At 37.3% G+C, this 144,179-nt stretch overlaps 7 protein-coding genes and 1 pseudogene across 8 annotated transcripts; 1 reads left to right on the forward strand and 7 right to left on the reverse strand.

Annotated features, from left to right (window-relative positions):
- Positions 1 to 5,012: 5,012 nt before the first annotated feature.
- LOC138893481 (uncharacterized) lies at positions 5,013 to 14,157 on the reverse strand. Its single transcript, XM_070178098.1, has 3 exons — positions 13,689 to 14,157; positions 12,672 to 13,010; positions 5,013 to 5,125 (listed from the first exon to the last, which is right to left on the reverse strand). Exons 1-3 carry the CDS (start codon positions 14,155 to 14,157, stop codon positions 5,013 to 5,015), a joined length of 921 nt encoding a protein of 306 aa, XP_070034199.1.
- A 7,943-nt stretch (positions 14,158 to 22,100) lies between these two features.
- LOC104097469 (peroxidase 44-like) lies at positions 22,101 to 24,060 on the reverse strand. The gene is made up of 2 exons (XM_009604024.2): positions 23,813 to 24,060; positions 22,101 to 23,038 (listed from the first exon to the last, which is right to left on the reverse strand). The coding sequence occupies exons 1-2, from the start codon at positions 24,017 to 24,019 to the stop codon at positions 22,259 to 22,261; spliced, it is 987 nt and encodes a 328-aa protein (XP_009602319.1). The 5' UTR covers positions 24,020 to 24,060; the 3' UTR covers positions 22,101 to 22,258.
- A 31,356-nt stretch (positions 24,061 to 55,416) lies between these two features.
- Positions 55,417 to 59,177, reverse strand: LOC138893482 (UDP-glycosyltransferase 73C4-like; annotated as a pseudogene).
- A 4,012-nt stretch (positions 59,178 to 63,189) lies between these two features.
- LOC138893484 (zeatin O-glucosyltransferase-like) lies at positions 63,190 to 63,962 on the reverse strand. Its single transcript, XM_070178099.1, has 2 exons — positions 63,752 to 63,962; positions 63,190 to 63,578 (listed from the first exon to the last, which is right to left on the reverse strand). Exons 1-2 carry the CDS (start codon positions 63,960 to 63,962, stop codon positions 63,190 to 63,192), a joined length of 600 nt encoding a protein of 199 aa, XP_070034200.1.
- Positions 63,963 to 65,080: 1,118 nt separating this feature from the next.
- LOC104108543 (uncharacterized) lies at positions 65,081 to 67,292 on the reverse strand. Its single transcript, XM_009617609.4, has 2 exons — positions 65,433 to 67,292; positions 65,081 to 65,334 (listed from the first exon to the last, which is right to left on the reverse strand). Exons 1-2 carry the CDS (start codon positions 66,633 to 66,635, stop codon positions 65,311 to 65,313), a joined length of 1,227 nt encoding a protein of 408 aa, XP_009615904.1. The 5' UTR covers positions 66,636 to 67,292; the 3' UTR covers positions 65,081 to 65,310.
- A 2,642-nt stretch (positions 67,293 to 69,934) lies between these two features.
- On the reverse strand, positions 69,935 to 78,576 carry LOC104108544 (V-type proton ATPase subunit H-like). 2 transcript variants are annotated; one of them, XM_070177046.1, is made up of 12 exons: positions 78,483 to 78,576; positions 77,274 to 77,376; positions 76,387 to 76,512; positions 75,654 to 75,756; positions 75,511 to 75,583; positions 74,551 to 74,616; positions 74,312 to 74,429; positions 73,104 to 73,265; positions 72,710 to 72,835; positions 71,988 to 72,113; positions 71,599 to 71,778; positions 69,935 to 70,435 (listed from the first exon to the last, which is right to left on the reverse strand). In XM_070177046.1, exons 2-12 carry the CDS (start codon positions 77,307 to 77,309, stop codon positions 70,187 to 70,189), a joined length of 1,365 nt encoding a protein of 454 aa, XP_070033147.1. In that variant the 5' UTR covers positions 77,310 to 77,376; positions 78,483 to 78,576; the 3' UTR covers positions 69,935 to 70,186. The 2 variants fall into 2 exon arrangements, with proteins under 2 accessions (XP_070033147.1, XP_070033148.1); XM_070177047.1 differs by lacking the exon at positions 78,483 to 78,576 and adding an exon at positions 78,292 to 78,315.
- Positions 78,577 to 127,903: 49,327 nt separating this feature from the next.
- Positions 127,904 to 128,746, forward strand: LOC104096200 (uncharacterized). Its single transcript, XM_009602537.4, has one exon. The coding sequence runs from the start codon at positions 128,010 to 128,012 to the stop codon at positions 128,550 to 128,552; it is 543 nt and encodes a 180-aa protein (XP_009600832.1). The 5' UTR covers positions 127,904 to 128,009; the 3' UTR covers positions 128,553 to 128,746.
- An 8,046-nt stretch (positions 128,747 to 136,792) lies between these two features.
- Positions 136,793 to 139,477, reverse strand: LOC138893485 (MAR-binding filament-like protein 1). The gene is made up of 4 exons (XM_070178100.1): positions 139,373 to 139,477; positions 137,921 to 138,213; positions 137,033 to 137,594; positions 136,793 to 136,984 (listed from the first exon to the last, which is right to left on the reverse strand). The coding sequence occupies exons 1-4, from the start codon at positions 139,475 to 139,477 to the stop codon at positions 136,793 to 136,795; spliced, it is 1,152 nt and encodes a 383-aa protein (XP_070034201.1).
- Between the last annotated feature and the right edge of the window lie 4,702 nt (positions 139,478 to 144,179).

Consider the following 144,179-nt stretch of genomic DNA (forward strand, 5'->3'; position numbering starts at 1 on the left):
AACTCCGGCAACCACTGCACAAGGATAAATACATGCAATTAGGAAAAGAATAAAAGGGAGTGCCAAATACTCAAGAAAGAAAAGACTTACGGGATGTGTTCCACTTTTCGTGGAACGGTAGAAATTCGGAGGGAATGAGGTCTTTGATTTTCACCCGAACGAACCTCCCCTGCCAACCTCGATCTCGATCCTCGTCGATGCTCGAAAATGGAGCTTTACTTCCTCGGCGAACGAGCTTGATCAACCCTCCCCCCCGAAAGATTTAGGGACTGTAGAGACGAAGCATATGGTCGAGGGTGAACCGAGGTGCTTCGGTGTTGTTTACGAAGTGAAGGAGGAGGATTACGATCCTCCAAAAGAACGGGTGAATCTGCCCAAGGTAGACCTCATACCTTTTTGTAGAAGCCGAGGACTATGGGGTCCACCGGGATGAACGTGAAGGGGTAAGTGTAAACACTTAGGTACCCCTCCACGTCAGTAGTGATGTCTTCATTGGGCCCATGGACGACCACCTCCTTGCCTTCCCAGTTATAGTCTGCTTGAACTGTAGGGAGTGTCTCCTCAGTAATAGAGCATATGTACCTCCATGCTTTCTCGCCTCGGTCCTGTTGACTGGAGGCCTTCTCGACGTTGAATTCGTTCTCAATAGAGCAGCTCCCGGGGATGAAACTCTTCAAGGGAGGCTCCTAGGCCACCTAAGGAATGTCCACCTCGGTATCTGTAGCCGGTGTGGGCACCTAATTTTTGACTTTATTTAAATTTTTATCACTTTCTACTATGTAATTACTTTTAGAAATTTAATATATATGTTTTTAGCTTTGTTACATTTATTTTATATAGGGTAAGAATTAAAAATAATTTAAAAGGTTAAATTATTACTATTAGTATTATTTTTATTTTTTCTCTTTATTTTTAAATAAAATAAATTTAAAAAAACCGAACAAAAATGAATTTGTTTTTAATTTTCGGATGAGAATAAAATAATAGGATAATTAAAAGTATGGAATAAAAAAAGGTAAAAGTAAAAGTAGGTGGAGATTAATTTTTTAAAAAAGTAAAAGAAAGTGAAAAATTTTAAAAATAAAAGTAAAAGAATGTGAAAATTTAAAAACTGAAAAGTAAAAGAAGTTGGAATTAAAAAATAAAAGTAAAGGTAGTTGAAATTTGTTTTAAAAAAAGTAAAAGAAAGTAGAAATTAAAAAAAAGAAAAGTAAGATAAGTGGAAATTAAAAAAAAAAAGTAAAAAAAGTTGAAAAAAAAGAAGAAGTAAAAAGTGGGAATTTGTTTTTCTTTTAAAAAGAAGAAAAATGGGAAATGAGAATTCTTTTTAATTAAAAAATAATAATAATAAGAAAATCTGAACAAATTCTAAATTTCTTTTTTCTATAAATAGAAGAGAAATGTGAGGTGAAAAGGGGAGGGTGAAGGAGAAAAAAAGAAGGGAGGAGAGAATTGAGAGAAATTATTTTTTTCTTCTACGCTAAGAGAATTTCTACTCGTGTCATTCTTTCTTCGTGTTTCTTTCAAACACTCGAGTAAGTCATCACCTAAAACCCAACAAAAATACTTCATAACATCCTTTTTTACACGCCAAAAAGTGAAGTCAATAGTCGAGGATTCCGTTGGAGCTCCGTTCACTAGGTTTGATGTTATTCGTCGCTTATGCTTGTTCGACGTTCGTCTAAGTTATTGTACCTGTTCTTGGAGACTCATTTAACTGGAAATTTTGCATTAAAGGTTTATTCTTTCCACCGTTCTTTTTATCTTATTTCATGTGATTTTATTTATTTGCCTTTAAACTTTATAAATAATTATGTAAGTTATTCCTTAAATGCTATATGCTTAATCATGTTTTTGGAAATATGATATTCAAACTTGCTTTAAAGTTGGGAAGATTTGGACCCTAATGAGTTTGGGCTTAAATTGTTGGGTTGTAGGGTATTGGTATATGATGATTTATTTCTTCAAATATCTAAAATCATACACTTCTTCCACAAGTAATTCCATAATTCATGGCCTTCACAATAATCTCAAACTTAGGAAGGAAACAAATCATGAATGCACTAGAATGCTTTAGGCGTACTCATAATTAATTGAATCATCGTGATTATGTATACGTTCGCGTGACATAATTACGATTCCCAAAAAATAAAATCAAGGTATGCGTTCGCGCAACTTTGGACGAAACAACCTTAAATATAATAAAAATGCTATTAATTGCGTGCACGTACACGTGACATGATTTTAGCACAATAAACAAAACGAATTCACACACGTGATTCGTTTCAAAGATAATTTTATATTTTAATATAAAAGCGGATAAATAAAATATGAAAACCAATAAATCACAATTTATGTAAAACTAATTCAAGCAAAGTTGTAGTTAATAAAGCGACCGTGCTAGAACCACGGGACTCGGAGAATGCCTTACTCCTTCTCTCCAGTCAACAAAATTCCTTACCCGGACTTTATTTTCGCAGACTAATAATAATAGAGTCAAACCTTCCTTTGACTAGGGATTCAAATAAATAGTGACTTGGAACACCCAAAAAATTAATTCCAAGTGGCGACTCTGTAAATAAAATAATCCCTATTCAATTTTGTCACTTTAATTGGAGTAACCTTTTAACCCACAATAATCCATAACACATATATCTTTTGGGGCTAAAAGAGGTGTGACAGCTCTAGCGACTCTGCTGGGGAAAATAACCCAGAACTTCAGGTTCAGGGTTCAAAATTCGAGTTTGTAATGTGATCTATACTTGACTTTCTTGATTGTTGATATTACTGTGTTTGTGGGCCTATTGTGCTAATTGCCGCTCATTTACCGCCTTGATATTATTTGAACTATATAAACCGCATTCTTACGCCTCTCTTCCGAGTCTTCTAAATTTATGGTGCACACGTGCGCGTGGCCCACTATTCTGTTAGAGGTCATACCAAATAGAACGAGGTTGGATGAGTAACTAGGCTGGGTAGACTTTCGTGCTCCCCGGTACGTTTCCCCCACATCGGCTCGAGCTATCCGCGTGGGTAAGCCAGGTCTAAAATACCCCCCCTCCCCCCAGGATTTTAAACCTAGAATAACATTGCCTCATGCTAGATCCCTAGTAGGAACATTTGTTTGCATCACGTGCATTTGACTTTGGGGACTCAACACAAGGGTTGATGCATCCTACGTGCTATTTGTGCATTTTGTTCTTCTGATTTGAATGTTGACCGGCTGCTAGAATAAATACAGAAAATTGAGAAAAGGCGGAAGTGAGAAGTAGGAGAGAGAAAATTCATCCGGTTTCCAAAAATCCGGGTATTTGAAAAATCTAGAAACTCTGCCAAAATTTTGAAAAAAAAGAGAAAAAGAAAAGTCATTTCAAAATGAGTCAAAAAAATCATGTTTTCCCTATTGTGTCAAAAGCGACCGAATTATGCGGGTCTGATTCTCCCCGGATGTGAGATACATAGGCAATCCTCATCGGTTCCGGCCCCAATTTTTAAAAATCCAAAAAAAAAAAATTCTTTAATTCCTTCTTTAATCTTTTCTTAGAAAAATCCAAACAAATAGAAGATAAGAAACTTTTTACACCCAAAAATAGTTTTTCTTTGTAGAAGTTTTTCATTTGAAAAAAAAGAAATCAAATCAAATCAAAATCCAAAAAAGAAAAAACATTTCCACCATTTTTAAAAGTCTTTTGCCCAGAAATTCAAAAAATCAAATATCCAAAAATATTTTCTTTCTTCTTTAGAAGTCTTTATTTCAAAAAATTTTAAAAAATAAATCAAAACCAAAAATCCAAAAATGCTTTATTTCCTCTTTAAAAGTCTTTCCTTCGAAAATTCCAAAAGAAAAAAAAATATTCTTTTTCTAAACGCTTTCATAGTCTGAGTGTTATAAAAATTAAGTAAAAAAAAATTAGTTTATTTACTCCATTCCCGATCTTCTTGAACTACGCGGGTCTGATTCTCACCGGATATGAGATACGTAGGCAATCCCTATCAGATTCGATCATAGCCATAAATAAATTGAGTAAAAAAATAAACCGAAAAAAGAAAAAAAATTGAGTGAAAAAGAAAGAAAAGAGTAACATAAAATATCAGAGAAAAACAAAGAGCAAAAAACAAAAAAAAGAAAAAGAAACTAAGATATGGAAAAAAAAAAAAAAAAAAAAATTCAAATAACAAAATGTCTCCCAGAAGGAATCATTTCACCCCTGTTGGTGAATCACATTCGAGCTTGTACCAAAAGAGATACGGAAGACTGTTGGACTCTTAAAAGAGCAGTGGAAGACCTCATTGAGGTCAAGGCAATAATGCTTAGAGATGAAGAAGCCCCTAATATGATGAACAATCCTCTTCCTACTCACACCAATGGGCCAATAGTCGGAATGATCATTGAAGATGAGGAATTTGATCCAACACTAAAAGCAACAGTAGCCATTGTCGCGACAGAAGAGAAACCTAAAAACGGGCGCCAAACCTGAAAATTTCTCTGTCAGATGGGAGTCTCGGTAGCCGGTCTTGCTATCTTTTCTGCGTCTTAATTATTTTAGGGTGTAATCCGGACGTTTTACTTTTATTGTATTACTTTCTCATGTAAACTCTTCTATCTTTAAAATTTTTAAAAAAATCAAATCATATGAAATTAATATTTCATTGTACAGGAATGTCTTTTTTCTTAATATTGTCACCTTCCTTATTCTCTTTTCAGTTCTGTTAATGCAAATTTTAATAACATGACATGCTTGCGGACTTCATGCCCAGATCTTAAAACGCTATCAGACTTCGAAATAATAAATCAGGAATCAAAATGCAATGAAGATAAATTTAAGAAAACAAAACAAAGAATCAGAACATCTAAAGAAAAATTGGCTCCAAATTGAAAAGGTCCATACATTGTAGCAAGAGTACTGCCAAAAGGGAGCGTTGTACCTGGAAAGCATCGAAGGAAATGTCCCTGAAACAACTGTCAATGCGGGTGTAATCAAAAGGTACTATGCTAGATCCTCTATATAGCATTAATGTTCTCCGGTTTGGATGAAGAAGGCTTTCATTCTCGCTACCCAAACACTATCAACCCTTTGCAAAACCTTTGAGCCGGTTACTTTTCTTTGATCACCCTCTTTGAAACCTGAAAGTGTTATTGAAAAAGAAAAAAAAGAGAAAAAAAAAACAAAAACAAAATACAAAAAGAAAATGAAAAATAAAAAAAGAAGAGGAAAAAGAAAGAGAAAAGAAAACAAAACAGAAGAAAAATAAAAAGAAAAAAAAATAAAAAAGGGTTCCTTTAACTACGTTCGACTTGATTCCGAAAGGATACGTAGGCAGCCTCACTCTTGGGTTCAGTCACACAAAAAACAAAATCCATATTTCCAAAAAAAAAAAAATGAAACTGGGGCAGATTTTACAATGGTTCGACAATGGTTTCGCCTTAAAGGTTCCAAAATTGTAATTCAATCCAAGTCATTTTTACCCAAATCATTTTCAAGTCCTTCCGATCAATCAACGTGAATGTTCAAGAATTGGAAGATACAGTTACTTAGATGTGATACAACTGAATGAAATAAATAAAATAAGAGAGTCTTATTGATTAAAACCCTCACGGGCATCGTAGAGCGATGTCGAGCAGAGAAAATAAAAATAAGAGTCTTGTTAGTGAAATCTGCAAAGGGCACTATAAGGCGATGGTGAGAAGAGAAATGAGAGAGGTCAGCTGTTGAAAACCCTTAAAGGGCACTAATGATAAAAAAAAGAATCTTTATAGCCATTGGCATCGACACAGTCCTGGGCAAAGTTTCTCGGTTTCGATGCAAAAGTTGTGATGAACTTCTGAGATTCGGACGGTTTACATAGATCAGGCATCCAGTCCAAAAGACATGTCATATTCATTGAAGTCCGTATGTACTCCAGATAAGTCCTTCTTTCCTTTCCCCGAAAGGGATACCTATTGTCTAAATTCATTATCCATTCCATTGTTTGTTGTTTTTTGAATCCCTTTCGGTCTAACTTTGTTCCAAAACTAAGGCGAAGAAGGGATGGCAAGACTGATTTACCAGGATTTTGTTTGATACAAGCTAATATTCAAGCGGCACCCAGCCTCAGCAGGGGCATCAAGTCAACCCCGATTTTCCATGGTGGTTGATGCTTTGAATTCAAAAACACTCGAAAGGAGGAAATTAAATTGAAAGTGCCTACAATAAAAAATGAAGTCGAATAGGTTAAGTACCAAATGGCTAACCGTTTTGGCAAAGTTGGAAAAGCCAAATGTTTCCCAATGCTGTGAAATTGAAAGTTTTAGAGGAAAGAATTCGAAAGTGAAATACCACAAAGGCAAAATAAAGCTGAAAATGTTAAGTCCCACGCGACCAACCGTCATGTAAAAATTTGAAAATTCAAAGGCTCTCCGGGGCCAGAAATGCAAGTGGTATTCACGAAACATCTAGTGACAGGTTGAAATCGTCATCAAAAGAAGATGGGCACAAAGCCAAGCTGCCAAAGACATCAAGGCCACAAACCAACCACCACTTTTAAAACTCACAATTTTTCTTTTTTTTTTGGAGCAGGAATAAAGGAGTGCAGAATGGCGATTCCTAAAGGACGAATGTCACCAAAGGTAAGTTTCCTCAAAATCTCCACTTTATTTTATTTTTAGCATGCATTACTACTGCTCATACCTCTCTTTTTCGTAGCTTAACCCAGGTAGAACCTTTTTGCCTAGGGGGATCCGGCTCATAGTTCTGGGTAGAAGTACTCTTCGCTCAGGTTGTTTTATATAGCTTAACCCAGGTAGAACCTTTTCGCTTAGGGGGATCCAACTCATAGTTTTCGGGTAGAAGTACTCTTCGCCCAGGCTGTTTTTCATAGCTTAACCCAGGTAGAACCCTGTCTCCTAGGGGGATCCAGCTCATAGTTTCCGGGTAGAAGTACTCTTCGCCCAAACTATTTTTCGTAGCTTAACCCAGTTAGAACCTTTTGGCCTAGGGGGATCCAACTCATAGTTCCGGGTAGAAGTACTCTTTGCCCAGAATATTTTTCGTAGTTTAACCCAGGTAGAACCTTTTTGCCTAGGGGGATCCAGCTCATAGTTCCGGGTAGAAATACTCTTCGCCCAGGCTATTTTTCATAGCTTAAGCCAGGTAGAACTTTTTCGCCTAGGGGGATCCAGCTCATAGTTTCCGGGTAGAAGTGTCACGACCTAATTTTCCCTCTGTGTGACGTCGTGACGATACCTAGTCTCTACGACTAGGTAAGCCTAACACTTTGAGGACTAATGAAATAAAAATATAAATTTAACCAACTATTCAAAAAATACACAATAATCTCCAAAACACGGAACATCGTGAATCACAAACTACAGAAGGAAAAATCTAGTGTCTCTATACATCAGAATCTAACAAGGAAGATACATAAAATAATGGACATGAGAAAGAGTAGAAGGGGACTCTGAGGTCTGCGAATACGGCAGATATAACTTGAAGTCTCCAAAGCTGTCCCAGCTCACCGATAGTACGGCTGATAAGGTGCACCTAGATCTGCACATGAAAAACATATGCAGAGAGTAGCATGAGTGCACCACAATGGTACCCAGTAAGTACCAAGCCTAACCTCAGTCGAGTAGTGACGAGGTCAGGTCAAGGCCCTACCGTAGTAAATATAATAAATTAAACAGTAAAAGATATAAGTAAAATTTACGGTAATACAGTTAAAGAAATTCTCGAAAATTTAACAATTAAAGGAGCCCTCGGCTCAGATTAAAGTAAACACAATGGGGAATCTCCTGGGATGTCGTCCTGTAGTTCCAAATGAATATGCAGTACAAGGGGATCTCTCGAAAAACGTTTGTAGTCCCAAAGTAAATATGAAGTGCTAGGGGATCTCCCGAAATACGTCCGTAGTCCCAATTTAAATATGCAATGCTAGGGGATCTTCCGGAATACGTCCGTAGTCCCAAAGTAAATATGCAGTGTTGGGGGATCTCCCGGAATACGCCCGTAGTCCCAATTTAAATATGCAATGCAAGATACAAAGACATGTATAGCCTCGAATTATACAGTTTACACTAATCACAGATAAGGAAAATATGGATTTAACTAAGCATGATGCACAAACTGTCAATTAGGCAGTTAAAATACGTAAGTATGCTTTTCCAGTCTAAACTAAACAATTAAACATTATTAGTGCAATTCAATAAGAGAAACCATTTATGATTTAAAAAGGATAAATGGGATTTTTGCAATAATAGCCCGTGTACGTACTCGTCACCTCACGTACACTGTGCCCACACACCAAATAATATCGAAATATCCTAAGGAAAAAGTCTCCAACACAAGGTTAGGCAAGCCACTTACCTCGAACCAAGCTTAATCAATCGGTCACAATGCGTTTCCTACGAATATCCGACTCTGAATGACCCAAATCTAGCCAAAAGAAACTACATATCATAAATACAACCATAATAGACTCATCTAATTAATGAAATCAACATTTAACAAAAAATCCGAAATTAACTCAAACTTTGCCTGTGGGGCCCACGTCTCGAAATCAGGTAAAAGTTACAAAATACGAACACTCATTCACTCACGAATTTACTCGTACCAAAATTGCTCAAATCTGATACCAAAATCTCTATCAAAACCCCAAAATTCGGCTTAAGAATTTTTCTCAATTTTTCACCTCAAATCCGAAATTAAACGATGAATTCAAGTATATATTACTGAAATATAACCATAAAGAAGTTAAGAATCGATACCCAATCAATATCTCTGAAAATCCCTTAATCCCTCATCCAAAATCCGAGCTCCCAACTTAAGTTTTTGATAAAAAAAGGCATAATCTCAGTTTTTTTGGAACTTTAATACTGTCCAGACGCATCCTTCTTCGCGAACGCGGCCATACCCTCGCGTTCGCGAAGTACAATTTACTTCGGCCCAAACATCCTCCATCGTGAACGCGATGCAAATGTCGCGAATGCGAGGACCACTCAGCTTGACCCTTTGTGAACGCGGGATCTCCATCGCGAACACGAAGAATGAAAATCTCGCCTGCCTCCAGTTCTTCTTTGCGAATGCGAGGACCATGTCGCGAACGTGTAGCTTCGAGGTTCCACACCTTCGCGAATGCGAGATCGACATTGCGTACGTGAAGAGAAATTCAGATGCCCTTCCATATACCTTACGCGAATGTGAGGACTCCCTCGCGAACGCGATGAAGAAAATGCCTGCAACAGAACACCAAAAATCTGCTATCTTTCAAAGTGCAAAAGTGATCTGTTAAGCATCTGAAACTCACCGGAGGCCCCCGGGACCTCAACCAAACATAGCAACAAGTCCTAAAACACCATACAAATTTAGTCGAGCTCTCAAATCACATCAAAACAAATGCTAAAATCACGAATCACCTTCCAATTCAAACTTAAAGAACTTGAAATTTCAAAATTCTACAATCGATGCCGAAACCTATCAAACCACGTCCGATTGACCCCAAATTTTGCACGCAAGTCATATTCAATATTACGGACCTATTCCAACTTCCGAAATTGGATTCCGATCCCGATATAAAAAATTCCACTACCGGCCCAAAACTCCAAAAGTTCGACTTTCGCCATTTCAAGCCTAAATGAGCTACGGACCTCCAAACCATAATCCGGACACGCCCCTAAACCCAAAATCACTTAATGGAGCTAATGGAACTGATGGAATTCCATTCCATAGTCGTCTTTATACAGTTCTGACTACTGTCCAAATCCTAAGGCTTAAGCTCTCGTTTAGGGACTAAGTGTCCCAAAACACTCCGAAACTCAAAACTAATCATACCGGCAAGTCACAATAGCATAAATAGATATGGGGAAAGAAGTTAATAGGGTATCGAGTCTATTACTCTCAAAACGATCGGCCGGGTCGTTACATCATCCCCTTCTTAAAACAATCGTTCATCCTCGAACGAGTATAAAGACATAGCTGAATCTGTGAAAAGATGAGGGTAGTGGCTGCGCATATCCTGCTCGGTCTCCCAAGTCGCCTCCTCGACCGACTGGCCTCTCCACTGGAACTTTACTGAAGCAATATTCTTTAACCTGAGCTTTCTAACCTTCCTGTCAAAAATGACTACTGGCTCCTTAACATAAGATAGATCCTTGTCCAACTGGACTGAGCTGAAATCCAATACATGAGTCGGATCATCTTGATACTTTCGGAGCATAGACACGTGGAATACCGGATGAACTCCTGCTAGGCTGGGAGATAAGGAAAGCTCATAAGAAACCTCCCCAACTCGCTGCAATATCTCAAAAGGACTAATGAACCTCAGGCTCAGCTTTCCTTTCTTCCCGAACCTCATGACACCCTTCATAGGCGATACCCGAAGCAAGTCCCTCTCACCAACCATAAATGCAAAGTCACAAACCTTTTGGTCCGCATAACTCTTCTGCCTGGACTAGGCTGTGCAAAGTCTCTCCTCAATCACCTTCACCTTATCCAGGGCATCCTGGACCAAATCTGTACCCAACAATCGGGCCTCGCCCGACTCAAACCATCCCACTGGGGACCGGCACCGCCTACCATACAAAGCTTCAAACGGTGCCATCTGAATGCTGGACTGGTAACTGTTGTTGTAAGAAAACTATGCAAGTGGCAAGTATTGGTCCCATAACCCTCTAAACTCCATCACACAGGCACATAGCATATCCTCAAGAATCTGAATCGTGCGCTCGGACTGCCCGTCCGTCTGAGGGTGAAAGGTTGTGCTCAGCTCCACCCTAGTACCCAACTCCCGCTGTATGGCTCTCCAAAACCGTGATGTGAACTGTGTACCTCTGTCTGAAATAATGGATACTGGAATACCATGAAGGCGGACAATCTCTCCGATATAAATCTCAGCCAGCCTCTCAGAAGAATAAGTGGTCAATACTGGAATAAAATGAGCTGACTTGGTCAGCCGATCCACGATCACCCAAATAGCATCGAACTTTCTCAAAGTCTGTGGAAGTCCAACTATAAAGTCCATGGTGATCCGCTCCCACTTCCACTCTGGGATCTCTAACCTCTTAAGTAATCCACCCAGCCTCTGGTGCTCATATTTGACCTGCTGACAGTTAAGACACTTGGCCACAAACCCAACTATACCCTTCTTCACCCTCCTCCACCAATAGTATTATCTCAAATCCTAGTACATCTTCGCGACATCGGGATGAATGGAGTACCGTGAGCAGTGGGCCTCCTCGAGAATCAACTCCCAAAACCCATATACATTGGGCACACAGAACCGGCCCTATATCCTTATCACACCATCATTACCAATAGTCACATCTCTGGCATCACCTCGCCTAACCCTGTCCTGAAGAACTAGATGATGAGGATCATCATACTGGTGCTCCCTGATACGGTCATAAAGAGAAGACTGAGCAACCTCACAAGCTAATACCCAGCTAGGCTCTGAAATATCCAATCTCACGAACTGGCTGGCTAAGGCCTGAACATCCAAGGCTAAGGGCCTTTCAGCTACCGGAAGATACACTAAACTCCCCAAACTCTCTGCCCGGCGACTCAAGGTGTCGTCCACTACATTGGCCTTCCCCGGGTGGTATAATATAGTGATATCATAGTCTTTAAGTAGCTCCAACCACCTCTGCCGGTGCTAATTAAGATCCTTCTGCCTGAACAAGTGCTACAAACTCCGGTGATCAGTGTAAATCTCACACGGAACGTCATACAAATAATGATGCTAGATCTTTAGGGCTTGAACAATAGATGCTAACTCGAGATCATGAATCAGATAATTCTTCTCATGCACCTTCAACTGTCTAGAAGCGTAGGCAATCACCCTACCGTCCTGCATCAATATCGCTCCAAGGCCAATCCTCGAGGCATCACAGTAGACAGTGTAGGAACTCGAACTTGTAGGCAGTACTAATATTGGGGCTATAGTCAAAGCTATCTTGAGCTTCTGAAAGCTCTCCACACACTCCTCGGTCCACCTGAACGGAGCACACTTCTGGATTAATCTGGTCATAGGTGCCGCAATAGATGAAAATACCTCTACAAAGCGACGGTAATACCCCGCCAAACCAAGAAAACTCTGAATCTCCATAGCTGAGGACGGCCTGGGCCAACTCTGCACTGCTTCAATCTTCTTCGGATCCACCTGGATCCCCTCACTCGATAATATATGACCCAAGAATGCCACTGAGTCTAACCAAACTCACACTTTGAAAATTTTGCATACAACTTCTTTTCTCTCAAGGTCTGAAGTGCAGTCCTCAAGTGTTGCTCATGATCTTCCCGAGACCAGGAATATACCAAGATGTCGTCAATAAATACAATGACGAAGGAATCAAGATAAGGCCGGAACACGCTATGCATTAAATGCATAAAGGCTGCTGGGGGACTGGTCAGCCCAAATGACATGACAAGAAACTCATAGTGACCGTATCTGGTCCGGAAAGTAGTCTTCGGGATGTCCGGCTCCCGAATCTTCAACTGATTATAGCCAGAACGCAAGTCAATCTTGGAAAAGACCCTGTAACTGATCAAATAAATCATCAATACGAGGGAATGGGTACCTGTTCTTCACTGTGACTTTGTTCAACTGGCGGTAATCAATACACATACGCATAGAACCATCCTTTTTCTTCACAAATAATACCGGAGCACCCCAAGGTGATACACTGGGCCTGATGAAACCCTTATCAAGTAACTCCTGCAACTGCTCCTTCAACTCCTTCAACTCAGGAAGATCCATACGGTCGGGAGGAATAGAAATGGGCTGAGTGCCCGACAACAAATCAATGCCGGAATCAATATCTCTGTCGGGCGGCATGCTCGAATGATTAGCTGGAAACACATCTAGAAAGTCCCTTACTACTAGAACTGACTCAATTGTAGGGCTATCAATACTTACATCTCTCACATAAGATAGATACGCGTCACACCCCTTCTCAACCATTCGTTGAGCTTTAAGAAGATAAATAACTATGCTGGGAGTATACTTTAAGGTACCTCTCCACTCTAATCGCAGTAAACCTAGCATAGCCATCATAACAGTTTTAGCGTGACTATCAAGAATAGCATAATGGGGCGACAACTAGTCCATGCCCAAAATAATATGAAAGTCCACCATGCTGAGCAATAATAAATCGGCTCTGGTCTCAAAACCACTAAAATTAACCCAACACGACCGATACACGCAGTACACAACAAGAGAATCTCCCACAAGAGTAGATACATAAATAGGGGAACTCAAAGAATCCCGAGATATCCCCAAATATGGAGTAAAATAAGAAGACACATATGAATACGTAGAGCATGGGCCAAATAATATCGATGTATCCCTATGACAGACAGGGACGATACCTGTAATGACCGAATCTGAAGCAACGACCTCTGAACGGGCTGGAAGGGCATAGTACCTGGCCTGGACTCCCCCTCTAGGGTGACCTCGACCTCCCCGACCTCCACCTCGAGCTGGCTGAGGAGGTGGGGTGGCAGGTGGTGCTGGAAGAATGGCCGAAGGAACCGGTGGAGCACGTGGAGGCTGATAAGTCTGTGGAGGTAAACCCCTCCTGGCTTTGGGGCAATCTCTAACCATGTGACGAGTGTCACCACACTCAAAACAACCCCTTGGAGGACGCGGTGGCTGAGACTGACTCGGACCTGGCCTGTTGGACTAGCTGGTAATAGCACCCCAAGTAAGAGGCATACTGGCTACTGGCGGTGCATAATAGGGCTCTTGAGGTCTAGGAGGAGCTGGAACACCGCTGACTGCTGGAAGAGCTGAATGAACAAGGAGACTCACAAAGCCCTTACCATAGCGTGTTGCTGGAGCCCGAGCTTCTGAATAATGACCAGTCTCTCGAGACCTCTTGGCCTTTCTCTTCTCTTTGTCCCGAGAAAGCATGCCCTCCACTCTCCTGGCAATGCTCACTGTTTTTTGATAAGTGATGTTCATCTCCAACTCCCTAGCCATACTGGTCCGAATACTGGGGAAGAGTCCCTCAATGAAGCGACGAACCCTCTCTCTGATTGTAGCAACTAGAGCCAATGCATGGCGAGCTAACTCACTGAAACTGACTGCATACTCCGACACAATCATAGCACCCTGACGCAACTGCTCAAACTCTGCGTGCCAAGCATCCCTGAGGCTTTGGGGAACGTACTCACGCAAAATCATCTCTGAAAACTGAGTCCAAGTGAGTGAGGTTGCCTTGTCCGGACTACTCAGCTCATAGGCACGTCACTACTGATATGCCGCTCCCCTCAGCTGGAAAGCGGTGAAAGAAAACCCACTCGTCTCCACAATACCGATAGTGTGGAGAATACGATGACACTCCTCAAGAAAACCCAGAGCATCATCTGAGTCTAGCCCGCTGAAAGTAGGTGGGTGGTACTTTTTGTACCTCTCAAGCCTGAGGTGCTCTGCCTCAGAAGATGCTACCCTAACCTCGGGTTGAGCTGGAGCTACCGGCTGCATTATTACAACCTCCGGAACCTGGTCGACCTAAACCCACTGCTCTGGAGTACCAACGACGGGAGTCTGTTCTCCTCCCCCGGCCTGAGATGTGGCAGGAGCAAGTGGAATCAATCTAGTCTGAGCTAAGGTGCTGAACATTCTTAGAAACTGGTAGTCCCAATTTAAATATGCAATGCAAGATACAATGAAAGGTATGGCCTCAAATTATACAGTTTACACTAATCACAGATAAGGAAAATAGGGATTTAACTAAGCATGACGCACAAAATGTCAATTAGGCATTTAAAATACGTAGGCATGCTTTTCTAGTCTAAACTAAACAATTAAACATTATTAGTGCAATTCAATAAGAGAAACCATTTATGATTTAAAAAGGATAAACAGGATTTTTGCAATAATAGCCCGTGTACGTACTCGTCACCTCACATACACGGTGCCCACACACCAAATAATATCGAAATATCCTAAGGAAAAAGTCTCTAACACAAGGTTAGGCAAGCCACTTACCTCGAACCAAGCTCAATCAATCGGTCACAATGCTTTTCCCACGAATATCCGGCTCTGAATGACCCAAATATAGCCAAAAGCAATTACATATCATAAATACAACCATAATAGACTTATCTAATTAATGAAATCAACATTTAACAAAAGTTCTGAAATTAACTCAAAAATTGTCCGTAGGGCCCACGTCTCGGAATCGGATAAAAGTTATAAAATACGAACACCCATTCACTCACGAGTTTACTCGTACCAAAATTTACTCAAGTCCGATACCAAAATCTCGATCAAAACCCCAAAATTCGGCCTAGAACTTTTCTCAATTTTCACCCCAAATCCAAAATTAAACGATGAATTCAAGCATGGATTAGTGGAATATAACCATAAAGGAGTTAAGAATCACTACCCAATCGATATCTCTGAAAATCCCTTAATCCCTCGTCTAAAATCCGAGCTCCCAACTTAAGTTTTTGATAAAAATGGCATAACCTCCATTTTTTTGGAACTTTAATACTGCCCAGACGCGTCCTTCTTCGCGAACGCGGCCATACCCTCACGTTCACGAAGTACAATTTACTTCGGCCCAAAATTCGTCCATCACGAACGCGATACACATGTCGCAAACGCGAAGACCACTCAGCTTGACCCTTCGCGAACGCGAAGAACAAAAATCTCGCCTGCCTCCAATTCTTCTTCGCGAATGCGAGGATCGTGTCGCGAATACGTAACTTCGAGGTTCCACACCTTCGCGACCGCGAGATCGACATCATGGACGTGAAGATAAATTCAGCTGCCCTTCAGGATACCTTACGCGAATGCGAGGACTCCCTCGCGAATGCGATGAAGAAAATGCCTGCAACCGAACACCAGAAATCTACTATCTTACAAAGTCCAAAAGTGATCCGTTAAGCATCCGAAACTCACCCGAGGCCCCCGGGACCTCAACCAAACATACAACAAGTCCTAAAACACCATACGAACTTAGTCGAGCTCTCAAATCACATCAAAAAAATGCTAAAATCACGAATCACCTTCCAATTCAAACTTAAAGAACTTGAAATTTCAAAATTCTACAACCGATACCGAAATCTATCAAACCAAGTCCGATTGACCTCAAATTTTGCACGCAAGTCATATTTGATATTACAGACATATTTCAACTTACGGAATCGGATTCCGACTCCGATATAAAAAATTTCACTACCGGCCCAAAACTCCAAAAAATTAACTTTCGCCATTTCAAACCTAAATGAGCTACGGACCTCCAAAACACAATCCAGATACGCCCCTGAACACAAAATCACCTAACGGAGCTAACGAAACTGATGGAATTCCATTCCGGAGTCGTCTTCACACACTTTAGACTATGGTCCAAATCCTAAGGCTTAAGCTCTCATTTAGGGACTAAGTATACCAAACCACTCCGAAACTCAAAACCAATCATCCAGGCAAGTCACAATAGCAGAAATAGATATGGAGAAAGAAGTTAATAGGGGATAGGGGCTATTACTCTCAAAAGGACCGGCGAGGTCGTTACAAGAAGTACTCTTTGCCCATGTTGTTTTTCATAGCTTAACTCAGGTAGAACCTTTTCGCCTTGGGGGATCCAACTCATAGTTTTCGAGTAGAAGTACTCTTCGCTTAGGATGTTTTATGTAGCTTAACCCAGGTAGAAAATTTTCGCCTAGGTGGATCCAGCTCATAATTCCGAGTAAAAGTACTCTTCGCTCAGGTTGTTTTACGTAGCTTAACCCAGGTAGAACCTTTTCGCCTAGGGGGATCTAGATCATAGTTACGGGTAGAAGTACTCTTCGCTTAGGTTGTTTTACGTAGCTTAACTCAGGTAGAAGCTTTTCGCCTAGGGGGATCCAGCTCATATTCCGGGTAGAAGTACTCTTCGCCCAGGCTCGCTTTTCGCAGTTTAATCCAGGTAGAACCTTTTCTCCCAGGGGATTCATTTTCATTTCAGTAATATAGGGCACCGACCCCTATTTACATTTATTTTCCGTAATACAGAGTGTCATCCCCTGGTTACATTTCCTTTCAGTAATACAGGACGACATCCCATGACTACATTCTTTTCAGTAATACATGGTACCAACCCCTGGTTACATTTCCTTACCAGTATCAGGGTACATTAATCCCTAGTCGCTTTTCTAATATATGGTCTCCCCTCCCTCGTTTCTTTCATTTTAGACATAGGGTCTCCATTCCCCAGTCTCTCTTTTTTTGGGGTTCACCATTCCCGACCTTTTATTGCTACAATAGTTTAGAATTTTGTTACAATAACTTACGAAATTTTCCTAGTGCAAACTGTGGCAGAAAAATTTTGCTCGTTTTTTTGTTTTGGTGTTTGAGTAAGTTTTACCTCGAGGCACATGGTTCGAGATGACCAAAAGAAGAAGTCTCAATTCAAAATAAAAGAAAAGAAAAAATAGGTGAATCCAAAATGCAAAAGTAGTTGAAAAGATGTGGAATGCTCAAGACATGAATGAAGCCATGAGCATTGAAGTCCCGTTTTGATTAGAAGAAGCTATAGAACAATGAACTATCACCTACAACTAGCGAGCATCAAGGTTTAGATCATAGTATGCATGAAGAACCAGTCAAAACTCAAGATCAAGTTTCAGAAGACTCATAGATATGAATCTTATAACTCATAGCTGATAGGCTTGTTGAGTTTTTTTTTCCTGATATAATAGCAGGACCGCGGACTGGAGCCTCGACAGAACCTTACTCGACTTCTAAACTCATCATTCCACCATTCTCCTTGAACTACACGTGACCTGATTTTTCTATAACCCGGGATATGTAGGTTGTCCAAAATCAAGACTCGGTTGCACCCTATCTTTTATTTCTTTTACTTTTGAATAACGGTTTGGTCAAAAATTAGTCACATGGCTCACCTAGTCTTTATCTGAAAACTCTTCATGTTTTCAAGCAAAGAGGGGCTGTGAGCACCTAATTTTTGACTATATTTGAATTTTTACCACCTTCTACTATGTAATTACTTTTAGAAATTTAATATATATTGTTTTTAGCTTTGTTACATTTTTTATATAGGGTAAGAATTAATAATAATTTAAAAGGTCAAATTATTACTATTAGTATTATTTTTATTTTTTAATACAATAAATTAAACAAAACCGATTTTTTAAATTTTCGGATGGGAATAAAATAATAGGATAATTAAAAGTATGGAATAAAAAAAATAAAAGTAAAAGTAGGCGGAAATGGTTTTTAAAAAAAAGTAAAAGAGAGTGAAAAATTAAAAAATAAAAGTAAAAGAATGTGAAAATTTTAAAAATAAAAAGTAAAAGAAGTTGGAATTAAAAAATAAAAGTAAAGGTAACTGAAATTGTTTTTTAAAAAAAGTACGAGAAAGTAGAAATTAAAAAAATAAAAGTAAGATAAGTGGAAATTTAAAAAAAGAAAAGTAAAATAAGTGAAAAATAATAAAAAAAAAAGTAAAAAGTGAGAAATTTAAAAAATAAAAGTAAAGAAAAGTGGGGAGTTATTTTTTTAAAAAGAAAAAAATGGAAAGTGGGAATTCTTTTTAATTAAAAAATAATAAAGTAATAAAATAAAATAAAATAATATGAAAAGAATTCCGATTTTATTTTTCTATAAATAAAAGAGAAATGTGAGGAGAAAGGGGGAGGGAGAAGGAGAAAAAAAATAAGGGAGGAGGGAATTGAGAGAAATTATTGTTTTCTTCTTCTACGCTAAGAGAATTTCTACTCGTGTCATTCTTTCTCCGTATTTCTTTCAAACAATCCAGCAAGTCATCACCCAAAACCCAACAAAAATACTTCACAACATCCTTTTTTACATGCCAAAAAGTGGAGTCAATAGTCGAGGTCGAGGATTCTGTTGGAGCTCCGTTCACTAGGTTTGATATTATTTTGATGCTATTCGTCGCTTATGCTTGTTCGACGTTCGTCCGAGTTATTGTACCTGTTCTTGGAGACTCATTTAATTAAAAAATTTGCATTAAAGGTTTATTCATCCCTCTGTTATTTTTATCTTATTTCATGTGATTTTATTTATTTGCCTTTAAACTTTATAAATAATAATGTAAGTTAGTCCTTAAATGTTATATGCTTAATCATGTTTTTGGAAATATGGCATTCAAACTTGCTTTAAAGTTGCGAAGATTTGGACTCTAATGAATTTGGGCTTCAATTGTTGGTTGTAGGGTATTGATATATGATGGTTTATTTATTCAAATATCTAAAATCATACACTTCTTCCACAAGTAATTCCATAATTCATGGCCTTCACAATAATTTCAAACTTAGGAAAGAAACAAATTATGAATGCGCTAGAATTCTTTAGGAGTACTCATAATTAATTGAATTATCGTGATTATGTATACGTTCGCGTGCCATTATTACGATTCCTAAAACTAAAATCAAGGTATGCGTTCGCGTAACTTTGGGCGAAACAACCTTAAATATAATAAAAATATTATTAATTGTGTGCACGTACACGTGACATAATTTTGGCACAATAAACAAAACGGATTCACACACGTGATTCGTTTCAAAGATAATTCCATATTTTAATATAAAAGCGGACAAATAAAATATGGAAATCAATAAATTACAGTTTATCTAAAACTAGTTTAAGCCAAGTTGTAGTCAATAAAGCGACCGTGCTAGAACCACGGGACTCGTGGAATGTCTTACACCTTCTCCCCGGTCAACAGAATTCCTTACCCGGATTTTTTTTCGCAGATCAATAATAATAGAGTCAAACCTTCCTTTGACTAGGGATTCAAATAAAAGGTGACTTGGAACAAAAAAAATCAATTTCAAGTGGCAACTCTATAAATAAAATAATCCTTATTTAAATTTGTCACTTTAATTGGAAAAACTCTTTAACCCACAACAATCCATAACACATATATCTTTTGGGGCTAAAAGAGGTGTGACATCCGGGTTGGAAGATGAAGGGGCGATTTGCTGAGGCATGGACTTGGAAGTTTTTGCCACGGATTCTGGAATATATGAAGGTTTGAAGTAAATATATGAAGATTTGAAGAAGGGATGAATATATGAAGGTCGAGGTTGAAGATTCAAAGAGAAAGTATATAGGTTAGAGGATGGAGATATGAAGATCTAAGGAGCAATGTATGAAGATTTAAAGGGGTAAAAGGTAAGTGGAGAATTCGAGGGTAAATCAAAGAGCTCTGGAACCAAAAAGTGGAGAAGTGAAAAAGGGGGCGGAGATTTTATAGAGGAAGGACAATCAATGCATGACGTTTCATATTTGAGGACAGTCAACCGGCGACTGACACGTGTCCGAAGTCAAAACGATGTAACGGATGGGGCATTTCGTTGACCCATCAATTCAGTTGTAATGTATGAAGGAAGATACCAAGGTTCATTTATCACTTCCCGTCGCTTCGATAAATCTACCCTCTAGAAAATGAGGGGACTATCTGTGTACGGGTAAAATTAGGGGAAATGGCTACCCTGATTCTCCGGTGAGGGAACGAAAGGGGAGCATGGATTCGTGAGGTTATAGTCGAGGCCAAAGACACCTCATATCGAGACCCAGGAAGATTGATTGGTATATCCGACATCAGACATGGTAAATCGACGTACCTTGGATCGAGTATAACTTCTAGACCTCGGGAGACTAGTGGACGATTATGCATGACGGATAGGGCGCCGTAATATTTGCCCTCAACCGGATTTTACGGTGCGAATCTCGTTCAGTATCGATTATGGATCAACAATCACCAAGAAAAGAAGATTTTTACCTCTTTTAAACTTATACTAGGACTGAAATTCTCCTACTATATAAAAGAAAAGTTTTTCTTTAGTCGGATAGTACATTGTAGCATGCAATTCAAAGCAATAAAAGTTTACTTTTGTCTTCTAACTACTGTTAAAGGCATTACTCACTTGGTATGTTCTTCATTCGCGACTGAGCTTGAATCGAGGGTCCAATCGAGGACGAGTTCATTGTTCAATCTAAGATCAAGTTTGGTCATAACATTGATATTGGTTTGATCGTTTATTTCGTCTTTAATTCATTTACTATTTGTTATTCTTAAGTATTCGTGTTGAATTAAACCACGCATCCTTTAAACCGCGTACAAATTTAATTGTTACCTAATTTTGGAGTAAATAATAATTTTGGAGTAAATAGTAATTTTCATTGCATAACGTGCCCTTCGTGCACAAAATTAAGCTTCGCTTTTAACCATTTTAGTTGTCATTGTTTACCTTTTAGGGATATGACGTCATTTTTAAAACTTATTGAGTATAACGTCATTTGTACGTTAAATAATGGAGGCAAAAGATCTTTAATTTAAGACTTGCTTTAACAATTTTATTATGACTTTTTAACTTAATGGATATCCATATAATACTTTTGATAATTGTACAAATATAATTAAGTAAGGGTTATGTTATGTGTACTAAAAGTGATATAAAAAGTATTAGCAAAAGAAAAAGATATAAAAAGGACATGAATGATCAGAGGCGGATCCAGAATTTAAATCTTATGGGTTCAATTTTAAGATTTTTAACATTGAACCCATTATATTTTTAAAGTTATGAGTTCATATCTACTATTTTTGCAATTTTAATGAATTTTTACATACAAATTTTTACTCCGTGTCGAAAGTTATGAGTTCAATTCCCGTAGCCACTAAGCTACATCCTCTGAGAATGATGGCATAACGATGTAAGTAATTAGCTTTTTCCACAAGTTTCTATATAATTGGTGAAATATATATAACTTAATCGTTGTGATACCGATCATATTATATTTGGTTGATCTAAGTTGTGATGGTCTTTCTTCAAGTTTCTCAAACATTTCTTTTTAATTTCTCTTTGTTTTATATGTATAATTGTACATTAATTTTGATTTCGCTGTCAGCAAGGGTTAGCAAGGATTAAATATGATTTATATATAAACGATTGTCAATCATTGAACATGCACTAAGGACGACTTCAATATTGAAGATTTAACCAACTAGAGTAGATACCACCTCGGAAAATTAAGAAGAAGAATTGGCGCAACAATAAGAGTTCTTATTGCAACATGACCATATAGTTGGAGCTTAATACATTACGTTACCCTGTCATAAAATTTTAAAAAAAGAATGAAACTAGAGAAACCAATATTTTTAACTCTCATTTCCTTTCTTCCAAATCTCCTAGCCCACAAAAGTCTAGTTAATTCAAACTGGCGTTGAATAAATATCAGATAATACATAATAAGAACATAGATTGATTTTAATAACTCCAAAAATATAACACTTAGAACATTTTAATTAGGATTATTTATTGAAGACCCTGCAATTTTTTCTAATTTCTCCATCATCCCCTACTAGTACATTAATACTTCCCATCTTGACCATAGCCTTAGCAAAACTCTGTCTAAATGCATTTCCATTGGCTGCAAATCTTGAAACAATTGGTGCACTTAATTTATCCAAAGCAAGTTCTTGATCAATCTTCAAAACCCCTTTCTTCAACAAGATTTGCTTATAAAATTGATTGTCAACTACAAAAGATGTATTTTGATCCAAAAATGTTGTTGGAACATCATCCAATGTTGTTGGTGGGATAGACGTGTTACAAAGTTTGAAAAGTTTTGTAACCAATTCAGGATCCATTGTGGGATCAGGTTTTTCTGTACCTCGAAAATTCGAAACCCGAGACTGAAAAAAGAAACAATGTGTAACTCCAACCGTATGAGCTCCTAATAATGTCACCATGTCATTTTTGTTTAGGCCTAGGGTTTTAAAGAATGCTAAAATTTCTGGCACTGAACGATTCGGGCCGGGTAAGTCCACTTCTGAGGCGTTTGACACGAGGCCGTCACGCCTGCCCGTCGGAATAGTGTATTTTGGCCCTCCGGCTAAGGAAACTACGTCGCGAGTAGCTAGTGTTATGATGTCCGCACATGAAACAGTTGAAGGACAATTAACTTCTAATTTTTTCTTAATTTCATCAATTAGTTCATAACCTCGTACTGTGAAGTTCGGATTAGAATCTTTTTCGGAGGTTTGATTGTTGGTTGGATCTGAATCTATCAGTATTGATGCATCACAACCCTGAAATAATATTTACATTAGGAAAAGATCAGTAGATGACTATAACAAAAATAATTGAAGCTAATAGTTTTGCAATGAACACATAATTCATAAAAATAGTTTTAGTTCCCATTTTTGGTACTATTATATGTGGCTCGCCTACATGACTAATACTTTGATAATGCATAAAGAATAACATTACTTTCACTGATTCTAAAATTTAAACATAAGGAATTAAGTTTTAATATAGAAACCGCGGCCTAAGGTGTTTTTCTCCTTTATTTGAATGATAAATCCTAAGATAGAGTACTCTTTTACCAAGTTGAAATGGTATAAGCAATATAATGGATGAGTTTAAATTCTACTATACTATACTAACAGTGTAAAAGAATATTTTTTATACACAATAAATAACCGTCAATAAAAAATAAAATTAGTAACTTGAAAAATAAGACGAATTACCTACTATAACATGTTAAAATATACTGATGTTGTAGTAATATAGTAATTCGTTACACGATTATAAGTCAAATCCAAGTTCTATATATATAAGTGTGGTAGTGTACAAAATATATTTACACAATCATGCCACTTATATAAAATAACATGTAAATCTCTACGATAAGCATTAATTCATATCTAACAACATGATAACTAACTTATAAGTAAATAGATTAAACTATAGTAATAGTATAAAAAGTGAGTAAATAACTTAAATCCTACTGAATATATGATTAATCTACTAACTACAAACTGCAAATTAAGTCCAAAGAGAAACAATTTCAAGATTCTTACTCTAACACCACAGTCATGAAAATGCAAGCGAAGTAAAGCTCCTGTAATGGAATGGTCACTTTTGAACTTCTCCTTCACTACACTTTTCACAATAGTTTCAGCCATTGGACAGCTAGAACTATAGAAACCAACTTTAAGTTGAGCTGATACAAAATCTTGATTAAAAAAGTAACACAAAAACACCAATAACAATGTCACTATCTTCATCTCTTTAATACTAATATTCTTGAACCAAATAGCAACTAAAGCAAGAGAGGATCTCACTTATTAACAAAAGATAGCAAGTATTAAACCAGTTATATAGAGCAAGTTTAAAGATGGTTTTGAGCTGAAGTTTGAAGTGTTCAACTGATAATTTTTTGATTCTTTTGTATGTTTGTTAAGTTTATTATGAGAATATACTGCATGAGCCGGCTAAAATAGCAGCCAATAGAAGCACATATTTAAGACAGCCGGCAAAATATAGGCATATATAGCAGGTTAATTTTTCCTAATCTAAGGGTTGTAGTTTTAACTTTTATATACGCTAACAAAGTTAAAAAAAAATACACTATCAATATAATTTAATATGTGATTATCTCATGTTAAGTTGTTAACAATTTAATCATTATCATAGAATTTATTTGTTTTTTTTGTATAACTATTTGTATCCGGAACCCACCGGATCAGCTAATCCAGTTTTGTACTGTGTAGGGTCCACTTAAGAAGAAGCAGTACCTATTTCTTCAATCGGGGTTCGAACTCGAGACATCTGGCTAAGGGTGAAGGGATCTCATCTAACCCACTGAACCTGAGACATCAGGTGGAATTTGCTTATAACACTATAACCTAAGCTCTTATTACATTGTTAAATTTAGTGCTTAATTTGTAAGCATGTAAATTCTACATTTTTTTAGTTGCACATTCCCATGCCAAGCTTTTCATTGTTATTTTTGTCACTAATATTACAACCTTACTCCCTATTATAATTGTCATGGTACGTAGTCGTTGGCCGTAGCCTCGCCAATAAGGAATCGTTTGGTTCAAATTCAAGATATTTCAGGATTATAATCGTGGAATTAATTACAATCAAGATTCTAATGGCATGTTTGGCCAAGCTTCTCAAGAGGTCAATTTTTTTTTATTTTTTTTTCTCAAAAGCACTCTTTTTTCCTAACTTGAGGTGTTTGGCAAAACTTTTTTGTGGAAAAAAAATGCTTTTGGGAAGAAGCAGTTTCTGAGAAGCAGAAAAAAATAGCTTCTTCCCAAAAGCAGAAGCAGAAGTAGTTTTGACTTTTTTTCTTACCAAAAATACCCTTTAACAAAATATAGTATATACCAAAATAACCATTAAACCTAATACTTAGGATATTAATGTATAAATATTTTTTATTATTTTTAGGATAGCTTTCTAATATATAATGACTTTAGGGGTGAATGCTTTTATAATTGTTGAATGATTTTTAATATATTTAATTTATATTAAAAGAATTAAGTACTTTTAAATTTTATTTTCATATTTTACTTAAATAAAATGAAAAGATTTAATTATTGCCTGTAATAATAAATTTTTAAGATTATTTATTTACTTATAATATTAACTATTAAGTAAATCTATTCATGTCCTAATTCGTAATTTGATACTTAAAAGTACTTTCTGAAAAGCTTGACCAAACACAAATTATTGCTCAAAATTGCTTTTCAGAATGATTAACCAAACACAAACTGCTTTTTTTCAAAAGTATTTTTTTCAAAAGCACTTTTGAAAAATTAAAAAATTTTCAAAATAAGCTAATTTCTTGAGTTTGGCCAAACAGGCTATAAGTTGAAGGCACACGTCTATTTTAGGACACACAACTTATAAAGTTTCTTATATTTTAAAGGAAAAATAGTGATTTTGGTCCTTGAATTATTGGATTATTCTTGTATTGGTCCTTGTATTACACGATTGACCGCTTGTAACCTTCAATTTAATGGCAAAGAGCCAAATATATCCTTGTACTTTCGAAAATGGTCTAAAAATACCCCTCGTTATATTATTGGGTTATCTATACCCCTGCAGTCATACTTTTGGTTCAAATATACCCCTCATTTAAACGGAGGGACATGTGTCATCGTCCTATTGGCCAATTCTAAATATCTCCTAATTAAATAAAAAGACCCATTAACCATACCCAAAAATCAATTTTCTAAAGCAATTTTTATTTTTATAAAAACTGGAAAAAACTAATTTTTTTTTACTAAAAACTGAAAAAACGAAAATATTTTTTCCCAGTTTTTACAAAAAAACTACTTTAAAAAACACTAAAAAATATTTTCTAAAACAATATTTTTGTAAAAACTAGAAAACAAACAGAAAAGTAATTTTCTAAAGCAATTAAAAACTGAATTTTTTTTAACTAAAAACTGAAAAAACAAATATTTGATTTTTCAGGTTTTACAAAAACATTGCTTTAGAAAATTGCTTTTCAGTTTTATTTTTTTAGTTTTTACAAAAGAAAATGCTTCAGAAATTATTTTTCAGTTTTTTTTAAAGCAATATTTTTCTAAAAACTGGAAAAAATATTTTCGATTTTTTCAGTGTTTAGTAAAAAAAATATTCAGTTTTTCAGTTTTTACAAAAATATTGCTTTAGAGAATTGCTTTTTATTTATTTTTCCAGTTTTTACAAAAAAATATTTTAGAAAATATTTTTCAGCTTTTTTAAAGCAGTTGTTTTTGGAAAAACTGGAAAAAAAAATATTTTCGTTTTTTCAGTTTTTAGTAAAGAGACTTTCAGTTTTTTTCAATTTTTACAACAAAAAAATTGCTTTAGAAAATTGATTTTCGGGTATAGGTAATGAGTCTTTTTAATTAATTAGGAGATATTTAGAATTGGCCAACATGACGATGACACGTGTCCCTCCGTTTAAATGAGGGGCATATTTAAACCCAAAGTATGACTGTAGGGGTATAGATAACCCAATAGTATAACGAGAAGTATTCTTAGACCATTTTCGAAAGTAAATGGATATATTTGACCATTTGCCGTAAATTTAATCTAATGTCTGATTTTGGTCCAATTATTAACTACTGCTAACGGAAGTTAAATTCTACCAAGGACTATACTATTTCAAGAAAAGAACCACTAGTTAATAGTCATGTTTTCAATTTGATTAAAAAGAAAGCATTGAAAATGAGCAATATACACTCTTTTCTTTCTACAAATTAAAGGACTCTAATTTTTTTTTAAAATTTTTTATAAAAGAACTGCTTTTACTATAAAATTCGTTTTTTTCTTGTATAATCTTGTTTTGCTTGACATCGTAGAAAGAGTAATTTCTTTTCTTTTCTTTTTTTCAAATTTTTTGTTGTAAGTGACAATGATGGTGTCATGGTTAGAACCTGAATTTAATTGCTTTTTTACTTGGATATAATGCCTCTTACAGAAATGCAGGATAAGAATACGTACGATAGATCCTTATGGTCCGACTCTTCTTCGAATCCCGCGCATAAGCGAGAGTTTAGTGCATCGGACTGTCCTTTTATTTTTACTTGGATATGATCGCATCTAAAATAAATGGAAACATGATGTGACTATATGGGAATGATTGGACGAAAAAGACAAAAAATCTTATTACAGTAGAAGTTAAACCCGTTAGTTTCCGTCAAGTATTAGACTAAAATCACACTCAATTTAATTGAAGGACAAATACAGCTAGTTGAGTAATTTGAGGTTTAAAAATACAATTACGCGATAACTCAGGGACTAGAAGTACTGTTTTCCTATTTTTAACTCGGGTCGCCTGTACAACCAGCGACATGCACAGGGTACAAACAGCGACATGCATGATTTATACTCCAACGGTTTTTTCCTCGTACAACTTTATGCTTTTGAACCGTAACCTACTATATAAATATATACTAGCATTACCATAAAATTTATTTCTTATAAAAATAATAGAAAACTTTATAGTATAGATTTTATTTAAAATTTTATATTTCTAACTTGTGAGATGCAAAGTTATTAAAAAATATTTTACAAAAAATTGTAAGATAAAGAGCCGATGGAGAAAGATTTTTGTTAAATACTAGACTTTGTCTTTTTTTAGGAATACCCTTTTTTTTTTTTTTTTTTGCTAATATTTTAGGAATTACTCATATTTATGCTTTTGAACCATTTCCACATTTATTTTTCTCATACTGCTCTATGCTTTTGGACTATAACCCTGTTCATAAGTATATACATCAGCATTTACGTACAAAAGTGTTTTCAAATTTTTTTTTCCATAAATTAAACCAATACAAAATTTCAAACCACTCAATAGTTTTTTCCTAAACTCTATAAATATTTTAAGAAATCCACTAAAAATCTATAAATAGTTGTCTCTGAACTCAATCATTATGTAATTTTATTTTGAGTACGTTGTAGGAGCCCATAAACATTAAATTTTGAATACTTAATTATTATGTAGTTTTAATTTGAGGTTATTGTAGAAACCTATAATCTCAAATTTTGGATGCTCAATTATTATTTAATTTTAATTTGAGATCGTTGTAGAAACTTATAAACCTCAAATTCTGAATTCGCGTCTAAACTCAACATTCCCGGACTTCAAGAAATAATAAAGCTATAATCTCAAATTTGTTATAAAATAAAGACTGTAAAGTAAAGACAAGTATAGAGAGAAACTGATATATTATTCAACTTCAAACTGATGTACATAATGAACTGAAAACTCCTCTATTTATAGAAGAAAGGAAACAGTTGCGGGGCTTTTCTTGAGCTGTTTGTAAGTTGTCTGCATGAGTTGCTTGCAACCTGACTGTTTAATAAGAAGCTGCTGCAAATCATTTCATTGAGTTGATTTCAGCCTGCCTGCATCAGTTGCTTGTAGATAAACATCAATAAACTACTAAACATATAATCTTCTTCAGGAAAATTATCTCTAGCGGAGTAATAAATAGATATCCACAGTATAATTATTTTCATAACACTCCCCTTTGGATGTTCATTAAAAGATATTGTACCTCGTTAAAACCTTACTAGGAAAAATCCAGTGGAAAAAAATCTAGTGAAGGAAAAAGAGTACACATATTTAGTAATACAGAATTCTAGTTGCCTCATTAAAAATCTTACAAAAAAAATCCCATGAAAAAAATCTTAGTAAGGAAAAAAGAGTACATTGTGTATTTCACTCCCCTTGATTAAAACCTTGTTCTAAATATTTGAGTCTCCGCATTCCAATCTTGTATACCATCTTCTCAAAAATTAAAGTTGGCAAAGATTTAGTGAACAAATCTGTTGGATTGTCACTTGAACGGATTTGTTGCACATCGATGTCACCATTTTTCTGAATATCATGTGTGTAGAATAATTTTGGTGAAATATGCTTTGTTCTATCTCATTTTATAAATTCTCTCTTTAATTTGGCTATGTATGCAGTATTGTCTTCGCATAAAATTGTGGATCTTTTATCACATCCCAAACCATATTTTTCTTGAATAAAATAAATCACTGATCTCAACCATACACATTCCCTACTTGCTTCATGAATAGCTATTATCTCAGCATAATTTGAAGAAGTAGCAATAATAGATTGCTTTGTGGAGCGTCATGATATGACAATACCTCCATATGTAAATACGTACCCAGTTTGAGATCGAGCTTTATGGGGATAAAATAAATAACATGCATCTGCATAACCAACAAGATTTGCACTAACTTTGTTAGCATAAAACAAACTCATATCAAGAGTTCCCTTTAAATATCGTAAAATATGCTTAATCCCATTTCAATATATCTGTATAAGAGAAGAACTATATCTTGCTAATAAATTAATAGAAAATGCTATGTCAGACCTTGTAGCATTAGCAAGATACATAAGTGCACCAATTGCACTGAGATAGGGTGTTTCAGGATCAAGGAGTTTCTCATCATCTTCTGGAGGTCCGAAGGGGTCCTTATTCACTTCAAGTGATCGAACAATCATTGGTGTACTCAATGGGTACGCTTTGTCCATATAAAAGTGTTTTAAGACTCTTTCTGTATAGGCAGATTGTCACGACCCCAAACTCCCTCCGTAGGATGTCGTGATGGCACCTAGTCTCTAAGACTAGGTAAGCCTATCAATGCGGAATAATAATAAATATCTGAAATAAATAAACTACAATTCAAACAATTTCAACTCCCAAAACCCGGTAGAAATAAGTCACAAGCTTCTAAGAATTTATTCTCAATGTCTCTATATGTCAAGGTCTAAATAAAATATAAGGAAGCAACATAAAATGATAGAAGGGGACTCCGGAGTCTGCGGACGCTGGCAGATATACCTCAAAGTCTCCGTGCGCAGGTAACTCACTGACGTCTAGGCTGGTAAAATGTACCTGGATCTGCACAAAAAGATGTGCAGAAGCGTAGTATGAGTACACCACAGCGGTACCCAGTAAGTGCCAAGCCTAACATCGGTAGAGTAGTGACGAGGTCAGGTGAGGCCCTACTGGAATATAATAATGACATGGTAAAATGTTTATCAATGTAGTAAAATAAAATGACATTAAAAATGAATCAAATAGTATGTCACATTTAATGACACCAAATAATTACAAATAATATCTCGTGGAATCAAAACAGAATTTCCTTCAACTTTCTGAAAATCACAACAACTAATCGAAAGCAACTATGGCCATAAGTCAATATCAACAAGGGCACTCCCGAGGTACCGCCTCGTAGTCCCAAATCATAAATAAATTCACAATATCTCATTTTCTTATATCACCGCGGGAGCCTTCACAATTTATTTAAAGAAAACATTTTTTTCCGAAATAGCATCCCGCGTTTTAGCCACCCTTATCACACCGCATGACTTCTAGTAGTTCCCTTACTAGCCACGCGTATCAAGCCACCCTTATCTCACCGCATGCGTTTCAACACCCAGACCTTATACCACCGCATGCGTATCAATATCACAATATATCACAATTTGCACCTCAAGTGCTCAAATAATTTAACTTGCCAAAATAATTCAACAACAATATTTTTCCACAATAAAGAGCTCACGGCTCATGCCAAAATAAATCATCAATAATAATTTGTCACAATAAAGAGCTCACGGCTCATGTCAAAATAATTCAACAATAATATTCTTCCACAATAAAGAGCTCACGGCTCATGCCAAAATAAATCATCAATAATAATTTGCCACAATAAAGAGCTCACGGCTCATGTCAAAATAATTCAACAATAATATTCTTCCACAATAAAGAGCTCACGGCTCCCTTACAATGAGTATAAAAATATTCAGGAGTAAATAATATAGGAAAATAATATTTCAAAATCTTTACTACGTTGCTTCAATATCAAGTTTTAAAATGTCAAATACTTCATATTAATAATATTTAATTTAAAGAAAATCAACCTTCAAATAATGCACAGAATAAAATAACCAAGTTTCAACTAAACAGGTAAAATTATTAGTAAGAAAAGATCAAACAAATTTGAAGTATATATCTCAGATCAATGATGAAAAATATAACAAGATAAAATAATTTAATAAATGCACAACAGTGATCTACACAATTTAAAAATATAATCTTTCGCAATTTAACCCGTGTACACACTCGTCACCTCGTGCACACGACTTTCAACATATTTCAATAATCACATCAATACCAATCCTAGGGGAAATTTCCCCCACACAAGGTTAGACAAGTCACTTACCTCGACTTGCTCCAATTTAATCAAGTATTATGCTTTTTCCTCGATTTTTCGACTCCGATCGACTCGTATCTAGTAATAATTAATTCGATACAGTCAACAAAAATTATAGTAATCAATTTCATAAGAAAATATTACATTTTCATTAAAATCTGAAATTAGCTCAAAATTTGCCCGTGGGGCCCACATCTCGTAATCCGGCGAAACTTACAAAATCCGACAACCCATTCAATTACGAGTCCACCCATATTAATTTTACCAAAATTCGATAACAACTCGACCTCCAAATCTTAAATTTTCGTTTTTGGAAGATTTTGCAAAAATCTTAATTTCTTCCATTTAAATCCGAAATAAATGATGAATATGACCATAGATTTATGAAATATAATCACATTTGGATATGGGACACTTACCCAAGTTGAAGTTTTGAAGAAATCCTCAAAATCTCCCAAGAACCGTGCTCCAAAACTCCAAAACGAAATGAAGGAAATGACCATTTTTGGTCCTTAGTTTCTGCCCCAAAAACACTATTCCGGTCTCTAAAAGTCCAATCCCGTCGCTAAGTGTCACATCTGGTCGCTAAAGGTGCACACCAGGACTATTTACACCAGCAGTTTTATTTCACTAAAAATGCTCTAACTCCATCATACGAACTCGGAATTCGACGATTTTTATTCCTATGAGTCACAAATAAAACTACGAACCCATTCGTTCAATCGAAACTCAATTCGGAGCTCATTTGCTCAATGTGATACCAATTTCGCTCGTTAAACAATTAACTCATATTTCGCGCTTAAAACTCAATCGCGACTTGATGAAATTAGACCAAACTTTTCAGATCACTCCTATAATTCATTATCAAAATGTCGAAAGTCTCGAAATCGAATTTCGATCTCTAGAACTAAAAATGGACTTTTGGATCATTACATGCTTATGTTGAAAACATCAAATTCTTCCTCGATAGCCTGTAGTGTATCAATCCTAACTTCTTGTACTCAACTCCAACTGCCAAACGGTTTAAAGTTCTACAAACTAGATACAAAGTACTACAACTTTCATATTTTTCTCATCGCCCAACTCCTTATAGATTGTTAGATATAAGCTCCCAAAGTCAGCCCTGTGCAACAGAAATTTCTGGCGATGCACACTGCTGTAGCCAAAATCTACAGTACCAGCTTCAGTCAATCGATCATAACATTTTGTATAAATGTCTGAATGATAAATGGTTTATCATTCTGGAAACTAGAATCAAAGGGCTACAACTTTCATATTTTGATAATGTTCAGATTCCTTCTAGATTTTGATATATAAGTTTCCAAAGTCAACTCTGCGATTGCACCGGTTGCTGTCCAAAAATAGCTTCTGCAGCATAAATATTCCAGAAGTTCCTTTTTGTTCGAAATCCATTCCGTTAACCTTCTGAAATCTACCAGAGGCCCTCGGGACCTTAACCAAATATACCAACATGTCCCAAAATACAATATGAACTTAGTTGAGGCTTCAAACCATGCCATACAACGCCGAAATTACGAATCGCGCATCGAATCGAATTATGAGTTTTCAAATCTTCCAACTTCTATATTTTGCGCCGAAACATAACAAATCAATTCCGATTGACCTCAAATTTTTCACACAAGTCATAAATGACGTAATGGATTTATGAAAATTTTCAGAATCGGATTTCGACCCCGATATCAAAAAGTCAACCCCTTGGTCAAACTTCTCAAAAATTCAACTTTCGGCATTTCAAGCTTCATTCCACTACGGACTTCCAAATAAAATTCTGATCATGCTCCTAAGTCTAAAATCACCATACGGAGCTGTTGGAATCATCAAAATTCTATTTCGGGGTTATTTGCACATAATTTGACATTCGGTCACTATTTGAACTTAAACTTTAAATTTTTCATCAAAATTCTATATCTCGGGCTAGGGACCTCGGAATTTGATTCCGGGCATACGCCTAAGTCCCAAATAACTATACAGCCCTACCGAAACTGTCAAAATACTTATCCGAGTCCGTTTGCTCAAAATGTTGACCAAAGTCAACTCAGTTGAGTTTTAAAGCTCTAATTCACATTTTAATCCATTTTTCACCTGAAAACTTTTCGGAAAAATTTTATGGACTGCGCACGCAAGTCGAGGAATGATAAATAGTACTTTTCGAGATCTTAGAATACAAAATTAACTATTAAATTTAAAAATGATATTTTGGATCATCACACAGATTGATGTATAAAGATCTCATCTGCTAAATGTTCAATTTGCATACCAAGAAAAAGTTTTGTCTTTCCAAAATCTTTCATCTGAAATTCTTTCTTAAGATATTCAATTGTCTTTTCGAGCTATTCTGGAGTTCTAAAAAGATTTATGCCATAAATATAAATAACAAGTATAACAAATTCTGATGTCATTCTCTTTATAAAAATATATGGACAAATAACATCATTTATGTAACCCTCTTTCAACAAATATTTACTAAGGCGATTATACCACATGCGCCCAGATTGCTTTAAACCGTATAAAGATCTGTGTAATCTTATTGAATACATTTCTCGAGAATTTTAATTTGCTTTAGCCATTTTAAATCCTTCAGGGATTTTCATGTAAATCTCATTATCAAGTGACCCATACAGATAAGCTATAACCACATCCATCAAATGTATTTCAAGCCTTTCACGTAAGGCTAAACTGATGAGATATCAAAATATTATGACATCCATAATGGGTGAATATGTTTCTTCATAATTAACTCCAGGTCGTGTTGAGAATCCTTGTACGACAAGGCAAGACTTGTATCTTTCAATTTTATTTTTGTCATTCTTTTTTTGCACAAAAACCCATTTATGACCAACTGGTTTTATACCAGCATGTGTTTGGACTACTGGTCCAAAGACCTCTCTTTTAGCAAGTGCGTTCAATTCTGATTGAATTGCCCCTTAACATTTTGGCTAATCAGATCTTTGTCGACATTCTTCGACATATCGGAGTTCAAAATCTTTGCCATCTTGCATAATGTTAAGTGCAACATTATATGCAAAAATATTATCCACCACTATTTTAGATCGATTTAAATTAATCACATCACCAGTAGAACTTATTAAAAGTTCCTCGCTCACTTGAGTCTCAAGTTCATTGATTTCTTCAGGAATCTCAAAATTAATCAAATCTTGGGTCTCTTCAGGAGATCCCATTATAGTGTCATTTTGATCATTTGTCGATTTTCTTTTTCGAGAATTTCTATCCTTGAACCCAAAGTCCTACCACGCTTCAAGCGTGCTTTAGGTTCACTAGCTCTCATGCTACTAGATGGTCCTGTTGGCACATCAATTCGGATAGGCACTTTATCTGCAGGGATATGTGACTTAGTTATCCTTTTCAAATCAGTAAATGCGTCTGACATTTGATTTGCTATATTCTGTGAATGGATGATCTTCTGGATCTCCCGATTACATATATGGGTACGTGGATCAAAATGGTATAATGATAAAACTTTCCACACAATTTTGTCTTTTGATTTTCTTTTTCTCTCCCCTTAATTGTGGGAAGTTAGTTTCATCAAACTGACAATCTGCAAATCGAGCAGTAAATAAATCTCCTGTCAATAGTTCAAGATAACGAATAATAGAGGGTGATTCAAACCCAACATGTATTCCTAACCTTCTCTGGGGGCCTATCTTACTGTGTTGTGGTGATACTACTGGCCCATATACAGTATATCCAAAAATTTATAGATGGGCAATATTTGATTCATGACCAAAAACTAATTGTGACGAAGAATATGTATTATAATGTGTCGGTCTGAGGCGGATAAGTGATATTTCATGTAATATAGCATGGCTCCAAACAATAGTGGGCAATTTTATTTTCATAAGTAGTGGCCTTGCTATCAATTGCAGGCGTTTAATAAATGACTCTGCAAGACTATTTTGAGTATAAACATAAGTTACAGGATGTTCAACTTTTATCCCAACTGATAGACAGTAATCATCAAAAGCTTGAGATGAGAATTCTCCAGCATTATCAAGGCGAATAGCCTTTATAAGATAATTTGAGAATTGTGCCCTTAATCGAATTATTTGGACTAATAGCTTTACAAACGGTAGGTTGCGAGATCATAGTAGGCACACATGAGACCATCTTGAAAATGCATCTATTAGGACCATAAAATATCTAAACAACCCATTTGGTGGGTGAATAAGTCCACATATATCCCCATGTATACGCTCTAAAAAGGCAGGGGATTCAATGCCAACCTTCATTGGCTAGCGATCATTTTGCCTTGATAACAAGCATTACAAGAAAATTCATCATTTGTAAGAATATTCAGGTTCTTTAATGGATGCCCACTCGAATTTTCAGTAATTCATCTCATCATTATTGATTCAGGATGGCCCAAACGGCCATGCCAAAGTATAAAAGTATTTGAATCATTAAACTTCTAGTTTACAATAGAGTGTGCTTCAACTGTACTAATCTTTGAATAGTATAAGCCAAAAGATAAAGTTGGTAACTTTTCTACAATGCACTTTTGGCGAGAAATATTCTTTGTAATACAAAGATATTCCATATTCATTTCATCTATCGTCTCAACATGATACCTATTTCAGCGGATATTCCATAAAACTCAACAAGTTTCTTCAGGACTTGGAGGAGAACAATGATAAGTTTTATTTCCTTAGACAAAAATATAGTGGCTCTTCCGGAGCCTTCAATCAAACTTATATTACCAGAAATTATTGAAACATTTGCTTTTTCCTTATGCAAATAAGAAAAGTATTTATGATCTTTGAATATGGAATGAGTTGTTCCATTATCAATTACACAAATATCTTCATGATTGATCTTTGATCCAAACATAATTTGAGAATTATCCATATTCTCTGATACTTTCAAAGTATTTGCTCGAGATGACAGAGTTTCGTGCTGATAACGTGTTATAAAATAATGACTGTAAAGTAAAGACAAGTATAGAGATAAACTGATATATTATTCAACTTCAAACTGATGTACATAATGAACTGAAAATTTCTCTATTTATAAAAGAAAGGAAGCACCTGCGAGGCTTTTCTTGAGCTGCTTGCAACCTGTCTGTTTAATAAGAAGTTGCTGCAAATCATTTCATTGAGTTGCTTGCAACCTGCCTGTATCAGCTGTTTGTAGATAAACTTTAACAGAGTACCAAATAGATAATCTTCTTCAAAAAAATTATCTCTAGCGGAGTAATAAATAAACTTCTACGTTATAATTATTTTCATAATTTTCTTTTATATACTTTCCAAATCTTATCGCCGCCCCTTTAACTTTTTTTCCTCAAGAGAATAAATACTCTTATAGATTTAAATTACCAAGTGGTAGAAAACTTAAAACTCTTACTTAAAAATGATTTTTTGTCGGTTTAAAGTAGGACCCAATTAGAAAATCAAGTCTTTGGGTGTCTTTTTCAATGTACACCTCACATGCACAATGACTATTCATTATAATAAAAGAAGAACTTAGGAATAACTTTTAAAATTTAAACTTGCGACTTTATAGGAATTATTAATTTATAAATTCATAAATAGTTATTGTGTCACATCACACGAGATCATCCAGTGACACATTCTTAATTTCAAAATATATTATTTTATTTAAATTTCAATGATAACAAAAATCAGACGTTTGTCCAACTCTTAATTTTCTGACTTTATAGCGAGAGTTTAGTATTTTGAACTGTCTCATATATAAAAAATAAAATTTTATCAAAAATTTATATACCCCCGACAATTTAATCAAGATAAGTGCCTCAAGTCCAGTAGCAAATGAAGTTTTTGAGCTATGGATCCAACTGAACATAGTATTCGTTACACGGAAAATAAATATACGTGTGAGTTTTGAACCCATAATTTCAAAAATACAACAAGTATAATATTAAAAATAATCTTTAAAAATTAAAGCAGTTAAATTTAAATTCTGAATCCGACACTACTCAAATCTCTTTTTTTTTAATTTTAAATTTCTCATCCGATATCTGTATTAGGGCCCGACTTAAATTCGAATTAGCGCTGAGAAGTTCCACATTTAGGGGTAAAGCGCATCCTGCCAAAGGTGTGACTGAAATCCGAAACCATGGGTAGTTGCCGCTCCCTCACTACTAAAATCTCCGCTAGTCAATCCAGACATGATACCAAATGATTTCCTTATTCTGCACATTTTACAATATTGTCTGCAACTCTATGTCATTTTGTGAGCAGGCATATATTCCATTCTTTAATGTTTAATCTTTCTACTTTAAGCCCTTAACCAAAATTTCCCATTCTACATTTCTCTTTTCTAGCCATTTTTGCTCCAATGACTACAAATAATATTCTTCAACTCAGAACTAGTTGTAGCCATAATTCCATGGCCTGAACATGGCCATCTCAATCAACTCTTTCATATTGCTAAGTTCATTTCCTCTCATAATATTCGTGTTCACTTCATTTCTCTCACCGATAAAAACCAAGATCTAAAACTTCGTGTCAATAATAGCCACAAATCCTCAAATTTTTACTTCAATGACCTTTTGGCACCAAATTCAGTAACCAAGAATTCAGAAACCAAATCTGATTGGGCTGATGAGTATGCTTTTTTAGAGTTCTTGGAAAAATTAAGTGACCCCATTTGCAAAAAATGTGTTGAACTATCGACTAGTGCAAAGAAATTGGTCATTATTTATGCTTCTTTAATGTAAAGTACCCGCAAAACTATTACGTCTTAGTCCCAAACAAGTCAGCTATATGAATTTTCACTGACCATGTCTTAAATTCACTTCAAGCCAATATTTTACAAACATAAAAATAAAAATAAACTCAGATATCTTGAGTTCGAATCGTGAAAATAAAATAAAAGATCTTTCGAAAATGCGTTACCCCTCAAAAATCGAAATTAATCGAGTCAATAAACTTAGACATCAGATAGTTAATAAAAGCTCATCTTCAGAACATCAAGTGGGATCTCTTAGTGTGTTCCCAAGACCTGCATATGACAAGATGCTTTTATTATACACGTTTGTCAAGAGAGTGGCACATGAATTTTAATTGTCGACAGTTTTTCATCGTTGCTCCCTTTATCGCCTCCCATAATATACCAGTACACATCCCCTATAGATGGTGTCGATGATCTGCCCCCAATTGTATTGTTGTTGGAAAAGCTCAGCGAGTCCATTTCCAAAACATGTCTTGAACTCTCAATCAACGCGAAAAGAATGGTCATAATTCATGACAATCCAATGAGGACTTCTATAGGGGATGTGCTTTCGTTCCCAAATGTAGAGGATGAGTACTGCTTCCTCTATTTTAATAAAACATTAGCTATCTTGATTTTTATGAGTTGTTACTCACATTAGCACTAGTTTTGTACCAGCAATTTGATTTGTAATCCTTTCAAGCAACTCTTTAAACTACTATTATTACATGCTATGCTGATCATTTCGCTTGTTTTCTTATTATCTAGTTGTTGTTACTGTTTTCTTTTCTTATTTTCTTGAGTCGGGTCTATCGGAAATAGTCTCTCTATCCTCAAAGTAAGGGTAAGGTCTGCGTACATACTATCCTCCCTAGACGTCACTTGTGAAATTATAATGGGTTTGTTATTGTTGTTTCAATATGAATATAAAATCTGAATCAAGCAAAGATCTAATTCTGAATAGAGAAAAGCCCAACATACTTAACATTTTGAGACTGACGAAAAGAGGTACTCGAATAGAGCAAGATGAATATAGGAACAAAAATTATTAATTTACAACTAGAAAAGGAGCAGCCCGTGCAAAAAACATCCTGCATTCATGCAGGGTCCGGGGAACAGCCGCACCTCAAGGGTGCGATGTAGACAGTCTACCCAAATGCACAACTAAGCATTTAATAATGCTCGAAGAGCCGCACCAAATAAATGTGATGTAGATAACTTACCCAAATGCATACCTAAGCATTTGATAAATATATGCACTCTGCTCTCAACTAGATATAGACTTTTATTACAGTAGATTCCCAAATTAAGACTTTCTTCCATTTAGTCAAGTAATTTGTAATCTTAAGTCTGCATAATATAATAGGATAGAGAGCTTAATGTTTCTCTTTAGAGCCGGCAAAACACTACTACAAAAAAAGTCATAAATTGCAGTGCTGGATTTCAATATATACTGACAGTTTAGCATAAAACCAACGCTTTAAAACATTTGATACGACACAATCTAAGTTGGCATGGCAAAAAGAAGAAGTTGTCGTATAAAATAGATTTATAGGATGGAACTTAATTGGAGATGATATACTAGCGATGGACACTAAAGCATGTAGTCAAGACAACAAATTCAGTATAATTTCATAAAATGGGGTGAAGTGTGTTGTCAATAAGTGAATTTTTTTTTTCTTTTGGTAATATAAGAAATGAAAAGATTCCATTTCCTTATGCGCAAGTCCTCCACGGCTAACAGAACTTTTGATCTTGTTACTCAACTCCTTTGCTCTCTGTCTCATCTCTTCTCCTTTTGGACAGAGGCGGACCTATGTAATATGGCCATTATTTTGTCAAATAGAGTCTATCTCACATAAGCATAAGTATCTTTGCAAAGTGTAGACTTTGTTGGCAATATTCTTTGGGACCCAAAAATATTGCATTGTGTGTTGGACATTATTTGCACAAGTTGTATCTCTTCTTTTACACCTAAGAGGTCAAAAATTTTTTGCCTATAAAAGGGAAGGCCATTAGTTTATTTTAGACACACCAACAAGACTTGTCTTCAATTCTTGTTTCTTCCTTTATTAAGAGTGTTTTGTATGAGTGTTAGATAATAGGATAACCGAAACAAAAGTGACAACCGATAGTAATAAAGATCTAAGTATAAGAAAAACTGCGAATAATAATGATACTACAAGTGTGAAAAAGAAAAAACTCGACTAACTACTAACCTTTTATCCTAATTCTCGACCTCCATACTCTTCTATTCAGGGTCATGTTATAGGTAAGTTACAGATATACCACTAGACTATGTTCTTAAAAGACTCTTCGATTTCAATGCAAGAATCTAAAGATTGTGAGAAATAAAAAGCTATTCAAATGAGCTCTAAACTAGGATCAGAAACTATTAATGCTCAAATATGAATGCCTAATATACATTGTGTAACGATTCAACCGGTCGTTTTGCCTTTTAGAACCCCATTCTCCTAAATATGACTCCCCGTATATGTTTTTACTGTTTTATGACTTGCGAGGATGATTAGTTCCGGATTTGAAAGTGTTCGGGTTGAAATCGGAACACTTGGTTCCTTAGTTTGGCATTAAAAGGCCAAGTTTGACTTAGGTCAATATTTTTAGAAAACGACCCCGGAATAGGAATTTGACGGTTCCAATAGTTTCGTATGATAATTTTGGACTTAGGTGTATATTCGAATAGGGTCTTGGACAACTCGGGAGTGTTTCGATGCTTAATAGTGAAAACTAGCTATTTGAACACTTTAAGGTTCTTTAAATTTGGTTTGGAGTAGGTTTTGGAGTAATCGAGGTCCGTTTGGAATTTTGAGTCTAGGAATAGTTCTGTATGGTGATTTAAGACTTGCACGTAAAATTTGGAGTCATTCCGCGTAGTTTAAGTATGTTTCGGCGCGTTCAAAGTAAGTTTGAAGAATTTAAAATTTCTAAGTTGAATCAATTTGGTTTGAGGTATGATTCTTAGTTTTGATATTATTTTACACGTTCCGAGGGTTCAAGCGAGTCCGTTTTATGATTTCAAAATTTTTGGTATGTTCGGGCGGGGCCCCGGGGGCCTCGGGTGTTAACTGGACGAATATGGAGTCATTCCAATTTTGGAATATGGAGTACCGGCTGAAGCTTCCAGCTTCTGCTGCAATCACACATGCGCTTGGCCAGTCGTAGGTACGAGCTCACAGAAGCGAGCCCCAAGCCGCAAAAGCGAAGAAGGGAAGGCAGGCCACAAGCCGCAGAAGCAGGATTTTTTATCGCACCTACGAGCGCACACGTGTGAAGCAAGGCACGCAGAAACGGAGAAATGTGCAGGTGCGAAGGCTTTGGGCTTTAAGCAAAGTGGGGGAGTCTGCTATCTATGATTTGATTGCACGATTTTGTACGATATTAGTTTTTGGGCTGAGGCATACTTGTTGATTGGTTATGACTTGCAGAGGTTGATATCAGGGATGACTTGAGTAAGAGAATTTCTTGAATACGGGTTATATCGAACTTTATGAAAAATTATGAAATGATTAAATTGTTATTTTGAAGGATGTAGTACGCGCAGAGTGTAAATTTGATCGGTGGTGTTGAGGCAGTGTTACCACTTCGAGCGTTGCTGTGCTAATGAGGCACGTGTCTTTCAGCCCGTTTGGGCGGTGCAATTTAGAATCTGAAATTACATTTAATGGTGCCAGGATTTGTGGTAATTCTGTATGATTATGGATTCTACATTTTAGTAGAAGAAAGGTAAGAAGAATAATTTTAAATTCGCATAAGGTATTTTCAGAGTGAGCATTACAGTTGAGGTATTTATGGAGGTACTTAAGAAGAGTATAGTACTAACGGGACTTATGGTGGTGTGGTGTTATGTTAGGGTGTCTTGTAGTGAGCTTTGGGTAAGGATCGTGGAGTTCTAACAAGGAGAAGTATCAAATTGAGGATAATTCATAAGAAACTCGAAGTAAATAGGACAACTGGGTAGTAGGCTAGACCAGTATGGTGATGGCATGATAGATGTGGTGTGTTGTGCAGGATTAAGATTTACATGTACAAGGTGACAATTCATTCTTGAAGGCAAGTTCACGAGTTCTGGACAGAATGGTCAGTGTTGTATATTTAGATGAATGTTATAGTTGCTCGGTAATCCATGAGAGGGGTGCGCGGTTGAAAGAGGCATTGTGTTTTGATTTACAGATGTTCATTGGTATTGCGGTACTCTCCTGGTTGAAAACTGTTGATATTCAATTTTGCTATATGGCACAAAAGAATTTTAGGATTATTCCTCGTGGGATGATCGTGTATGAGAGATGTGTTAGACATTCTGGCGGTAGAGTTGAGATCAAATATGGGATTCGTGTGTTATATGGATTTGGAGACTGGGAGTTCTTAAGAGCAGGTTGTTTCCATGGTTGTGGACTGTGAAGTCATGGCCGAAGCTAGCTAGACGATAGTATGTGTTATGATTCAGTCATTGTGAGCTTTTGGAGGGTTATTTATCCATGTATGGGTGCCCAGAGTTGATTTGGGGGTCTATTGATAGGCCCAATTAGGATGTGTATTCTACACCGAGTCGGATTGGTTGACTTCATATTGCTATTGTTGAGGGATATGCCATTCGGTTGTTGTTGAGCTTATTCGTATTTTGATATGTTCGGTGAGTTACTCTTCTATGCTACAAGGGGTTTTGATTCGTTGGTTGTATGCACCCATGGTGCAGTTCTATTGGGGGCCTTATAACGGAAATTGCGCGAGATGGGTATTTGGGTGATGCATGAGTGGTTGCGCATTTGTTACATTCTTTCGGGTTTGTGTAGCATTGTATCATTTGCTTCTCCGGGGTTATGGTAATGCACTTTGAGTACTTGATGTCGGATTGCACGTGGTTATTATTTTGAGCATGTGGCTGAGGTACTTCATATGGATCAATATTTGGATGGGGTCGCACATAGAGGCCGAGTTATGTTGAGGTATGATCCTTGTATTAGATTCGTGTGTTATGGTTCTACGGTGTGTAATGGGGTTTTTTGCATTGCGTTAGGGTGGTACCCGTCGAGCTTACGGGACGATTCTCTTATTTGAGTTATTTTCATGATTGAGTACATTTGGAATGTTGCTTATTGGTGCACGGATTGCACAGGTTGTGGCTTTAGATAGTATTGGTGTGGCATGTCAGTAGAGTAGCTGATATTTGATAAGGTGAAGTCGTCGGATCTAGGATGGGTACTAACAGATTTGATTGTGGCATATTTAGAAGGATAATATCGAAAGTCGACTTAGAAATTTTGCTATGGCTCCTGTCGAAGGAGAGGGAGCTCCACGACTGATAGATCTGATAAATGGTTACGAGTCTCTGCGTGTTTCTTTCATCATTGGTGGTGTACGAAGGTTTTAGAATAGAGTCTTGTTTGATATGAGGTTTATTACCGGCATGGGTTGTTTCGAGCAACTACGATGATTAGAAAGCATTGCTTCGATCATTTGAGCTATGTGGTATTTGAAGTTTTGAGTATTTGAGTTATGGTAACGGCTTTTGGTACAACTTGTTCAGACTTATACAGTGTGTAGGTTGCGGGATTCTGACCTTATAAGAATTCTGGATGTTGGAAATTGAATTCTAAGGCTTGTGGACTAGGTAGAATTAAGAAATTTCAGTTTATGTGGTGATATCACACCTATAGGGGATAGGGTGACATGGTATCACCCCCAGGTACATGCGTGGTAAGATGGAATAGTGATTTGCTGGCTTGGAAACAACTCTTGGCACGTTCGAGGACGAATGTATATTTAAGTGGGGGATGATGTAACGACCCGCCGGTCGTTTTGAGCGTATTAGCCCATATCCCCTATTTACTGCATTCCCCGTATCTGTTTATGCTTATGTGACTTGCCGGGAGGTCTTGTTTTGGTTCCGGTGTGGTTTTAGAGTGAATTGAGACACTTAGTCTCTTAATTGGAAGCTTAAGTCTTAGGATTTTGACTGTAGTCAGAATGGTGTCAAGACGACTCTAGAATGGAGTTTCGTCGGTTCTGTTAGCTCTGTTGGGTGATTTTAGACTAAGAAGTGTCTCCGGACTGTGAATTTGAGGTCTGTAGCTGATTTAGGCTTGAAATGGCAAAAGTCAAATTTTCAGAAGTTTGACCGAGGAGGTTGACTTTTTGATATCAGGGTCGGATTTCGATTCCGGAAGTTGGAGTAGGTTCATGGTGTCATTTTTGACTTGTGTGTAAAATTTGAGGTCAATCGGACGTGGTTTGGTAGGTTTCGACGTCATTGTGGAATTCAGAAATTTAGAAGTTCTTTAGGCTTGAATTCGGGTGTAATTTGGCATTTTGATGTTGTTTTGAGGGATTCGAAGGTCCGACTAAGTTCGTATCGGGTTATAGGACTTGTTGGTATAATTGGTTGAGGTCCTGGAGGCCTCAGGGTGATTTCGGGTAGTTAACGGTTTGATGGGAGTTGAGAAATTGCAGCTGAAACTGCTGCTATTGGTGTAACCGCACCTGCACAGTGGGAATCGCAGGTGCGAGCCCACATATGTGAAGAAGGAGCCGCAGATGTGGCTAAGGAGTATCTGGGCAGAGGACGCATGTGCGATGGCATTCCCGCACCTGCGATGGTCGCAGAAGCAGATTTAGGGGCGCATGTACGATTTTGGACCGCATGTGCGATGTAGTTCCCGCACCCGCGAAGAGCGCAGATGCGGTCACTTGATCGCAAGAGCGGAGTCAATGTTTAATAGTGAACACCATAAGTCGATCTTAGAACGGAGTCCTAAATCTTCAACTGATGGTACCCCTACCTCAAGTAGATCTTAGAGAACACCCTGCAACTGGTCAAATAGATCATCAATACGCGGCAACGGGTACTTATTCTTAATAGTGACTTTGTTCAATTGGCGATAATCAATACACATCCGCATAGTGCCATCCTTCTTCTTCACAAATAATACCGGTGTGTCCCAAGGCGATACATTCGGTCTGACGAACCCTTTGGCTAGTAACCCCTCAAACTATTCTTTAACTCCTTCAACTCTTTCGGAGCAATGCGATACGGTGGGATAGATATAGGCTGGGTATCTGAAGCCAAGTCAATACAGAAATCAATATCACGATCTGGTGGCATGCCTGGAAGATCTAAAGGAAATACATCGGAGAAGTCTCATACTACAGGCACTGAATCAATCGTCGGAGTCTCTGCAGTAGTATCCCGAACATAGGCCAGATAAGCCAAACAACCATTCTCAGCCATGTGTCGAGCCTTTAGAAAGAAATAACCTGATTAGATGCGCTCACAGACAAACCCTTCCATTCCAATCTAGGTAATGCTGGAATCGCCAAGGTAACAGTCTTGGCATGGCAATCTAGGAGGGCATGATATGGAGATAACTAGTCCATGCCCAGGATGATCTCAAAGTCAGTCATCTCAAGCAGAAAAAGATCTACTATAGTTTCATAACCACAAAATGTAACAATGCAGGACCGGTAGATCCGATCCACAACAACAGAATCTCCCACAGGAGTGGACACATAAATAGAAGTACCCAAGGACTCACGAGAAACACCCAGGAAATGAGCAAATACAGATGAAGCATAGGAATATGTAGACCCTGGATCAAATAATATGGAGGCATCTTTGCCACAGACAGAAATAATGCTTGTGATCACAGCATCTGAGGCCTCTGCATATGGTCTGGCCAGAAAAGCATAAAACCGAACTTGAGCGCTACCTAGCTGGCCTCCACCTCTAGGACGGCCTCTACCCACTTGCCCTCCACCTCTGGGCGGTTGGACAGCTGGTGGAGCAACTGGTGCGGTAATTATATGTTGCTGACCCTGTTGTAGTGGTCTACCCCGAAGCCTGGGGCAGAATCTCCGCATATGACTGAAATCCCCGCACTCGAAACAACCCCTCGGTACGATAGGCTACTGACCTGAAGTCTAGCCCTGGTGACCTGAATACCCACTGGAAGAACCCTGAATAGCCGGTGGGCGGTAAGAACTTTCTAGAATAGTGTTGAAATAAGGTCGCACTGGAGCACCCCGAGGAGGCGATGGTACTGGATATGGGGGCTTGCTGGACTGCCCTCTCACGAACTGACCTATACCCCCAGACGGAGCACCTCTGAACTCTCCAGAATATCTAAACCACTTATCTCTCATAACCTTCTCTCGGCTACGCTGACGCACACCCTTAATCCTCCGGGCTATCTCCACAACCAGCTCATAATAAGTCCTCATCTCTACCTCTCAGGCCATAGTCGCCTGAATGCCAGTGTGCAAACCCGCAACAAACCTTCGTACTCTCTCCGCATCAATAGAGAGTATCATAAGTGCATAGAGAGACAACTCAGAGAACCTCGCCTCATAATCGGTCACTAATATCTTACCGTGCTGGAGCTGCTCAAACTAAAACCGCAACTCTTCCCTCTGGGAGGGTGGAATATACCTATCCAGGAAAATACGGGTGAACCTGTCCTAAGTCATAGAAGGATAATTTGTTGGTCTGCCAAGAAGATAGGACTTTCTCCACCTACGGTCTCTGCCCTCCAGCTGAAAGGTAGCAAAATCTATCCCATGACACTCCAATATCCTCATGTTGTGCTGTCTGTCCCTGCACCGATCAATGAAGTCCTGGGGATCCTCATGTCGCTCACTCCTAAAGACAGGAGGATATAGCCTGGTCCATCTATCCAATAGCTTCTGCAGCTCGTCGGCCGTAGTTGGTCTGGGCTCAGGTGTAGGTGCTGCCACTGGATGGGCTCCACCCACGGGTAGTGCACCCTGGGTCTGATATATAACAGCTGCCTGCCCATGAACCTGTGTGGTAGGGGTCTATGCTCCCTCGCCCGCCTGAGATGTGGCTAGGTCTGCCTGAAATAAACCGGCATGAGTCATAGTGTCCATGAACCACAGCATACGGCCCATGACCTCCTGAAATTCCGGTGCGGATGTGAAATCCATCGGAGCTGGCTCGGCTGCGGTCACCTCGCCCTGCTTCTCGATGATAGGATCCTCTACTGGATCCACTGGTGGCATAACTAGAACAACTCTGGGACGTCCCCGTCCCCTACCACGGGCTGGAGCCTTCCCTCAGCCTCTAACAACAGGGAGAGAAACTCTTCCCTGGTTTGGAACCTCATTAGAGCATGTTCTCACCATCTGCGAGAGAATAAGAGAAAAATACTTAGTACTACATCAACTACACCATAGGAGATGAAGAAAGGTAGTTTCCTAACACCATATAGCCTCTCCAAGATAAGTATAGACGTCTCTGTACCGATTCGCAAGACTCTATTAGGCCTGCTTATAACTTGTGAGACCTACGTGAACCTAGTGCTCTGATACCATGTTGTCACCACCCAATTTCACCTATAGGTTGCGATGGCACCCAATATTACAGTTAGGCAAGCCAACTAGTGAATTAAATATATATATTCATTCTTTTAGAAATTTTTTGAGTAATTAAACTCTCCTTACTTGCTATATTTAAGAAAATATGAAAGGTTCTGATTAAATAAAAATCAAGAAAAATAATTCAAACCCCAACTCTACCAGTGTATGTGCCAAGACCTGGTATCACAAGTATATGAGCATCTAGTAGATTATACAAAAATTCTAAATACTGTCTGAAATGAAATAGACAGAATATAAATACAAGGAGAGGCACTAGTTGTTGCAAAACGACTCAGAAAGGAACCTCACCACTAGGCCTTGGGGTAACGTGGATGCGCACCGGTAGGACCACCTAAAACTCATATCTGATCCTGTACAAAAAGTGCAGCAAGCGTAGCATGAGTACGTAAACAACGTGTACCCAGTAAGTATAAAGTCTAATCTCGAAGAATTAGTGACGAGAGGTCGACTTTGACACTCACTATGGGTCAATAATATTAAAACAGAAATATTTAAATAGACATGATTTATGTGAATAACAATAATTTTCTTAACAAGCGAAAATAAATAATTCTTTCAAATTCAATAATTTCCAATTAATCATTTATCTTCACAAGCTGCAACAAAATGTCAAGGCATCGTGTAATTATTATTATTAAGCACGATTTATACCGAGGTCGTTCAGCCTGGTCCAGAGTATCGTGTACACTGCCGAGGGACGTGAGGCATGATCCATATATGTATCTATATTGCCGAGGCATTCGTCCCACTCCATAAGAAAGGAGGACATTTTCTTATGAACCTCCAGAATGAGAAGTTATCACAAGGCTAACACATAAGGATGTACGATTTTAATTAACGGTGAAGTAATTTGCGCAAAAATTCAAATATGTAAAATTCCAGTCTTTTATTATTTCCTCTAACAATTTCAAATATAAATCCAGTACTTTAATTAATAAAGGATGCAAGTAATTCATGATTTGAGTCCTAAACTACCCCGGACATAGCATAATTAGTAGTTACGCACGGACTCTCGTCACATCGTGCGTACGTAGCCTCCACAATTAGCGACAATTATTAATTTAAATCACATATGGGGTAAATTCCCTCTTATAAGGTTAGACAAGAGACTTACCTTGTCTCAAAGCCCGCTTCTCGATCACAATGTCCCATTTAAGCCTCAATTCGATGCCAAAAAATCCGAAACTAGCCAAATGTTATATAAATAATAAATTCATGCTTAAAAATTTGAAATAATAGTATTAGATTAATTACCCGACCCAAAATGGTAAAATTCCTAAAATTTACTCCGGACCCACATGCACGGATTCTGGAAATTTTCGGGAAAATCGTTACCCATAATCTCAAGAACTCAAATATATAATTTTCATCCCATTCCATAACCATTTTCGTGGTTAAAATCTCATTTTTATCCAAACCTAGGTTTTTCATCTAAACACTTGATTTCCACAATTACATCTGATAACTCATCATACCCAAGATAACATCTAAATTGACCATACTAAGTAATAAGAGATCTACTCTAGTCTCCAGACTCCCAATAGTCATCACATATGACCGATATACACAGCCCACAATGACAAAATCGCCCACCGGCGTAGACATATGAACAGGTGAAACTAGAGACTCACGGGGCATATCCAGATAATGAGAGAAATACGAGGACACATATGAATAAGTGGGACTAGGGTCAAATAATACAGAGGCATCTCTATGGAAAACTAAGACAATACCTGCAATCACAGCATCCGAAGCAATGGCATCTGGTCTAGTAGGGAGTGCATAGAAATGGGCCTGACTTCCACCTGATCGGCCTCCCCCTCTATGGTGACCCCTAGCTGAATGAGCTCCACCCCGATCTGGCTGGGCGGGTGGTGAAGTAACTGGTGCCGAAGTCAAAGGCTGACTCCTTTGCTGAGATGAAGCTCCCGAAAGGCGGGGACAATGCTTCTTGATATGACCCAAATCTCCGCACTCAAAGCAACCTCTCTTTGCAAATGGCGGTGGGGACTGAAGGGAACCCCGAGCTCCGGAATAAATGCTAGAAGGCCCGGACACAAATGAACCTTGAGCTGATGGTGCATGAGACAAACTCTGAGCTGGTAGTGCACTGAATGAAGACTGGCCCTGCTGATATCTATGTGCACCATGGCTAGATGATGCACCACGGTGAACCGGGAGAGTCGTCTGAGCATGTATTAAAGGACGACCCCTACCGTGGTGGAACTGACCCCCCAGAAGGAACACCGTTGAATACACCCTGTACACGAGGCCTCTTAGCCTCCCTCTCAACCCGCTTCTGGATGTGAACCATCTCAATCTAACGAGAAATATCAACAACCTCATCAAATGTAGCACCAGACACTCTCTCTCTAGTCATAAGCAATCACAGCTAAAAAGTGAGGCCATCTATGAACCTCCTGATCCTTTCCCTATCTGTGGGAACCAACCATATAGCATGACAGGCCAACTCTGAAAATCTCATCTCATACTACGTCACAGACATATCACTCTAACGAATCTGCTCGAACTGCCTGCGCAGATCCTCTCTGTGGAATTGAGGCACGAACTTCTCCAGAAAGAGAATGGAGAATTGCTTCCAGGTAAGGGGTATTGCGCCGGCCAGCCTACGGCTCTCGTAAGCCTCCCACAAACTGAAGGCATCCCCAGAAAACTAAAAAGTAGTGAACGAGACCCCACTGGTCTCTAGAATACTGGTTGTACGGAGTATCCTCTGACACATGTCCAAGAAGCCATGCTCATCCTCTCCCTCTGCACCACTGAAAGATGGAGGTCGGAGCCTCCCAAACCTCTCCAATCTATGCTGCTCATCCTCGGGCATAGCAGGAAACACATAGTCCTGAGTAGCTGCAATAGGTTGGGCTGGTGGTGCCCCCGGTGTCTGGAGTCCCTGTACCACCTACTCTGGTGTGCAGGAGGCGGGAGTCTGAATGCCTCCCCCGGCCTGAGAAGTGGCTACTGCGGCCGGAACAAAGACTGCCTGAGAAATACTGGTGCATATGGTTAGATTATGAAGCTAAGGCCTCCTAAAGGCCTGGAATCACAATGGGCACAGGTGGTGCCTGAGCTGGTCCTACAGGCTCATCCACAACTGGAGCCTGCTCTTGAACTGGGGCAACAGGTGGATCTGCAGGTGCTGCCCTAGTTGTGGTGCGAGCTGCACCTCTGCCCCTACCGCAGCCTCTACTGCGACCTCGGCCTCTCGCGGCTCTGACTAGTGGTACTGGTGGCTGTCCATCCTGCCTCATAGTATGCGCCCTCACCATCTGTGAGAGAATTAGGACAACAAAAATTTAGTTACCAGAATCAAAAGATTTGCACGACTAGAATTCAAGAATGTGAAGTTTCCTAATGGTTCGGCAGCCTCTCGAAGATAAGTACAGACGTCTATATACCGATCCGCAAGACTCTACTAAACCTGCTCATAACTCGTGAGACCTATGTAACCTAGGCTCTGATACCAACTTATCACGACCCAAAATCTAACCGCTGTGATGGCGCCTATCGTGGAACTAGGCAAGCCACAACTCAACATCTCAACACAGAAAAAATCTTTGAACATAAAGACGGAAGCAATTTAATAATTTAGGAAAGCCTTTTTGAAAACAGAAATATCCAAAATATGATACAATCCATCCCAAAACCGGGGTGTCACAGAGTACAGTGTCTAGAGAAATAAGCTGAAAATACAACTAGTGATAAAGAAGGAGAGTCAAGGCCTGTGAACGCCGTGCAGCTACATTGGTAGTCTCCAAACTATGAAGCCGCAATCAGTAGCTGCTGTCTTGACCAAATATGCTTGGATCTGCACACGAGGTGCAGGAAGTAACGTGAGTACATCCAACTTAGTAAGTAACAAGTCCAAACTTTGGACTGAAAGGTAGTGATGAACTCAACCGGTACATATAAAATAGAAATAACTGAACAGAAACGTAGGCATGCTTTCAAGTTAAATAGGCAACTCAAAATAGTAAGTGAAGCATATTCGAATAGTGTAAAGAATATAACTCTGATATCTCTACATGCCAATGCACATGCTGTATGTGATGCACCATGCTGTCAGCCTCATGTGCTCACACTCTCGAATTCTCAACCACTCGGTACTGTATATGGCTTATACGGCCCAGGGAAGATCCATCCCGGAACATATACATCACTGACTATAAGTCACCCAGTACCGAGGAAGGCCAATCCAGCCTTGTGGACAATATCCATCTCCATGTATCAAGTACTTCGGACAAGATCCATGCCCAGGGAAGATCTATCCCTCAATAATATAAACCGCTCTCACTGGGGGTGTGTACAGACTCCGGAGAGGCTCCTATAGCCCAAGCGCAATCATAAAATCAGTATAACTGTTGCAACGTGCAACCCGATCCCACAACTGTCACTCATAATCAGGCTTTCAGCCTCACTCAGTCATCAATCTCTCCAGTCTTACTCACGGGCTCACAATATCATAAAAACTAGGCCGAAACAATGATATGATATATCAATAACTAACAACTAAGACGAAGATATGATATGAAATGCATGAACATGACTGGGTACATAATATCAATGAAATCAGTGAGATGACAGCAAGAAACGACCACTAGGGGTCCCAACAGTACTGGCATAAATCCTAAATATGATATCTTGCATGATTGAAAGCTCAATTAATTTATCATAAGATGAAAACACGGATATCAACAATATAGAGTCACTATACAATGCCATGGAATCAACCAGGCCACAATTCTCATGGTGCACGCTCGCACTCCCGTCACTTGGCAGGTGCGTCACCTCAATACCAATCATATAGCACATAGTTCAAGGTTTCGAACCCTCAGAACCAAGTTTGAAAGCGTTACTTACCTCAAACCGAGAAAATCCTACTCCGAAATGCCTTTGCCCCTCAAATCAGTTTCCAAATGCCCCGAATCTAGCCACACGCAGTACAGTATAATTAATTTAGGCTAAAGGAATCAATTCCACATGAAAAATACGAGATTATAAGCCAAAATCCGAAATAGACTCGACCCGGCGCGGGCCCACCCCTCGAAATCCAACAAAAGTCACAAAACCCGAAAGCCCATTCACTCACGAGTCTAACTATACTAAATGTATCAAAATCCAACCTCAATTGCCCCTCCCAAAATCCAAATTTCACTCTCTAATTCCCAAGCCCTAATCTCCCAAATCTCATCTCAAACACTCATCCACTAGGTGTAAAAATCAGTGGGAAAACACCATTATTGAAGATAAATAGGCACAAGGAACTTACCTCAGTGATTACGCCGAAATCTCTCTCAAAATCCCCAAACTCTGAGCTAAAAAATGATGAAACATCTCAAAGTCTTCTATTTATAGGTTCTGCCCAGACTTCTCGCACCTGCGGCTCCATTTACGCATCTTCGAGCAAAGCCCCGCTTCTAGGAAAAAATCACTAAACACTAACTCCGCTCCTGCGATCAAGTAACCGCATATGCGCTCTTCGCGGGTGCGGGAACTACATCGCACCTGCGGTCCAAACTCGCGCATGCACCCCTAAATCCGCTTATGCGACCATCGCAGGTGCGAGAATGCCATCGTGCATGTGTCCTCTGCCCAGATCTTCCTTAGCCGCATATGCGGATCCTCCTTCGTTTTTGCGGGCTTGCACCTGTGGTTCCAACTCCGCAGGTGCTGTTACACTAGTAGCAGCAACTTCAGTTGCAATTCCTCAACTCCCATCAAGTCGTTAACCATCCGAAATCACCCCGAGGCCTCCGGGACCTCAACCAATTATACCAAGAAGTCCTATAACCCGATATGAACTTAGTCTAACCTTCGAATCTCTCAAAACAACATCAAAACGCCAAATTACACCCGGATTCAAGCCTAAAGAACTTCTAAACTTTCAAATTCCACAACGACGCCGAAACCTACCAAACCACGTCCAATTGACCTCAAAATTTACACACAAGTCAAAAAATGATACCATGAACCTACTTCAACTTCTAGAATCAAAATCCGACACCAATATCAAAAAGTCAACCCCCTATCAAACTTTCAAAAATTTGACTTTCGCCATTCTAAGCCTAAATTAGCTACAGACCTCAAATTCACAGCCTGGACACGTTCCTAAGTCCAAAATCACCTAACGGAGCTAACGGAATCGACGGAACTCCATTCTGGAGTCGTCTTCACATCATTTTGACTATGATCAAAATACTAAGACTTAAGCTTCCAATTAAGAGACTAGGTGTCTCAATTCACTCCAGAACCAAAACAAGACCTCCCGGCAAGTCACATAAGCAGAAATAAATACAGGGAATGAAGTAAATAGGGGATTGGGGCTAATACGCTCAAAACGACCGGCCGAGTCGTTACACTTCAGTCCTAAAATCATTTAAGGACTCAGCCACTGCGATAGCTTCATCGACGTCTTAGACTTGACGCTGCTGCAATTCCTGTTTGGCCCAGTTTTGAAGGCCATCTATGAAGGTGAATAGCAAGTCATCGCTTGCCATGTTTGGAATCTGCAGGATAAGTTTAGTGAATTCCTTCACGTACTCACTAGTGGAAGTTATTTTCATGAGCTCTCTCAACTTCCTGCGTGCCTCATTGACAACGTTTTGGGGGTAGAACTGGCGTTTCAGTTCGAACTTGAACTGTTCCCAGCTCTTGATGGATCAAGTTCCCTTCTCCATGTCCTATTTCTTCCTCCTCCACCATAGCATAGCGGTGTCAGCAAGATACATCGTTGCTGCCCAGATCTTGGCAGCCTCATCAACGATGTTGAGGTGCTCAAAGTAGTCTTCTATCATCCAGATGAAGTTCTCTACATCTTGAGCATTTTGTTCACCCCTAAACTCCTTTGGTTTTGGGCCCTCGATTTTTGTTTCACGCACTGTTACATGTCCAGTGCCACCAGCTAACCTTGCTGCCTGCAGTTTTTGCTTTAGGGCTTCAACTTCCCTATGCAACGATGATACAACCTCGGCCAGTTTAAGCTCAAGGTTGGTCAGTCCATCCCTGTGCTCCTTGAACACTTGATCTAATGCCTCTCTGACGTCTCCTAGCTCTTTTAGGGCAGTAGACTCAAGTGAGCAGAACTTGCCTTCAACAACTTCAATACGCTGGTTTAACGCAGCTAAACCAGCCTCGGTGAGATCCATTCTCACGTCTAAACGATTTGAGGCAGAAGCCTCACAATCTTTACCACGGCCAACCTGTTGTGGGGGTAGCTCAAAAGTTGGCACCTCACTTGTTAAGGATATGGCGGGATCTCGCGCTTTGCTCGTCCCTCTATTCTTTGCTTTGTGTTTCTGTATTGGTGATTCGTCTCTCCCACGAATGTTGTCTAAGGTAACATCATCTCCATCAGTTGCTAGGGTCAATTAACCTTGATCTGATACCAATTGTCACGGGACCTTTTTCTGAGGGCTCCGTGAGGACAACAAGATAGCCTGACTACTACTCTTGCTTCAGTCCTAACCAATAAATAAGCACAATATCGTGCTTGAACCAATGCAATCACACAAACTCAAAGGTTGGAAGACAATAAAATGAAAGACACACAAAGATTGGGAGGCCAAGGCCAATTTTCGGGTTTACTTCATACAAGTAAAAGAGATCTGCCTTCTAACAAGGCATATACATGTCTATATATACAATGAATGTCCACAGGCAGCTAGGCTGGCTGTGGACCCGTCCAGCTGTGGTGCACTGCTTTATGCTGGCATCATGTGATCTCCATGAATATGTTGGCAACCCATGTGCCAATGGTCATGTCCAGTTGTTGTGCCCCAGTCCTTGCTGGCAGATAGTTGCCTCCAAGATTGCCCAGACAGGCTGTGGTCCTACCCAGTTGTGTAGCACATGTCTTTACTGGAAGTGAGTTGCCTCCATGATTGTCCTGGCAGGCTATGGTCCTGCCCAGCTGTGTTGCATATGACCTTGCTGGCAGAGTGTAGCCTCCATGAGGGCCCGGACAGCCTGTGGGATTGTTGTCTCCATGTGCAAAGACCTCCTGGTCTTTGGCAGCCAAGTTTGGCTCGGATTGCAGCCCTTTAGGCGGCAAATTTGGTCGGAAAATATGCGGGTCGGTACACTCTTGATCTTATTGCTCAAATCCATTTCCCTTTGCCTCATTTCTTCCCCTTCTGTCGTATCCATCAAAGTCTTGACAGCTTTCTCAATGGTCGATGTTGTCACCAATTCCTCTCGACTAGCCCAACTCTTTACAGAGGTTCCGATCTTCAGCACATTGGTTACCAAAATAAAGTTATAAGGCTGGTCGTATTGGATTGGCCAAGTTTCTAGAGGCACTCCCATGTTAATGCTCTCGATACAAGAATTCCATCCACAATGACTCAAAAATGAACCTATGGTTGCTTTGTTCTAAACCAAGCGCGAGCTCATTGACTTGCTTTTGTGAGAATGTAGTGGTTGTTCCAAACGAGACGAGTATCACTGTATTAACATCTTGCTTGTTTATAAATTCTAGGCATTCATGACGAGTTGATCTGTTGCTTGAGTCACGTGATTCAAGCAGCATATGAAGTGGACTAACAGCCCACAGCGGTTTTTTGTGTATTGCATTGGCAAGTAAACCTAGGTACTTACCTTCTAGTTCTCTGCAGGAGTTCATGATTTTCTCCTGAGCCGAGCGTCCGCTCATGTTCCTCTCTAACGAACACTGCCATATCTGGTGCACACCAATTATCCAACAACGGAAACTCGTCCTGCATTTGCTGGATCATTTTGTCATGATCATCATCAAGTATGTCATCAATACTTTGTCGGAGCATAGCATATCTTGTAAAAGCCGAAAAGGAGTGGAACTTATAAGACTCTACATTCGGGAATGAATATGACTAATTATCTCTTTGCATTGGTTGACAGTTTAAGGCATGTTCTATGAATGGGCTCGCTGAGTTTTTTCAAGAAGATTAGAAGCGATGCGATGCCAGACCATCGCCAGCTTCTCTGGTATCTTCTGTTTCACAAGGTAGCGAAAGGTCATTGAAAAGAATGTTAGAGAAGAACTGCGAAATGAGGTAACTTACAATATAATGAGCTTAGATGCTTAACTACAGAAAATACATGTATCATACTTCTCATACTTAATTTCGAGTTAGTATGCATTTAAAAAATTAAACAGAAATGAATGTGCCACTCTATCGATAAACATGTATAATAAAGGCATCATGTGATATGAAGATCTAAGAAATTGAACTAATTAAGAGATCCCTCAAATTTCTGCAGACATGATCATTTTCTATAAGGTGGTGTTTGACTTCTCTTAAACCAAGAAACCTTGTTAAAAAGATAATTAAGTAAACTAAAAGAATTTCCTTACAATTTAAACTTTCAGATGTATGGCATTTATTTATCTGATGCATGAATGGATATTTTATTTTCTTATGCCAAGACAGCATCCAAACTGATGTTCCCTCTCCCTTAGCTTTTTGATTATCAGTGGTATCCGAGCCAACTTTTTCCTGCACCTCGACTAATTTAACAGGTCATTGCTACCCCGCGCCAATATAAATATCTAATAACTTTGTCCACCAATAAGAAAAAAATGCAATACTAAGGTTCAAATACCTTTATCCCCTTCAGATGATCTGAATATTATAATCTACTAATGAGCTCTAAAGTAAGATCATAATCTACTAATTCTCAAATTTGAATGTCTGATATACACTAATCTAGCTTGATTGGAGATGGACTTCTCTTATTTTAGTAATACAAGACTGCTTCTTCCATTGGCTATCAAGGTTATGCCAACAGTGAATAATAAAACTGAGAGCTCTATGTTTATTTACTTAGTTTTGAAGAAAAACCACCAATGTGACTACTAGTCTTTCATATAAGGAAAAAGATAAGAAAAAGTAAGGCTTACTTGTCTTTCTCCTTAGTCGCGTATTAAAACGATACGGCCTATGAAGTTATTTAATAATACATAATACGCGCAAGTCCTCAGGCATGGCTAACAGAGTTCTTGATCTTATTGCTTAATTCCATCGCCCTTTGCCTCATCTCTTCCCCTTCTGTCGTACTCATCAAAGTCTTGACAGCTTTCTCAATGGTTGATGCAGTCACCAATTCCTCGCAGCGAGCCCAACTCCTGACAGAGGTTCCAGTCTTCAGCACATTGGTTAAAAAAACAGCGTTAAATGGCTGATCGTAATTGATAGGCTAAGTTGCTAGAGGTGTGAGGTCTATCCATGATTTAAGGCATTTGATAAAGACTTCTAAGTCTTTTTCTTTGAATTGGCAGCTGAATTGTCAACAATCGAAGGAAAATGTCAAATACAGTATGCGTTATAGAGTGAGACTCCGCCTATAAAAGGAGAGCTTCGGCTCTTATCTCTATGCACCAATCTCAAAGGAAAAATATATCTGAGAATTAGAAAGAAAGAGTGAGGTTTCACAGACAGGATATAAGAAAATAGTCTGTGAGAAAAATAGAGAGCGAGCGATATTGTAGTAAGGTGAGAATATCAAAAGAGGATTATTTCTTTTGAGTATTGTAGTGGTCTTTTGAGTATTTTACTCGGACCTAAAAAGTGTAAAATTTTCTTGCTATAGTGATATCAGTTGCTCCTCTCGGGGCCCTTTTCCCCCTTATTCAAAAGGGTTTTCCACGTAAAAATCTTGATGTCGTTGTTACCCTTTTATTCTTGTTAATTACCGTATGTCAGTGATACGTTATTATTCCACTTTTATTACAGTGCATAGTATTTCTGTAGGGGATTTATTCCCAATAACTGGTATCTGAGCACAAGTTATGTTCGCTCACAGAAGTACTATTCACTATCGGTAGTACTATACTCGGTAAAAAAAAAATATTCGGAATAAAGTACGAGGTAGCAAAATTCAACGGAGATAATGGTTTCTCAACATAGCAAAGAAGGATGAAGGATCTGCTCATCCAACAAGGATTAAACAAGGTACTAGATGGTGATGCCAAAAAGCCTGATACCATGAAAGCTAAGGATTGGGCTGACTTGGATTAAAGGACTGCTAGTGCAATCAGGTTGCACTTATCAGATGATGTGGTAAATAACATCATTGATAAAGACACCACACGTGGCATTTAGACAAGGTTAGAAAGCCTATACATGTCCAAAACGCTAACAAATAAATTGTACCTGAAGAAGCAGCTATACGCCCTACACATGGGTGAAGGTACGAATTTTTTGTCACATTTAAATGTGTTTAACGGACTAATCACACAGCTCACCAATTTCGGAGTGAAAAATCGAGGAAGAAGATAAAGTCATCTTGTTGTTGAACTCGTTGCCATCTTGGTACGATAATCTGGAAGCAACCATCCTGCACGGTAAGACTACCATTGAGTTGAAAGATGTCATATCGGCTCTTCAACTCAATAAGAAGATGAGAAAGAAGCCTGAAAATCAAGGACATGCTCTCATCACAGAAGGTAGAGGCAGGAGTTATCAAAGGAGTTCGAGCAACTATGGTAGATCCGGAGCTCGTGGGAAGAGATTGCCCAAATTCAAGGAAGCGAAAAGATGAAACTAGTGGCCAGAAGAATGACGACAGCACAGCCGCCATGGTGCAAAATAATGATAATGTTGTCCTCTTTATAAACGAGAAAGAGGAATACATGTATTTATCAGGTCTAAAGTCGGAATGGGTGGTTGATACATCAGCATCTTACCATGCCACACCGGTAAGAGATCTTTTTTGCAGATATGTAGCAGGTGATTTCGGCCTTGTGAGAATGGGTAACACAAGTTACTCAAAGATTGTGGGGATTGGTGACATTTGTATCCAGACAAATGTCGGATGCATATTGGTTCTGAAGGACGTGCGACATGTACCTGATTTGCGAATGAACTTGATCTCGGGAATAGCTTTAGACCGAGATGAATACGAGAACTATTTTGCAAATCAAAAGTGGAGACTCACCAAGGGATCATTGGTGGTTGCAAAGGGAGTTGCTCGTGGCACGTTGTACAAGACAAATACAGAAATATGCCAAGGTGAATTGAACGCGGCACAAGATGAGATTTTTACAGATTTGTGGCACAAAAGAATGGGTCATATGAGCGAAAAGGAATTGCAGATTCTTGCCAAGAAATCACTCATTTCTTATGCCAAAGGTACAACGGTAAACCCTTGTGACTACTGTTTATTTGGTAAGTAGCATAGAGTCTCATTTCACACATCGTTTGAAAGATTATTGAATATACTTGATTTGGTATATTCTGATATTTGTGGTCCAATGGAAATTGAATAGATGGGCGGTAACAAATATTTTGTTACTTTGATTGATGATGCTTCACGAAAATTATGTATTTATATTTTAAAATCCAAAGATTAGGTATTTCAAGTTTTCGAGAAGTTTCATGTTCTGTGGAAAGGGAGACAGAGTGTCTCCGAAGTGACAATGGAGGTGAGTACACTTCAAAGGAATTTGAGAGTACTGTTCGAGCCATGGGATCAGACATGAAAAGACAGTTCCTGGAACCCCACAACACAATGGCGTAGCCGAAAGGATGAACTGCACCATTGTGGAGAAGGTGAGAAGCATGCTCAGAATGGCTAAACTGCCTAAGTCATTTTGGGGTGAAGTAGTTCAGATAGCCTGTTACCTGATCAATATGAGTCCATCAGTTCCAATGGCGTTTGACATCCCAAAGAGAGATTGGACCAACAAGGAAGTATCCTACTCGCATCTGAAGGTGTTCGGTTGCAAAGCTTTTGCATATGTATCAAAGGAGCAGAGAACACAACTGGATGATAAATATGTTCCCTGCATATTCATCGGATATGGAGATGAAAAGTTTAGATATATATTGTGGGATCTTGTAAAGAAGAAGGTCATCAAAAGCAGAGATGTAATCTTCCGAGAAATAGAAGTTGGAACTGATAATGATATGCCAGAGAAGTCTAAGAATGGTATAATTCCTAACCTTGTTACTATCCCTTCTACTTCTAACAATCCCACAAGTGCAGAAAGTAGGACCGGCGAGGTTGCCGAGCAAGGGGAGCAACCTGGTGAGGTTATTGAACAGGGGGAGCAACTTGATGATGATGTCGAGCAAGTGGAGCACCCCACTCAGGGAGAAGAATAATCTCAACCTCTGAGGAGATCAGAAAGGCCAAGGGTAGAGTCATGCAGGTACTCTGTCACAGAGTATGTCCTCATCAGTGATGAGGGGGAAGCAGAAAGTCTTAAAGAGGTATTGTCCCATCCAGAAAAGAACCAGTGGATGAAAGCCATGCAAGAAGAGATGGAATCTCTAGAGAAAAATGGCACGTACAAGCTGGTTGAACTTCCAAAGGGTAAAAGACCACTCAAATGTAAGTGGGTTTTTAAACTTAAGAAAGATGAAAATGGCAAGTTGGTCAGATATAAAGCTCGATTGGTGGTTTAAGGCTTCAAACAGAAAAAATGTATTAATTTTGACGAAATTTTCTCATATGTTGTCAAAATGACTTCTATTCGAACAATTTTGAGCTTAGCAGCTAGCCTAGATCTTGAAGTGGAGCAGTTGAACGTGAAAATTGCATTTCTTCATGGAGATTTGGAAGATGAGATCTATATGGAGAAACCAGAAGGATTTGAACTAACTGAAAGGAAACACATGGTGTGCAAACTGAATAAGAGTCTTTATGGGTTGAAGCAAACACCAAGACAGTGGTACAATAAGTTTGACTCATTCATGAAAAGTCAAACTTACACAAAGACATATTTTGATCCATGTGTATACTTCAAAAGTTTTTCTGATAATAACTTTATTATATTGTTGTTGTATGTGGATGACATGTTGAATGTAGGAAAAGACAAAGGGATGATCGCAAAGTTGAAGGCAGATTGTCTAAGTCATTTGATATGAAGGACTTGGGCCCAGCACAACAAATTCTCGGTATGAAGATAGTTCGAGAGCAAACAAGCAGAAAGTTGTGGTTGTCTCAGGAGAAGTACATTGAACGTGTACTGGAACACTTCAACATGAAGAATGCTAAGCCAATAAGCACACCTCTTGCTAGTCATCTAAAGCTGAGTAAGAAGATGTATCCTACAACAGTGGAGGAGAAAGGGAGCATGGCTAGAGTTCCTTATTCTTCAGCAGTCGAAAGCTTGATGTATGCAATGGTATGTACTAGACCTGATATTGCTCACGCAGTTGGTATTGTCAGCACGTTTCTTGAAAATCCTGGAAAGGAACATTGGGAAGCAGTCAAGTAGATACTTAGGTACCTAAGAGGTACTGTAGGAGATTGGTTGTGTTTTGGAGGATCTGATCCAATCTTGAAGGGCTATACGGATGTTGATATGACAGATGATCTTGATAATCATAACAAGATACCTGTTCACATTTTCAGGTGGAGCTATATCATAGCAGTCGAAGTTGCAGAAGTGTGTTGCACTCTCTACAACTGAAGCAGAGTATATTGCTGCTACTAAAGCTGGCAAAGAGATGGATTGGCTGAAACGGTTCCTTCGAGAGCTTGGATTACATCAAAATGAGTATGTCGTCTATTGTGACAGTCAAAGTGCAATAGACCTGAGCAAAAACACCATGTATCATACAAGGACGAAGCATATCGACGTAAGATATCACTGGATTCGATAAAGGATAGAGGATGGATCTATGCAGGTCAAGAAGATCCATACAAGTGAGATTCCTTCGGATATGCTGACCAAGGTAGTACCAAGAGACAAGTTTGAGCTATGCAAAGAACTTGTCGGCATGCACTCAAACTAGAATCTTCGGTGTTACCTCCTTCAGGTGAATGGGACTGGAGGGGGAGATTTGTGGGGTCCATCCCATGATTTAAGTCCTTTGATAAAGACTTCTAAGTCTTTTTCTTTGAATTGGCAGCCATCGTTTCTGAATTGTCAACAATTGAAGGAAAATGTCAAATATAGTAGGCGTGAGAGAGTGAGGCTCCGCCTATAAAAGGAGAGCTTCGGCTCTCATCTCTACACATCAATCTCAGAGGAAAAATATATCTGAGAGTTAGAAAGAAAGAGTGAGGTTTCACAGACAGGATATAAGAAAATAGTCTGTAAGAAAAAATAGAGAGTGGGCGATATTGTAGTAAGGTGGAATATCAAAAGAGGATTATTTCTTTTGAGTGTTGTAGTGGTCTTTTGAGTATTTTACTCGGACCTACAAAGTATAAAATTTTCTTGCTATAGTGATATTAGTTGCTCCTCTCGGTGCCGTAGTTTTTTCCCTTATTCAAAAGGATTTTCCACGTAAAAATCTTGGTGTCGTTGTTACCCTTTTATTCTTGTTAATTACCGTATCTTAGTGTTACGTTATTATTCCGCTTTTATTACCGTAAATATTATTTCTGCCGGGGATTTATTCCCAATAAGAGGTACCCCATGCTAATGCTCTCAATACAACTCAAAAATCCACCTGTAGACGGGTGCCCCGAGATCTTCAACTGAGGTGCCCAATTTCTCACCACCATTCCTCTTCCTTTCCTTCTTTCTTCAATCTTCCCATCTTTCTCTTCAAATTTCTCATTTTCCATCTTTTTATCCGCTTCTCTTAGTACCCAAATGAACCTATAGTTGCTTTGTTCTAAACCAAGCGCGAGCTCATTGACTTGCTCTTGTGAGAATGTAGCGGTTGTTCCAAAAGAAAACGAATATTACTGAATTAACATCTTGCTTGTCGAGAAATTCTAGGCACTCATGACGATTCTTGTTGTTAGAGTCGTGCGATTCTAGCAGCATATGAAGTGGACCAACAGCCAACCATGGCTTGTCTTTTGCATTGGCAAGTAAATCTAAGTACTTACCTTCTAGTTCTCTGCAGGAGTTCATGATTTCTCCCAAGTTGAGCTTTCTAAGTAACATTGTCGCAAATTGTGCCCCCGAACTCTCCAACAACGGAAACTCATCCTGCATTTGCCTGATCATTTTGTCATGATCATCATCAAGTATGTCATTAATACTTTGTCGGAGCAAAGAATATCTGGCAAAAGCTGAAATGGAGTGGAACATATAAGACTTTACGTTCGTGAATGAATGAACATCCCTCACATGATCCATCATTTTGGAGTCATGAATTATGACTAAACTCTTTGCATTGGCAGAGAGAGCAATACATGTTCTTCGAATGGGCTCAACGAGGCTTTTAATACAATCGAAGGCAGACCATCACCAGCATATTCTATTTCTGCCAGAGAAGAAGGTACTAAAATGTCATGGAAATGGATGTTTGAGGCCCTGAGATCACCTTGTACGCGCAGTTTCAAATCTTGGTTCCGATCAGCAAGGCAGAGGAAGTGTACTGGTATATTATCAGAAGCGATGAAGCGACCAAGAACAAAGAGCTGATCAATATTGTCTGATGTGTTAGTAGCCATAGGAAGAAGCAGAAAATAACTGAGAAATAGATAATGTACAAATGAATTTAGGATTAACTGCATAAATACTTGTTTCATACTTCTCATACTTCTTTACAACAACAATATACCCAGTGTAATCTCACAAGTGGGGTTTAGGGAGGGTACAGAGTACACAACATTATCCCTACCTTATGCAGGTAGAGAGGTTGTTTCCGATAAACCCTCGACTCAAAGCAAGTATGCATAATCATAGCTGATAAAAATACAGTAGTGAAAAAGTCAAAGAAGCAGTAACAACAATAAGACTTCTCATACTTCTTTGTTGTTATTATTATGCATTTTAAAGATTGAACACAAATGAACGCGCGCCACTCAGCTTGATAAATGTGTATAATTAAGACAACATGTGATATACAAATCTGAGAAATGAACTAATTAAGAGATCCCTCTATGTATGCAAGATGACTTGTTCTACAATAAAGAGTGGATTCATGCTTCACTAAATTTCTGCAGATATGATCATTTTCTATAAGGTGGTGTTTGACTTTCCCTTGAACCAAGAAATCTGTTAACTACTAATTAAGCAATCTAAAAAAATATTCCTTACAATTCAAGCTTTCTAAATAAATTGTTGCACAATTCACGAGGGGAGCCTTGGAGCAACGGTAAAATTGTCTCTGTGTGACCGAACTGTAGAAGTAGTCGCTAATGCTTGCATTAGATTAGGCTGTCTACATCACATCCCATTTGTGCGACCTTTCCTTGGACTCTATGTGAATGCTAGATGCCTTGTGCACCGCGGTGCCCTTTTTTTTACAATTCAATACCATATCAATAAAGGTCGTATATTGAAGTCCCACCACCACCTATTGACCAAAAAAGTATTTCAACGTGCTTGACGCAAGAAAAAGAATCAGATCCACACGATGGAGCACAGTAAGAAATAGTTTTTAAAATTTTTTTACTATGTAACATGTTAAGTTTTTCGATGATATGGTCGGATAATTTAAGAGAAGCACCTGTGAAAATCCAATCGAGCATAAACATCTATCTAGTCAGTGCAAATATTCTAGCTTAAACTACAAACTGCAGTAGAGATAACTTACAACCAAAACTCACAAGAAGATAGAGGGAAATTCAAAGCAAAATATCATGTTGATATCATGTTCTTGATGTGGTAAATTAAGTTGTTGCAGATTCATGAAACATACAACATTTACAATTCACTAATGATCAATTTTATAATCGAATCACCCTTTTGTGGCCATTCTTGTAAAATGCCAAAAGGACTGTTACAATACTCAAAAAAAGCATAATAAGTACAAGTTTCAACATCTTGAATTTGAAAGCTTTTTGATAGCTGATATCAGAGCCAAAAGCAAACCATTACCTGTCCACCATTTTAACATATTGTCAAGATTTTCACATATATACAGACTTATTGCAAGCAAAATATATACAAAACAAAGTAGTAAAAGAGAGTAATACCTCTGTTAGAGAAACTACAGATAACTCATCTCTTGTAGGGGACTTCTTATTTTTCCAACTTCTAATTTCAGATTGCATCAAATTCATTTGCTCCTTAATATCATGTAACAACATTAGTTCTTCGTGTCTGTCGGATTCTTGCCTTGTCTCAACTTCAGCTATCTCAAACATCCTATTGAGACGACGAATCTCTGCTGTTTCTGTAGCACTAGTTGTAGTGCAAATTGCCAAATGACAGTCAAGGGAAGAAGCTTCACCTACTTTATGTAACTTCTTCTCATGTTGCATAGGCACTAAATATTTCTTAAGGCAATCAGTTTCATCTTTAACAAGTTGTTTTACATCCTTTTTTGCGACAGAATCTTGTCTTTCATCACTCTTCCAAATCATCTTATCGTCGTCTTTAATAGCTCGAGGGACTTCAAATACATCAAGAACATTCGGAGGAGAAACAGAACGAACAGACGTTCCATTTTCTGATTTATTTCCTCGATGCTTAACTAGGTAAGCATCGAGGAAATTGTTACAAGAGCTCCTTTGAGAAAGTGGTAAATGTGACCTCATCTCACTACTGCACGATTTTGCATAGTTAGCACCAGCAATCTGTTTCACTCTTTCTTCCAACTTTTCAATCTTCTCACAGTATAAATTTATACTTCCATCCATTGAAGTATCATTCAAATCGCGTTCTTGACTGATATATTCATCTTTATCAAGAATTCCCTTTATATGCTTAGCATATTTCAATGGAATGTTTGGAGCAGATTTACACCTCCCAATAGCTTGAACACACATTTCTTTATCAAAACTTTCATTCTTATGAAACAAATCCTCATTAAATTCAATATCATCACAGCCCATACTTAATAACTTATATCGATAAGCTTGTGTTTGATAATCTAAAGCAACTATTTCCATTTCTTTTTTATGAATAAGATCTTGAAAAATGGATAATGACTCTTCTGCATGGCACATTTTTTCCTCTACAAATCTCTTATATTGTTCTGCTTCCATTTCCTCTGCTGCTTTTTCGCCTTGAAGACGTAAAATCATCGATAACGCTTCACTAGCAGCACTAGCTGAGGCTTCACTTTCTTCATCCAGCTCATTGTATAGCTTCTCTATAAGTTGTTCTTGAACATAAAGTGTTTCTTGTAACGATTCGACGTCGATTTTGGACATTGCCATGCCAATTTCAAACATCAAACAACAACAACAACAACAAACCCAATGTAATCCAGGGGTCTAGGGAGGGTAGTATATACGCAGACCTTATCCCTATCTTACGAGGATAGAGATGTTGTTTCCGGTAGACCCTCGGCTCAGGAACAGAAAAGGGGTTTCGAACATAACCCAAAAAAAGAATGTAATAATAATCTTGCTTGTGTCTATAATAAGGGAATCATTAGGAGATTATACCCAACAAAATGATTGATAATTGATGCTAGTAATGAATATAGGCCTCAAAAAAAGGATCTAATTGCACTTAATGTTCCAAAGATTCAATTTTTATCATGATCATAATAAATCCATGTTTGGATTTTGATCAACTTAATACTATCCAACAAGAAATGTCTAAAATATTTATATTTATATCAAATACAAAATATTCCAAAGTCATCATTTACAGGCTTGAAGAAAACTTCATATGTATATTCTTTCAACGAATGATAGATTTACTTTCTTTCTTTCTTTAAAAAAAAAAACATAACAGGATTCAAAGATATGTGAATGTTGATAAAGGATATAAAAGAAAATAGAAAAACCTCACTAGAGGAAGATAATCAGATAGGGAAGAAAAGTAAAAGAAATCAATTTTTCTTTCCTCTAATGAGATTTTTTAGATCAAAAAAATTCTTTTTATTTTATGACTGTTTTTTTATTTATATTTCAAAAAATGTATTCCTAGATTCAAGTGTTTGTTTAGGCAAGCCGAAGGTAACCAAATAAAATCCGCATCTAGTGTTTGCATCAAATTGTGACTTACCCTAAGCGAGGACAATTTCTTTTTTACTTTTCAAATTCACCCTTTTACTATACGAAATAATTTAATTTTACCTTCGTTTACATTGGGCTTTTTGAACCCCTATCATCTCTAACTGAACTGTGAGCTTTGAACTCGATCAAAATCTTAACACGTTAAAATACTTCGAAAAAAGTCTGAATTTATTCAGTTACTTTTGACTAAGGTTAAAAATACTCTTCTTAGTGAAAATCTCTATTCAAACACAACTTAACTTTTAAATACTCATTTTTTCTACTTTTAACTTCAAATACTTTATCGTTTTTAAAATTTCAACCAAATATCGTGCAAAGAGAATAATAATGAAAAATACAGAGTAACATATATCTCGCTTCACTATGACTGATTTTGGATGGATATATACGATACAATATTATTGGAAACAGTTTTTCTATTTCACACAAGATAAGGGTAAGGTCTGCGTACATCATATCCTCCCGAGACCTTACCTATGAGATCACATAGGTTATGTTATTTTTGTAATATACGATACATTATAAAATTACCATACAAACTTAACCAGTACTCATTTATCTTTAGTTATATTTCATCAACATTTATCTAGTCTCAGCAAGTCTTGGACTCTAGTCATTTTAATTTCTATCCAAATTCTGCGGACATTGGAACTAACATTAATAAAAAGAACTAAACCCTAAACTTTGAACATTAATAAAGAAATACCCTACAATAAAAAAAGATGGAGCACAAGAAGCTCAGTAGCAAGGCCGTTACTCTTCAGTTTTCTGTTGAGCTCTATCCCGTAGAGGTACTCAAATTGGATCAGTGATGGATTTCTAGGTTTCGTCGTAAACCTAATTGGTTACTAAGAAGAGGCTTTAGTTCCAAATAAAGGAAAAGACCTTTGAACTTTCTTAAAAAAATACTTAGAATTCATAGATTTTGAAGATGAAGTCGAATAGTTGGAAGAAATTGATGACTCGTTTGAGCTTGTTGCTTCTCTGTCATCTTCTTTGATCGTCTCTAACATCTTCGATGCTCGATTTCTCATTACATTAACAAACTGTGGTGGTGCTGTTTCAGTAACAAACTTTCCAATACGAGCATTCGCCATTTTAGAAAGAAATAAGATTGAAGAAGTTAGATGAATTAAACTGGTGTTTGAGGAGATGTTGGGTTGTTAATGACATTATAAGAAACATATTAGTATATGGTATGAAATTTATAGGGGTCAAGATTATTAGATTATGAAACTAGCCATGCATTGCCAAGGCTTAAATTGATTCAGTAGTCTTAATCATAATGTTTAAAATCATTTTTAGCAGTTAGTGCTGGTGTTTACTTTTAGTATTAATCGTATGGATAGAGATATTTCCCTCCTAAATCATCTACTTCAAGATATAACCTCAATGATGGGACCAAATATACACTGATAGTATAATATTTTAACGAGTAAAAGTTACTTGTTATGGCCCATTGCAAGGTATTGACTTGAGTCCCATATCGGTATTACAATGTGTTGATATGGGTTTATATGACATTGGTCTCTCCCACATTAATAGCTAGCTTTTGAGATGTGGTTCTCCCTCAGTTGCATCAATGGTATCATAGCCATCCACCACTCGTTGTGTCCAACGTGACATGGATGGTACGCCAGTATTGCAGTGTTCGCCCGAGGCTAGAAAGGTCTAGCGCACAACTTCGAGAACGACGGATGCAGAGCGTGGTGGTTTGTTATGGTCCACTATGGACTTATGTGCCTTGAACTCCCACTATTTTTATGGATGGTAAATTATAGTTATAGTTCAGGAACATGATAATATTAAGTTCTTTTAAATTATAATTGTGTAAAGTTTAACTCAAAACAATATCACGATCGTTATGGCTTACATTTTAATGATATGAATGATAGTTTTTTACACAATAGGTGTGAATTCAATTTTCACCATTCTCCACGTAATAAAACTTCAAATAAAATAATGTCATCAAAAGCTTCCAAATTTGTACTTAATGTCATTGAGTTGGAAGTGACTCATAGAATGCCACATGTCCTTTTTAGATCAGTTACCTCAACTGGCTGTTTTTGGTAGATTTTGATGTATTTTGCGCTGAATGGTCAAGAAGAAATTATTTACTTGAGATAGTGAAAGTTTATTTCTCCAAAAATATATTTTTGTACAATTTTGGTGTTATACACTAACATGGCATGTTTTTTCTCTGTTAGCTTGGGATGTATATGGGGTTGTTGGAATTTCAAGTGGCGCACGTAGAATTTTGCAGAAATAGTGTCGGTCTATCGATACAATTATCTTGTAAGTTTTGGTGGTTTAATTTAAGGTTTTACTCGTCCTAAATTAATATTTGTCAGGTGACGTCGACATATTAATATATAGACATTGTTTATTAGAAAATATTTACATATGCATATGTAAAGAAACATTTTGCAAAGTGATGCTGAACGACACACCTTAATAAAGGGTGTCTTATGTTGATTACCACTATTCTCCAATTGAATAAATAATACACAAAATTGATTTATTGGATAGAATAAGACATTCTTCTGAGTGAGAAGCACATCAAACAATAACAACTACACCCGTCCCAACTAGGTTGGAGCCGGCTATATGAATCTTCACTGTTCATGTCACTCCAATCTCATTAAACAATAATAAGATAAAATGAATAAATAGAACATGACCACTCTCAAACTTGTGTCAAGTGAAATAACAAGATATGTATAGCTTGTTTAAGGAATGAAGCCAGTTGAAGATAATTAAGCCTGCAAAAAACTGGCATATTTGGCACCTAAGAAAAGCCTCTGGATGCAAAGCAAGGCATTTTTCGTCACCTCTGCAGTTTCATGGTTCAATAGTTTCATTACCCGTTCCTTAGCTTTGAGGTCGGCCACTATGATTCGCCCAGCAGGATGGCACTGAATGAACTGTGACAAATCGTAGCAAGCGACAGCAAGTGTCCTTGCATCACTTGATGTATCCAAAATTGTCATAAGCACTCTCAAGATCTGCAACACAACGACGATCATCACTCTAATACCAGAACAGAAGTTGTCGGATTGATTTGTTATTTGTACGCTCAAGAGAATAACAAGGGACGATACCAACAAGAAAGCTAAAACGATCACCACCACACTAACTGACTATTACTGCCTATGCCTCATTTTATATGATACTCTTTCCACTTTAGTTTACTGTTCTAATGTTTCTTTTCATCTTCTTGAGTCGAGGGTCTTTCGGGAACCACCTCTATACTCCCAGGGTAGGGATAAGGTCAGCGTACACACTACCTTCCCCAGATCCCACTTGTGGGACTTTACTGAGTGATTGTTGTTGTTGTTACTCTTTCCTCTTTGGTCTGTTCCAAAAAGAAGGGTACTTTCTATATTTGGAAACTCTAACTTTTATAGTTTCCATCATACCCTTATAACATGCTCTTATAGCTTGTTTGGCCAAGCTTCTTTTGAGGCAAAAGCGCTTTTTTTTCTTTTCTCAAAAGTCCTTTTTTTTCCTCAAATTAAGGTGTTTGGCCAAGCTTTTGAAAGGAAAAAAGTGCTTTTGAGGAGAAGCAGAAGCAGTTTTGGAAAAGCAGGAAAAAGTAGCTTCTCTCCAAAAATACTTTTTTGAAAAGCACTTTTGAGAAAAATACACTTAGAAGCGGTTTTTTTAAGCTTGGCCAAACACTAATTGCTGCTCAGAAGTGCTTTTTAAATTAATTAGTCAAACACAAACTACTTCTCACCAAAAGTATTTTTGAGAAGAGCACTTCTCAAAATAAACTGATTTTTGCAGCTTAGCCAAACGGGCTATTAAAGCCATAGAAATGTCATGACATGTTAACACCACATGTTCTAAGGGTACTTTTGGTATGTGTCAAAAGTGTGTCTTTCTTTCTTAAACTCCATGCACATCAAACACTGCCTTATGAATAAAACGGAGGGAGTACCACTGCTAGCAATGACTACTTAGACACGATTAAAGTTTTTTGAGTTCAAGTAGCAGATATAATAAGTCAAAGCCAGCAGAAAGTCGAAGACAAATAAATTCAGGTTAACAAGTTTGGTTGGGCAGTTAATCAACCTGCAAGATTGTTATTTTCTTAAAGAAAAGGCATAACAGTAATAGCATTTTACAGCCTTTAAGCTTGAATGTGAAAAGCCACAGGCGTTACCTGAAATCCATTCTCCTCGAAATTATTTATGTTTTCCTTCCAGAATAGAAGATCTTTATGCATGGGAGACCAATCAAGATTGCCAAGTAGGACTTCCTGCTTGTACTTGTCGTATGAACTTAATATTTTGATGTTGTCCTTCAATCCTTCTTCAAGTTGATTCAGAGCGTCCAAAAGGTCCTAGCGAGATTATAAATAAACATAACATGATTAAGTACTGTCTATTAAGGAAATACGGGGACACAGTAAATATTTAGTCACCGTCTCTCCATACAATGAGCACTGACGTTAATTTTATCTATTTCAACTTTCCCAGAATTTTTTAGGATTTGCTTCTTATATAGAACAAAATAATTATTGAGACAAAAGCCAAAAAATGGTTGTATCACCTCATCGCTCCAAGCCTGTCCTTTCAGGTTCTGTACAATTTGCAGCACTCCCACGTCTACCATTTGAGCACCATATGTCCCTTTGGAAAGCAAATTCCTAAGAGTCAAGATAACAACCCTGACTACCTGCAGTCATCGAAACATCAAAATGCCATGAACAAAGATGAGACAAGACATCATTTTGCTCGACTTGATACTTATTAGATAGATAAATTGAAAAATGTTCAACAGATTAAAAGCAAACAGTCCACCAAAATAGGATTGTTGTAGAGGATAAGCATCTTTTATCCCTCCCCCCCCCTCCCCAAAACCACTCGATAAATGTCCACCAAAATAGGATTGTCTTTGCTAGAACGCCCAAATAAGTTCAACTTAATTTGAAGTAAATTACTGCTTGGTGCTACTGTTTTTCTTTTCATCTTTCGTAAACCGAGGGTCTATCGGAAACAGTCTCTCTACCTTCAAGGTGGGGTTAAGGTCTACGTACACATTACCCTCCCCACACCCCACTTGTGGATACACTGGGTTTGTTGTTGTTTTTGTTTATTTGAAGTTAGGAAGTATAGAAGCAGGACTGTTAAAACTTCAAACTTATGAATGTACAGCACAATATTATTTTAGCAAAGTGGAACCTCTCTTCGCATGCCCAATTGAAAGACTATAGTCATAAACAGAGCGAATACACAAGTTGCTGTAACGCTTAGCGTGGAAAAGTCACTCACCTTCTCCTTGGTCGAACCTTTAACAACTTCTATCAATCGAGGCAGGGCCCTAGAAGTAGCCAAGTACTCAATTGCAGGTTTATAATAAGACAAAAGCCAGATGCATAGGCATGTCTCATAGAGAAGCTGTTTCAAAAGAAGGGCAGAAAATTACATCTTAAGCCAAATTTGTCGAGGAACTGCTTCAACACAAAAAAGAAAAGGTTAGCAATGTTTGGAAAGTTAAGCAGGTTAAAGATGGCAGCATAGAACTTTCTATCACAAACTCTCGGAGTTGCATGATACATGAATTAGATGGCGAACCATCTCAACTCACATCCCAGCACTTTGATAACAAAATTACAGAATTTATGAAGTTGATCTAACATGTGGCAGTATTAGTGTAAAGATGCACCTGAATGGACTGCTGAGTAGATGCTGGTGTAATTAAAGGAACAAGCAGCTTCACTCCGTCAGCTTGAACAAATGAAGATCGAACAATCGGTTCCTTCAACAGAGTTGCAAGGCAATTGATTGCAGCGGGAATGCTACAGGTTGGATGAGAAGGCTTTCTCAGCTGCAGTGATATGGACAAATCAGGATCGATACAGTGCCAATAAATTGTCATTTAATTATAGCAACAAGTAGAAATAAACCCATAAATCATTCTTCCTCTTTTCCATTACTTTGGTGACTTAACTTTAGTTAGAAAGAATACCATGACAACCAAAAAGAAACACATTAAAATTGGAATCAACAAAGAGGTTAGCAAGTAAACGAATTCCTTCTCTCAACTATTTAGTGTCAAGTTGGAGAAAGAGGTTAAACCTAAGCTTCACAATGTGCTTGAGCAGAAGCAAGAATTTTCATGTTTCAACTCAATAGAGTTGTCTTAAATAGATTGAATTATAACTTAATTTGTTTTATTTTATACTGTCCTAGCTCTTTTCCTTCATCCTCCTCTTCTTTTCAGCCGTTTTCCAAAGTACTACTGCCAAAATTCTATACCTCCATAAACCATTACAAATCCCCTTGAAATGTCTAGAAAAAGTGAAAAACAACCTCGAGAATCGGGAATTTTTATTTTGTGGGGGGGGGGGGGGAGCTAAGTTGCTCGGACACGGGTGCGGGTGTCCGACACTGGTGCAGATCTAGAGGTCGGATCCTTCGAGATGTAAATTTTAAGATTCGGGGATACGGATCCTAGTACGGATACGGGTGCAGAGATCCGACTAAAAATAATTCAAAAGAAAATATAAAAATATCTTTAAATTTTGTGGAATATTTAAGTATAACTTGTAAAGTGTCGATTTCTTTTTATTCTCAAATTATAGATAAGTATAGGATTGATTTCTTAGATAAGGTATGCTATTTTCTTTAAATTTATCCTAATTTTGGTTCTGATTTTGGGAATCAAATTATATCTCGTGTCGAATATTTCCGTCCGTTGTGATCAAAGTACCCAAAATTATTTGACCAAATCCGGTACGGATCTCATACCCACACCCATACTAGTGTCGTGTCGACACGGGTGCGGCACCTAAATTGTCATGTCGGAGCAACTTAGGGGGGGAGTAGTGGAGGAACAAAATAGAAGTGCAAAATGTAGGAATGCAGACGAACCTGTGCGCATAACCACTCAACCAGGCCTCTCAAAACATCTTCAGCAGTGGTGAGTTTCCTCTTTGAACTGGCGGCATCTCCATTTGCATCAACACCATTCTGAACTTTTGGCCTAGCACTGGAATTACAAAAAAAAAAAAAAAAAAAAAGAGAGCCTTTAGGAAATAACTTTTTAGTAAATCGTCCTAATCTTAGGTTTCTCAAGATAATAGACACCATAAGGATAATGACTTTAATACCTCACTATCACAGAGAGAATCTTACAGCTCTTCTCTTGTATGAACCAATTACCTTTCCAAAGCAATCTGAAAGAAAATAAACTCATCATTCAGAAAGAGAAGGAATGTGAGAAAAGATTATTATCGCAAAGAAGAGACTGCATATGGGCAAAACAAGGAATTTCAAAAGAACATACAAGTCTCACTTTTTCTATTGAGCTATCTACATGTTCATCTAGTTTTTGTATTTTTCATTTTCAACATCACCTCAGGTATATACCTGCTCCTTTAGATCCGAATGACATATAAGCCCATTATTTTCAGGAGTAAAATGATTTGGAATACCTATGCATATTACAAGTAATTGAAGCACAGTTGATTTTTTTATTTTGTCGATACCACAATGTCACCTCCTAAAATTTCACGTAGTTCAGAAAGTCTTGATTACAAAAATTACCACTAAAATAGATCCCGCAATTAAAATCCTAAAGGACTAATGGTTAGTTTCTCCAACAATATAACTTATCAAACTAATGAGAACTTGGAAAAATATGAAAGATCATGTCAATTGGAATAGATAAAAAGGAAAGCAGGTTTTGTAGATTTTGGATATGAAGGGGCAAAAAAAAGACGGAGAAAGACTTTGCCTTCAAATATCTGCTATTTCGAACACATAACTTGCTGCTGACTATATGTAAAATAAAATAAAACTAAATGAACTACTGCTAACTGCAACTCAAAACGTGATGACAGCAATTCAGTGATATCCTAAGCTGGGCATTGAGTTGATACATGTGAAGTTGTATAAATGTATTAAAAAAGGAAAAAGGATAGATCAACACATGCAAATACATGGAGAAAGGGGGAGTAGTACATAAGCGGTGCTATAGAGGGAGAGAAATAAATAAAGACAAGCTGAAGTGAAGTACAGATTGTTCCGACAATTATGGACCAAAAGTACACAGATGTTAAGAACATTACCTAAGGAAAGGTTCATAAGTGTCTTCATTGGCAAAAGAGTTGTCATGGAATAATTTCGCTCTTCTTGGGTTTGCTGCAAGAAAGAAGGAATATATTGGTCGATTTATCAAAAGAGATTTAAAAGAAAAACATCCCTCACTTACCTGTAAGCATTTCATCAATTAAAGCTAAAACATATTCCACAGTTTCTTCCTTAAAGATGTCTTGTAAAATGTTGACAAACACACTGACATAAGCTGGACCATCCTGTAACAATTGCATCCGGTTTAGCAATGTTTGGAAACTAAAGACTATTATGGAAAGCTATAAAAAGATTGACCAAGAAACCAAAACTGAAGTAACAATAGGCATTTCTTGATTTCATCTGTTGCAGAAACTCCATTACCCACAAATTCTACAAGCAAAGAGTCTGAAGTTTATAGAAAAGTTTAAAACGTTTTAAAGAATACGTTATCATCAACTGATGATAGTTGAAATTATAAATAACCCTTTTCAACTAATGAATAACTTTTAATAAATAAACACCCTAGCACATATAAAAAGGACATATGAATCAGAACCAAATCAAAAATAGGAAGGAATCAGGTGTATTCCGCAGCTGATTAATGAAGAAAAGGTTAGTGATAGTACTATATCACCTATATCCATTAGAGAATATTTAATTTCTTTATCCCCCAAATATCAGTGACTTTTCACTCTCTGTTCTGCTGACATAAAAGCAAACACAGCATTACCACATATAAGACATTCTTCAGATAGAATTTAGAAGAATAATCCAACAAAATACACGAAAGACTAGGCAGAAACGTTGCATGAAGTAGAATTGGCCTGCATTTAAATGTAAATTATAGCTAAGTAAAACGCCAGAAACATTACATCATCCAGCAACTGAGCTTTGTCGCTTTCAGCCTTTTTATCATAACGCCTCAACAACTGAAGACTTGTTCCGGTGATCAGCTTTGTGGTCATGTAAGTCTCCCATGGGATATCCCTCCTCAAAATCTTTAAAAAGTAAAGCACACATTATGAGCTGCACTGAAATACACAGTTGATCAATGATCACTACTCCCCCCCCCCCCACCCACCCACCACCACCACCACCACCACCACAAGGAAAAAAGACAAAACTGCTTTCAATTCTTAGCTTTTTTATAAGAGCGTGTAGTTAACAAATGGAGTAGAAAATACTTGATAAAAAAAGATGTCCCATTTTTACTATCACCAAGATGAAAGATAACCGTGATGGACAAAAAACGGCAGCCCAGTGCACTAAGCTCCCGCTATGCGCGGGATTCGGGGAAGTGTCGGACCACAAGGGTCTATTGTACGCAGCCTTACTCTGCATTTCTACAAGAGGTTGTTTCCACGGCTTGAATCCGTGACCTCCTGGTCATATGGCATCAACTTTACCAGTTACGCCAAGGCTCCTTCATAACCGTGACGGACAGTTCACCAAGAATAAAGAACTTTTCTATGTCAAATAATGTGCGACTACCAAGGCAACGAGTAATTAAACTTTGAAAAAATTCATGTATCTTAATCAATCATTTACTGCACAGGTTTCTTTCCGGTTTCTTTTATTTATTTAGACAAGCTATAGCCTTTGTAGAAGAAGAAAGTCAATGAACGAAAATGAAAGCAACTAACAGCCACAGACCTAGATCCTCTTGTACATGCTCAATATGATGATGGTGGAAATCACAGTCTAATCATTAGTGCAGAATACTAAATTCATGCAGATTCCTACGCAAGTGAGAGGTTACCTGCTCCGTGGTGAGCTCGGAATTCTCGATTGTCATCGTGACTATATTCTTCAAATCCGAAATCTTTTAGCCTCTAACGAATCAAGAAAAAATTGGAATTGTCCTGTATATATTAAACAGAAATATTTCAAAACTCTTGACAGATAATAAGTCCACATTGTAGAGAAATTCCTTAAACATAGGATGAGGATCATCAAATGCTTTCTCACCAACAAAAAGAATTTAACTTTGTAAAACACAAAACATAAAGATGTAAAGGAAAAGGGCAAAAATACTATTGAGACCTCAGTATAAAGATTAATGCCTTCAACAGCCAACGAAAAAAAGGAAGAGAAGCGATTCAATTGCTGTTCCAGACTACTACAGGGCATAAAAGCAATATCTTAGTCAAACTAAACTCAATTCAACCATGATCCAACTGATTTCCGCCTTAACTTCTACTCCCTATTGATACCTATGATGTCCTTCTAACCCCAAAAAGAGGCAAATCGGTGCATGAAACATCCCGCATTTACGTAGGGTCCGGGGAAGGGACGCACGTCAACGGGTGTGATGTAGTTAGCTTACCCTGAGCATCAGTGGCTGATTCTACGGCTCGAACCCGTGACCTATAGTAAGAACCTAATCCGCCGCGAGGGATAAACCTACCAAATTGTAACTGATCATAGAAGATCATTTCCTAAACCATATGTTTACAGAATAATAATATCAATTCAAGCAAAAGGATGGCATTACAACCAAATGACTAGCAGAGAATCAATAGAAATATATATTGGGGTTATATAAAGCAATGAGAAATTGGCAGATCAAAAGTTGACCTCAAAATCTTGTTGCCTTAAATTCAGATTTCACCACATTTCTCAATAATTCATACAATTCAAACTCACTAATTCAAATAGACTATCATTTAACCTTTTCCTCAAACTTTCAAGACTCAACCTTTATCTCTACAACACATTCATATAAACCCAGAATTAGCATTTCTCACTCCTAAAATAAAAAAAAGAAAAGAACCAACTTTTTATTGTAATCAAAATTCAGGATTCAGCCTTTATATCCAAATAAAATCAAACTTCAAAACCAAGAATCAGCATTTTACATTCCACGTATTAGTCAATTAACTGAAATTAAAATGAATTTTCTGCTATATGAGAGGAGGAGAGATGTAAAAATTAAATAAACAGATATAAATATAAAATAAAGTCTTACCTCAGATACAGTTAAGACTGGTTGAGCAACGCAGAGATAGATCAAGCTTGAGGAAAGAAGTGGTCTATGTAAGAAAAAACAGGAGGAAATGATAAAAATGGTCCCTAATATTTTGGAATTAGTCTAAAATCATCTTTAATATGTATTAGTTGAGCATTTTTAGTCCTTTGAAATTATCAAAATTGAGTACTCTGCAAGGACAACTTTAAAACATGTATTTACGCCCAACCAATGAATATCAGCCGTATGTTTTTAATATATAAAGAGTCCGTTTGGATTGGCTTATTTTAAGTGCTTTTAAGCTAAAAATATTTTTAAATTATTTTGTAGTGTTTGGATAGAGTAAAAAAGTATTTTTAAGCACTTATTTTTAAGCTAAAATGACAAAAACAAGCCAAAAGCTAGAATCCCTAACTTAGGACTTAAAAGCTATTTTGGCTTAAAAGTCACTTAAACTCAAATTTGTCACTCAACTATTATTAGGTGATATGTATTTTTATTCTAATTTTTTAGTTAAGGTTAAAATGATTGATTGGTAGGTTTCTACTTTTTATTAATTTTTCCTTTGTAAAAATATAGGAAACTTTCCGTTTTCTTGTTTTCTTTTTCGTTTCCTAATTAGTTTTTGTTATTTCCTTTCATGCTTAGAATAGGAATGCATTGTCCCTAGATATTTGGTAGTGTCATTTTGAGAGCAAATTTGCATAGTGCGATTACAAATATTTTTTGTGGTTACTTTCAAGCTTGATTCTTGGCGCAGTTTTTGCATTGAAAGTTAATTTGTATAGTACGAATTTAAATTTTTTTGTGATTACTCTCAAGCCTGATTCTTGACGCAATGTTTGCACCGGGAGTCAATTTACATAGTGTGATTTGCAAATATTATTATGAGTACTTTCAAGCTTGATTCTACTGATGCAATTCTTGCATTTTGAGAATTGTGAATGGGTCGTCAATTCATCCCTTTTCCGCAGATAAACTTTTGGATGGAAAAAAGGTGAAAAGTGTAAGATTTTGATTAAAAGTGGGTAAAGGTGTATAAATATTTTATTCCACTTGAATAGTCATGAATAAAAAACCCTATTAATTTCCTGGAGAAAAACAATTCTAATAGAAATATTTTGCAAGTATAGGAGAACATTTATTGAAATTTTCAGTCTATTTCAAAAAGGAAAACGACATTGTATAGCCGCTCCCAGAAATAATAGCAAGCAAATATATGCTTTATATATTAATATATAATATATATATTTTATACATAAGCAATATATGTTTTTATATATTTGACTAGTACTTTTTACCAACAGGCCAAAATGTTTGCCCATTTCAAAACAAAGCTTAAATAAGGCCCAAAGTTAGGAATTAAACTGTATTTGCGGCTGGGCCTTGGATCAAACTACTGACAGCTAAGTGGATTGGGCTGAAATCTAAGCCTCTGTCCACCTGAAGCCCAATACTGTCATAAAAGGGTGATTTGCACAAATAGAATCATTTGGTGCAGCCGTTTATATTTTGATCCCGTTTAAAAAAAAAAATCGTGAGAAAATAGCCTTCAGTTTGATTTTTGGGAAGCTCCTGGAAATCGTCAGAATATTTCATATGATAATTACCAGGATTTGCCATAAAAACAGGACGGATCACCAAGATTTTCCGACATATGGTATCATTCACATAAAAAATCGTGTTTATATACAGGAACAAATGACACCCATGATCATATTTTTGGGTAAAAATTGTGTGGGGTAGCCACTTTTTAAAGTGGTATTTACTTTTTATCCAGTATTTTTAATGCTGAGCAAAAGTAGCCACTAGTCTATTAAAATTAGTGTGAAAAGACAATGTTACCCTTTCTTCTATCTCTTTTCCTTCCCAAACCCTCTATCAAAATTTCAAAACCCCTTCTCCCGATCAAAATTTCCCAAACTCCTCTCGTTACTTCTCTTCCCCATGCAGTAAGTTCTTCCCCAACTTCATCCCAATTCCTAATCCTAAGGCAGACCACTTCCTCGACACTGCAGAACACTTCCTCGACGTTGCAGACCACTTCATCCCAAAATCCAGGTTCATCAAAATCTTTCATGATATTCTTAATTTCTTTTGGTTTAAACTGAAAACACAAAACGCAGCACATAATACTCGTCAACAAGTTCATATGATGACAGAATGAACGTAATTTGGCATCGAGATTATGATATTAACTACTACAGTAATTTTCTATGGTTTGAACAGTTTCTTGTCATACATTATGCGTTGCACTTGAGTAATTTGGATTGAAATTAAACATTGCATGATTAACATACACTAGATTGGTTCTTAGGACACTATATAGTGTCAATATTGGACACTCACACGATAATATCATACGTAACAAAGAAATTTTTCTTTCAGACCACTTCCCCAACTTCATCCCAATTTCAAAGAATTTTTGTTGCGAGATTTTCCTACTTATTTTAATAATTCAACCAGCGACGTTTTGTATGTTTTCTATTTTGCTTTTACATTTTTTGTATTTTATATTGTGTCTTAATGTATTCTGGTTCTGTTATTTGTTAAGCTTTTGTAGATGGTAATGTGATTACATTTTTGAAGTACTTGTGTAGCTGGTTTCAACGATAAAAGGATAAAAGGATTATGAAAAGTTAATTCAACTGGTATTATGCTACTATTGGAATGTCAACACTCGTCGCGACAACCTTAATTGTGTATACTTAAGATGTTTTTGGTTGGTATTTGGTTTTGAAATTCCTGCTATCCTTATGCTTTTCTCTATTTTGTATGCTAACTGTGTATATTATTAGATAAATTTGTATGCTAACTGTGTTTAAGAAAGATGCATCTAATTAGGTCCTGAATTTTAGTTTTTTAGTTTAAATATTTAGGACATTTCAAAAAAATAGTCCTAATGTTTACCTTCTATTTCCTTCTTTGTAGTGTGCTAATGGAAGGAGATCGTTTTTTCGAGTTTGATGATTGATGTAATTTGATGAGCTATTGGAAAGGAGATTTTCAGTATAAGGAAATAATAAAAAGTTTCTTGTCGAACACGCAATGGAAGAAGTTGAGAGATGGTGTTTTTGGAAACTTTTTCCGATTAGAAGGTGTAAAATTCTGTGGCAAACTTATTCATTGTGTGTTTCTTTCTAAAATTGTAAGCAATGACACGAATTCAATGACATTTAAGGTTTTTGATCATGAAGTGAAGTTTACACATGAAGCCTTCCAGATAATTACTGGGTTGAAATGTTCTTCTTCAGTGGACTTCAAATTTTTGAGTGAAAGAGATAATAGGCTTTCTAAAGTCTACTTCCCTAGAAAGGATAGAATTGAGTTAGGCGATTTGTGGCATTTTATTACTAGTCACCCATCTGGTATAGCTGCATCATTTGTAGGCAGGACAACGATGCGGTGAAGTTGGCAACAATTTATTTTGTTGAATCTGTGTTGATGGAAAAGTGAAGACTCGGAATGTGTCTGAGCGGATAATGAAAATCATTGATGACGATGAACTCTGCTCTTCTTTCAATTGGGGCTCTTTTTGTTATGAAAAGTTACTCAAATCATTGAAGAGTTGCTTGAAGCCCAAACAAAATACTTCAGAAAATGAGAATGAGAAAAAGACAGAGAAAGAGAAAGATAAAGAGAAGGACAGTTATACCATACTTGGCTTCTCTTTCGCCTTCTGTGTTTGGATTATGGAAGTATTTCCAGTTTTTCAGGAAAAATCGTTTGTGAAATTCAGAGAATATGGGTTCCCTCGGATGCTATGTTATTCGGATATGAAATCTCCATATTATGACAACCTATGTAAAAAGTACTTCCATAATAAAAACGTAAGTTAATAGGATTACTAGCTATCTTTTTGTTTATGTGTTTTGGTTCTAAATACTTATATTTTTTTCCTTATATAATAGGTGTTTCAGTTGCTCGAGATGGTACCATTTCTTTCTTCTGAAGAAGATATAGAGCTCGCTAGTGTGCATGTGCCATTATCTCAAGATCAAAGTTCAATGCCTTCAACACAATTTGATGAAGGCTTGCTTAAGAAAATTGTTAATGTAAGTTTTATGTCTTTGAATACCATTACTTTTTTATTTACTTATTTTTTCTTAAGAGGCTTTTTTGTTTTTATGATTTTTTGATTCAGAGATTATCGCAGAAGTTCAAAAAGGATTTGTAGGCACAAAGTACTAGAATACATCAAAAAATAACTTTATCAGAAAAAAGGATTCAAAATGACATTAAGGTAAAATGTATTTACCTTTTAAGCTTCTAAATTAAAATTCAGGACTAGATGTCCTTAATTTCAGTGCTTGTAACTCTAAGTTCAAGTCTAAGTATCCTTAATTTTTGAACTTGTAATTCTAAGGTTAGGACTACCTGTCCTTAATTTTTGAGCATGTAACTCTAAGTTTAGGACTACGTGTTCTTAACTTTTGAACTTGTAACTCTAAGTTCTGGACTATATGTCCTTATTTTTTGAGCTTGTAACTCTAAGTTCAGGACTAAGTATCCTTAATTTTTGAAGTTGTAACTCTAAGGTTAGGACTACCTGTCCTTAATTTTTGAGCTTGTAACTCTAAGTTTAGGACTACCTGTCCTTAATTTTTGAACTTGTAACTCTAAGTTCAGGACTACATGTCCTTATTTTTTGAGCTTGCAACTCTAAGTTAAAACTAAGTGTTCTTAATTTCTGTACTTATAACTCTAACTTAAGAACTAAGTATCCTTAATTTCTGAGGTTGTAACTCTAAGTTCAGGACTAAGTGTCCTTAATTTTTGAACTTATAACTCTAAGTTCAGGACTAAGTGTCCTTAACTTATAAGCAGCTAACATTCTGATTCTTATTTTAAATACTATCTCACAAGCTTTAAAGAAAAATTTAGGGTCAAAGGTTGATACTTTATTGAAACTTCTTGAGAAACCTCATGAAAGAAATAAAGAGAGAGAACCTAGTGTTCCAATTAGCAAAGATGCAGTTGATGATCAATGTGACGATAAAGAGATGCATCTAGAAGATGAAACTGATATGGGCATCGAAATTAGGAAAGGTTAGATAGAGTTTTTGAATTTGTTGCCATTGTAAATTTATATTCAATAGCGTAATAAATATTAACTGTTTTGCGCTTACAAATGTATGTAGAATCTTTTGATGGAGTGGAATATCAAGATGGAGAGGAATGTCAAGATCAGGAAAATCCAAAAGAGAGAAGTGTAACAGAAATAATTTGTAAATCTGGAGTGCAATCTTAGGATGTAGAAAATCCATTAGGAACAGGCATAAGTGAGATTGTGTGCAAATGTGTAGAAGGAATATACAATCTATCTACACCTCTCTCCCTTAAAGAGAAATTTTGAAATCAAAATGATGCTAATCAAGGTTAGATGAAACTTTCATGATTTGTTGCATGTTAGTTTCAGTAAACTATTAGTAACAAGTATTAATTGTAAATGTTACAGAATCTTGTGAAGCTGCAAGGAAAGAAGATAGAGTGCAATCTCAAGATAAATATGCTAAAGGTACATACGATATCTCAACTCCGTCAGTTCTTTAAGAAATATCAGAAGATAGGGTGGACAACATAGGTATTAATTTCTTTCTTTGAAAAATTAAATTTGTGCCCAGTTTACTCTCAACAAGGCCGCATTCTGGCATGATTTGCTAATTTTTCCCTTCTTAATTATTGTAGTTTTGCTTGTAGAGCAAATTAAAAGAAAGGAAGATGTAGTGGAACATCAAGATGATGCAATTTCAAAAGAGAGTAGTGGAGGACAATCTCAAGACATAGAAAATACCCAAGGAACAAGCATAAGTGAGATTGTTTGCAAATGTATAGAAGGAACATATGATATCTCTACACCTCTCTCTCTTAGAGACAATTTTAGAAGCCAAAACAAATGCTAGTCAAGATAATGATTTAACTGGCATGATCTTGAGAGTTGCGAAAGGTTAGACGGAGTTTTTTTCATCTTATACATGTTAGTTTTAGTCAAAGATTAGTAACAAGTACTAATTGTGTTAGCTCTTATAAATATTTGCAGAATCTTGTGAACTTGCAAGCGAAGAACATGGAGAACAGTTGCAAGATAAAGAAAATGCAATGGATGGAACAAGCATAAGCAATATCTCAGCTCCATTGTCTGTTAAAAAAAATACAAGAAGACAGGATGACCAACACAGGTATTAAGTTCATTTATTCAGGTGAAATTCTAGAAGTTAAGGACATTTTGAAGAATTGTGTCCTTAATATTAGATTCATACTTCAAATTGTCAGGACATTTCAAAAGTTATATCCTGAGTTTTTGTCTCTTCATTTGATAATTTGTCCTAGAATTGAGGACTTGCAGCAAACTAATGTATATGTAGTGTTGCTTTCAGAGCAAAACAAAAATGCAGTCGTTAACCAATATACTAGGAAAGGAAGAGAGATAGTATTGGTTTTGATGGTCCATCATTTGCTATTATTACTCCTACTCCTCCGACTACACAAATGATAATTGATGAGGCTTATTCTATAGATGTTGAAGGAAATGTTGAAGAAGAGCTTGGTCGAGGGAAAAGGAATAAGAATCTTAGTTGGCAATTGAAATCTCCTTTTGAACAGATAAACAAAAGAGGAACATCGATGGCGCACAATGAAAATACTACCGAGTATACGGGCTTGATAAAATCAAAATATACTTGTATATTTATTTTTCATTATGCCAAAAATGATAAAGAGTTATTGAAAAAATTCATTGGGTGGTTGGGCAAGGAGAAAAGAAAAGGTCGCAAAAAAATGTAAGTCCCTAAATGTATTCATTATTTCTTAATTGCTTACATTTGTGTCTTGAACTTCTAAGGTCAGGACTACCTGTTCTTAAATTTTGAACTTCCAACTCTAAGTTCAGGACCATGTGTCCTTAATTTTTGAACTTCCAACTCTAAGTTTAGGACCAAGTGTCATTAACTTATGAGCTTGTTACTGTAAGTTCAGGACTAGCTGTCCTTAATTTTTGAGCTTGTAAGTCTAAGTTAAGGACTACTTGTCCTTAGTTTTTGAGCTTGTCACTCTAAGTTTAGGACTTACTGTCCTTAACTTTTGAACTTGTAACACTAAGTTCAGGACTACAGTTCCTTATTTTCTGAACTTGGAACTCTAAGTTCAGGACTATCTGTCTTTAATTTCTGTGCTTGTAACTCTAAGTTAAGGACTACCTGTCCTTAAATTTTGAACTTCCAACTCTAACTTCAGGACCAAATGTCCTTAATATTTGAACTTCCAACTATAAGTTTAGGACCAAGTGTCCTTAACTTATGAGCTTGTTACTGTAAGTTCAGGACTAGCTGTCCTTAATTTATGAGCTTGTAAGTCTAAGTTAAGGACTACCTGTCCTTAGTTTTTGAGCTTGTAACTCTAAGTTTAGGACTACCTGTCCTTAACTTTTAAACTTGTAACTGTAAGTTCAGGACTACATGTCCTTAATTTCTATGCTTTGCGATGACCCAAAATATCATCTTTAAATTTAATAAGTAATTCCATGTTCTAAGACCTTGAAAAGTATTATTTATTATTTTTCGACTTGCGTGCGCAGGTCCGTAAAATTTTCCGGAAAGTTTTTATGTGAAAAATGGATTAAAATGTGAAATAGAGCCTTAAAACTCAACTGAGTTGACTTTGGTCAACATTTTGAGCAAACGAACCCGGATCAGTATTTTGACAGTTCCAGTAGGTCCGTATCGTGATTTGGGACTTGGGCGTATGCCCGAAATTTAATTTGGAGGTCCCTAGCTCTAGTTATGACCATTTAACGGAAACTAATAATTTAAAGGCTAAAGATTTCCAAGTTTAACCACGGGGTTGACTTTTTGATATCGGAGTCGGAATCTGATTCTGGAATGTTGAATAGCTCCGTTATGTCATTTATGACTTGTGTGTCAAATTTGAAGTCATTCCGGATTCATTTAATATGTTTTGGCACGAGATTTGCAAATTGAAAAGTTTAAAACTCAAAAGTTCGAATCGGGGTGTGAACTGTAATTTCAGCGTTGTTTGACGTGATATTAGACCCCGAGTAAGTCCGTATTATATTATGGGACTTGTTGGTATATTCGGACGGGGTCCCAAGTACCCGAGTGTGACTCGAATCGAAATCGGAACAAGAATTGGACTTAAGCAAAATATGAAATTTTGACTTCTGTTATAATCGCACCTGCGGATTTTAGACCGCAGGTGCGAGCTTGCAAAAGTGAGCCTTCCATCACAGAAGCGGCCTGGGCAGGCTGGGCAAAGGTCCGTAGGTGCGAAAACTTGCACAACGCACGTCCGTAGAAGCGGACTTGACAATCGTAGAAGCGGAAGGCAGCGCAGGTGCGCATTTTTCCTCCGCAGGTGCGAGGCCTAGCCTGGCAGCCCCATTTCGTAGATGCGAGATTTTTCTCGCAGATGCGAGCTCGCATGTGCGAGCCCAGGCACCGCAGGTGCGGAAATGTCTGGGCAGTATATATATTGAAGAGTCTGACATTTTTACTCATTTTGGTCATTTTGAGCTCGGTTAAGGCTAAGTTTTGAGAGGTTTTTCACGATTTCGAACCGGGTAAGTGTTCTATAACCAAAAGTGATTATAATTTATGAATCCATGTCTATATTCATCATTTATTTCGAATTTAGATGGAAGAAATTAAAATTTTTGTAAAACTTTTCAAAAACGAAAACTTTAGATTTGAAGGTCTATTTGACATCGGAATTGGATAATATTTGTATGGTTGAACTCGTAGCGGAACGGGTGTTCGTATTTCGCGAGTTTTTTCGAGATTTGAGACGTGAGTCCCACTGTCGAATATTTTAATGAATTTCGAATTTTTATCCGAAAAATTAGTAAATTCATATGAAATTAATTCCTATGATTCGTATTGAGTATATTGAATTGTTTATGAATAGATTTGAAGCTTTTGGAGACAAATTTAAAAGGAAAGGCTGTGGTCGAGTAATTAATTAAAATTTGCAAAGCGAGGTAAGTGTCGTGGTTAACCTTGACTTAAGGGAATAGAACCTTTAAACTATTTGTTATGTGAAATGCATGTGAACAACATATAGGCGAGGTGACGAGTGTCTATACGTCGTCAAATTAATTGTTTGCATAATTACTTGAAAAATCATAAATCGTTTTAAATCATGAATTAATTATTATAATAATTGTTTCTCTCCTATTCTTTGTCAAATATTAATTCTTGAATTCCTGCATTAATTGTTACATGCTATTTGAATAATGTGTCTTAATTGTTATTTGACATTTACCATATTAAATATTAAACTGTCTATTTTCTCCCTGATTTCCATAATAATTTGCTATTTGTCATTGTTTGTTTTATAATTAAATCATAATTATTGTATGTTTGTTGTCCTATAATTTTATATTAATTGTTGTATTTATTGGGGAAATTTCTTCTATAAGAATTGGTAAATGGATATAATGGAGGATCGGATTGCACGCCGCAACAAAATTAATTGAAATGGATATATTGGAGGATCGGGTTGTACATCGCAACAGAATTAATTGAAATGGATATATTGGAGGATCGGGTTGCATGCCGCAACACACTTATTAAAAAGTCCATATTAGAGGATCGGGTTGCACGCCGCAACAGACTTATTAAAAAGTCCATATTGGAGGATCGGGTTACACGCCGTAACAGACTTATTTAAAAGTCAATATTAGGGGATCTGATTGCATGCCGCAACAGACTTATTTAAAAGTCTATATATATACTTAATTGAAATAAATATATGACAGACTTGATTAAAAAGAATATATTGGGAGATTGGGTTGCACGCTGCAACAGAATTATATATGAATATATTGTGAGAGCGGGTTGCACGCTGCAACAGAAATTGATGGAATTGATAATTGGTTATGACTGCTGATTTGGCTTCAATTATTATAAATGAGTTACCTGATTTATTTCTATTATTTGTTGTTGTTACTAATATTGCGTACAGGTTAATATAAGTAACCCGCCTTAGCCTCGTCACTACTTCGTCGAGGTTAGGCTCAACACTTACCAATATATGGGGTCGGTTGTACTGATACTACACTCTGCACTTCTTGTGCAGATTTCGGAGTTGGTCCCAACGGCGTATCATAGACTTGCTCGGATAACAGCTACTCAGAGGAGACTTGAGGTATAACTGCATGGCGTCTGCAGTTCTGAAGTCCCCGTCTATTTTACTTTAGATGTGTATTTATTTTCAGACAACTTTATTTTATTCAGGCCCTTATTTGTATTATTCTAGAAGCTCGTGCACTTGTGACACCAAATTCTGGGATGGTATTTAGACACCGTTTTTATTTTTATGAATTATTCACTATATTTCAGAATTTACTTCCGCAATCGTTCTTTGTTATTAATAAATTTAAAAAATTATTTAAAAATTGGTTAATATTATTCTAACGTTGGCTTGCCTAGCAAGTGAAATGTTAAGCGCCATCACGGTTCGAAGGTGGGAATTTTGGGTCGTAACAATTGGTATCAGAGCACTTAGTTACATAGGTCTCACGAGTCACGAGCAAGCTTTATTGAGTCTGAAGGATCGGTATGGAGACGTCTATACTTATCTCTCAGAGGCTATGAAGTTTAGGAACAATATCACTTCTTTCTTATTCTATCGTGCGATTTTACTCTATTATCGAAAATTGAAACATTCTACTCTTATTCTCTCGTAGATGGTGAGAACACGTAATACCTCTACTGATGGACAGGGACCAGAACCCCCGGTGGCAACTATAGCCAGGGGTAGAGGTCGAGGTTGAGGTTGTGCTAGAGGTCGAGGTAGAGGCCGAGGTAGAGCTCAGTCCAGAGCTCGAGCAGCTGCACCTGTTGTAGAACCTCGGGTAGACCTTCAGGAGGAGGTTCCAGTTCAGGTCCCGGAAGGATTCATAGCCACTCCAGTGCTTCAGGACGCTCTAGTCTGATTGGTGAGTCTTATGGAGGGCATGGCCCAGAATGGTACATTTCCAGTGGTACCAGCCGTCTCACAGGTTGGGGGAGGAGCACAAACTCCCACTACTCCCGCTCCGGAGCAGATGGCTCCCCAGAATCAGGCTCCAGCAGCCCCGCCAATTGGGGTAGTTCAGCCAGTTATTGCGGCACGGACCGGTGATAGGCCCGCCATGTCTTTTGAAGCCTTATTGAGACTTGATAAGTTTACTAAGCTCTTTCCAGTTCACTTCAGTGGTACACCTTATGAGAACCCACAGGATTATCTTGAACGCTGCCACGAGGTGCTGTGGAACATGGGTATAGTTGAGACCAATGGGGTTGATTTTGCTGTATTTCAGATGACGGGTTCTGCCAATGGATGGTGGAGAGATTATACATTGACCAGACCAGTTGGATCACCTGCACTTACCTGGGAGCAATTCTCTTAGCTATTTATGGAGAAGTTCCTTCCTATCACACTAAGAGAGAAATTCCACAAGCAATTTGAGTGTCTACAACAGGGTAGTATGACCGTTGCTCAATATGAGTCCCATTTTGTGGATTTGGCCCGTCATGCTATCATTTTACTACCTACGGAGGGAGAGAGAGTGAGGAGGTTTATTGAGGGACTCACTCACCCTATTAGACTTCAGATGGCCAAGGAGACTGGAAGTGAGATTTCTTTTCAAGCGGCTGCTAATGTCGCAAGGAGGATCGAGATGGTTCTTGCACAGGAGAGAGGGCAGAGGTCTAATAAGAGGCCTCGTCAGTTCGATGGTTTCAGTGGTGCCTCGTCTGGAGGCAGGGATAATTTTGGTAGGGGTCATCCTCCCAGACCGTTTCATTCAGCACTTCATGCATCGCCTAGTGCTTCAGGGAGTCACAGTCCTATTATGCCTTACTCTGGGCAGCCATTATTCAGTGCACATTCAGCTATTATCAGTGCACCGCCACTCCAGAGTTACTACAGTGGTTATCCGGCCCATTTAGGTCAGCTTCAACTTCAGCAACCACGGCCTCAGGATGGGTTTTATTAGTGTGGGAACATTGGTCACATCAAGAGGTATTGCCCTAGATTGGCGAGTAACAGATCTCGGCAAGATTCTCGTGTCATCATACCAGCACCAGTTGCTTCACCGCATGCTCAGCCAGCTAGAGGTAGGGGTCAGATAGCTAGAGGTGGAGGTCAGGCCCTTAGAGGTAGAGTTCAGGCCATTAGAGATGGAGGTCAGACCGTTAGAGGTGGAGGTCAGCCAGTTAGAGGACGTCCCAGGGACACAGTTCAGAGTGGTGGGGCCCAGCCCCGATTTTATGCTTTTCCAGCTAGGCCTGAGGCCGAGTCATATGATGTTGTGATCACATGTATTATTCCGGTTTTCCATAGAGATGCTTCAGTTCTATTTGATCCGGGATCTACTTATTCCTACGTGTCCTCCTATTTTGCTTCATATTTGGTTGTGCCTTGTGATTCTCTGAGTGCTTGTATGTGTGTATCTACACCGGTGGGAGATTCTGTTGTAGTAGATCATGTCTATCATTCGTGTGTGGTTACTATTGGTAATCTTGAGACTAGTGTGGATCTTCTACTTCTTGATATGGTAGATTTTGATATCATCTTGGGTATGGATTGGTTGTCCCCTTATCATGCTATATTGGATTGTCATGCCAAGACAGTGACCCTAGCTATGTCGGGGTTACCTCGGTTAGAGTGGAAAGGAACTCCTGGTCATTCTGCCAGCAGGGTTATTTCTTATATGAAAGCTCGGCGTATGGTAGAGAAATGATGTCTAGCTTATTTGGCTTATATTCGCGATCCCAGTGCGGATATATTTTCTATGGACTCAGTACCAATTGTTCGTGAATTTCTAGAAGTATTTCCTGCAGATCTGTTGGGGATGCCACCCGACAGAGATATTGACTTCTGTATTGATTTGGCTCCGGGCACTCAGCCCATTTCTATTCCACCATACCATATGGTCCCGCCAGAGTTGAAAGAATTGAAAGAGTAGTTACAAGACTTGCTTGATCAGGGATTCATTAGACCCAATGTTTCACCCTAGGGTGCACCAGTATTATTTATAAAGAAGAAAGATGGCTCTATGCGGATGTGTATAGACTATCGGCAGTTGAACAAGGCCACTATCAAAAACAAATATTCGCTGCCAAGAATTGATGACTTATTTGATCAGCTTCAGGGTGCCAAGGTATTTTCGAAGATTGATTTAAGGTCTGGTTACCATCAGTTGAAGATTAGGGCATCTGATGTCCCTAAGACAGCTTTTCAGACTCGGTATGGGCATTACGAATTCCTAGTGATGTCATTTGGGTTGACAAATGCCCCAACAACATTTATGGATTTGATGAATCGGGTGTTCAAGCCTTATTTGGATTCTTTTATGGTTGTATTCATTGATGATATCTTGATTTACTCCAGCAGTCGAGAGGAGCATGAGCAGCATCTTCGAAGTATGCTTCACACTTTGAAGAATAATCAGTTATATGCCAAATTTTCAAAATGTGAGTTTTGGTTAGACTCAGTTGCCTTTTTGGGGCATGTTGTATCGGTAGAAGGCATAAAGGTGGATTCTAAGAAGATTGGGCTGTTCAGAATTGGCCTAGACCTACTTCAGTTACAGAGATCCAGAGTTTCTTGGGTTTAGCAGGTTATTATCATCGGTTCGTGGAAGGGTTTTCATCTATAGCAAACCATTGACCAGACTAACCCAGAAAGGTGTCCCATTCAAATGGTCAGACGAGTGTGAGTTGAGTTTTCAGAAACTCAAGACTGCTTTGACTACGACGCCAGTGTTGGTATTACCCACAGGTTTAGGATCGTATACAGTACATTGTGATGCATCTCACATTGGGCTTGGTGCAGTATTAATGCAAGATGGCAGGGTGATTGCATATGCATCGCGGCAGTTGAAGGTTTACGAGAAGAATTATCTTGTTCATGACTTAGAACTGGCAGCCATTGTTCATGCGCTGAAGATTTTGAGGCATTACCTCTACGGTGTCTCGTGTGAGGTATTTACTGATCATCGTAGCCTTCAATACCTGTTCAAACAAAAAGATCTTAATTCGAGGCAGAGAAGATGGTTGGAGTTATTGAAAGATTATGATATTACCATTTTGTATCACCCCGGGAAGGCCAATGTGGTGGCCGATACTTTGAGTAGAAAGGATGTGAGTATGGACAGTCTTCCGTATATTCCGGTTGGTGAGAGGCCATTAGCTACAGATGTTCAGACTTTGGCTAATCAGTTCGTGAGGTTAGATATTTCAGAACCCAGTCGGGTTCTAGCTTGCACAGTCGATCGGTCTTCTTTATATGAGCGCATCAGAGTGAGGCAGTATGATGATCCTCATTTACTTGTCCTTAAGGACACGGCGCGGCACGGTGATGCCAAGCAGGTTGTTGTGGGGGAAGATGGAATTCTGCGAATACAGGGTCGTATTTGTGTGCCTAATATTGATGGGCTTCATGAATTAATCCTTAAAGAGGCACACAGTTCTAGGTATTCTATTCATCCAGGTACCGCCAAAATGTATCAAGATTTGCGGCAACATTATTGGTGGAGGAGAATGAAAAAGGATATAGTTGCATATGTAGCTCGGTGTCTGAATTGTCAGCAAGTTAAGTACGAGCATCAGAGACCTGGTGGTTTGCTTCAGAAGTTAGAAATTCCTGAGTGGAAATGGGAGCGTATCACTATGGATTTTGTTGTTGGACTCCCACAGACTCAGAGAAAATTTGATACAGTTTGGGTCATTATGGACAGGTTGACCAAGTCAGCATATTTCATTCTAGTGGCAGTTACCTATTCTTCAGAAAGGTTAGCTGAAATTTACATTCGTGAGATTTTTCGCCTTCACGGTGTGCCCGTGTCTATTATTTCAGATCGAGGTATGCAGTTTACCTCACATTTTTGGAGGACTGTACAGCGTGAGTTAGGCACACGGGTGGAGTTGAGTACAACATTTCATCCACAGACAGATGGACAGTTAGAGCGCACTATTCAGATATTGGAAGATATGCTTCGCGCTTGTGTTATAGACTTTGGAGGTTCTTGGAATCATTTCTTGCCACTTGCGGAGTTTGCTTATAACAATAGCTACCAGTCGAGCATTCAGATGGCTCCATATGAAGCATTATACGGAAGGCGATGCCGATCGCCAGTTGGTTGGTTTGAACCGGGAAAGGCTCGGTTATTGGGTACCGATTTGGTACAAGATTCCTTGGATATGGTCAAGATTATTCAGGATCGACTTCGCATAGCTCAGTCTAGGAAAAAGAGTTATGCCGACCGTAAAGTTCGTGATATTGCATTCATGGTTGGAGAAAGAATATTGCTCCGAGTTTCACCTATGAAAGGTGTAATGAGGTTCGGAAAGAAGGGCAAGTTGAGCCCTAGGTATATCGGACCCTTTGAAATTCTTGAAAGGGTGGGTGAAGTAGCCTACAAGCTTGCATTACCACCTAGTTTATCAGCGGTTCATCCGGTGTTCCATGTGTCTATGCTCCGAAAATATCATGGTGATCCGTCCCATGTGTTAGATTTCAGCTCAGTCCAATTGGACAAAGATTTGACTTACGAGGAGGAGCTGGTGGCTATTCTAGCCCGGCAAGTACGGCAGTTGAGGTCTAAGAGTTATCCTTCAGTTCAAGTGCAATGGAGAGGTCAACCGGTAGAGGCATCTACCTGGGAGTCCGAGTCGGACATGTTGAATAAATATCCACACCTTTTCTCCAGCTCAGGTACTTTTTCTAACTCCGTTCGAGGACGAATGTTTGTTTTAGAGGTGGAGAATGTGATGACCCAAAATGTCATCTTTAAATTTAATAAGTAATTTCGTGTTCTAAGACCTCGAAAAGCACTATTTATCATTCCTTGACTTGCGTGCACAGTCCGTAAATTTTTTCGGAAAATTTTTATGTGAAAAATGGATTAAAATATGAAATAGAGCCTTAAAACTCAACTGAGTTGACTTTGGTCAACATTTTGAGCAAACAAATCCGGATCAGTATTTTGACAGTTTCGGTAGGCTCGTATCGTGATTTGGGACTTGGGCGTATGCCCGAAATTTAATTTGGAGGTCCCTAGCTCTAGTTATGACCATTTAAGGAAAACTAGTAATTTACAGGCTAAAGATTTCCAAGTTTGACCACGGGATTGACTTTTTGATATCGGAGCTGGAATCCAGTTCTGGAAATTTAAATAGCTCTGTTATGTAATTTATGACTTGTGTGCCAAATTTGAAGTCATTCCGGATTCATTTAATATGTTTTGGCACGAGATTTGCAAATTGAAAAGTTTAAAACTCAAAAGTTCGAATCGGGGTGTGAACTGTAATTTCAGCGTTGTTTGACGTGATATTAGACCCCGAGTAAGTCCGTATTATATTACGGAACTTCTTGGTGTATTCGGACGGGGTCCTAAGTACCCAAGTGTGACTCGAATCAAAATCGGAACAAGAATTGGACTTAAGCAAAATCTGAAATTTTTCCTTCTGTTATAGTCGCACCTGCGGATTTTAGACCGCAGGTGCGAGCTCGCAAAAGCGAGCCTTCCATCACAGAAGCGGCCTGGGCAGGCTGGGCAAAGGTCCGCAAGTGCGAAAACTTGCACGCACCTGCGCGTCCGCAGAAGAGGACTTGGCAATCGCAGAAGCAGAATGCAGCGCAGGTGCGCATTTTTCCTCCGTTGGTGCGAGGCCTCGCCTGGCAGCTCCATTTCACATATGCGAGATTTTTCTCACAGATGCGAGCTCGCATGTGCGAGCCCAGGCACCGCAGGTGCGAAAATGCCTGGGCAGTGTATATATCGAAGAGTTCGACATTTTTACTCATTTTGAGCTCGGTTAAAGCGAAGTTTTGAGAGGTTTTTCACGATTTCGAACTGGGTAAGTATTCTATAACCAAAAGTGATTATATTTCACGAATTCATGTCTATATTCATCATTTATTTCGGATTTAGATGGAAGAAATTGGAATTTTTGTAAAACTTTTCAAAAATAAAAAATTTAGATTTGAAGGTCCATTTGACATCGGAATTGGATAATTTTTGTATGGTTGAACTCGTAGCGGAACGAGTGTTCGGATTTTACGAGTTTTTTCGGGATTTGAGATGTGGGTCCCACTATCGAATATTTTAATTAATTTCGAATTTTTATTCGGAAAATTAGTAAACTCATATGGAATTAATTCCTATGATTCGTATTAAGTATATTGAATTGTTTATGAATAGATTTGAAGCTTTTGGAGACAAATTTAAAAGGAAAAGTTGTGGTCGAGTAATTGATTGAAATTTGCAAAGCGAGGTAAGTGTCGTGGTTAACCTTGATTTGAGGGAATAGAACCCTTAAATTATTTGTTATGTGAAATGCATGTGAACGACGCATAGGCGAGGTGACGAGTGTCTATACGTCGTCAAATTAATTGTTTGCTTAATTACTTGAAAAATCATAAATCGTTTTAAATCATGAATTAATTATTATAATAATTATTTCTCTCATATTCTTTGTCAAATATTAATTCTTGAATTCCTGCATTAATTGTTACATGATATTTAAATAATGTGTCTTAATTGTTATTTGACATTTAGCATATTAAATATTAAATTGCCTATTTTCTCCCTGATTTCCATAATAATTTGCTATTTGTCATTATTTGTTTCATAATTAAATCATAATTATTGTATGCTTGTTGTCTTATAATTTTATATTAATTGTTACATTTATTGGGGAAATTTCTTCTATAAAAATTAGTAAATGGATATATTGGAGGATCGGGTTGCACGCCGCAATAAAATTGATTGAAATGGATATATTGGAGGATCGGGTTGCGCATCGCAACAGAATTGATTGAAATGGATATATTGGAGGATCGGGTTGCATGCCGCAACAGACTTATTAAAAAGTCCATATTGGAGGATCGGGTTGCACGCCGCAACAGACTTATTTAAAAGTCAATATATATACTTGATTGAAATAAATATATGATAGACTTGATTAATATGAATATATTGGAGGAGCGGGTTGCATTCCGCAACAGAATTGAATATGAATATATTGTGAGAGCGGGTTGCACGCTGCAATGGAAATTGATGGAAATGATAATTGGTTATGACTGTTGAGTTGGCTTCAATTATTATAAATGAGTTACCTGATTTATTTTTATTATTTGTTGTTGTTACTAATATTACGTACAGGTTAATGTAAGTGACTCGCCTTAGCCTCGTCACTACTTCGTCGAGGTTAGGCTCAGCACTTATCAGTACATGGGGTCGGTTATACTGATACTACACTCTGAACTTCTTGTGCAGATTTTAGAGTTGGTCCCAACGGCGTACCATAGACTTGCTCGGATAACAGCTACTCAGAGGAGACTTGAGGTATAACTGCATGGCGTCTGCAGTTCTGAAGTCCCTGTCTATTTTACTTTAGCTGTGTGTTTATTTTCGGACAATTTTATTTTATTCAGGCCCTTATTTGTATTATTCTAGAAGCTCGTGCACTTGTGACACCAAATTCTGGGATGGTATTTAGACACAATTATTTTTTTATGGATTATTCACTATACTTCAGACTTTACTTCCGCAATCGTTCTTTGTTATTAATAAATTTAAAAAATTGTGTAAAAATTGGTTAATATTATTCTAACGTTGGCTTGCCTAACAAGTGAAATGTTAGGTGCCATCACGGTCCGAAGGTGGAAATTTCGGGTCATGACAGTTATAACTCTAAGTTAAGGACTACCTGTCCTTAATTTTTGAACTTTCAACTCTAACTTCAGGACTAAGTGTCCTTAATTTTTGAAATTATGCACTTCTAATTAGGAATTGTGGACTAACTTTGATATTTTCAAATTTTCAGGGGACAAACTGATATATATGCTGAGGATAATGGTGTGAGAAAGAATCCATATAAATTTTACAATCAAAAAATTAATAGCAAAATGTTCTTCCTTGAGCTTTCAGATATAAGCTATGTACTTGATGATAAGGTTTGATAATTTACAAGACATTTCTTTTCTTCTTCTTAATTTATTATTTTTTAATTATTTATGACTGATGAAATTTTTTTCTTCTTTTTTTGCCTTTTTATGAAGCATATTGACATTGCCTTGTATTATTTGAGAAAGAAGGAATGCTACCACCTTTGCGCCCATCCATTTCATTGCACAACTACAGATATAGTTTTTAATAAATATATGCTACTTGTGTATAAGGATTTCAATGAAGATGCTTCAGATGAGTTTTGGTGTGGTGATAATCAATTGGTTCTCACACCATATGTGTGGGGTGACAATCGTAGATATGTAATTGCTTGGACAGAGGTTGATAAAATCTTTTTTCCATGTCGGCTACCTTCAGAAGATGATGATGATGTGACGCATTTTCTTTTGGGGGTATTGGACTTGAATGAGAAAAAGATTGATGTGTACGATTCCATATATAGTGAACCATATGAGGATGGATTGAAACACATTGAAATATATGGTCGCATGATCCCTCACTTGCTAAAGTTCTCACAGTTTGAGAAAAATCATAAGTCTTTTGGAAATACATTCAATAAATTTGATATTTAGTGAAAAAGATCATCGAAACAAACTGGATCGTAAGTGTTGTCATTTGCTATATAATTTATATGTACTTTACATTTATTTATTAAAGATATTATTTAATTGACTCCCTATCTTAATTTTTTTTAGGACTGATTGTGGTACTTTCCTAATCAAGTATGTCGAGTTGTTGATGATGGGAAAGGATGTCCAGAAATTCCAACCTGTGGACATATCAAACTTCAGAAAAGAACTTGCAATAAATCTTTGGCCACATGGAGAGTGAAAAAGAAATTCTGGTTATGAAACACCACCAGAAAAAGTCGGCGACGACTATGATAGTGAAAATAAAACTTCTTGCCCGAAGGAGCTGTAGTGTAGTAGTATAGAAAGTCAACTATAGTGGAATTGCTAGTATATTTCTGAAATGTCTTATAAATTGTTCATAAGCCACTTTATTTTATTTGCATAGCATAATTTTTTGGTCGCAGCTTTGCCAAATAACAGTTTCAGCAGTAATATAAAAGCATCATGTTATTAATTTTATTTGTAAATCTTGATTCTGTTCAGGTTCTGATTGAGTCTGGTTATACTATTGACAACTCTGTTGATAGGTTTCTGCATGATGTAGCTGTTGTAGACCGCGTGGAATTGATGGAGATTCTTTGTTTGGATTATGCTATTGACCGTGTGAAATGAACTATAAAAGATGATACTTCAGCTGGTCATTGTTAGTTAGAGAGAGAGAATGCATGGTCTAATAAATTATGCATTCTCCACATCCACTGTAAATAGATAATGTAAATAGCAAGCCTTCCATGCTAATGCTTTTTAGTATCTCCAGGCTTTGGATGATATATATATATATATATATATATATATATATATATATATATATATATATATATATATACAACTGTGATCTTTTTGCATTTTTCTGTTAGATTTAGTGCTCGAATATTGGTATGAATTTTCTGTCTTAATATTGTAGTGCTACCATATCCTATGAGGCTGGATTATAGAAATGTAGAAGGAGAGATAAATGAGGGGATGGAACAATTCAGGGGGTTAGCAACCCTTCCATGTTAATGCTTTTTAATATCTCCAGGCTTTGTATGATTATAGGGAACAAATTACTGTGTTCATTTTAACTTTCCCTTCTTTACCAAGGAGCACAGAAGCTATATACTTTCATTAGGTGAAGAAAATCAACTTCTTCTCTTTTCCTTCCCTTCTGTTCCTTATGATTAAGATAGTGATCTGATTCTTTTGCCTTCATTTCTCGTGATATGTTGTTTGCGTTGATAAAAGAAAGTTCTGTTTGATTTTGCTTTTCACTTTAATCTTCTGGTAATTTCTGTCATGACATTGAAGGAGGATGGATTATAGTTATGGAGATATATCTTGGATTTTCTCTTTTTCGTGGATTATATGAGTTTTTCCAATATGCTTTCAATGCTAATTATATGGGGACAGATGGTATGAGATGGAAATATTTGAGTGATGGAAAAAATGGGATGAATGATGTCCTAATATAAAAAATGGGATTTTCAGAAGTTAAGGACATTTTAGAAATTTATGTCCTTAATATTAGATTCATACTTCAAATTTTCAGGACGTTTCAAAAAATTATGTCCTGAAGTTTACTTGTATCAATCTCATTTTAAAAATAAGATGTAGCAAGCTGTAGGCGTCAAGTTTTATAAAGAAAAGGACTTGCTTGTTTACTTATGGCAAGAGTATAATCCCATAAACAATAATTGATCCGACAAAGGAAATTTTAACTCATAAAAAAAGAAAAAGAAACAAAGAGCACGTAAGCACAAAGAAACTTTGAAAATTCAGGATATTTTTTATATAACCATATGCTAAAACTTACTTGCTCAAATAAAAACAATCTAAATGAATTCAATTTATAGCAAAAACTTAAAAGACTAGATAAACATAAGTGGATATATTTATAATTCTCTATGCTTCCTTGAAAATGAGTGGACTGCCGGAGAATATATACAAAATGTTCTATTATGACCAATTCTTCTGCAACGACCACATTTGAATGTTATTTTTGATGATTCAGTAGCTGGAATATGCCTTTTCTTCTGCCTTCTACCTGGCGGGACTTTAAAATCTGGAGGTTTAATAATTTGTGACTTGACACTCTCTGGAACAATCCAAGAATCCTATGTCCTACAGGATGTATTTGTCTTTCATATGTTTTCAGCCAAGATTCCTTTAAGTACCAGTCCGAGCAAAAATTGAACTTCTTGATGTTTCTCTTCTCGATAGCTGCAATTGCATGTATACATAGTAATTCATCAAATTGAAACTGAAAATAATTACATGTTCTTTTGTTTAACACCAAGAAAGTATTTTCTTCTTCCTCAACTCTAGAACGCCATGAATCAACAAGGAAGGCCTTCAAAGTTGAAAAACTATAAGTTAGTACATTATGTTAAATTATCATTAAAATAATAAGCTAAAGTAAGAACATAATACTTACATTTAAAGTAAAAGCTAAATCTATCTTTTTCTTCAATTTCTCTTCTACCCAACATGAAACATCATAAAAAGTCCCTTCCGCTTCATTTCATCTTTCATAAAACCAACGTTGTTGCTTCACTTGGGTGAAATCCATCATTCTTAATATAGGCAGCTCCCTTGCTACTAATAGCACAAAATTCATTGACTCAACTATATTTTTTGTGAGCATGTCATATCTTCGTCGAGAACAACAAGAACGTGCCCACCTTTCCGGTGGTTCTTCCATCAAGTAGTGAAAAGTCTTTTTATCAACTTTTGCTATCTCTGACATGTATAGATCAAGTTCTTTGCGCATGTATACTCTTCCAGTACTTTAAAAAAGTTTTATAACCTCACTTTTCACTTTCCTTCGCTTTAGGTTCTGCTCCAAATGATAGATACAAATCCCATGGTGGCTTTCAGGATATACCTTTGCGATGCCATGTGCAATAGATTGATGCCTATCTGATAAAAAAAATTAAATTGTCAAGGCTACCAATTGCATTGCGAAGCTCACTAAAGTACCACTCATAGGAGTTGTTATTTTTAGATTCTGCAATCCCAAAGGCTATGGGGAATATTTGGTTATTTGTATCCTTTGAAACTGAAATCATTAAAACATCACGATATTTTGACTTCAAAAATATTACATCAACAGCAATCACCGGTATACAATGATTCCAACCAGCTATTGATGATCCATATGCATAAAACATATAAAGAAACCTAAAAATACAGTTTAACAACAGAAGGTGAAAATACAGGACACCATGTCCTTAACATTTACACTGCATACATCAAAGTTAAGGATACCATGTTCTTAATATTTACACTGCACACATCAAAGTTAAGGACACCATGTCCTTAGCATTTACAATACACAAATCAAAGTTAAGGATATCATGTCCTTAACATTTACACTGCAAACAATAAAGTTAAGGACACCATGTCCTTAACATTTACAATGCACAGATCAAAGTTAAGGATACCATGTCCTTAACATTTACACAGCACAAATCAAAGTTAAGGACACCATGTCCTTAACATTTACACAGCACAAATCAAAGTTAAGGACACCATGTCCTTAACATTTATAATGCACAAATCAAAGCTAAGGACACCATGTCCTAAAGTTTAAAACAGACTAATAAACTCTTTTTGATTTTTTACCTGTTGTCGTCGTCTATCTTTATGTTAGTGTATGTTCCCGAGTTTTTACTTTTCATCATCTACAAGTATGAAGACAACAATTCATAATTCTCTTCGGGAGTTCCTCTTATTAAAGCTGAAGCACGCTGAATAGCACGCCACGCCTTGTGATAACCAATATCTAGTCCATGTAATTTTTACATTTCTGTCATGACAAAGGATGGTGTAACTTCAAACCTTGGGTCTCGAAGATTGTCAATAATGTAACCACTAATTAACTTTGAAGTTGCATGCCTTTGATCAGCTTTCATAGTGTTAACTGAGCAATTGTGATTTTTCTCAATCTTGATTATCTTGAATAGTGTTGAATCTTTAATTCTGAAAGCACGCACACACCACCCGCACTTTTCATCATTGCATTTCAACGAATATCTTATTGAGCTTGATCTAACAACATTGAATTCAAAATATTCTTTAATTGCTATATTCGAAAAATAGTTAATTATACTCTTCTTTTTGTCAAATATTGATCCCACTTTTATTTCATCCAACAAAGCATTTTCTCTTAATATTGTAGTTGGGGATTCTTTTTGTTTCGACTTTGAGCTTCATCTAGTTAGTTGGGTAGAGAATTTTTCAGCAACTTTTTCTATTACTGGTGCACTCTCTAAGACTTGAATACCCAAAGCTTGTTGGTTGTCAATCTCTATAATGCTTTGTCCTTCTACTTGAATAGAATTAAATGTTTGTAGCACCTCTTTAATTATTGGTTCAGGTTCAACCACATCTATTTCCATTATCTGTTGGCATTTGTCTTGATTGTCTTGTTGAGTTTCTATATTGATATGTTCAAAGGTGCTTGTAGAGCCAAAAACTCTTTCCGAAACATCAACAATAAAACGATAGCCCTTGAAGAGTGAATGACTTTTTAGTAACTCTATACATGTGTGAAGATCTAAATCTTTGGATACAAGCATTCCCTTGCTTGTTCCTAGGTTGATATCAAACCATATCATTGCTTCAAACTTATCTCTATCTAATTCAATAACTTCAAAGACCTGGTTGACGAAATCTTCAAATCGAATTGCCTCAGGTACTAGAACAAGCTTTGTTTGATGATCCAGATACATAAAGTATGCGGTCCATCTACCATTAAAAGCAACTATAATACATACTGTATCCATCCTGCAAGTCAAGAAAATGGGAAATTCAAGACATTATGTCCTTAATATTTATACAATAGTCATTAAGTTAAGGACACGATGTCCTAAACTTTATCAGTATAAGTTGAAAATACAGGATACTTTATCCTTAATATTTACATAGCAGTCATGAAATTAAGGACACGATGTCCTAAACTTTATCAATACAAGTTGCAAATACAGGACACTATGTCCTTAATATTTACACAGTAGTCATAAAGTTAAGTACATCGTATCCTAAACTTTATCAATACAAGTTGCAAATACAGGACACTCTTTCCTTAATATTTACACAGCGGTCATGAAGTTAAGGACATCGTGTCCTAAACTTTATCAATACAAGTTGCAAATACAGGATATTATGTCCTTAATATTTATACAGTAGTCATAAAGTTAAGGACATCATGTCCTAAACTTTATCAATACAAGTGGCAAATATAGGACATTATGTCCTTAATATTTACCCAGTAGTCATAAAGTTAAGGACATCGTGTCCTAAACTTTATCAATCCAGAAAAGGAAAAAAAATATCAAATCCCTTGCATCTTATTCTCTAGCAACCAAATAAAAATTCACACAAACAAACAAAAGCATATAGAGATATCTGAAATTTTAGAACTTACTATAATTTTATGGCGAAATTTGGACGAGAAAGTTGAATTCTCTAGTTTGAAATAGGAAGAGAAAGGAGGAGAAAAGCTTCTGTAGTTTGGACGATCACAGGCAAAGTTTTAGCGAGAAAGGAGGAGAAAAGCTTCTGTAGTTTGGACGATCATAGGAAAAGTTTGAGCGAAGTTCTCTGCAATCCCAAAAAGCACGTAAATAAGCAGAGAGCGTAGGTTTCAGCGAATTATAGCAGAAGCGTATTTTCGTCCGGACGGGTAAAAATTTATTAAAGCAGTAGCTAAAGTTTGAACCGATAAATGTTCGTCATGGGTTTGAACCGATAAATGTTCAAATTCCGGTAGTTCCTAACTCCAGCATATGGCTGAAGTTTCACATATATGGAATTTTCCCTAGAGTTTGAATTGGGAAACATAGACGAAGTTAGGATTTTGACTTTATGGGTTCTGGATTTTAAAACGACGACTTCAAGTGTTAATGACCGGGTTTTAAATTTAATATTTATACATATTTAATAATTTATTTAATACAAATACACTGTTTGGGCAAAAGCTACTGGGTTCGGCTGAACCCGTAGCCGGACTTCTAGCTCCGCCTCTGTTGAGAAATGTCCAAACTCCAATACTCATTCCTAGAATTTTTATGTTTTAACTATGGGCTATTTTTGTTCAAATTTTATTTCTGCATTAAAGAGTGTACTATTTTCTTACTACATTTCAAATACTGACTAAACTCTAATAGTTGGGGGTAAAAAATGATTATTTCCCATTTCTCTCCCCTTGTTAGTTACATAAATACTTTCATTGTAGTTTCAAATGTTTGTTTCAAAAGCATGTGCATTGTTTTTTAACCAAGCGTTTATTTTAGTTTTTGTTAAAAAAACTAAAAGACTACTCACTACTCTAGAAGTGTTATTAATTTTTCACAAAAAACTTTTCTATAATACTGTTTGATAAACAAAATTATTTGAAAATTTTGAAAGCTTTACAACAAATTTTTCAAAACAAACACCAAAAGAACACGGTAAGCACACGGTTTATGGTCATTTGCAATGTTAAAAATATCGTTTAGTTATGTCATTATCATTTTGATAAAGTTTTCTATTATCAATCAATTAATTTTTCTATTCTTCGCCAACTCATAGTTGTTGTGTTCTTTTAATTTTAGTGGCCCCTCCAAAAGCACTTTTCAGTGAATTTAGTTCGTTAAGATATTCAATTATTTGAAAATCTAAAAAGTTGAAAAAGATGTCAAGGCAATTGCATTAAATAAATATCACCTGTGATAATCAAATAAATTGTACAAATAATAATAAAATTTCTTTATACATCAATAAATATACATAACGCTCTACACTCTTTTAAGAAAAGCGCCCTTATCCAATTCTTAATTAAGTACCTACATCGCAAAAGTTTAATTTCCTTCCTAGAACAGGTCCTAATTAATAATAATCAAAATCTTGAAAATATTCAATCAAATTAAAGTTTTAATAACTGAACAAACCAAGATTGGCCCAGATGTGTGGTGGAATAATTCGGGTGAAATTCAAAAATAGTCAGATTTATAAGTGGTAATTGAAAAATAGTCACATTTTCAAAAGTGATCGAAATTTAGCCATTTTTCATGTAAAGATAAATCTGAACAAAAACACTGTTCAAAATCCGAAAAATATTCCAGCATAATATGATGGAGTTCGAATTTTTACATGTGAACTTCCAGCATAATATGCCGGAATTTCATAATATGCTAGAGTTCCAACATAATATGCTAGAAGTTCATGTACAGGTGCTCCAATCTCCAATATATTATGTTGGAACTTTCCGTGTGCTGGAGATCCAGAATAATATGCTGGAAGTTCATACACAAGTGCTCCAATCTCCAGTATATTATGCTGGAACTTTCCGTGTTGCAGCAAATTAGTAATTATTTTTTAATAAATTTACAAACTCTGGCTATTTTTCAATTACCAGTCTGAAAACTGGCTAACCCGTGCTATTTTAACAATAATTCGAATCTCATTATTAACCAGAGTCTCGAGTTCGAACCCTAAAACTAAATAACTTCTTGATAATGAACACTCTACCCACTTAAGGGCCTATCTCCCACGAATCCAAATTGGTGGTCTCAACTTCTAACCCTAGGAACAAAGAACTTCTTAATAGGGAGAACTTTACCCCCTTAATGGACCTATGCGAACGTGAATCCAAATTGGTGATCTTGTATTCGAACCCCAGGAACATAGAACTTCTTGGTAAAGAGCGTTTTTACCCATTTGGTAGGCCTACCCGACGCGAATCAAAATTAGTAAACACTACTAGAAAATGGCAAATTTCCGATCGTCAAATCGGTCGGAAATTGAGTTTTTCCGACGGATTACCGACCGAAAAAGGTCGGTCGGAAAATACATGGTCACAAATAATTTACGACCGAATCGGTCGGAAATTTCCGACAGATTCGGTCGCAAATTGAAAAATAAGGGCGCGCTTAAATATAACAGATTTGCGACTGAATTGGTCGGTAAATTTCTGACTGATTCGGTCGTAAATTTAAATAATAAAATAAATACATAATTTAAATTTTCGACCGAATCGTTCGTAAAATTTGAGAATAAATAAATTTTAAAAAATCAAAAAATTATAATTTGCTACCGAATCCGTCGCAAATCGGGGAAATTTTGCTACTGATTCAGTCGCAAATCCGCTCCAGATCTGAAAAATATTTAGCAGAATTCTGCTGTATTTTTTACTATACCACCTGCCAAATAAAACAGCCAACAATCTCAAACTTAGATTCAATCAAATTCTTCTACAACTATCTAAAACCTAGATTCAACTACCAAATTAGTATGAAAAGTATAATAAAAGCATAATAAGAATAACAATTAATTGCACAAAAAAATCAAAAAGTGCATACTAATTTACTCTCTTCTTTCTTAGTAATTCTTTTCAAACTTGTTCCATTATTAATTCTTTGTGGCTTTTCGCGTTTTGATAACAAAGATACTGTGAAAAAACGAAAATTACAAACACCAATTTCAGCAAACAATGTGTTTTTCTCTATGAGGCTTAGCAAAAAATAGAAACAAAGAAGAAAAAATCGAGGAAGATGGGAAAACTGACCGCGAGAGGGGAGAGAGAAAGAGATATCGCCAAAGCACCTTGATGCCTGGGAGAGGGGGTGTTCCATCGAGGAGATAAAGAAAAGAGATAAGGAATAAAAGAGATAATAAGAAAAAGGTCGGGGGGTTTCAAAAACTATTTCTGACTGAATCGGTCGGATATTTAAAAAAAACATCGACTGAATTGGTCGCAAATAAGGTCAACGAAGCCGTCAGACCTCGTTTTAATAAATTTCGGTCGCAACTTTTTTATTTTTTTATTTTTTCATTTTTCCGACCGAATCGGTCACAACTTTTTAATTTTTTTATTTTTTAAATTTTTTCGACCGAATCGGTCGCAAATGAGGCCAACGAAGTCAGATCCCGTTTTAATAATTTTTTGCAACCAAATCGGTCGCAATCTTTTTTTATTATTTTATTTTATTTTTAATTTTTCCGACCAAATCGATCGCAAATGAAAATTCTGCGATGGATGTAGACGGAATATTCGCCGTAAACATTAATAAAAATTAAAAAATATATTTTTATGTCATTTCTGACCGATTCCGTCAGAAATTTTCGATACTTTTTTCGGTCAGAATATTTCGATCGGAAATTGGCCTTTTTTAGTAGTGAAACCGGTAAATTTCTGATACTAAATGATTGTACCACAAAAAATTTAAACAAACCAAGGCTACCAATGTAATTTCTCAAAGCAAAGAAAATTCTATATAAACACAAACCTAGAAAGAATAAAATGGTTTGCTTCACAAACAAGTGTCAACCATTTCCCTTTTCTTTCATTTTCACACTCTCAAAAAGAAACCTTTGAATACTTTGCCATGGCTTCTTCAAAATCTAATACACTAAAACGTATTTGTACTTGTTCTCCTACTACACATCCAGGTTCTTTCAGATGCAGTCTTCACAGAAATGTTGGAAAATCATCAAAAAGGAGTTCATATTCAACAAGTTCTAATTGGGAATTGGCAAAGAATATGGCTAAAGGTAACTCTTTGAAATCTTTGCTTCTTCAAATTATAAAGCCTTCTAGCCATGATCTTCAAAGAAGAAGAAATTTCCAGCCAAAACCTTCTAGGTTTTTTAGGATGAATAACAATCGAGATGGTGTTGCAGTTTCTTGATTACAACAAGCATTGAGAGCTCGAGATTTTTTCTTTTTTTCTTTGTCTATTTTTCGGTAGGAGAAGGAGAGCCTCGAAGAAACGGTAAAGACGTAAAGTTGTCTCCCCTTAACCTATAGGTTATGGATTCAAGCCGTGGAAGCAGCCACTAATGCTTGCATTATGATAGATTGTCTACGTTACATCCCTTGGGTGCAGCCCTTATCCGGACCTTGCGTGAACGTGTGATACCTTGTGCGCTAGACTGCTCTTTTTCTTTTTAAATTTTTAGTGGGCAAAGATATTTGCTACCTATTATGATGAAAAAGTAACAGATATCTAATGGAACAGTTGAGGTGTGCACATGAATGTAACACTAAATATCCTTGTAAATTTGAGTTATAAATATTTTTTGCTATCAATATGTAGATTAATCTATTATGGTAGGATAATTTTCGTGCTTATCAAGTTACCAGCTAATACGCCATCCTTGTACAAGTCATGACGTGAAGAGAAAACAAAAAAAAAGTGTCATCAAAACAATAAAAGTAGGGCTTTATTGTTACATAACAATAAAACAAAAGAAAAAGTATATGTACTGTAGTCTCAAGAATTTTTACACTATTAGCAGAAGACGAATTAATATTTAAATTTGATGGGTTAGACCTTTAAAATTTTTAGTATACTTTTAAAAATATGAATTCAAATTTAATATTTATTAAAATTTTAATAATTTTTCGTATATATTTATATTATGTATCGAAAATATTGGGTTGAGCTGCTGCACAAAAACAGAAAAAACTGCATCCATCACTATAATTCGACTTGATTATGAATTCAAATTTAATATTTATTAAAATTTTAATAATTTTTCGTATATATCTATACTATGTGTCGAAAATATTGGGTTGAGCCGCTGCACAAAAACAGAAAAACTGCATCCATCACTATAATTCGACTTGATTATGAATGGTAAATAAAATTTTTATAACTGTGGATGCGTAGAAATTAAGCCCAATTATGAAAATGAAAGCTAAACCCCGTAGTCATCTTGCCTTTAGGTTCTTTCCAATATCTTGGGATTTTATCCACCAACTTGTGAAGCCTAAGTATGAACAAGACTAAACGCAATTCGGTGCGCTAGTCATTTCGCATTTATGCAGAAATTAGAGAAGTGCCGCATCTCAAGAGGTAGTGGCGTACATATGATTTTTGATAAATTGTGTCACAATTTAAATAAGTGAACAAATGAACAAATCACTATTTGACAAGGGATATCATTCGTTATATTTATCCCCAATATTTTTATTTTTCTTATACATATTTAGTAAAAAATTTCAATGAAACTGTATCTAGTGACACCGTATAGAACAAGACTATGCGCATTATATACCTAATATCTTCAAGACATTAAATTTATTGTTTCAAAATTTAAACTCTTTCAATACACAACGAAATACAAAAAGAGAAAATGCAAATCAAGAGTGAGAATCAAAAAAGATTAGCACAAGATATGACCTGATAGTTGATAGAAGCATCTATCAGTTGCATGACATATAATTTACGGCAATGAGCCAAATATACCCCCGTATTTTCGAAAATGGTCTAAAAATACCCCTCGTTATACTATTGGATTATTTATACCTCTACAGTCATACTTTGGGTTAAAATATACCCTTCATTTAAATGGAGGGACATGTGTCATCGTCCTGTTGGCCAATCTAAATATCTCCTAATTAATTAAAAAGACTCATTACCCATACCCGGAAAGCAATATTCTAAAGCAATTTTTATTTGTAAAAGCTGGAAAAAACTGAAATTTTTCTTACTAAAAACTGAAAAAAACGAAAATATTTTTTTCCCCAGTTTTTACAAAAAACTGGTTTAAAAAAACTGAAAAATATTTTCTAAAACAATGTTTTTGTAAAAACTGAAAAACAAAAACTGAAAAATAATTTTTTAAAGTAATATTTTTGTAAAAACTGGAAAAGACTGAATGTTTTTTTTTACTAAAAACTAAAAAAATCGAAAATATTTTTTTCCAGTTTTTAGAAAAATATTGTTTTAAAAAAACTGAAAAATAACTTCTAAAGCAATTTTTTTGTAAAAACTAAAAAAAAAACTGAAAAGCAATTCTCTAAAGCAATGTTTTTGTAAAAACTGAAAAAACAAATATATTTTTTTTTCAGTTTTTAGTTAAAAATATTTCAGTTTTTTCCAGTTTTTAATTGCTTTAGAAAATTACTTTTCAGTTTTTACAAAAATATTGTTTTAGAAAATATTTTTCAGTTTTTTTTAAAGCAGTTTTTTTGTAAAACTGAAAAAAAAAATAACTGAAAAAAAAAATTCTTTTTTTTCAGTTTTTAGTAAAAAAACATTTCAGTTTTTTCCAGTTTTTACAAAAAAAAATTGCTTTAGAAAATTGCTTTTCAACTATGGGTAATGGGTCTTTTTAATTAATTAAGAGATATTTAGAATTGGCCAACAGGACGATGACACGTGTCCTTCCGTTTAAATGAGGGGTATATTTAAACCCAAATTATGACTGCAAGGGTATAGATAACTCAATAGTATAACGAGGGATATTGTTAGATCATTTTCGAAAGTACAAAGATATATTTGAATTTTTGCCGTATATTTTGCATGGAGAAGTTCCAAAATTATGGGTTCCCCACCATGTGGAAAAATAATACTCCACTATTTAATTGTATATACATACTTTTCAAACAGTTGTTGTATTCTTTTTCTACTTTCAGCCTTAACCCACAGGACCACAAAACAAGTGGATCCTATTTATTGGGTCTTTATAGAATAAGCTACTTTACGTTTTATTAATGATTAAAGATTAAAAAGGGAGATGATGACAAAATGAAGTGCTAATTTCAAAATCATAGCTCTAACAAATAATTAATTAAGCCATTATATAAACAAGATATAAATTTTTGGTTCATTTTTTAGAATAATATTGCAATGACATGCATGTTTTGGTCCCAATATTCACATTCGCACTAAAGACTACTTTTGACAAGTTGAGGTAGAAGACTGAGACATTAACTTAAATTTATTGAGGCAATTAATTAATATGCTAATGCTAAGAGAATTTATTCTTTCGTATTCTAATAAATGAAAACGTGTAATTAAAGATCTTGCTTAATCACTTAAGAAGACATCAGAGTTGGACTTAGACTTCTGATACCGGGTTCAACTGAACTAATAATTTTCGATGTGGAGTATTAATATAATTATATGTTAAAATTCATTAAAATTGCAACAAATAATATATTTAAACCAAAATTTGAAAAATATAAAAGGGTTCAATCATAATAAACTTAAAGGTTAAACCTATATAATTTAAATTCTGTAGTATTAATTATAACCGGTATAGGAATACTACTAATTATTCTGGAAATAATTCAAAGCACATTTGACCAACTTGTTTGATACAAGTTGCCAAGTCTTGTGACAACTCATAATTTAATACGTTTAAATTTTGGTTAAAGGTGGATACTATGGCAACACTTTGCTAACATCAAATGACTTAAGTTGTATATTTTGACCGTGTAAAAAAAAGTAAGTTTTGCATATAATTGTGCAATTTAATTGGTTATAATAAGTAATTAGATAGTCTATTTTTAAGTTCTCATATCGAACTTGCTACTAAGAATTACATGTCATTGTCAGTCAATTTAACGTGTTAATTGTAAAAAATCTATACGTTGTGACGTGAGTACAAAAAACTAATTAAATTAAATTCAATAAAATAAAATCTATAGCGATTGAAAGTTTTTAATAGGTTTAATTTTATGAAACAGCTAGTTTCTTTTCCTGTAAAAGAAATTGATATTGTCTTGCTATTAATTAAGCCACTTCAATTCAATTCTAAAGTAGTAATGAAGTTAGGTCTGTTGTTCAAATTTGAGAAAGCTTATATGGAAAAGTCAAGGTATCTCATTCAAATTAATTTGAGAAAACTTATATGGTAACTCTCAAAACTATAACCAGACGTGGATTCAGACTTTGAAATTTATGGGTTCATACATCGATCTCAAGTTAATAACTGGGTTCAGAATTAAATATTTATAAATATTTAATAAATTTTTCAATACATATACAAGCCTCGGTAAAAACTACTAATTAAGTTCCTAGGAAGCCGCATATTTTCCTCTAGAATAACACTTCTCTATAACAACATCCCTATATATATAACAACACTTCTCTATAAAAGCCAAGTTTTTTCGGAACCAATTTTTATGTTATGTTATAATATATGTTCTCTATAACAATAATTCGCTATAACATCCAAAAATATTCGAAACAAATAAGATTGTGATAGAGAGGTTTGACTGTATTACAATACTATTTTTCGTCAATAAGCCATCACTTTGACTGGAATCAAGTTTTTGATAGAAAACGCTTTATTTATATTGAGTTATTTGTTACGGATTCAAATTAGTATGATCAACGTGCTTCGGATACTTATGAATATGATTAAACAAAAAATATCACCTTGCCACTTATTCTCTGGCATGAATCTTCTAAACTAAAAAAACGAGACTTGGTTTTATTAAATATAAGAAAAGTTGAGGATTAAGTTATTAAAGAAAAAATATAAAGCGTAGTGCTTTCGGTGTAAGAGAGCAAACTTCTATATATGTGACCTAAGAAGAATCTCTTTTGTGGTTTTTCGATCACAAAATCTTTTATTTTACTAAAAGCATGGGTGTAAGCATTTTCCATCATTTAAAGTTTTGATCAACTTCTTATAAAATAATTTATTTTATTTTATAAGGGTCAGTCCGGTGTACAAAGTATCTCAAATTGCACCTCTAAGGATGTCATTTGACAACCTACCATAATACAAGTATTAGTGGTAAATTTCACGGCCTAAACTCATGACTTCTAGGTCAGACAGACAAGTTTTATTTTATGTTAGACTTTTATGATTTGAAACATCGAAAAAGGTTTTTCATCTGGTGTAGTATGTAAATGCGTAAATCTTATTATTTAACTTTAAAAATACTATGTCTAAATTCACGTGAAAATTTAGTAATTTGATACTTATGAGTCTAATTATCTTGCAATAAAATGGAGGAGTACAGATTTTTTTGATAATTAAGGTTTTAAAGCCTACCTAGGTGGACGTGCCAACAAAAACAAATCCATTTCACGAATTTTTATTCTCCTAGTTGCGTCCTAACACCATTACAGAACTGATTAAACATATAATTAGTAAGGTACATATAATTGAGGTTAACTTAAAGAAATATATTAGTAGAGATAAAATTATTATTTCTTTTATCCGCTTAAATCTTTGTGAGTATAATTATTTTTTATATGCAGAGTTGTCAATACTCATAAAAGTAGAAAGTTATAAGTACCTAGTGAAGTAATAAAAGTACGAATATAACTATGATAATTGTACAATTCAGTCACTTATAAAGTAATAATTAATCATAAACTATTATGATAAACTAATTAATAATTTGATTAAAATGCTAACTAATTCAATCATAAGGTGATAGTGTAACAGATATTTATATTATCAATTCAAGTGACTTAACCCGTAGAAAATTGTGTGAATAAATGGATATTCATTGCACTCAAGAGTGAGACTTAATAAATAGGTTTACAAATGAGCTAGTCTCAGATTTAAATTCAACAAAGGTAAAAGTATAACATGATTTCTCTTTCATCCGTCTAAATTTTAAAAAATAAAGTTATCGACACCTATATTATTAAAATTCTCGATAAACTTAAAAGTGCATGAAATCTAATTTAGAATAATAATAACAATAATAATAAATTCAATATATTCTCACAAATGAACCTGTAAAAATTAGTATATAGACAAATCTTATCTCTGATTAACCCTTAGAATTCTTTTATAAATCGAATCTACTTTAAATTAATATTAATAAATAGGACACAGCTATACGTGGAATCTATATGGAGTGAGTCACCAAACATGAACTGGGACGTGGCAGTCATTTGGTGACCCACATTACTTACAAGTTACAACACTGCTCGTTACAACTTTATCCTCCAGTATTCAGCCCATTTGTTTTAAATTAATCCATACTGTTATAAATATATTATATTATAAATATTTATTTAATATTTTATTATAAATAAATTTTTTGAAAAAACTTATCCATATAGGACTCCGCCGTAAATATATTTATCTATTTAGTACTCTATTAAAAATAAGCCTCCTGAAGAAATTTATCCTTTCGATACTCCGTTATGGATAAATATTATCTCCGGTAGAAGATTATCTATATCTGGTACAATAAGCTTATCCTTTCGGTACTCCGTTATGGATAAATATTATCCCTGGTAGAAGATTATCTATATCTGGTACAGTAGCAGTTTACAAGCAGCTTACACAGCAGTTTAGAGTAGCAGCTTACACAGCACCTTGCAATAGCAGCTTACACAGCACCTTGCAGTAGCAGCTTACATAACAACTTTCTTTCTTCTATAAATAGAGAAAAATTCAGTTCATTATGTACATGAGTTTGAAGTTGAATAATATATCAATCTCTCTCTATACTTGTCTTCGGTTTATTTACTTTACAGTTTTTATTTTATAACACGTTATCAGCACGAGTCTCTAATTTCATCATCACTACCTGACTGTGAGGCAACATACTGCCCTTGTGCCTGGTCAAACCGAGTTCATTCGGAGCATTTTGAGAAAAATTACATCTTTGGAGTGGTGAACAACATGTTGGTTTTGTTAATTTCCAACTCTATGAAGAGATGAAATCCTTCTGATGTCATTTCTCAAAGATAAGGTTTATTAATTTATAATTTTAATTTGATTTCCTTCATGAGCTTGAAAAATTATGCTTATTATCTATTATCTATGTCCTTCACGTTTTAATTCTAAGCAACTAGTGATGCATGACTTGCAGGTATATTGTGATTTGAAATACAAATTTGAAGGCTAAGAAGACAATGGACATTGAATCAGCTTGCTATGTTACGTGCTCTGTATACGTATTAGCATATAACAACTATTTTTCTTATACACTTATTTTCATCATGTTGTCATCTCCGTAAAAGATTATAAAGTAAATAACAATGTCAGATCCATCTAAACTCCAGCAGAGTTTATGAGAAATATATAATCACTAACAGTGGTAATATTTCCTAAGTCTCGTTATGACTTAACTTCATGGTTCACTTGAACTCCAGCAGAGTACGGCCACCAAAAGCGGCTATGTTTCATATAACTCATTGTAACTAAATTTTGTTAACCAACAGAAATGTTATATGCCTATGACCACGAGAAGTGATAATTTAGGCTTGTTATGGTTACAATAAAGATAAGTTAGAGAAAATTCTCTATATTATATTCATACCTCGATTTGTTTCTGAAGTAGCAAATATCTTAAAAGAGGTTCGAAGTATCACAATTTGATGTGATTATGCACGTTCGTATAATTATGTTCTATCTCCCGGAGGAAGAGAACTTTTGATAATATTAATCCATTTCCTGAAGTGAATGTGACAATATTAAATATGAACGCGCTCTAGATGTAAATATATTACGATTCACCTCTAGAAGAGGTAATACGATTGAGAGAATATATTCTCAATATTTCAAATTTCTCCTGAAGTAGTAAATAATTAAAATTTCCTCCTGAAGATATTATGTAGTGGTTAAAATATATATATATATATATATATATATATATATATATATATATATATATATATATATATATATATATATATATATATATATATATATATATATTAAAATTCTTAATTTTCGTCATTTATAAATTTAGAATTGTCTTTATATTGATCATTTGATTATGATTTTCTTTCATGACACCAGAAGTGTCTGAACAATATTTGGTAGTACAAAATTTATTAAAAGCTCCTGAAGATCTAACTGTTTATCTAGAAGACACATGACACCAGTAGTGTCGGATAAATATTAGATTATGGATAATAAATGAAAGCTCTTGAAGAGCTTATATACAAATATGTCATTCATATTATATGATTATGGTCAAAATATATGTTGTAGTAAACCTGAAGTTTACTAATAAATGGCTATCATATTGAGACTACAAATGACTGGAACATTGAAAATCTTTATATTTTCACAATCATAGGGGGTAAAATAATATGTATGTGAGAAGTGACCCGCCTTATTCTTTAATGTCACGGCCCGAAGGTGTGAATTTCGGGCCGTCATAGTTGGTATCAGAGCATTAGGTTACATAGGTCTCACGAGTCACGAGCAAGCTTAGTAGAGTCTGAAGGATCGGTACGGAGACATCTGTACTTATCTCTCAGAGGCTATGAAGTTTAGGAACAATATCACTTCTTTTTTATTCTGTCATGCGATTTTATTCTATCATCGATGATTGAACCATTCTACTCTTATTCTCTCGCAGATAGTGAGAACACGTAATACCTCTACCGATGGATAGGGACCAGAACCCCCGGTGGCAACTATGGCCAGGGGTAGAGGTCGAGGCCGAGGTCGAGGTCGTGCTAGAGGCCGAGGCAGAGGCCGAGGTAGAGCTCAATCCAGAGCTCGAGCAGCTGCACCTGTTGAAGAACCTCAGGTGGACCTTCAGGAGGAGGTTCCAGTTCAGAATGTACCAGTTGGACCAGTTCAGGTCCTGAAAGGATTCATAGCCACTCCAGTACTTTAGGACGCTCTAGTCCGTTTGGTAAGTCTTATGGAGGGCGTAGCCCAGAATGGTACATTTCCAGTGGTACCACCCGTCTCACAGGCTGGGGGAGGAGCACAAACTCCCACTACTCCCGCTCTGGAGCAGATGGCTTCCCAGAATCAGGCTCCAGCAGCTCCGCCAGTTGGGGTAGTTCAGCCAGTTGTTGCGGCACAGATCGATGATAGGCCCGCCATATCTTTTGAGGCCTTATTGAGACTGGATAAGTTTACCAAGCTCTTTCCAGTTCACTTCAGTGGTACACCTTCTAAGGACCCACAGGATTATCTTAAACGCTGCCACGAGGTGTTGCGGAACATGGGTATAGTTGAGACCAATGGGGTTGATTTTGCTGTATTTCAGATGACGGGTTCTGCCAAGAGGTGGTGGAGAGATTACACATTGACCCGACCAGACGGATCACCTACACTTACATGGGAGCAGTTCTCTCAGCTATTTCTGAAAAAGTTCCTCCCTATCACACTGAGAGAGGAATTCCGCAAGCAATTTGAGCGTCTACAGTAGGGCAGTATAACTGTTACTCAGTATGAGTCCCGTTTTATGGATTTGGCCCGTCATGCTCTCCTCTTACTACCTACGGAGGGAGAGAGAGTGAGGAGGTTTATTGAGGGACTCACTCACCCTATCAGACTTCAGATGGCCAAGGAGATCGGAAGTGAGATTTCTTTTCGGACGGCTGCTAACGTTTCATTCAGCACTTCATCCTCCCAGACCGTTTGGAGGCAGTTCGGTGGTTTTAGTGGTGCCTCGTCTGGAGGCAGGGGTAATTTTGGTAGGGGTCATCCTCACAGACCGTTTCATTCAGCACTTCATGCATCTCCCGGTGCTTTAGGGAGTCACGGTCCTATTATGCCTTACTTTGGGCAGCCAATATTTAGTGCACATTCAGCTCCTATCAGTGTACCACCACTCCAGAGTTACTACAGTGGTTATCCGGCCCATCTGGGTCAGCTTCAGCTTCAGCAGCCACGGTATCAGGATGGGTGTTATGAGTGTGAAAACATTGGTCATATCAGGAGGTATTGCCCTAGATTGGCGAGTAAAAGATCTCGACAAGATTCTCATGCCATCATACCAGCACCGGTTGCTTCACCGCCTACTCAGCCAGCTAGAGGTAGGGGTCAGGCAGCTAGAGGTGGAGCTCAGGCCATTAGAGGTGGAGGTCAAACCGTTAGAGGTGGAGGCCAACCAGTTAGAGGCCGTCCTAGGGACACAGTTCAAGGTGGTAGGGCCCAGCCCCGATTTTATGCTTTTTCAGCTAGGCCTGAGGCTGAGTCATCTGATGTTGTGATCACAGGTATTATTCCAGTTTGCCATATAGATGCTTCAGTTCTATTTGATCCAGGATCTACTTATTCCTATGTGTCCTCCTATTTTGCTTCATATTTGGTTGTGCCTTGTGATTCTTCGAGTGCTTCTGTGTGTGTATCTACACCGGTGGGAGACTCTGTTGTAGTAGATCATGTCTATCGTTTGTGTGTGGTTACTATTGGTAATCTTGATACTAGTGTGGATCTTCTACTTCTTGTTATGGTAGATTTTGATGTCATCTTGGGTATGGATTGGTTGTCCCCTTATTATGCTATATTGGATTTTCATGCCAAGACAGTGACCCTAGCTATGTCGGGGTTACCTCGGTTAGAGTGGAAAGGAACTCCTGGCCATTCTGCCAGCAAGATTATTTCTTATATGAAAGCTCGGTGTATGGTAGAGAAAGGGTGTCTAGCCTATTTGGCTTATATTCGCGATCCCATTGCGGATGTTTCTTCTATGGACTCAGTACCAGTTGTTCATGAATTTCCTGAAGTATTTCCTGCAGATTTGCCGGGGATGCCACCCGACAGAGATATTGACTTCTGTATTGATTTGGCTCCAGGAACTCAGCCCATTTCTATTCCACCATACCGTATGGCCCCACCAGAGTTGAAAGAATTGAAAGAGCAGTTACAAGACTTGCTTGATCAGGGATTCATTAGACCCAGTGTCTCGTCCTAGGGTGCACCAGTATTATTTGTAAAGAAGAAAGATGGCTCTATGGAGATGTATATAGATTATCGGCAGTTGAACAAGGCCACTATCAAAAACAAATATCCGCTGCCAAGAATTTATGACTTATTTGATCAGCTTCAGGGTGCCAAGATATTTTCGAAGATCGATTTGAGGTCTGGTTAACATCAGTTGAAGATTAGGGCATCTGATGTTCCTAAAATAGCTTTTCGAACTCGATATGGGCATTACGAATTCCTAGTGATGTCATTTGGGTTGACAAATGCCCTAGCAACATTTATGGATTTGATGAATCGGGTGTTCAAGCCTTATTTGGATTCTTCTGTGGTTGTATTCATTGATGATATCTTGATTTACTCTAGCAGTCGAGAGGAACATGAGCAACATCTTCGAAGTGTGCTTCACACCTTGAAGAATAATCAGTTATATGCCAAGTTTTCAAAATGTGAGTTTTAATTAGACTCAGTTGCCTTTTTGGGGCATGTTGTATCGGCAGAAGGCATAAAGGTAGATCCTAAGAAGATTGAGGCTGTTCAGAATTGGCCTAGACCTACTTCAGTTACAGAGATCCGAAGTTTTCTAGGTTTAATAGGTTATTATCGTCGTTCGTGGAAGGGTTTTCATCTATAGCAAGCCTATTGACCAGATTGACCCAGAAAGGTGTCCCATTCAGATGGTCAGACGAGTGTGAGTTGAGCTTTCAGAAGCTCAAGATCGCTTTGATTACAGCGCCAGTGTTGGTATTACCCACAGGCTCAAGATCGTATACGGTATATTGTGATGCATCTCACATTGAGCTTGGTGCAGTATTAATGCAAGATGGTAAGGTAATTGCATATGCGTCGCGACAGTTGAAAGTTCATGAGAAGAATTATCTTGTTCATGACTTAGAATTGGAAGCCATTGTTCATGTGCTGAAGATTTGGAGGCATTATCTCTACGGTGTCTCGTGTGAGGTATTTACTGATCATCGTAGCCTTCAGTATCTGTTCAAACAAAAGTATCTTAATTTGAGGTAGAGAAGATGGTTGGAGTTGTTGAAAGACTATGATATCACCATTTTGTATCACCCCGGAAAGGCCAATGTGGTGGCCGATGCTTTGAGTAGAAAGGCTGTGAGTATGGGCAGTCTTGAGTGTATTCCGGTTGGTGAGAGGCCATTAGCTGCAGATGTTCAGACTTTGGCTAATCAGTTCGTGAGGTTAGATTTTTCAGAACCCAGTCGGGTTCTAACTTGCATAGTCGCTCGGTTTTCTTTATATGAGCGCATCTGGGAGAGGCAGTATGATGATCCTCATTTACTTGTCCTTAAGGACACGGTGCGGCATGGTGATGCCAAACAGGTTGCTGTGGGGGAAGATGGGGTTCTGCGAATGCAGGGTCATATTCGTGTGCCTAATGTGGATGGGCTTCGTGAATTAATTCTTGAAGAAGCACACAGTTCCAGGTATTCTATTCATCCAGGTACCGCCAAAATGTATCAAGATTTGCGGCAACATTATCGGTGGAGGAGAATGAAAAAGGATATAGTTGCACATGTAGCTCGGTATCTGAATTGTCAGCAAGTTAAGTACGAGCATTAGAGACCTGGTGGTTTACTTTAGAAGTTAGAAATTTCTGAGTGGAAGTGGGAGCGTATCACTATGAATTTTGTTGTTGGGCTCCCACGGACTCAGAGAAAATTTGACGCAGTTTGGGTCATTGTGGACAGGTTAACCAAATCAGTACATTTCATTCCAGTGGCAGTTACCTATTCTTCAGAAAGGTTAGCTGAAATTTACATTCGTGAGATTGTCCGCCTTTATGGTGTGCCCGTGTCTATTATTTCATATCGAGGTACGCAATTTACCTCACATTTATGGAGGGCTGTACAGCGTGAGTTAGGCACGCGGGTGGAGTTGAGTACATCATTTCATCCACAGACAGACGGACAGTCAGAGCGCACTATTCAGATATTGGAAGATATGCTTCACGCTTGTGTTATAGACTTTAGAGGTTCTTAGGATTATTTCTTGCCACTTGCGGAGTTTGCCTATAATAATAGCTACCAGTCGAGCATTCAGATGGCTCTGTATGAGGCATTATACGGAAGGCGATGCCGATCGCCAGTTGGTTGGTTTGAACCGGGAGAAGATCGGTTGTTGGGTACCGATTTGGTACAGGATGCCTTGGATAAGGTCAAGATTATTCAGGATCGACTTCGCACAGCTCAGTCTAGGCAAAAGAGTTATGCCGACCGTAAAGTTTGTGATATTGCATTCATGGTTGGAGAAAGAATATTGCTTCGAATTTCACCTATGAAAGGTATAATGAGGTTCGGAAAGAAGGGCAAGTTGAGCCCTAGGTATATCGGACCCTTTGAAATTCTTGAAAGGGTGGGTGAAGTAGCATACAAGCTTGCACTACCACCTAGTTTATCAGTGGTTCATCCGGTGTTCCATGTGTCTATGCTCCGAAAATATCATGGTGATCCGTCCCATGTGTTAGATTTTAGCTCAGTCCAATTGGACAAAGATTTGACTTACGAGGAGGAGCCGGTGGCTATTCTAGCCCGGCGGGTCCGACAATTGAGGTCTAAGAGTTATCCTTAAGTTCGGGTGCAATGGAGAGGTCAGCCGGTAGAGGCATCTACCTGGGAGTCCGAGTCGGACATGCGGAGTAAATATTCACACCTTTTCTCCGGCTGAGGTACTCTTTCTAACTCCGTTCGAGGACGGACGTTTGTTTTAGAGGTGGAGAATGTGATGACCCAAAATGTCATCTTTAAATTTAATAAGTAATTCTGTGTTCTAAGACCTCAAAAAGCACCATTTATTATTTTTCGACTTGCGTGCGCAGTCTGTACAATTTTCCGAAAAGTTTTTATGTAAAAAATGGATTAAAATGTGAAATAGAGCTTTAAAAACTCAACTGAGTTGACTTTAGTCAACATTTTGAGCAAACGAACCCGGATTAGTATTTTGACAATTTTGGTAGGTCAGCATCATAATTTCAGACTTGGGCGTATGCCCGGAATCGAATTCCGAGGTCCCTAGCTCGAGATATGAAATTTTGATGAAAAATTAAAAGTTTGAAAGCTTAATGATTTCTAAGAAATTACTGATGTTGGATTTATTGACCTTGGGTCCGTATTTTAGTTCCGGAGCCCGGTATAGGTCCATTATAATATTTATGACTTGTCTGCCGAATTTGGTGAGAATCGGAGTTGATTTGACATGATTCGGACGTCCGGTTGTAAAAATATAAGTTTTAAAATTTTCTTGAAAATTTCCTTTGATTTGGCATCTGATTCGTAGTTCTAGGTATTATTCTGGTGATTTGATCGCTCGAGCAAGTTCGTATGATGTTTTAGGACTTGTGTGCATATTTGGTTTGGAGCCCCGAGGGCTCGGGTGAGTTTCGGATAGGCCACGAGATGTTTTGAACTTAAAAAATTTTGCTGGTATAACTGAACCTCTTGCTGGCCTCTGATCTCGTAATTGCGAGATCAGGCATCGCAAATGCGAACCAAGCAGGTATGGCAATTGCGAGGTTTTTATCGCAATTGCGAAGAAAGCCTAGGCCAGCAGTTCTCGCAATTGCGAGTTTATCTTCGCAATTGCGAAGGGCCAATTGTCGCAAATGCGACATAATCTTCGCATTTGCGAAGGCAGCTGAAATGTGAAGGTTCTCGCATTTGCGATGAACCCTTCGCATTTGCGAGCTTCGCAATTGTGAAGCTCAGGTCACAAATGCAGCATCCGCAGTTGATAACTTTGGACTTAGGCGGGATTTTTCATTCATTCTTCAATTTTTCGAACCCTAAATCTCAAAAGGCGATTTTTGGGCGATTTTCATGGAAAAATATTGGGTAAGTGTTCCTTATCCTATATTGATTATATTTCATGATTTCATACTCATTTATATCATTAATCCGTGAATTTATGGAAGAAAAATCAGTTTTTTATAAATTCTTCCAAAAATAAAAATTTAAGATTTGAAGGTCCATTTGATATCGGAATTGGATAATTTTTGTATGGTTGGACTCGTCTCGGAATGGGTGTTCGAATTTCGTAAGTTTTTTCAAGATTTGATATGTGGGTCCCACTGCCGAATATTTTAATGAATTTTGAATTTTATCCGAAAAATTTATAAATTCATATGGAATTAATTCCTATGATTAGTATTGAATATATCGAATTGTTTGTGAATAGATTTGAAGTTTTTGTAGATAAATTTAAAAGGAAAAGTTGTGGTTGAGTAATTGATTGGAATTTGCAAAGCGAGGTAAGTGTCGTGGTTAACCTTGACTTGAGGGAATAGAAACCTTAAATTATTTGTTATGTGAATTGCATGTGAACGACGTATAGGTGAGGTGACGAGTGTTTATACGCCATCAAATTAATTGTTTGCATGCTTACTTGAAAAATCATAAATTAATTATTATAATAATTATTTCTCTCCTATTCTTTATCAAATATTAATTCTTGAATTCATGCATTAATTGTTATATGCTATTTGAATTATGTGCCTTAACTGTTATTTGACATTTAGCATATTAAATATTAAACTGCATAATTTCTCTCTGATTTCCATAATAATTTGCTATTTGTCTTTATTTGTTTCATAATTAAATCATAATTATTGTATGTTTGTTGTCTTATAATTTTATATTGATTGTTGCATTTATTGAAAAAATTTCTTCTATAAGAATTGGTAAATGAATATGTTGGGGGATCGGGTTGCACGCCGCAACAGAATTAATTATAATGAATATATTGGAGGATCGGGTTGCACGCCGCAACAAACTTATTAAAAAGTCCATATTGGAGGATCGGGTTGCACGCCGCAACAGACTTATTAAAAGTCCATATTGGAGGATCGGGTTGCACGCTGAAATAGACTTATTTAAAAGTCGACATACATATATATATATATATATATATATATATATATATATATATATATATATATATATATATATATATATATATTGGGAGGTCGGGTTGCACGCCGCAACAGACTTGATTAAAATAAATATATTGGAGGAGCGGATTGCACGCCGCAACAGAACCGAATGTGAATATACTGTGAGAGCGGGTTGCACGCTGCAACAGAATTGAATGTGAATATATTGTGGGAGCGGGTTGCATGCTGCAACAGAATTGATGGAAATGATAATTAGTTATGACTGCTGAGTTGGCTTCAATTATTATAAACGAGTTACCTGATTTATTTCTATTATTGTTGTTATTACTAATATTGCGTACAAGTAATGTAAGTGACCGGCCTTAGCCTCGTCACTACTTTATCGAGGTTAGGCTCAGTACTTACCAGTACATGGGGTCAGTTGTACTGATACTACACTCTGTACTTCTTGTGCAGATTTTAGAGTTGGTCCCAGCGGCATACCATAAACTTGCTCGGATTTCAGCTACTCAGAGGAGACTTGAGGTATAACTGCACGGCGTTCGCAGTTCTGAAGTCTTCGTCTACTTTACTTTAGCTGTGTGTTTGTTTTCAGACAATTTTATTTTATTCAGACCTTTATTTGTATTTATTCTAGAAGCTCGTGCACTTGTGACACCAATTCTGGGATGGTATTTAGATACCGTTATTTTTATGAATTAATCACTATATTTCAGACCTTACTTCCACGTTTATTTCTTTGTTATTAATAATTTTAAAGATTGTTTAAAAATTAGTTAATATCATTCTAACGTTGGCTTGTCTAACAAGTGAAATGTTAGGTGCCATTACGGTCCGAAGGTGAGAATTTCGGGCCGTGATATTTAATTTGTACTATATCATATATCACAGTAAACCAGAAGCTTACTAATGCAAAAGTAGTCACAGTAAATCAGAAGTTTTACTGAGGCAAAAGTAGCTACTGCAAACCAGAAATTTACTGATACAAAAGTAGCCACATTAAATAAGAAGTTTACTGATGCAAAAGTTTATGCCATAGTAAACCAGAAGTTTACTTAGAGATAGCACATGCCATGATAAACTTGAAGTTTTCATTTGTCATTTTTAAATGAGCTATTTGAGAATTCAGATAAGCATATACTGAAGAACTAGAAGATTCTTCAAAAATTCTCTTGTGTTACTTGTTCTCATAATAAATTGATTATACCAGCTAAAGTTGGGACTAAAATCCCGAATTCTAGAATATATAAAAGGTGAATATGGGCCCATTCACATATCATGTGAACCACTTATAGATGCATATATGAGATGGTTACATGTGTGTTTATTGTCAACCCACAGTTTAGCATTTGAAATTGTCTTTCTCAATTAAGAGCATAATTTTCAGATTATGAAATCAAGATAGTTTATCTTGATGATGCTAGTTATATCCAAGCTAGTTTAGCATTGAATACCTCCTATTAATGGTTAAACTATTGCTTATGAGAACAAAGCCTCATGTGTTGGTCTAAGATTTTCTAAATTACATACAACAACATTTGTATGCATCAGACCAACAAAATATGATAAGTCCTCCCCTCACAATTGGTGTAGGATCAGAAACCAAATATTTTTACTATCTAATAACTTTTGATGTGTGGTATATGATTAATTTCTCTACCACAATGCATAAAGATAGGTTTCCCAAAGAAGAATGGGGATATGTGTTAGTTTTTCTAACGTTTTGGGGATGGAATAAACAGCTGGAAAATATGCTATATAAATTGAATTATCATTAATATGATCCTCACTTAGAAGATAATTCAAGTTAAATGCCAGAAGCATTTGCTGATCCAAAATTAAATATCATATTTCAGTTGCAAATGCTGCTATTAAAATTAAAGTCCCCGAAGGATAAAGTTTATTGCATGCATGAAGCGTAGTAAATCAATCGGTTCCAAAGGTAACAATCCTTGAAAAATGATAGGAGCAAATGATCAAAATGATCATAATGAGGTGGAAATGAGCTCTAGAAGAGCCCGCGACATAACATTTCATGAAACTCCAGAAGAAGTTCAGGTACCTGAAAATAAGGAAAGTGATGAGATCTCAACAAGTTATGTCTCTTAGGAACCGATACAAAACGATCGCCGACGATATATTTAATACAATATAGTTCACAATATTGTAAAAGATTGTGAGGATCGGACCTATAGTCCAAACACCTAAAGATGTCATGCCAATTAAATGTAAGTCATAACCTATATGACTCATTTGATTAAGCCTATATGAAGATCCCCGAAGAATTTAAAATGCCTGAAGCATATAGTTCAAAGCATCGTGAAATGTATTCAATCAAATTACAAAGATCTTTATACTGTTTAAATCAATCTGCGCGCATGTGATATAATCGCCTCACTGAATTGATGAATGAAGGTTATGTAAATGATGGCATTTGTCCATGCATTTTTACAAAGAAAACAACATCATAGTTTGTTATACTTCTATTTTATGTTAATGGCATAAATATCATAGGAACTCCAGAAGAGCTCCAAAGGGAAAAACTTTGTCTTAGTCTCTAAATATTTAGTAGACGGGATCTTTATCCATCAATCTGTCTATAAAGAAAAGGTCTTAAAACGCTTTTACATAGACAAAGCATACCCATTAAGTACACCAAATGAGTGTTCGATCACATTAAGTGAATAAGGATCCGTTCCGACCTCTAGAAGAGGATGAGGAACTCCTTGGTCCTGAAATATTCTATCTCAGTGCAATTGGTGCACTTATGTATCTTTCTAATACTAACAAAGGTGGTGGAGATCATATTGGTTGTGCAGATGCAGGTTATTTATCCGATTCCCATAAAGTTCAATTTCAAATCGGGTATATATTTACATGTGGAGGTACTATCATATCATGGCACTTCACAAAGCAATCTATTACTGCTACTTCTTCAAATCATGCTGAGATAATAGTTATTCATGAAGCAAGTAGGGAATGCATATGGTTGAGATCGGTGATTCATTTTATTCGAGAAAAATATGGGTTGGAATGTGATAAAAATAAATCACAATATTATACGAAGACAATGCTACATGCATAGCCCAATTAAAGGGATGATTTATAAAAGAAAATAGAACGAAGCACATTTCATCAAAATTATTCTACACACATGATCTTCAGAAAAATGGTGACATCGATGTGCAACAAATCCGTTCAAGTGATAATCCAGCAGATTTGTTCACTTTGCCAACTTCAACTTTTGAGAAGATGGTATACAAGATTGGAATACGGAGACTCAAATATTTGGAACAAGATTTTCATCAGGGGGAGTGAAATACGCGTTGCACTCTTTTTTTCCTTACTAAGGTATTTCCCCATAGGGTTTTTCTTGTAAGATTTTTAATGAGGCATCTAGAATTGCGTATTACTAAATATGCGTATTACTAAATATGGTAGAAAATTATCTATATCTGGTACAATAGCAGCTTACACAACAGCTTGCAGTAGCAGCTTACACAGAAGCTTCATTTCTTCTATAAATAGAGGAGAATTCAGTTCATTATGTACACGAGTTTGAAGTTGAATAATATATCAATCTCTCCTTATACTTATCTTCGGTTTATTTACTTTACAATTTTTATTTTATAACACTTACTATAAACTATGGTTAATTGTGAAATAAATGGTAAAAGTTTTAATTGCAATCATATCCTTGAGATTTTGACCGGTTTACACTTTGCTCCCCAAACAACCAATAAAAAAGAGAGAAGAACTTTGGCATATTTTCCCAAAGTACAAAATGAGTAATAATACAAGATATTAAAGGACAGTTCGGTACACAAGGCATCTCATGTTTATGCAGAATTAAGGAAAAGAGTGAGATGTAGACAACCTAGCGATCATAATATAAACATTAATCGTTATTTTTACGGCTCAAATCCGTTAACTATAAATTACACGAAAATTACTTTTTTGTTGCTCCAAGTTTCTCTTTCAATACAACATTGATAAAGGTCATTTTCCCTTTTCTTCGTGTATATATAAAGTATTTTGTGGTTACTTTCATGTAATCATGTGTTACAAATTTTCTTGAGAAAGAAAATATCGTGAGATTAATATCTACAAAGTAAGTTTTATTTTAGAATTTTTCTAGCCTCTTATAGCTTGTAATTATTTCTCTCGAAATGTCATTTAGAAGTTTGATTACTTTTAAAATGAACTTCAATTTTCATCTTATTCTTGTTAAATCGTTAAAAAGCGTAAGCATCAATATTAAAAATTAGGCAAAAAGAACCAAAATTTTGCACATATTGAAACTTCATTTTTCAAAATTTCTTTTAAAAGAAATATCTTGGAAATGTTATATGATAAGACATAGAATTAAAAATAAATTAATGTGCATAAGGTTTGAGATTTCTTAACCGTCAAGTAAATGTGTTAACACAATATTAACGCGCATCTAGACCGAAATAGAATTCTATAAAAGCTAGAGGGTCAGCCATGCAATTAAGGCTAATATAGGCCCAGCCAAAAAAGAAAATATTTTTCCAAAAAACAAAAACAAAAACATTAGTTCCAAGGCTAAATTCAGGAGATAAGAAATATTCTTCTTATTCTCTCTCCCTTTCTAGATTCCTCTTTCTCTCTCTATAACTGTAAAACAGCAAAAGATGGCGGTTTCTGCTCGGCGCTCAACCGGACCGGTGTTACGTTCACTTTCGCCTGCTGGAAGATTTTATTCGTCCACCTCTAGGACGTCGTCGTCTTCTGCTTCATCCATACAGTTCTCTCTGGACCGTGAGATGTCACCGAACCGGTCTATTTCTATTATGAACCGGGAGAATACTAGGAACCGGCAGTACAAATCTCTACGTCAGAAGAAGGCGGCGTGTATGTGCTCGCCGACGACACATCCAGGTTCATTCCGTTGTAGTATGCATAAGAAAATGGATGTTCGGAGGAGCAGCAGCAGTAGTAGTAGTCAAACAGTATCGTCGTCTTATAATTCGAATTCAAACCGGTTGATTATGAGGCGGTCGGCGATGACAAATTCACTTGTACGAATTGGTACTGTTGAAGGCGAATTGGTGAAACGAGCTTTGGCTGCTTTGATTCGTCCTTCTTCTCATCAACAGCGCCGCCGTTTCGGTTTTCAGCGCCGACCGAGCCGACTTTCTAATATGTTTAGAACGGATGAGCCAGTGGAATGCTGACCTCAGTAAAGATGAAGTGACGTCAGCTGGTAACAAGGCGGTGAAGCATGGCGGCGGATCGACTGACTGGGTGGAGGTTGGAACGGGTCGGGTTTTTTATGTAATCCGGTCGGCAAAACCTTAAGATCCGACTGTATATATTAGTCTCAATACATTAGGAAATTTATATAAGATCGAATTGTACAGTTTTTCCATTTATTGCTTATATAAGCTTCTAATTTTATATATATATATATATCCTTGAAATGTCATACAGACTAAACTTAAGGAACAAATTGAAAGTGATTTAGCTAGAGGAGTTTGTCTTTCGTGTGATTAGTCAAGATTGGAGCATGACGGTCCGAGTGTGTCGTTATAATATCGAGTTATAATATTGTCGTTATCGAGATCCAGATCCAGGGACCGATCGAGCTTGAGTCAAGGTCGAGCTCGAGATCCAAAGACCAATCAATATCGAGCTCGAGTCAAGATCGGTCTCGAGATCCAGAAATCGATCAATACCGAGATCAAGATCGAGTCATGAGACAAAGAGTTGTTGTACCGCACTAGGGAAGAGAATTTCGGCGAAAATCAAGGAAAAATTAATTAATTATTCTGTCATGGGATCCTCACTATATATTTTTAATTATATCCAAAATAGGATTCTTCCACTATATTAGGAATGCCTATCATTTCTGTAGAGGGGATCTAGACATTGATACACTTTCACATTTCAAAGATTATTGAGATTTACACACATATAGTAATGATTGTCTTTTTTGGGCTTTGGACATTGATTCATCTTGTTCATTTATAAATCATTCTCAATTCAATTTTGGTTTGTATTCATTCCTTTTTACGGTTAATATTCGATATATTTTTACCTATTTTTTCGATTTGTACCAATTTATACCACGTATCCTTAGAACCACGTATAAATTCAACTCAATCCGTTTTTCGGGTAAATAGTTTGGCACCCACCGTGGGGCCAAGGATAACAGTGGTTATTTGATACGAATCTCTGCAAAACACACCATTTTACACTTGCTCTTGGAAGTGTCTTTGATTTTGGTTAAAAACGACGAACTCTCAATTAATGGCCCTACCTATCGACAACGAAGTTGGCCTTCAAGATGAGAACAACCTGGCGACCGGGGATAAAAGGCCACCCGTCGATCCCGTTGGAGCTCGGGCCGTAGATCCAATTGACGTTAATTCACATGTGGCCATCGAGGCGAACCAACGTTCCGACCCCGAAAACAGCATTCATGGTGGAACTCGATCTGCAGTTCGAAATACCCAAAATGTTGGAGAAGACGGGATCAACCTGCGTATGATTTTCGAAATGTTGCAAGCTCAACATGTAGCGATAACTCAGTTGCAGAGCCAAACCCAGGCACCAAGAAGGGTCGAGCCTGGTCCACCCCGAGAAATCACCCACAAAACGGGGCCAGCTGTAGTAAGATCAAATGAACAAGAATCGAGGACTAATCCCGAAAGCATTAGGATACTCGAGGAACTAACAAAATGAATTGAATTAGGAGAACAGAGGTTTGAAGCAAATGATAAAAAAGTAGAAACTTATAACTCTAGGGTTGATCAGATCCCGGGGGCACCACCGGTATTAAAAGGCTTGGATTCCAAAAAATTCGTACAAAAGCCTTTCCCCCCGAGCGTGGCTCCCAAATCAATCCCCAAGAAGTTTTGCATGCCTGAAATTCCTAAATATAATAGGACGACCGACCCCCACGAACATGTCACCTCTTACACATGTGCCATTAAAGGGAACGATATAGAAGACGATGAGATCGAATCTATATTATTGAAGAAGTTCGGGGTAACCCTGTCAAAAGGGGTAATGGTATGGTATCATAATTTACCGCCTAACTCTATCAATTCTTTTGCAATGCTTGCAGATTCTTTCGCAAAAGCACATGCCGGAGTCATAAAGGTTGAGACCAGGAAGTCGTACCTTTTCAAGGTAAAGCAAAAAGATAACGAGATGCTAAGAGAATTCGTATCTCGTTTCCAAATGGAGCGAATGGATCTACCACCGGTCACTGACGATTGGGTTGTTCAAGCTTTCACTCAAGGACTGAACGAACGAAGCTCGATGGCTTCACGACAGTTGAAGCAGAACTTGATCGAGTACCCGGCTATTACCTGGGCCGATGTACACAATCGATATCAATCTAAGATTAGAATCGAAGACGACCAATTGAATTCTGGATCCGTTACTAAAAGGGACATCGACCGAGAACCAAGGTCAAACAAGGATCGATATCGGCTGTATAACGGAGATCATAAAGGTAGCGAACCTGCACGCAACTCCGTACGAGGCGAAAGGAGAAGTGATCGAGGCAAGGGGTCTCGGAGTCTAATGAACAAGTATGGGTTCGATAGGCATTCCGGACCTAAGGAAGCACCACAGTTATCAGAATATAACTTCAACATCGATGCATCCGCCATCATGTCGGCCATCGGACTCATCAAAGATACTAAGTGGCCTCGACCTCTGAAGTCCGATCCAGCCCAGAGAAATCCCAATCAAATGTGCAAGTATCATGGAACCCATGGCCACAGAACTGAAAACTGCAGGCAGCTGAGAGAGGAGGTAGCCCGGTTATTCAATGAAGGGCACCTTCGAGAATTTTTAAGTGACCGGGCCAAAAACCATTTCAAAAATAGAGATTTCAATAGACAAAGCGAACAAGAAGAGCCATAACACATCATCCACATGATCATCGGAGGGATCGATGTCCCCTAGGGTCCAGTGCTTAAATGCACTAAGATGTCGATTGTAAGTGAGAAGCGATCTCGGACTCAAGATTACACACCTAAAGGAACCCTGCCCTTTAGTGACGAAGACGTGGAAGGAATCATGCAACCCCATAACGATGCACTGGTAATATCTGTACTTATGAAAAAAACTCAAGTTAAGGGTGTGTTAATTGATCAAGGTAGTTCGGCCAACATCATTCGATCAAGGGTCGTAGAGCAACTCGGTCTACAGGACCAGGTCGTGCCCGCAACCCTGGTACTAAACGAATTTAATATAGCGTGTGAAACTACTAAGGGCGAGATAATATTACCAGTAAACGTGGCCGAGATCATCCAAGAAATGAAGTTCCACGTAATTGAGGGCGATATGAGATATAATGCCTTGTTCGGGAGGCCATGGATCCACAACATGAGAGCAGTGCCCTCGACCCTTCACCAGGTTCTGAAATTCCCAACATCGGAGGGAATCAAAACGGTCTATGAGGAGCAACCGGCCGCAAAAGAAATGTTTGTTGTCGATGAAGTGATTTTGATATCTTCACTATCATCGACAAAGGGATCCGATTCGAAGGAGAAATGAGATACCAAATATCAATCACAAACATCAGCCTCGACCCAACTAGAAAATCAGAAGACTGGCGAAAATGATGACTATGGGATCCCTCGATCCTTCGTGGTCCCCAATGATTCTGACGCTACCAAATCAACGGTCGAAGAGCTGGAACAAATCACGCTAATCGAACATTTGTTCGAGCGAAAGGTATACCTGGGCACGAGGTTAGATCCCGAGCTCAGAAAAAAACTTATTCAATTTCTTATAACTAACATGAACTGTTTCGCTTGGTCCTATCTTGACATGACAGGGATCCCACCGAAAATAACCACTCATAGATTAAGCTTGGATCCGAAATTCCATTCGGTAAAGCAAAAAAGAAGGCCCCAGTCCGAGGTCAAACATGCCTTCATCAATGATGAGGTAACCAAACTTCTTAAAATAGGATCCATTCGAGAAGTAAAATACCCCGAATGGCTAGCAAATGTGGTGATAGTCCCTAAGACGGGGAACAAACTTAGAATGTGTATAGACTATAAAGACCTGAATAAAGCATGCCCTAAGGATTCTTTTCCTTTTCCTAATATCGATCGTATGATCGATGCCACGGCCGACCATGAAACTCTCAGTTTTTTCGATGCCTACTCTGGGTACAACCAGATACAGATGAATCCGGAGGATCAGGAAAAAATCTCGTTTATCACTAAGTACGGTACCTACTATTATAACGTAATGCCATTCAGTCTAAAAAATGCTGGAGAAACTTATCAACGCCTCGTAAACCGAATGTTCGAAAAACAAATAGGAAAATCGATGGAAGTTTATATTGATGATATGTTAGTTAAGTCCCTGCGAGCAGAGGACCATTTAAAGCATTTGCAGGAAACTTTCGACATACTGAGGGATTACAATATGAAGCTCAACCCCCGAAAAATGTGCATTCGGGGTTGGCTCGGGCAAGTTTCTTGGTTTCATGGTATCCAATTGAGCAATCGAGATCAACCCCGATAAAATTAAAGTTATCGAGGACATCACAGTGGTAGATAATGTAAAGGTCGTGCAGAGGCTAACGGGACGGATAGCCGCCCTAGGATGATTCATTTCGAGATCCTTAGATAGGAGCCACCGATTTTTCTCACTACTTAATAAGAAAAGCAACTTTGCATGGACTCCGGAATGCCAACAGGCTTTGGAAAAACTGAAGCGATATTTATCGAGCCCGCCTCTGCTTCATACCCCAAAAATGGACGAACAACTTTACTTGTACTTAGCTGTCTCAGAGATAGCGGTAAGTGGGGTCCTGGTTCGAGAAGAACGAGGTACGCAATTCACAAATTTATTATGTTAGTCGAACCTTAGGCGAGGTCGATACTAGGTATCCACACTTAAAAAAATTAGCGCTTGCTTTAATAAGTGCCTCTAGGAAACTAAAACCATATTTCCAATGTCATCCGATACATATTGTAACAACTTATCCTCTTCGAAGTATTTTGCACATACCCGAGCTTTCGGGGAGATTGGCTAAATAGGCCATAGAAATCGGCGGGTAAAATATTGAGTATCGACCCCGAACCGCTATCAAATCTCAAATCTTGGCGGACTTCGTGGCTGACTTTATGCTGGCCTTCGTACCCGAGATTGAAAAAGAACTATTGATAAAATCGGGTACCTCTACGGGAGTTTGGACCCTCTTTACGGACGGTGCCTCGAACGCAAAAGGGTCCGGACTAGGCATTGTACTAAAATCGCCCATAAGTAATGTAGTTAGACAGACTATCAGAACTACAAAATTGACTAACAATGAGGCCGAGTATGAGGCCATGATTGTAGGTCTCGAACTAACCAGAAGCTTGGGAGCGGAGGTCGTAGAGGCTAAGTGTGATTCCCTCCTCGTGGTAAACCAAGTTAACGGGACTTTCGAAGTCCGAGAAGATCGAATGCAGAGGTACTTGGATAAATTACAGGTGACTCTACATCGATTTAAGGAATGGACTTTGCAACATGTACCCCGAGAACAGAACAGCGACGCCGACGCCCTTGCAAACTTAGGTTCATCAGTCGAAGATGATGAGCTCAACTCGGGGACTGTCGTACAACTCATAAGATCGGCAATCGAAGAAGGTCACGCCGAGATAAACTCCACAAGTCTAACATGGGATTGGAGAAACAAATATATAGAGTACTTCAAGAATAGGAAACTTCCATCAGATCCAAAGGAATCGAGAGCTTTGCGTATAAAGGCAGCATGGTTCACCCTGTCCGAAGACAGAACACTGTTTAGAAGGACGTTCGATGGACTATTGGCAATATGTTTGGGACCAGGAGATACCGATTACATCCTACGGGAAATTCACGAGGGCACTTGTGAAAACCATTCTGGTGTCGATTCGCTGGTCCACAAAGCAATCAGAGCAGGGTATTATTGGACCGATATGGGAAAGGATGCAAGGGAATTCGTTCGAAAATGCAACAAATTCCAAAGATATGCACCCATGATTCATCAACCCGGGGAGCTACTCCACTCGGTCCTATCTCCATGGCCTTTCTTGAAATGAGGAATGGACATCGTCGTCCCCCTCCCATCGTCCCCAGGTAAAGCTTAGTTTATTTTGCTTATGACTGATTATTTCTCTAAATGGGTTGAAGCACAGGCTTTCGAGAAAGTCAAAGAAAAAGAAGTAGTAGACTTCATTTGGGACCATATCATATGTCGATTCGGGATACCAACCGAGATTGTATGTGATAATGGAAAACCATTCATCGACAGCATAGTAAATAAATTTCTCGAGGATCACAAGATCAAAAGGATCCTATCAACACCGTATCATTCCAGCGGGAACGGACAAGCCAAATCGACCAACAAAACCATCATTCAAAATTTTAAGAAGAGATTGATCGACGCCAAAGAAAAATGGAAAGAAATACTACCCGAGGTCCTATGGGCATATCGCACAACATCGAAATCCAGTATCGGAGCAACGCCGTTCTCGTTGGTTTATAGCGTCGAAACTCTGATCCTGGTTGAGGTCAGAGAACCTAGCATCAGGTTTCGATATGTAACAAAGGATTCAAATAACGAGACCATGAACATGAGCCTAGAATTATTGGACGAAAGACGAGAGGTCGCTCTCGTCCGATTGGCCGCCCAAAAATAACGGATCGAAAGGTACTACAATCGAAGAACCAATTTTCGACATTTTAAAATCGGGGACTTGGTGCTAAGGAAAGTCACCCTCAACACCCAAAATCAGAATGAAAGGAAACTGGGTCCAAACCGGGAAGTACCATATCAGGATCTCAAAATCGTCGGAAAAGGATCATACAACTCGGTGTGATAAACGACAAACAACTATCGATACTGCTGCTAAGGTACGGCCCTCCCATGTTCATTTGTATTTGGAAATTAACCCTAGTAGGTGTTCGACCAGAAAAAAGGATGGATTCTTCAACTCAAAGCCTTTAGGTCTGAAAGCACGCGTTGCACTCTCTTTCCCTTAGACTGGTTTTGTCCCAAATAGGTTTTTCGGCAAGGTTTTTAATGAGGCAACCATTGATCGTGCTAACTTAGAATGATTCAACAGTATCCGAGGCCTCTTTACAATCAACCTCGAATACTGGGGGGCATTGCCCTCGAATATATCAAGTTCGATGCAAGAAAGTTACTTCATGGCAACAGGGTCTCGATAGGAAAAATTTCTAAGGGCCAAATGGTCAAACAAACCATGCCCATGTAGTTTGCTCGAGCTCTGAGCACAAATCATGAACACATGTATAATGACTTATAAAGAGAAATTTCTTCTTTACCGATATCTCATATCTCAAAAAGATTTTTCTACTTCATGTTCCCGATCTATGACGTAAACAGGCTTGAGGGCCAACCATAGGTGGGGATCCTATGACCATGACAGGAGTTTGAATAATTATCCCATAAATCGGGGACTGCCATCCGAAAAATCAACGAGATCAAGCTCTATATAGCCTAAGGGCTACCTTACTTTGAGTTCGAGCAAACACTCACTCGACCATAAAGCCTAAGGGCTACATTAACTCGAGTTCGAGCAAACACTCACTCGACCATAAAGCCTAAGGCCTACATTAACTCGAGTTCGAGCAAACACTCACTCGATCATAAAGCCTAAGGGCTACATTAACTCGAGTTCGAGCAAATACTCACTCGACCATAAAGTCTAAGGGATACATTAACTTGAGTTCGAGCAAACACTCACTCGACCATAAAGCATAAGGGCTACCTTACTTCGAGTTCGAGCAAACACTCACTCGCTCATAAAGCCTAAGGGATACATTAACTCGCGTTCGAGCAAACACTCACTCGACCATAAAGCCTAAGGGCTACCTTACTTCGAGTTCGAGCAAACACTCACTCGACCATAAAGCCTAAGGGCTATATTAACTCAAGTTCGAGCAAACACTCACTCGATCATTAAGCCTAAGGGCTACTCTTACTTCGAGTTCGAGCAAACACTCACTCGACCATTAAGCTTAAGGGCTACTCTTACTTCGAGTTCGAGCAAACACTCACTCGACCATAAAGCCAAAGGGCTGTTTTCATTTCGAGTTCGAGCAAATACTCACTCGACCATAAAAGCCTAAGGGTTGGTTTTCCACTTCGAGTCCGAGAAATCATTCTCACTCAACCACAAAATCCAAGGGCTATATTGATTCAAGTTCGAACTATTACCCCGAACCGGGGACTACGTGTCAAGCTTAAAATGTCTACTCTGCTTCAAGTTTGAGCAAATCATTTCATTTGACTTCTATTTATCAAGCCTAAGGGTCACCTCAGTTCGAGTTGGAAAATTCACTCGGGGACTACCTATAAGAAACGGTCTAGTGCAGTACTTACTATCGGTTCTTTACAAAGGTCGAAAGCAGCCTCAATAGAAATAACAAAAACTACCTAAAGGTACTAAATGGCTTGGTCTTCATCGGAGGTCGCGCCCTCGGGATCTTTCCCACCTTCAGATTTGCTCGAGCTATAGAAGTCTTCCTCAGGGAAGGTGAGCCTTTGAGCCCTATTTTCCTCCGCCTTGGCAGTTTCAATCTCGGCCTCAACATCGAAGCCCTGAGCACTGACCTCCTCGAGAGCTTCCCTCCGAGCCTGTCATTTAGCATGTTCGACCATGCTCTTGGCCTTAGCCTGGTTGACCTCAACATCGATCCTTAGCTGGGCCACTTTAGCATCAGCTCTTTTATTAGCCGCGGTAACCTCGGATCTGGCCACTTCGAGTTCATTATCCAAGCTTGCCTTATCGGAAGTGGCCAAATCTAACCGACTCTTAAGCTCTTTAACCCTTTCGATCTGCACCGAGGCGTTTTCTTTTGCAGCCCAAAGCAGGGCCTCAGCCGACTCCAATTGTGCTTGAACAACCTCCTTTTTGGAAGCGAGGGTATCTATATTTTCTTTGAATTTTTCCCCCTCGGCCATTAGCTCATCCACTTGCGAATTGAGCTGTTCGATTTGTTCAAGCCTCTGCCGAACCTGTAGAATAGGATTGTTAGTGGTTATCTCCAGTTCATCTTCACTATCGTGAAGAATTCGGAATACCTGCTCGGCCATCTCCTCGTGCTCATCCCGAGTTGTTTCCAAATCTGCTCGAAGTTTCTCGCTAAGAAGTTTATAAAGAGTCACTCTTCTCAGTAAGGATTCGAACCTCGGCCTTATGATCCTCTCGAATTCGGAGGAAAGCCTCGTGATGCAACACCGAAGCCTACAAACATGAGGAAAAATGTTAGAATTATCTACAAATCTAAGTCTAAAAGAAATAGCAGAAATGCCACCAGAGTTACCCAATTCAGAGCATGTTGGGCCTCGTTGAAAAGGCAGGCGGGTCCCACCGCATTCATCACTCATTGATCCTCTTCGGTCACCAAAGACCGAATGTAACTGGCAATCCCCATGGGGGGGGGGGGAGAGAAAATTCGGGTATCCTCCGGGACAGAGAGCACTATCTTCCGCCTACGATCAGGATCAAAACTCGGGGTCGAGAATCGGTCCACTAGTTTTGGAACCGATGAAGACCTGGTAGTGACTGACCATGATGATTTATTTGGTATCGGTAATTCACCGAACCTGATAACCTCCTCCGAGGCAGCTGACTCAAGCCCATCCAGAAAATCATGGATATCGGTCAACTCCTGAATGCCCTCGTAAGATCGACCTTCCAACATGTTGGCCTCGCGGATCATAGCATCCGAAATCTGAGGGGATCCGCTAATATCGACTATCCCGAGCTCATCCCTCGACATATCCTCTACTGCCCGAGAAGTCCTACACTCAATCTCCCCTTCAACCAGCTCAGCTCGAGACAGAATAGTCTCGGCCTTTTCCTGTTATGGGATTATGGCTAGGGTTCCCTTATTTACTTCCGCCAATTCGGAAGATTGTTGTATCACAACGTTATCCCGTACATTGGCTAAATCCTCTTCTCATTCTTCGGGCTCGTCCCTTAATCGACGGATCAATTCCGAAGGCATGACACCGGAGCCCCCCTTTGGCTTCCAAGATTTCTTAGTCGGTTTTTTCTTTTCCAAGACCGAGGAACTCTGTACGTTTTTTCTCTTTTTTTATCTAACTTGCTTCGGGGAAGGAACCTCTTCATCACCGGATGGGGGCCTCATGGCAACATCCTTCCCGAGTCATACAAAGAAAAAAGGGGGGATAAGCAAGTAAAGAAGAACAAATGACAAACAAATCAAGAAAGAGACTTACCATGACTACGAGCCTCCCATCGACCCTTTGATAATTCCACCCAAGCACGCTCGGAGTACGGTCTCTGCAGCACCAGACCTTCAACCCATTGTTTAAGATCCAGAATCGGTTCCGGCATCCGAGTTACGGTTGTGACAAAAAAGGAAAAATGGATCAAGAAAATGAAAGGCATTCACAAAATTAAAACGAACAGAGGGAAATAAATGCTCACGGTTCATATTTCATTTCTCAGGAAACGACATGTCATCGTCGGGGATCAGGTCCGAGGTTTTGACTCGAACAAAACAGCCCATCCAACCCCGATCACGAGTCTCGTCTATACTCGAGAACATCGATTTTGTTACTCCGCGTGCAAGCTTGATTAACCCTACTCGATAAAGTCGGGGACTATAAAGGCACATAAGGTGATCCAGGGTGAAAAGACACCCCTCGATTTTGCTTGAGAAAAATCAGAGAAGAATCACTATTCTCCAAAAAGAAGGATGGATTTGGCCTAGGGGCACGTCGTATCTCTTGCAAAAGGCGATGATGATAGGATTTAAAGGACCCAACGTGTGAAGGATAAGTGTAAACACTTAGGAACCCTTCCACGTGGGTGGTAATTGATTCATCAGACGATGGGACTACCACGTACTTATCATCCCAGTTGCATTCTTGTTTGACTTTCTCGAGAATTTTCTCGGTGATTGTACATTGGTACCTCGACATCGGCTCACATCGGCCCGGTACCGAAGAAGGTTTTTCAACTTTAAAGTCACTGATAGTTGCACATCCTACCGGAACAAATTCCTCAGGGCGAGGATCCGCCGCATCCTCACCGCCGGCGGGTCGTGTTGAAGAGGCGACCTCCTTTTGCGGAACAGTTTTAGACGTTTTGGCCATCTAAATTTATGTGAACAAAGAAGAAGGGAGATTGAAGTATTTTTATGTTTTGAGAAGAACAAGAAACTTGGAAATAGGAAGTTTTGGAGAAGACGAAAGACTCTGAAGATTGGAATTAAAAAGACTTAAAAGTTTGAAATGATGAAGAAGGGGGCTATTTATAGATGTCACAGTGACAGTTCAAAATTGGCAGTGGTCGATCATAGACTGACGCGCATTTAATGCCTTGGTAACTGGACTGACGGGACATTTGTCACATACGTCACGATCGGGCTCGACGCAGACGTCAGTATGTATCTAGTCAGAGGTTGAAAAATCATATCGTTCCTAGCCATCGTCTTTCCGAGAAACGAGAGGACTATATGTATACAGTCAAAATTGAGTTTGCCCTTTGTGTGATTAGTCAAGATTGGAGCATGACGATCCGAGTGTCGTCGTTATAATATCGATCTATGATGTGAAGTTGGGTTATCGAGCTCGAGATCCATAGACCGACCGAGCTCGAGTCAAGGTCGAGTTCGAGATCCAGAGGCCGACCTATACCGAGATCAAGATCGAGCCAACAGACAAAGAGTCATTGTACCACACTAGGGAAGAGAATTTCGACGGAAATCAAGGAAAAACTAATTAACTATTCTATCATGGGATTCTCACTATGTATTTTTAATTATATCCAAAGTAGGATTTTTTCACTATATTAGGAATGGCTATCATTTCTATAAAGGGGATCCACACATTGATACACTCTCACATTTCAAAGATTATTGAGATTTACACACATATAGTAAAGATTATCCTTTTTTGGGCTTTGGACATTGATTCATCTTGTTCATTTATAAATCATTCTCTATTCAATTTTAGTTTGTATTCATTCCTTTTTACGGTCAATATTTGATATATTTCTACCTATTTTTTTGATTTGTACTAATTTATACCATGTATCCTTAGAACCACGTATAAATTTAACTCTATCCGTTTTTCGTGTAAACAATATTTAATGACAGACGTTCTGTGTTTAATTTATAGACGTTAATCATTCGGACTGATTTTGGATGGTTAAGTTTCGCTTTATATTAGGGGTGGGCATCCGTCGGTTCGGTTGGTTATTATGAAAGTAAAGTTCGGTTTTCGATTTTGTAATATTAATATCTAAATCAAACCAAAGTATTTACAGTTTGGTACGGTTTTTTCAAAGTTCTGTTCGGTTATTTCTGATTTAGTTTTTCGGTTATTAAGGGTTCAAGATTTTTATATCTTGGATTTACTTCCGGTGGTCATAAAATGCGAGAAACTTTGTTCTAAATCAAGTCTGGCTTATATGGTTTGGACGCATTAATGCGGATTGATTGCTTTCAGCTACTCTAATCTAGAGAATCTTGAAATAAACAAACACCAATCTAGCTGTACTGGAACAAACTTTTGTTGTTAATTATCGGATTCAATTCCTTTTAGAGCAGCCCACTACTATTGTTTTTAGTAGCAATATGAACAAACTAACAATTAACAAAATAACAATTAATCCACTAGCAGGATTTCACGTCCAAACAGAACACAACAACTACCGAAAATTGCTCAGTGATTAATGAAATATCAAAATAACTTAGCATAAAATTAAATAAAGTCAAGACCATGTTCCTATTTAACAAAATAACGTAGCATAGAAAGGGATCAATAGAAGAAAGTTACATGCTAATTTTAACTTAGTGGAATAATCAACACAAGAAATTTCCACCAAAATCGAATGAGCTGAGGAACATAGAAATGGAACTCAGAACTCAGAAGAAGTCGCAATAATCTGAGGAAGAAGGATGAGCGACGAGCTGAGGAAGAACGCGTCACAGTCGAGCTGAGGAAGAAGGCAGCAGTCGCACAAGGAACCTTAAATCTAATTTTTTATTTAGGTTTGGGAAATGAGAATGTATCAGTAAGACTAAGTCTTAGGTAATTAGGTTTGGGTAAATTGGGTGGGTTTCAAATGGGTATTGGACTATTGGGCTTCAGCCTTCAGATGGGTAATAAGTTTTGGACTCTAAAAAGAACCCATATGTTCAAACCTATTTTTCTCAACTAATACCTAAAATTTTGATTTTTCGGTTTAACCGAAAACCGAAATACCAAAAACGTAAACCGCACCGAAAATCGAAATTTAATAATTTAAAAACTGTGCACCGACCGAATAACCGATTAAAGCAAAACCGAAAAATCGAAATTCACGGTTCGACCGGTATTTTTGATTCGGCCGATATTATGTCCACCCCTACTTTATATATTAGTGTAAATTATTCTAAATCTGTTTAACCTTTTGGATTAGAAATAATGCTCTTTTAATTTTTTAAAATGGGACACGGAGCCTCCTCATTATTAATGGCCAAAGGAAGATCATTTTAATAGATTTTGAATGGAAAAAATTAGTCATAGGACCGCGATACAAGTTTAATATTTTCTTTAAAATAAATATTGTTCCAAACACCATGGGCGCGTGATATGATGTTTACTAATTTTCCTCCTCTCCTATTACTGTCCTTATGTTTTTGTATGGTATTGTACTGGTTGTTGTTGGTAGGGCAGAAAAAGGACATGGTGCACAAATCAATTTTTTTTATTTATGCATAGCATATCTGTATACGGGTAAAATCGAGCTCGATATTCGATCTCGCTTCAAAAATTCCCTGATTAGGTCGGGGTCAAAATATCTGTGATTGGATAAGGTCGAGCTTGAAAATCGATCTAACGTTCGATACAATCAGCCAAGATCGAAATATGGTGATTGAGATCGAACCCAAAGCATTGTCGAAATTAGCCATCGAGACCATCGAATTTGTCCTCAAGTTAACCAAAGGCATAACCGGTCCCGTTTCTAGCCGTCTCGAAAAAATCTTTGCCAACTTATCCGACAAGGGTCCGTAATTCTCGCCATTAACTAATTATTATGGCAGAAATCACGGAACGACTCAAAAAGGGTACCAACTGTCAGCAAATCAAGGACTTTTGTCTTTTATAGAACAATAAAATAATACATTAAAAGGTAGAGATCTCCCCTAATATATAAAGGGAACTTGATGAATCATAAGACACATTGTAACATATACTGACAAGCAATACATTCTCTAAGTTTTTGCTCTTTGATATTTTTTGTGTCAATAAAAGTGTATTCAACTCAAGGGTGACTTGCTTCCTTACGTTGAAATCATCCAACTTACGTGGTTTGCAGTTAATTTATCATTATTTATTTCAATCGCAATCTAATTTATCGCTTTGTATCAAGTTAATCCGCATATCCTTAAAACCACTAACAAATTCAATTGTTATCCGATATTGAGGGTAAACAATATCCTAAGAGGTGTGACGTAGACAACTTACCTATCATAAGTTAGTGGCTACTTTCACTGTTCGAATCCGTAACACATAGATTTCACGGAAATAACTTTATCGTTACTCTAAGGAACTAGAACTTATTATACAGCTATTGATATCATAGACCTTTTAAATTTCTTTTGAAGTACTTCGCGAGTAGCTAGTCCCTTACCATAGTTTTTCTATCTATGGTCATGAAATATGTCTCTTTGTTTAAATTGTTGTTATTGTTCAAATGGTTTACTTTAACTGTGTTTTTTTCTGCCCATTAGTATTACAAATGGATGAATTCGAAAGTATTTACTCGTGATGAGATTACTTATGCAAATTGAACTCCTTCTATGTCGTTATTATAGATAACGCTTTCTTCATTACATTCCGTGAGCAAACGAAACTTATTGATTGTCTAATTTCATATTTCAACGATCTATTTTGTGTACAAATTAAGGCTGTCCAACGGGACGGGCTGTTCCGATCCCGTTTTGTCCCACTTAAATATAAACGGGATGGGCCAATATTAAACGGTACACAGGATGCTCATTTCGTCCCGTCCCGTCCCGTCTATCCCCCGTATTTTTTAAAAAATTTTTGAAATATAGCCATTGGGCAACGGCCGGCCCGTAACTCCCCCTCCCCCCTCCCCCCCCCCCAAAAAAAAAAAACACCCCCTAACTTTTAATATAACCCTTAAGTTCATTAAATTATATTTTGGCCCTATTGTTAATTATAAATCACCCCATCCTTCTTTATTTTTTCCCACAAAAATCAATCATTCTCTCTCAAATCTCTTACATTCTATCTATGTTGTCTTACACTCTTACTTAGTTACTTAATGGCTTGAAATTATATTAAATAAATTATAATTCTATTATAATTACTTAAATATTTCATTACAAGTCTTTTATTTTAATATTTTATAATTCTTTACTTAGTTTCCTAATTTTTTTATAATTTATTAAGTTTTAAGTTTATTAAATAAGTCAAAAAACTAGTTATTGCAAACTTTAAAAACTTAGTCATTGTCAAAAAACTAGCCGTTGCCAAACTTAATGCTTAAATAATTTCTTTTTCAAACGGCTCACTTAAGGCACGCGAAACCGTCCCGTCCCGCTCCGTCCCATCCCGTTTGTTAGCGCGATGGGATGAGCCTACCGTTTCATCCCGTTTATCCCGTCCCGCCACCGTCCCGACTAAATATCGTCCCGTCCCGTTCCGTTAATTTTGTCCCGTCCAGTTGGACAGCCATACAAATGGATTAAGAACAATCTGGTTCGTTAGCGGCGCAAGCAGTTATATACACAAAACTAATGACAAAAGCTTATAATTAATTAACTATAGTGCTGTGCAA

Source organism: Nicotiana tomentosiformis, chromosome 6, assembly GCF_000390325.3.
Source record: "Nicotiana tomentosiformis chromosome 6, ASM39032v3, whole genome shotgun sequence".
Lineage (NCBI taxonomy): Eukaryota > Viridiplantae > Streptophyta > Magnoliopsida > Solanales > Solanaceae > Nicotiana > Nicotiana tomentosiformis.

Bases quoted from the DNA above. Each gene is read 5' to 3' on its own strand.
- LOC138893481 (XM_070178098.1), bottom strand. From the start codon at position 14,157: ATGATTTTGCGTGAGTACGTTCCCCAAAGCCTCAGGGATGCTTGGCAC. The intron at 13,011-13,688 runs GTATGCCTCTTA...TGGCTATGCTAG, and splicing joins TTATGCACCGCCAGTAGCCA to GTTTACTGCGATTAGAGTGG. The intron at 5,126-12,671 runs GTTTCATCAGGC...TAACACTTTCAG, and splicing joins GCAGGAGTTACTTGATAAGG to GTTTCAAAGAGGGTGATCAA.
- LOC104097469 (XM_009604024.2), bottom strand. From the start codon at position 24,019: ATGAAGATAGTGACATTGTTATTGGTGTTTTTGTGTTACTTTTTTAAT. The intron at 23,039-23,812 runs GTAAGAATCTTG...ATATTATTTCAG, and splicing joins TTCATGACTGTGGTGTTAGA to GGTTGTGATGCATCAATACT.
- LOC138893484 (XM_070178099.1), bottom strand. From the start codon at position 63,962: ATGGCTACTAACACATCAGACAATATTGATCAGCTCTTTGTTCTTGGT. The intron at 63,579-63,751 runs GTCTGCCTTCGA...ACTCCATTTCAG, and splicing joins AATAGAATATGCTGGTGATG to CTTTTGCCAGATATTCTTTG.
- LOC104108543 (XM_009617609.4), bottom strand. From the start codon at position 66,635: ATGTTTGAAATTGGCATGGCAATGTCCAAAATCGACGTCGAATCGTTA. The intron at 65,335-65,432 runs GTATTACTCTCT...AATGGTGGACAG, and splicing joins CTGTAGTTTCTCTAACAGAG to GTAATGGTTTGCTTTTGGCT.
- LOC104108544 (XM_070177046.1), bottom strand. From the start codon at position 77,309: ATGACAATCGAGAATTCCGAGCTCACCACGGAGCAG. The intron at 72,836-73,103 runs GTGCATCTTTAC...CTTTTGAAACAG, and splicing joins CTACTCAGCAGTCCATTCAG to CTTCTCTATGAGACATGCCT. The intron at 71,779-71,987 runs GTGATACAACCA...TAATCTCGCTAG, and splicing joins GACAGGCTTGGAGCGATGAG to GACCTTTTGGACGCTCTGAA.
- LOC104096200 (XM_009602537.4), top strand. From the start codon at position 128,010: ATGGCGGTTTCTGCTCGGCGCTCAACCGGACCGGTGTTACGTTCACTT.
- LOC138893485 (XM_070178100.1), bottom strand. From the start codon at position 139,477: ATGGCCAAAACGTCTAAAACTGTTCCGCAAAAGGAGGTCGCCTCTTCA. The intron at 138,214-139,372 runs GTAGGATGTGCA...ATCCCATAACAG, and splicing joins GCCCTGAGGAATTTGTTCCG to GAAAAGGCCGAGACTATTCT. The intron at 137,595-137,920 runs GTCAGTCACTAC...TCATGTTTGTAG, and splicing joins ATACCAAATAAATCATCATG to GCTTCGGTGTTGCATCACGA.